General features: G+C 39.3%; 1 protein-coding gene across 6 annotated transcripts; it reads left to right on the top strand.

Moving 5' to 3' along the window:
* Nucleotides 1–16,956: 16,956 nt before the first annotated feature.
* Nucleotides 16,957–88,130, top strand: LOC109676367 (uncharacterized). Of its 6 annotated transcripts, none has more exons than XM_074053721.1 (6): nucleotides 16,966–17,103; nucleotides 44,101–44,184; nucleotides 56,066–56,151; nucleotides 59,086–59,212; nucleotides 59,421–59,472; nucleotides 60,932–64,579. In XM_074053721.1, exons 4-6 carry the CDS (start codon nucleotides 59,179–59,181, stop codon nucleotides 62,079–62,081), a joined length of 1,236 nt encoding a protein of 411 aa, XP_073909822.1. In that variant the 5' UTR covers nucleotides 16,966–17,103; nucleotides 44,101–44,184; nucleotides 56,066–56,151; nucleotides 59,086–59,178; the 3' UTR covers nucleotides 62,082–64,579. The 6 variants fall into 6 exon arrangements, 5 of the variants coding, with proteins under 5 accessions (XP_073909820.1, XP_073909821.1, XP_073909822.1 ...); XR_012441259.1 differs by lacking the exons at nucleotides 44,101–44,184; nucleotides 56,066–56,151 and adding exons at nucleotides 72,060–72,292; nucleotides 75,070–88,130 and having other exon boundaries at nucleotides 16,972–17,086; nucleotides 60,932–62,536; XM_074053720.1 differs by lacking the exon at nucleotides 56,066–56,151 and having other exon boundaries at nucleotides 16,965–17,103.
* The last annotated feature ends 56,049 nt before the right edge of the window (nucleotides 88,131–144,179 follow it).

A 144,179-nucleotide genomic window follows, 5' to 3' on the forward strand; every position in this document is an offset into this window, starting at 1 on the left:
TAGGTACATTCAGGGTTTGATTTCTAGAACAAATGGTTGGAATGTAATAGCATTTAAAAATTTTGTAAAGAATTATGGTCATATTGGTTTCACAGAGTCATATACCATTGAGGCACTTGAGTTTTCTGTATAAATGTTTGATTGTGACAATGAAAATATGAAGTAATAAATAAAATAGCAGGATACTTGTGGAGAAAGTTAACACTGGGTTCATTATCTCTCATAGATTTTTGTAAAGCTACATGATTGCAAGTCAAATGGTCTGATAAATACTAAAAGAATACAATCCTCAGAAATGAATACTCATGTATAAAAACAGGCAGAAATGCACACACCAAGGGCTCATGCATGTATTCCTAGCTGCTCAGGATACAGAAATCATAAGAATTATGGTTCAAAGCTAGCCTAGGCAAACAGTTTGTGAGACACTATCTTGAAAGAAACCATCACAAAAAAGGGGTGGAGGAGTGGCTCAGGTGTAGGCCAGGAGTTCAAGTCCAAGTAAAAAAAATCAGTTAAATAAATAAGAAGAGGGAGACTATAAAGATAAGTTCAATGTCAAGCTGATACTTCAAATCCAAAATGATGATTAGATATATGATGATATTTCAGATGGCATAGAAAAACTATCAAGAAAGTTGAATCAGTAATGACAAGCCATCAATGCAAACCTGTTTTTGGAAACACAATAAGCCAGAAATATTATCAAAAATGGCTAAGATGTTTCAAGGTATTCTTAATCATGGACCAGCAAGCCCTTAGAGTGTAAAAAAAGGCTTGCTTTACATATTTATGGTTTCCTTCTATTAAACCTCAGTTGACTCAATTAGTTGAAACTCCAGAGATGAGTGAAACTGAAGGGTCAAGGAATGGAAGCTGTAGTATATTAAGAGGATGAATGTCTGTGAGCAGTCAACTCCCACCTAGTCCATTATTTGGTACTACACCATGCTAGTCTATGGGTGGGGAGAAGACTCACAGAACTCTACAAATTTAAAAAAATTGGATGATGAATAAAACTATGCCATAGCATAATCCTTTTTGATTGCAGATATGTATTGGTCTTCAAATGTTCATTCTTACAGAGCACATTGAATCCACTCATACATTTTTGATTCATTATTTATTAAATCTAAAGACAAGAGAGTTATTGAGTGATAATGGAATAATATTACTAGATCAGTTATCAGTAGTGAGGCAAAAGGGACTTCTGCTAAGGGTGAAAGTTGGGCGTAGTATATGATATACTTGGATTTGTTGGGGCACTAGGTGTCATCATGTTGATAGAGAGTTATTATGAGTATGAACTAGAACCTATGTATAGGTTTAGCTAGTGCAACAGCATATTCAAGTCAGTCTATAGAACTAGAATCATAAAACTCAGCACAGATGAAGGGCTATTTGATGTGTTAATACATGTTGATCTGACAATCAAGACCATGAACCACTGGTTTCTATGATGATAGTAGTTCACTGAATGCATGATGCCATAGATGAAGCAAGTCAGTTTGGGTCTGTAACTACCAGAGGAATTAATAGGTTCCTGTACCTTAGGGTAGAACAGGGGCTTCAGTTTATTCTCAAAATTTGGTAATCACTGCTCCTACTCAACATGAGATGTCCATATCTATGTTGATGAAGGTTGTGTAATGGGGTGAAAATGAGTGACATCACAGTCCTTATAAACTTTGTGAGCCAAATAAAATAATTTGGTAAATTCATATGAAAGATAAAGATCTCTTTTCTGTGTTTTCTTTTTGTTGGGATGAGTATTTCAACATAGGACTTCCCTTTCTGAAAGACCTCTACCACTTGATACATATCTCAAGTTTACTGTTCTCTACTTACTTAGAGATAGGTCTCCAGAACTATTTGTATAGGGTGGCCTTAAACCATGATCCTCCTGACCTCAGCCTACAAAGTAGCTAGGATGAAAGGTGTCAGCTGCCAGGATTTTGCATTGTAATGATCTTTTCAATTGGAAGTTGAAATAACCATCGTTGAAAATGATATCTCAGTTACTGATTAGCTGGTTTGCAGTAGGGAAGATAACACTAGGAAGAAATCTATACAAATAATAAAGGTGTCCGTTCTTTTGGTAGGATTATTTAAAATTTGAATTCCTTTAGCTCATTTCTTTTTTGTTTGTTTCATTTTGTTTAGTATATTTTTTTCTAGTGCTGGGGAGGAACCTATGGTCTTGCTTATGGGGGTGCAATTGATCTGCCACCAATCTATTCATCTCTTATCTCAAGGATCCATCTATTTTCATATTTCAATGTTTTCAGTGAAGGGCAAATAGTTCTTGAGAATGCATCTTCAAAAATAACCAGAGAAAAAACACCAAAAGTGTGGCTTAAGTGATAGAGAATTTGCTTTGCAAACATAAAGACCTGAATTTAACAACCTGTCCCAACAAAAGATTTTACAAAAACAAATTAATAATACATTAAATAATGCTGTATATATCAACATGCTCATCAGTCAAGTGGATGGAATTGTTACACAATTTGTTAGTCAACGCCTGACAAAAACAATATTGATGAACATAATGAATACTCCCCAAGATTCAACATTCTTTGTTATAATATGTACTTTAAATGATGTAGATCTATAGAACTCAAGAAAGTCTTGTATTCTGTAAATGAAAGTGTTGTTTCTATGAGGCTACATAGCACTTGAAATCGGGTGAGCCTAAAGTAAATGCTGGAGGGTGTTCTCTCCTTTCTGAAGGTGTAACTGTGGTTATCAGGGACCATTTTCAGTACAGTATTTTGCTTTTAACATGTGTAATTATTCTATATTTACACTTCTCTAAAGAATACATGAAGGAAATCTGTGAAGGTCAGACTCATAGAAAGCCATATTTTGGTAGTCTCCTAGAGAAAGGGTTTTTGCATTTGGCAGTTTTTCTTGATAAGAACCTTAATGTAACTGAATTAAGATACTCTGTGTGTGGAATATAAGGTGTTCAAGTATAGAGATCTGTCTTTAGGGTATGGCTCTCAGTTACAGCTGCAGGCTGCTTTGATCATCTAAGGGAACTCATGACTTGCAGGGCTCCTTTTCAGTGCCTAGTGTGCTCTTCACCTTTGGAACTATGTTGAATTATGGGAATATGGATTTCCCTTGTGGCCTTGTGCAATGAACTCTTTCTATGAACTAGTTAAAAGGTTGCTTTTCATTGTTCTTCATTCTTTTGTATAATTTGTTTCCATATAACACTACCTTCTCTATACATAAAATAAGGTAAATCTGTTGCTAGTGCAGTTTAATTTTCATGCCTGAAAATAGACAACAAATAAGTATGAGAAAACATTGGCCATCGGCATCCATCCAAATTCCTGTTGGTTGTCACCAGGCCTCAATTCAGTTGCAGTACCCTTGTCTGTCATTGTTACCCCTCCTTCTCTCATGTTATGATATCTCCATGGGACTCTACACTGAATTCCCTGAGTACAATTCTCCCATTTTCAGGAGAAATAAGCATGAAGGGCACAGATGTATAACTCAAAGAAGGTGCCTATCCTGGGGGGCCATGACAACTTCCTAGAAATGAGGAAGCCTGAGCATTGGCTACTGAAGGGTACTATCCTATAGATCAGCACAGGCAGGAATAGCTTACTAATCACGTTACTAGTGCCTTGAGGTTGCCCTAAGTCAGTAGCCAATCAGATAGCCAGTTTCTACCCTGTGTGTACCAATAGTGAGTGCCAGTGTGTTACATGATGCACATTGGGTCATCAAACTATGTGCCATGTGTCACAGTGTCCACTGACGAGAATCTTCTCAGAACAACCAGTTAGGCAGTTGAGTGATTGACACTGAGGATGAAACCTTAGAGGACACCTGACTGCAACAGCAGCTGCAAATGGTGACAGCATGTCCTGGCTCTGCATTTGGGCAAAGAGGTCCACATCATGTTCTTAATGGATGGCTTGATCCCACTTTTGATGCCACTTAGTTGTTTGGCCACGGAATCCTGCAGGGCAAGGCAGGGAGTCATGAACTCTCTGAAATCTCTAAACTGTCTCTGTGAAGTGATTTATCCTAGTCCACAGTTTTTGTTTGACACCTCCACTCCAAGCATGGGGCTCCCAGTCTGTGTGGTGTTGGCAGGGTATTCCTTGGGCACTGGGCTTCTTTATTTAGTGTTGGGAAGGAGCATTGCAATGCAGTGTACACTGTCTGCTCTTTCTCTAAGGTGAGTTTCTGTGCTTCCCTTGACACTTCCAGGTTCAGAGTAAACAGGACTTAAACCCAGAAACTGTCCTCTGAGGCCCAGTATTCTTAATGCTGCCACTGATGCCTGAATATCTGAGAATCCACCACATTGCCAGAAGCATTGGAAATGAGTGACCACATGCATACATGGTTGCTCCTGCAGTGCAGGTAGGACTTGGTCCCCACTTACACATTCCTGTTACTGTCCTGAGACTGTTTCTCATTTTATCATGACATAATGACTAATGAAGGACATGAAAAAATTCAGGAGGAAGTTCTGCTTAAGAAGAATGAATCCCCAGGCTGGGATGGGTAGGGACCAGAAAGGAGGTCTATCCTGCTACATGGTATAGCTGGAAAAAGGTATTGGGTCGTGGCACTCTGCCAGGAAAAGCATCCTTTCTAACCTTAGTGGTCTTGGATCAGAATCCAAGGAGAAGTGCTGCAAGGAGCAAACTGTAGGGAAAGACCAATCAGAAGCCATCAGAAAGAGGCCCCACTGCTTAGCACAGAAAATGCATTTCCTGGTGCCACATTTTCTGGACCACTCTGTGCTTCGGAGATCCACTTCTGTGACTCAATTTCTCACTGTGCAGTGCTTCTGCTGCTGGTAATGTACCAGAACTGGGCATCACAGGAACAGAAAAGGGTGAGTTTCTGACCTGCTTCCCCAGACTGGGCAGGACCAGTGGTTTGACACTGGCCTTAGTGGCTGTGTTGGACCTGGGCTTCTCCACCACAGCCCTGAACCTGGCAGACCAAGTCACTACTGGTGTCATTTGTCACATGGTCTTCTGTTTTCCATGGTTGGGGCTCAGTGGATGAGTTTAAGCCAATCATTCTGTTAGCTACCTACTTTTAACCTGTCTCAGACCCAGAACACTCTCAGGGAGCTCTGCATTATAGCTCATGCCTCTACAGACTGTGGAGATGGCAGAAGGTCATGCTTCTCTATGCAACATGATTTGTGGTCCTTAGTTCCCTGCTACAAACACTCTCTAGATACATTTGTTTAACCTGAGTGAAGTAAATGTTTGAAAATGTGAGTAATATAAATGTTTGAAGGCTTAATTCCTGGGTCAGTCCCCCAACCAATTACTTTTTATGGCTGTAATAAATCCCTAAATTTACAATTATCTCTGCCTTGCCCAACTCACTGAAAAGGGATTGCATATGCATTTGGTGTTCAAGGTGAGACATATTTGGGGAGGTGTTTAGGGTTTGAGACTGTTGCTTTCTCTGACATAATTGATTTTGACTTGGCCTATATGTAGATGGTATTTTCACAAATGAAATGCAGACTAAGGTAGGACATGAACCCAGTGAAAGGAGGTCACTTTGTTGGGAAAGCAGCAACTGCAAGGCCTGCAGGGTCTTAAGGATGAAACAGAGCAGGTCTATGTTCTGTAGGGAGGAGCAAACAGGAGGAGAAAGAAAGTCAGAGATGAAGGATGATGGATGGACACCATCTGCTCCTATAGCACAACATCTTTCTTTGAGGCCACCTGGTCCTTAGAGTGTCAGTAAAGGAGGTGTTATTTGATGGTTCTTATTGGACATGGTCAGAGATCACAGACCTGGAGTAAGCAGAGTACAGTCAGGGCCAACTTCTTAATGAGTGTTCAGTTTCTTGTGATCAATTAAGCTATTATTTTTGAGGTATGAAGTGTGGAAATTGAGTTTGTTCTTGTCTTGTTGTAGATTTAAAAGGGAAGGACATCTAAGTGTAATGAGAATAGAAACAATGGTGGGGTGGTGGTCTTTAATCACCAGTGTCCATAAGGATTACTTGGGTAATCCTGGGTAAATTTTCAACTGTTTGTATTTACATGCAGGTCATTAGACTAGTCACAATGCAGTTTGTGACAATTGAGAATGCCTTTCTTGGATAGTGGAAAAAAAGATATCTTTGTGATGTGCCTGCTAGATAAAATGGCTTATTAATTTCAGAGTTCATTTGTTTTGCTCTTGGTTCCAGGTTCTGCTATGGAGTAAGTAAAAATCAGAATGCTATGAACAATAGGAGCATATTTGGTTGCTTGTTTTTGGTCTTTTTTAGGTAGTGTTTTATGGTACTGGTAAAATGGTGCACAGTGCCATCACCAGATATCTACAAGATAGGAAATGGTGCTCTGCACTAGTGACTTACACCTGGAATCTTATCTAGAAAGTAGAGATCAGGAGGATCATGGTTTGAAGCCAAACCTGGGAAAACTAGCCTGCCTGAGCAAACCATTTGCAGGAAACTATCTCAAAAATCCTGAACATAAGGAAGGGCTGTTGGAGTGGCTCCCATTATACAGCAACTACCTAGCAAGTGTGAGGTGCTGAATTCACACCCCAGTATCCCAAAAAAAGAGGAAAGGTGACCATACACAGCAGACACATGTGGAACCCATAGTGCTGCCAGTGTCTTGGGACTCAGTGCTAAATTTATTGAATGTCTAAAGTTCTGCATTCCAGATGCCCTCAGAATTAAAACATGGGAAGCCCATTCATGTTGGGGAATTAATTTGAATTTAGCAGTGCCAGAAAAGGACAGCACAGTTCTGAATATTGAATTGTCTATGGATGAGAGTTTGACACCTTTCCACATTAGTCATTGTCATAGTGAGCCATTTCATCGTGTATGTGGGGAAAATTGTGAGTGTGGTGGTTCACGAGTGAAATTTTCTCCTTTTGTAGGTTCCTCTCACTCCCTTCCTTGAAGTGAGCCACCACGGGCTGCATCTGCACAGAGACAGTGGTCTCTAAGTTTAAAAATATACAACTTTCTCCTCATGTAGTGCAGACTCAACAGGCTGCATCCTAGAGCAGCTTCCCTTTTTTTTCTTTTTTAGAATCTTTTTTCTTTGAAATTGCAGTTTATTTGAGCAGTTAGGAATTTTTTGTGCTGTTTGCCTGTAAGAGTTTAATGATGAAGTGATGCCTTAGCATGAAAGTTTCATAAATTTTATTCAGAATTGGGAAAATTTCTTGTATGGATAATTGGATGAAATAAAATTTAGTTAGTTAAATTTGATGGTATATGAATTTATCACTTGATCTTTACTGGATATGTGCTTATTTATTGTGTTGGTTCTGAAATGTTAGAATTGCAAAAATCATTTAATTTTGTCTAGTACTAAACAGGATTTATGTTTTGATTACATTTTGTTTGTGTTTAATAGTCCTGATATTGAACACGTTAAGGTGTAGTCTTTTTGTTGGCCTTGTTTTGTTCTCTTTGCAATTTCAAAATGCAATTGGATCATAGTCAATGATAGAGACAATAGAATGCATATTTCTTTGTTTTTCTTTAAGATTTGTCCTTGGACCAGGAGGGAACTTTATTAACAGACTGCTTAGAAACATAGCTGATTGCACCCCTTGCTCACTGACTAACTTGGAGCACTGAATCAATTTAGGAAAACTCTGAGGTTCTTCCATGCAATTCTCTACTCCTCCCCACATGTGCAGTCCACTGCACTCACCCAACTGCCCAACAGTAGCTGAAGCCTGGGAGAATGTCTCCAGGACAAGATCCTTCCCTGGTTTGCTCTCTCCTGACAGACTCTGTCACACATTTTTAACCATGGACATGGGCATTTGGAGCTGAAGCCAAGCTCCCAATTTATTTAGTGCAATTTCAGTTATTTTTCACGTAGGGCCTCCCATTTTGACTATGGCTTCCTCATAACTATAATCATTCCACAGAAAACTCCCATGTAGGTGGAATTATTTGCAAATACCACCATGCAGAGTTATTTTCTGAGATGATGTTGCATTAACTTTTTGCCCAGGTTAGTCTTAAACCATAATCCTACCAATATTTGCCTCCCATGTAGATGAGTTGACAGTAATCAACCACCACAATCCAGCACACACTATGATATTTGTGAATTACTATTTTATCCTCATTTTCATGATCATCAAAGTTTACAAAAATGAACTCCCTTTTTTGCATTATGTCTGAAACTGTGATTCAGGCACTTCATTTTTGCCATCCTTTAATCATCTTATAATTGATAATTTTCAGCATCTCTTTAATGCTACCAAAAAAGAGGTATTACACATTTTTTTGGTGGAATAGGGCTTTCAACTCAGGACTTTGAACTTGTAAAGCAGGAGCTCTCCTTCTTCAGCCACACCTTCTCCTCACATTTAAGTGATGACTTGGAATTTGAGAAGACTCTCTTTTGTCAGCTCTCTATAGTTGCACACCTCTTCCTACAGCAATTGACATTATTCATTGTGAAAGAGAGAATGAAAATTGAATATTATTTACAGACTGTATCACATGTGCACTAGTATTGCAAAAATTGCCACGAGTTTTTGGAGAGAAGGAAAAGGTGGTTAGAAATAAAGATCCCAGAAAGAAAGAGTACTGAAAAGAACTAAGTGAAGATACACTAAATCCTTTCTTTCCCTTGGCATATTTGGGTTTAAAACTAGGGATTCTAACTTGTTAGGCACATGTTCTAACACTTGAGCCTTGCCTCCCATGTCTGCAAAATCATATTTTCACATTTGTTATCATATATAAATGTGTACTGCAGGCCTTTTATGTGCCTGCTGAGAAAGTGCTAGGAAAATGTTCAAATGTCAGAATCACAAAAATGTGGATGAAAGACTCAGTTGTGTTGCTACACATTTTAAATCCCAGCCATTGGAGAGGATGTTGCCCAAAGATTATCAATTGGATGCTAGTCAGGGTTATTTACTGAGATTATGTCTAAAAATAAAAATACATAGGGTATAGCTCACCACTGGACAGATTTCCTAGCAATTACAAAGTCTTGGGCTAAACTCAAAGTAATACACACACACACACACACACAACACACACACACACACACACACACACCAAATTGCTTCAATATAAAGTGCAAATATACATTGCAAGGTGAAAGAAAATTACATGTAAAAAATAGTAAAATATATATTTGATATACTAATAGTAAAAACTAAGTGGAATAGAGGAAAAGCAAAATTAAATGGGAACATGAGACAGGGACTGGTGGCTCCCACTTGTAATGAAACCTTTTTTGGAGACAGTGGTAGGAGTTCTTGGTTGCCTACCACATTATTGCCATATTTGCCATGTGTCAACTGGAGAATTGTCAGGTTTCCCAGCTCCAGCAGCTGTGTGAAATCTTCTGACTGCAGGACCATAGGGAGGTCACCTGGAAGCATCAGAAGAGGGAAATGCTGAGAGAGTGGCTGGGCATCTGCCATGCTGGGTGGAGTAACTGTTGGAAGCAGAAGCAGTGGTGGTTTTCACTGTGCCCAGACTTGTGCAGTCCACAAACTGTGCCCTGATCACATTGTTGGTTCTTAGGTTCTCTGCCACCTTAGGGTGGTGGTGGTGGACTTCAACCCAGTCCTAGGTCTCTGTGAAGTGGCTTCATCCCAGCTCACAGCCCTGCTGGGAGTTTCTGCCTGAAAATTCCTCTCTGCCAATTGAGGTGGCTGGGGATACCACTGTGTACTTACGCAGTTTGTGCTGGGCCAAGACCTTTCTTTGCAGTGTCCCTGTAACTCCTTACTTTGACCTGGCTTCCCTTCGAGACCTTCAGGTTTAAGGGAAGCATGGGCTAAACTCTATGCTCTGTGTCCTAAATCCAGTACTTCTGAGTGCTGCTAATAATTCCCTAAATTTCCACAAACTGTGCACACTGTCAGATTCTTTGGAAATGCAAACCTCATGTGCCCGTGTTTGGCTTATCAGTGGCTGGGAATGCTGATTAACTTAGACTGTGATTTTAAGAAAGAAAGGTGGTTTGCTCTGAAATAGATGAAAAACCAGGAGAAGAAAGAATTTGGGTGTAGACAGACATGGAGATTGGCAAAATCTGTTTTCTCCTGTGATCATCTTGGTCTTGCTTGTTTCCTATTTTTATTTTGGGGACTGAAGTTTGCACTCATAGCCTAGCATTTACAAACCAGGTGCTCAACTGCTTGAACCATATCTCCAGTCCATTTTATCTGGTTCTTTATGAGGTGGGGTCTCATACATGCAATAACTAAATTGCTTTTTTGGTAATGTGTTTTTGTTTTCTTGGATGCAAATGATTAGGTCGAAACATGAGATCTGAGGAATCCATGGCCAGCTGCTTCATTCCAGTTTCCAGAGTTTGACCATCAGCCCTACATAGACTTCCTGTGACTTCCTGAGTCTCCAGTCCTTAACTGACATGATGAATTTTCTGCAAGGAATATTGAATCTAGAATTCTCTGAGTAAACCTGTTGTCCCATTTTCAGGAAGAGTATGCAAGAAGGTCACAGTGAATATGATAAGAGGTGATGGTAACTGCCTCCTCTGCAGCCTAAGCTGCAGCTGGTTTCACTCCTTACAAAATAAAGCCCACCATTCCTTATCTCCCACCCCCTTTCCTTTTCCTGTCTCTATACCTTGCTTCAGCAGCTGGTATCATCCTTTGCTGATCAAAGCTTACTGTCCCTATCTCCTGCCCCCTCCCTTTGCCTGCCCCTAGACCTTGCTCTTGCAGCTGGTCTCTTCCTTTGCAGATCAAAGACCATCTTTGCCCTTGCTTAACCCCAAATTCTGCGCCATTTTCTCTCAGTCAGCCACCCTGCTTATTAAACTTTTGGACATGAGATAACTCTTGTGAGCCTCCTTTGTGTGCAGCGTTTTCCTAACATTTGGTGCATTGGCCAGGAACAGTTGAGCTTTCGGCATTGATCTTGCTCTCCCAGTCAGTGACTCCAGGCCCTCCCAAAATATACTGCACTCCCAAGCCTACTTTGGCCACAAGGCAGACATCCCCTGTATAGGGGTGCCAAGCTGAGGGTTTATATCAGCCTGCCAATGTTACATAGGTGGGAGCTGCCTTCCTTAAGCCTGGATAAACTTGCTGGGATGTGAGCTGCTTTGTCGGGACCCCTGTTCCTAGAGTAGTGCTGTCATTGCCACTCTCACTCACAGGGAACATCCTCAATGTCAGTGCGCTTCCTGTAACTCACCCACCACCGGCTGATTTACGAGGTCCTCCCTTGGTGAGTTCCCTTGCGCTGCCATGCCTTGAGTCATCATTTTCTCTCTCTCTCTCTTTCTTTCTCTTGCTTGGTCAAAAACCCTAGTACTAGGTCCCTCCTCACTCATCTCAGGAACTGGGTTCCTGAGGCGTGGGCTATCCTCTCTGTGAAGATGTTCCCTTGAGATCCTTCCACTTCTCTGTTTCATCCAGGAAAGGCATATCTCAGGGACGCCCTCCATATTCTTCCTCAGACCAGGTCTTACCATGGGCACTGGACCCTCCAAAATTCCCTCAGACACCCCTCTGGGCTGTCTGCTGGCCAACCTCGAGCCCCTACGGCTCTCACCTGATCTAAAGGCAAAGAAGCTCATTTTTCTTTCCAATCAGGCTTGGCCACAATATCAATTGGACAATAACTCTAAATGGACACCAGGTGGCACTCTTGACCCTAATGTTCTCAGGGAGCTCCATAACTTCTGTGAACTCACTGGGAAGTTAAAGGAAATTCCCTATGTCCTAGCATTTTCTTATCTCCACTCTAAACCTTCTCTCTGCACCTCTTGTTCCCCTACCCAAGTCCTTCTGGCTACAAAGACCCCAACTACCCTCCCTGACTCTGACACTTTCGCTTCCTTCGATCCTGCTAATGAGCCTCCACCTTATCAGACATGAGCCCCCATTGTTCAGCAGCCAACCCCATCTCTTCTCCTGCCACTTCCCCTTCCTCTCCTTCCACCCCTTCCTCCACTCCTTCTTCTGCTCCCCCTTCCACTTGCCCTTCCACCAACCTGAAGGACAGGATCACCTGAGCCCCCCACATACTCGCTCTCATGGCCCCCCAGCCAGCCAGATTTCCTCTACCCTTTCCAGAAGGTGGCTGGCGCCGAAGTTATCTTGCAAGTTCATGTTCGCTTTTCTCTCACAGACCTGTCTCAATTTGAAAAACGCCTCAGTTCCTACACCACTAACTGACTCTCATATTAAAGAATTTCAATATTTGGCTCAATCTCATAGCCTCACCTGGCATGACATTTATACCATTCTTTCCTCAACCCTCCTCCCAGAGGAGAGATGAAGGGTCTGGACATGGCTTAGACACATGCAAATGAGATTCACGCACCACCCCTGCCCACCCTGTGGGAACGCTGGCGATTCCAGAGGCAGAACCCCACTGGGACTATCAAACTAATGACCTAACTTCCAGGGACCAGATGGTCACCTGCCTAGTGGCAGGGTTAAAGAGGGCTGCCCAAAAGGCTGTTAATTTTGACAAACTCAGAGAAGTTCAACAAGAGGAAAAAGAAAATCCAGCCAGTTTCTTGTCCGGCTTATGCTTTAGGACGCCACACAAATTTTGACCCTGAAACTAAGGAAGGGACAATTATCCTTATGACCCACTTTATCTCCCAGTCAGCCCCAGATATAAGAAAAAACTTAAAAGAATGGAAAATGGCCCTCAGACTCCACAGGCTGGAATTTTAAATGTGGCTTTTAAGGTTTATAATTACTGTGAGGAACAGCAAAGGGCTGATAAGGAGAGAGATAAGAGCAAATTCCAGGTGTTGGCTCAAGCCCTCCGGCAAAACCCCCTTGGCTCCCAACTCACAAGGCCAGGGAAAATCCTGAACACCTCTCAGACCATGTTTTCAGTGTGGCCTTGAGGGACACTGGGCCCGTGCCTGTCCTAAGATATGCCACCCACCAGAACCATGTCCTAAATGTAAATAGGAGGGTGAGGGACTGCCCCTCCACCTCTCAAGGCGGGGGGTCTAGACCCCCTCAATGTTCCTCTCCCTAACTGATTTTCTAGGACTGGCAACTGCAGCAGAAGACTGATGGAGCCCAGGACTCCCAGGCCCGTTGACCATGACTTCACGGGAGCCCAGGGTAATGGCCATCATGGACAGTAGGCCTATCTCTCTCCTCCTGGACACTGGCACCACTATTTCTGCCTTGCCAGAGTTCTGGGGACCGACCAAGCCTACTTCAACCTCCATAGTCAGGGTGGAGGGAACTCCTACCAAGCCCTTAATGACCTTTCCCTTAACTTGCATACTGGTAGACACCCTCTTTACCCATTCCTTCCTAGTTACCTAATTGTCCAACTCCACTCTTAGGTAGAGACATTTTAACAAAGTTTCAGGCCACCCTCACCTTATATCCATCCTCATAAAAGTCACGACCCATCAATCCCTCGTCTCCATCCTCACAGTCCCTCCTTGCTGTCATAGGTGCCTTGCTTACACAAGCTTCTCCCAACTCTTTGCCCTTACTGGTAACATTAGTGGACCCCATTGTATGGGATCTCAAAAACCCCTCCATTGCCTCACATCATGAGCAGTTGTCATCACTCTCAAAGATCCTTCTACTTTCCCAAACCAATCTCAATATCACGTCTCTCTAACGCACCTACAGGGTCTAAAGCCTATCATCTCAGAGCTTCTCGCTAAGGGCTTGCTTCACCCAACCCACTCCCCCTATAACACTCCTAGTCTACCTGTAAAGAAGCCCAATGGGTCTTACCGGCTGGTGCAGGATCTCCGCTTAATCAACATGGCAGTGACTCCTATACACCTGGTCGTACCCAACCCCTACACTATCCTGTCTCTCATCCCCAGTAACACCACCCATTTCACAGTCCTGGACCTAAAAGATGCTTGCTTCACTATCCCTGTCCACCCATAGTCCCAAAACCTCTTTGACTTTACTTGGACTGATCCAGATTCTCACACTTCCCAAACAATTAACCTAGACTGTTTTGCCTCAGGGGTTCTGGACAGTCCCCATCTCTTTGGCCAAGCTCTGGCTAGGGACCTCCTCACCCTCCATCTCTCCCCAAGTAAACTCCTCCTGTGCGTAGATGACCTCCTGCATTGCAGCCCTTCACTCGAGAATAGCCAACAACACACTGCCCTCCTGCTTAATTTTCTGGGAAAAAAGGGCTACCGGGTGTCCCCTAAAGAGGCTCAACTGTCTCACCCAGGTAACTTACCTGGACCTGTCTATCTCCCCTATTCATAAGGCTATCACCATAGATCATAAGTCCTTATTGGTTTCTCTCCCTGCCCCCACCACCAAGGCTGAAATTCTCTCCTTTCTCAGTCTGGCAGGCTACATCAGAGTTGGGTACCTATCTTCAGTCTAATGGCCAAACCTCTATATGAGGCATCCAAGGGCCCCATCCAAGAGCCCCTGGACCCCTCTTGGCCTGTGTCAGGACACTTCAAGTACTTCCTACAAGCCCTGGCACAAGCCCTGGTGCTTCACCTGCTGGACTTCACTCATCCTTTTTTCCTTTATGTCTCTGAGAGACAGGGGTTTGTCCTAGGAGTTTTAGGACACAACATAAGGCCCTCCTTTGCTCCAGTAGCATACCTCTCAAAACAGTTAGTCCCCACAACCAGGGGGTGGACCCCATGCCTCAGGGCCCTAGCAGCTGCTTCTCTCCTAATTCAAGAAAGTAAAAAGCTCACCTTTGGTTCCCCCCTTACTGTTAACTCCTTTCATAGCCTCTTGGAACTCCTTACATATAAGGGACTTCACTCCATGCCCCCCTCTCATATCCTGTCCCTCCAGGTGGCCTTGGTTGAGGACCCCACACTAACTTTCATCTCATGCCCCCCCACTTAACCCAGCCACTCTTCTTCCTCTCTCTTCAACACCCCTTTTTCACTCCTGACCCAAGATCCTTGAGGAGCTTCTCCTCTGTCCAGACCACATTCAGGAGGGCACCCTTTCTCAGGCTGACTACCCTTGGTTCATTGATGGCAGGTCATTTATTCACAGTGGACAACAAAAAGCAGTATATGCTATTGTCTCTAACTCCACTGTCATTGAGGCATGTCCTCTCCCTTTGGGTACAACTTCCCAGAAGGCTGAACTAACTGCCCTGGCCAGAGCTCTAACTCTGGCTAAGGACAAAACTATTAATATTTACACCGACTCTAAATATACCTTTCACACTTTGTTGTCCCACTCTGCAATCTGGAAGGAAAGGGGACTCCTAACTACAAAAGGAACCCCCATCACTAATGCTGCCTTAATAACCCAGGTCCTAGAAGCTTCGCGCCTCCTTCCCCCCCTTTGACTTCTATATCTCTGTGGGTACATGACCCAGACCAATACTCACTTCCCTCCTACATCTGCTATTACACCTCTCTCCACTCCTCTTCCAGAGCTAATATCCTCAAATTGTGTCACTCTAATGTCTCTATAACTACTCAAACCTTGCCACCCTCTGGACTATACTTCTGGTGCAATGGCTCCTTACACATCTGTATAAATGCCTCTACTCCAGGACCCCGCTTTTCAGTAATAATAGTTCCCCAACTTGCTCTCTATGGAAAGGATGAATTCTTCTGGTTATATTCACCCCGACAACCACGAGCTGCCTTTCTATCCATTATGTTTGGGATTAGCCTGGCCTGCTCCATCGCTGCCACTGGGTTTGCAGGTGGGGCCCTGGGCCACAGTGTCATCTCTGCAAAAGATTTTGAGGAGTGTCTGCAGGTCACTCTTGAATCAACCTCAGTTTCTCTGGCCTCCCTTCAGCGACAACTCACCTCATTAGCTCAGGTTGCCTTACAAAACCACAGGGCCCTAGATCTCTTAACCGCTGAAAAAGGAGGCACCTGCCTTTTCCTCCAAGAGGAATGCTGTGACTATATTAATAAGTCAGGCCTAGTAGAACAGAATATTGACACCCTGTCTCACTTAAGTGAAGAAATTCAACTTTGCAGAACTAAAAACTCCTCTGTCCTAGACTGGACTCAATCTCCTCTGCTGTCTTGGCTCCTGCCTTTCTTAGTGCCCCTTATTGTTGTCTTTACCCTCCTGAGTTTTCTCCCTTGCATTGTAAAAACTTTACAAAATTTTTTACTAGATCACATATCTGCAACCACCAACCAAAGATTCAATCAATTCCTCCTCCAAGGATATTAACTTCTTCAGGGCCACCAAGGGGACCCCACGCTAACTGCTAGGAAGACACCAAAGCCTAAGGACCCCACCTGAGAACATGCGCAGGCCCCTCCAGCCAGAAGCAGCCAGAGGATCAAACTGAGCCCCAATACCCAATCCCTCTACTCTCTCTTTCTCTCTCTCTTTATTAAACAAAAAATGGGGGAATGATCGAACTGCCTCCTCTGCAGCCTAAGCTGCAGCTGGTTTCACTCCTTGCAAAACAAAGCCCACCATCAGTTCCTTATCTCCCACCCCCTTCCTTTTCCTGTCCCTACACCTTGCTTCAGCAGCTGGTCTCAGCCTTTGCTGATCAAAGTTCACTGTCCCTATCTCCCGTCACCTCTCTTTCCCTAGACTGTGCTCCTGCAGCTGGTCTCTTCCTTTGCAGATCAAAGACCATCCTTGCCCTTGCTTACTCCCAAATGCTGTGCCATTTTCTCTTGGACAGCAACCCTGCTTATCAAACTTTTAGACAAGAGATAACTCTCGCGAGCCTCCTTTTTGTGCGGCATTTTCCGAACAAGCGGCACGTGCCAGGTCCAGAAGGCCAGGGGAAGTTTTCCTAAAAGTTGTTATCCCATAAACTAAAACATGTCCAACAAAGGAAGTCTGATTGGCAAGAGCTGCTTGAGTCTGTCCTTTCAAGTCACCAGTTTAGCATTCCCCCTCCCCTCCACTATATGTTCCCATCAGTCAAGGGCTTGGGGGTTGGGCCTTTTATCCATTAGCCAATCAGAGCGGCTGTTTAATCGCCTGCACCACCTGTCCAATGAGGAGGGACAGTGGTAGGTGATTCACAGTTGTCTTCCTCATGATCGCCATATTTACCACAAGCCTGCTTCAGTTTCTCAGGGTACAGAGTTCCAGCAGCTTTGTGAAATCTTCTGACTGCAGGACCATAGTGAGGTCACCTGGACGGGTCAGAAGCGGGAAATGGTGAGAGGTGACTGGGCATCTGCAGTGCTGGGTGGAGGGACTGTTGGATCCAGAAGCAGTGGTGGTTTTGACTGAGACCTGTCCGTCCTGGAGTCGGCTCCCTGATCACGTGGTTGGGGCCTTCGGTTCCCTGGGTGACTGGTGGTTGGCAGTGGAGCGGGAACGTTGAGTTCCATCTGTGTCCCTGTGAGGCAAATTCATCCCCGTCCACAGCCCTGCTGGGAAACTAATCTGCAAATTCTTGTTCCACGGACTGAGGTGGCTGGGGAGCCTCCTGAGTATTTGTGGTGTTTGTGCCAGGACAGGGCGCTCCTGTGCACTGTCCCCATAAATCCTCACTGGGACCTGACTTCCCTTTGAGTCCATCAGGTTCAAGGAAAGCCTGCGCTAAACTGTACGCACTGTCCCCTCAACGCAGAGCTTCTCAGTGCTGCTAATCAGTTCCTAAATTTCCATGACTCCCGCACATTGCCAGATTCATTGGAAATGCGAATCCACGTGTGCACGTGGTTGGCTTCTGAGTGAAGGGGACATATTTTTTCCTTTCTGACTTAACTGTTAATTTCCACATGTTGTTTCTAGGAAATTGTTTTGTAATGAAAGGCTGATTAACTTAGACCATGACTTTAGAAAATTATTCTAGGGGGAAAGCTCCAAAAGAAAGGTGTGTAGGCATCTCAAACCAGACAGGCAATTTGCTCTCAAAGAGAGGAGAAAACCGGAGAAGAAATAAATTGATAGTGGACAGACATGGAGATTGAAAAGAACAGTGTTCTCCTGTGATCATCATAGTCTTGTGTCCTTGTTACTTGTGTTATTTTGGGGGCTGAGGTTTGAAATCATAGTTTTGCCTTTACACTGCCAAGCTCAACCACTTGAACCATATCTCCAGTCACTTTTGCTCTGGTTATTTTGTAAATGGGGTCTAGTAAACAATTTTGCTTAGCTGATTTTGACTGTAATCATGATGTCAGTCACCCCATTACCTAGGTTTACAGGGAGGAGCTACCAGTGCTAGGATCTTCATGATATTTTTTTGCTTTTGGCACTGCACTGGGATTTGAGATCAGGTCCTCAAGTTTGCTCTAACGATTTGAGTGACTCCACTAGTCTTATCTTCAGATGGGTTTTTTTGAGGCAGTGTCTCAAGAACTTTTTCTAGCTTGGTCTTTGAACCAAGACGCTTCTTCCTGATCTCTGTTTCCTCAGCAGCTAAGATAACAGGCATGAATCACAGGGACCTGGCTTCTTCATGATCTTGTGGCGACACTAAATGTGATTTGTTTGATGACTCAGGCTCAGATTTGTGAAATTGACCTTACAAATGTTTACAAATCATTTTGAAGATATTTGCAATGATTACTTCATAATCATTTTTTATGCAAAAAAAGGGCATTTGGGCAGTGGGAACATGAAAGATGGTGGCGTGGTGGTCTTAACCAGTAGTGTTAGCAAGATTACTTTGTTTGGGTTAATTTTCAGTTGTTTACATTTTCATTCATAGAATTTGTCTAGTCACAATGTAATTTGTGACAGTTGATGAAGCCTTTCATGGACTTGTACGATCTCCAACTAAAAGAAAGGATTTATTCACTTGAGAGGTTATTTTGTTGGGTGATAGATTTAAAAAGCTGTGTTTGTTCTTCATCACAGGTTCTGGCACAGAATTACTAAAACTCTTAGAATATCTTGACCAATAGGAACAGCTTTGGATGTTACTCTTTGCCCCTTTAAGTAGTTTCTAAATAAATGCTATTGAAGTGATGCATGGTACCATCCCAGATAAACAAGGGTCCCTCAAACCATGATCATCCTGACTTCAGACCCTGAAGTAGTTAGTATGACAAGTGTGAGCCACCAGGGTCTAAAAAGTTCTTCCTTCTGTATTGCGTATTGTAATCATCTTTTACCTTGGAAATTGAAGTAACCATTTTTGGAAAGTTATTAATTAGTTGGTTTGAAGTAGGAAAATAAAACTAGGAGAAAACCAATAGAAATAATACAGGTAATCCTATTTTTATAGGTTTATTAAAACTTGAATTTCTTTTGTTTATTTCATTTTTGTTTGTATCATTTTGTTTAGATCAGTCTTTTCCAGTGCTCTCAATAGAACCTGGGGCCTTGCTCATCCTCAGAAATTGACCTACCACCATGCTATTCATTTCTTTTCTCAAGAATTCACTTATTTTCATATTTCAATGTTTTTGGTGAAGTGTAAATATTTCATGAGCCCCAGTCTCCAAAAATAACCAGAGCAAAAAGACTGGAAGTGTGGCTCAAGTAACAGAGAATCTGATTTGCAATCATAAAACCCTGAACTCAATGACTTGTCCAACCAAAAAATAAAAAGGAAGGAGAGAAATGCAGAAAATGATGATAGATAATTCAACATGCTTATCAGCCTTCTGGATGCAATTGTTACAGAATTCATTAATCAACACCAAATAAAAACACTTTTAATGAATCCAGTGACTTTTCCCCAAAGAGTCACCACATTGTAAGCTATCAAATGAGTTTAAATGTTGTAAAATTACATAATTCGACAAAGTCTCGTTTTCCCTGAGATGGTGTGATACCAGTTTGAAGCTGCATAATACCTGGAGTCAGTGAGGCACAGGTAAATGCTGGTGTGTGTTCTCTCCTTTCTAAAGGTGTCACTGTTGCTAATATGGTACTCTTTTCTCTTCAGTGTTTTGACTTTGACATGTATAGTTATTCTGGTTTTACACTTCTCTTTGAACACATGAAAAATATCTGTGAGGGTAAGAGTCAAATATAGTCACATTTTGGTAGTCTCATAGAGACTGAGTTTCTGCATTTGACATTTTATTTTAGTGGAAACATAAAATGACTGAATTGAGAAGTTCTCTCAGAAATATCAGTGTAGAAGCTGAGAGTTTTCTCAGTAGTAGATGAGAGCAAAAGAACAGGATGTGCTCCCAGAGTTATATCCTCAGGTTTCTGTGCTGATCAATGGAATTTTATGCCTTGCAGGACTCCTTTTCAGCACTGAGTATATTCTTCACCCTTGAAGGTTTTATGAAATTATTGCAGTATGTGGGTTGCCCCAAAATTAAAGAATGCAGATGGCACACTTGCTAGAGAAAAAAGATCTTTGGTTTCCAAGAAAGGGGAAGAACTTGGGAGATAACAGCTGATGACAGGTGGCTATTTCAACTTTCTCTGCTGGTAGATTATTCCCTGTGATAATTCTGTTCTGAGGGTGACAGAAAGAGAGCTTTTCTGCTGATTCGGGCTCAGGGTAGGTAAGAGTGAGCATGAATGCAGGAAGAACAGAAAACTTTAAAATGTTTGTTACATAAGCATTTTCTTGGTACTATTTTGTAGAAACTGAGAAAATCCTTTTTCCATCTTATCCATTAAACCATGTTCTTATTTTGACCCTTAAGAATTAGAAAAAGTATTAGACCTATCCGATATACATGCCTGCTGGGTGCAGTCCTTGAGTGTATTTCACAAACTCAATCATGTGTGATATTGAACTAAACTATTTTCACTTTTGTTTCAGTGGTCATGGTTTTGGGGTCTTTTCTAGATGTATTCTCCAGGATGTGAAAAATAGTTCTGATTAATATTCATAATATGTCCAGTGGGTATTAGAAACAATTTCAGGACTCTATTTCATAATTAGAATTAGAGAAATGTCAGTGGAGATTGCATCAGTTGCTACTCCAGTTCCATAGACTGGAAAAGAAGTCCACAGAATGAAAAGTGGTGTTGAAAATGACCTGTACATTAATCTCCTCAAGTTCAGAATATCAGTTAAAAGATTCTGGGTGGAAAAGGGAGGAATATATTAAGAACTACCCACACTATGACCAACTCATGAGGTGATGAAGCTACAAGATAAAAGTTGTTTAAGGCAGTTAAGGAGTCCCATATCCTATCAAATGGCTCTGTTACTTTTAGGCCTGACTCCAGGCAGCACTTAGTGTGGGAAGAATGTTAAGGAACTGTATGATTCACATAATGTCTGGGAGCAAAAGAGCAGAAGCAGAGAAACCAAGGACCCAATGACCTTCCTTGAAAGCCTGCCTACAAAGATCTGCAGGCTCCTACTGCCTTGTACCTCTTACATGTTCCAACACCTTCCAGTAGTCTCAAGCAAGAGAAAAAATTCCTCACAAATTGGCCTTTTGTGAATGCTGCTCCCAACCATGTGAGCTAGGGAGAAATGGAGAGAAGTTTGTGAATTATGCATAGATAAAATTTAACAGGAAATTTTGATTTTATATGGATTTGTCATCAGAACTTTTATTGATGTTTGCTTATTGTGTTCTTTGCTAGTACTTGAAATGCTCTAGTTTGTTAAACTTGATGTTTTAGTACTAATCTTCTTCTTGGTATGCTGTCACTTGCATGGTACTGATGACTTATTGAGTTTTTTTCCTACTTATTTCTTCATGTTATTTAAAATTGGACCTGAATCTTTCCCTCACACCTCAGGTCACCTCTCCTGCCAAGCCTGTTGTCATTCTTAAGCTGTTTCATTGTTGCATATACTGATGCTCTATTTTTCATTTGAAGCACACTTGCTCATAATGTAAGAAAAATGATCATTTCTATCAAAGTATATATCATGTTCTTAGATTACTTAAAATTCCTCAGTTTGCAATCTTAGGTGACTTGCATTGTCTAAAGAGTTCCTGTTTCTTCTTCCAGATTCTTGTACAGCTCCATTACTTGTGAAAATTGCCCACCAAACTGTATGCCCTAACTCATAACCCAAGTCTAATAGCCAACTGAGAGAGATAGTGAACTTTTGATCTGGACAAATCCAAGGTAAGGAGCAGTTAGAACTGCATCAAGTATATAAGGAGAAGCCACTGTCAGCCATTTTTGCCCCAAACAGGCCACTTTGTTTTTCCAAATACATCACAATCTCAAATCCTTCCAATGCTCTTGGACATGGTCCAAGGTTTTCCTATATACAGGCCTCTGTTCATCTATACTTCAGTCTCTCCCTCTCTCTGTTCTCCTCTGAAACAAAAATCATTCTCCCCCCCTCAGGTATTTCTGTGTTCCATATATAACCAGTTCTTCTGACTTCAACACATCTCTTTGTTATCCTTTTTTCTTCATCTCACAAGGTTTATAAAGTGTTAAGTTGAGACCCTTCTCTGTAAATCTTTCTCAGCCATGATGGAGGTTGCTTTTACTCCTCCTATTGTACAGCATGCTCCTGTTTCCTCTCTGAGATTGGCCTTCTAAGTGAGGACAAGAGAGACAGAAATGGACAAGGAAAAATGGAAAGAAAAGTCCTGCTCAAGTCACACTATCAGTTTTATCAGCCTGCTGAGGACTCCCATGGTCCCAGAACTGCAAACATAAAATCAAATACAAATGTAAGTGACATGTGGCTGATGACAGGAAGTAGTTTTCTGTCCTGACCTTCTGTTCTTCCACCTAAAACTAAGCCTCTAAATGTGCCTAAACACTCTAGCAATTTTTCTCCTTGAAGACTTGCTTTTGAGATGGTATGTTTTCCCATTATGGACCCATGGTGTTAGTGTCAAGGCTAGAGGGACCAAACACAGAATTTCAATTCTTTACCTAAAAATGTAACATGTATGTAAATGAAAATCACAGTTTTCTAGGTTATTAGCTAAAAGGCAAAAGGAAAGGCTTCCTGAGTTCTGCTATGGATTCAATAAGGCATTTGGACTTTTTTCACCAGGCTTCTTATGTAAAATTAACTCCTCAGCATTTAATTCATTCTATTTATTTTTTCCATGCTTTCTCACACCAGTTTCAATGGTATCATAATCCTCTTTACCCAGTCTCTGGGCCTCCACCAAACACCAATCTTCAAATTTTGGTGAGTTTGGCCCTCCATTTGGATGTCTTGAGAAGAGACTTTCATTAACTAAAATGTTTAATTGATGAAATTGTCAGAGTATACTCTTCACAGACAGTTTGGAGACAAGAAGGGAAATCTGTCACAATGCAAATGGAGTCACCTGCAGCAGACCTCACAGAAGTTACTAAAGCCAAGTGGTCTTACTCAGGGTACTATCCAAGTCTTTACAGACCCCTCTATCAGAAGGCATATACTGGCCAAGGCTTTCTACTATGTAAAGACAGATTATTTTTGATGGCTTGAAACTTGTCCTTTTAGTAGTCCATGCTTATGGAGTTATTTTCTCTTACACAGTTTATTGAACTGGAAGCATTCTCTCATTTTCTTATTCTGATTTTTACTTGATAAAGGTGTTTCTAGTTTTAGACTTAAATAGCAAGTACTTATGACTTAGACTTAAATGCTTAAGTGGAACACCCTCTAGATAACAACTGTGGAAACTCTCCCAGAACAACGGCTGAAATGGTGACCAAACAGGCCAACCTGTGTTTGGTACCATTTCATATACATGCCTTTGTCCCATGTCCCCAGTTCTGTAGTTTACGTAAACCTATAACAAGTGTCTGTACCAAAATCCCATGGTTTTTCCCTCCCATGCTGATGGCAATTGACCCATGTGCATTTAACTGCATGTCTCACTTTATCTCCCAAAGCCTGCATTCCTTCACAAATGTTGCCACTCACAACCTTGTCCAACTAGTGCTCTTTTGATGTCAGTGCAGCATGAGGTCAAGTAGATCAGGGTCATCCAGGATCAGTCATGATGCCTCTAAGAGAATTGGTAAGATGCTGCCAATCTCCAACAACAAATAATGGCCAGCTGGGAATGGTAGTCTTCCTGGGTTAAGTGGATGCTATACATCCTCCCTCTTCATGGTCCCACTGGGACCATGCCTTCTTCTAAGCCTTTCTCAGTTTGTTTCCCAGAGGCTTCAGGCTTTTGTCCACAATAAGCCTTGTGCTGGCATAAGAGGTGTCTCCTTACCTATCCATTCCATGTCATTCTTTCATGTCTACCGATGGGACAATTTTAATCTGGTGTAATCACCAGAGACTCTCATGCCTCCAGAGTTAAATTCTTCATGTGAAACTCTCTTTTAGGAAGTATTGTGATATTTTGGAAGAGAAAGGTGATCCTATTTTTGCTTCTGTCATCCATAAGCTGTGTCACCACCTTCTCAAGAGGACATACACAAAATATTCTAAACAGATCATCAACTTTGGTGAATTCTGAGGTTCATAGCACGAGCCTTGGGAATCCACACCTTTAATAAGGACTTTAGAAAGGGTTTTAGTGCTCTCCTCACCTAATGCCAGAGTTTCATGGTCTTTCTTTTTGTGCATATTTTCTCAAAGCAGAGTTTTGGGAGATTTAATTACACAGGCAACACCACCTCAGAGAAGAAGTGCTTATGTGTTCAATTTATTCTCTTATTCAATGATTGAACTCTCCATATACTTTCCAGAAAGGAAAACAATCAGATTTTGTAAACATGTATTATGCAAAATAATGAATTTCAGGGCTTTGCACATGATGGGAGAGGTCTGTACCACTTCAGTGACACCTGTAGCCCTTTTTTCTGTGACTATGTTTTAAAATTATTTATTATTCTTTTATTCAAATGTCTGTAATTGTTTGGATCATTTAAACTCCCTTTCCTCCCCTGTTCCCCTTCACTTCCAGGCAGAACCTGTTCTGTACTATCTCTAATTTTGTTGAAGAGAAGACATAAGGATAATAAGGAAGACAAAGCTAGTAAAGGATAGATATAGAGAAAGATTCCTAGCATTGCTTTTATGTAGAAATGTGTTAAAATCCAAGTTGATTCATCTCTAACCCTGGTTCCTGATCCCCTTCTCATGTCATCCTGTGTTGCTTTATGGTTTCTGTATTAATTCCTCTGGAGTTGGGACATCAAACGCTTTCATGTTTTGGGTTTTCCACCTGTTCCCACCCATATGTGCTCTCCCCTTGTCATGTGATCCATTTTTGAGTTCACATCTTTCCCTTTCTTATGTTTTTCTTTTTTGTGTTTCTCAACTGACCTGGAACCCATCCTCATCTCTGAATGCAAAGTACCTTAGATTATAGGCATTAGCCATTGATCCTGGCTCAGTATGATATTTTTATGCATCTATATACTACTTTCATCATATACACTCTCCTCTCCACTTCTCATGATCCTCATGGTTGTCCTCTTATGTTTTGCCAATATCAATTCAATATCTATCCAATATTAACAAAGTACTAAGAAATAAATGTATAAACCCAAAAGATTTACTTTTATATAATTTGAAATACTTTAATGACGTCTCACTTTCCTTTCATACATGTGCCATTTACATTTTCATAATTGAATTGACTCTTTAGGGGTTTTCCAATTGTATTTGTTCTATTGATTTCCAGTTCTATTGCACTATGACTTCAAATCATACCTTATGTGATTTAAATTCCATTACATTATTGTATTTTAGGTAGGAACATGGTGTTGGTTTGAATTGGGGAATATGGCATGTCACTTTGGAGGATATCTACTCTGGTGTTGGATACAATATTCTGTTTGTCACTCTCAGAAAAGATATGAAAATGTTAATTAAAAATGAGAATTAGCAAAGTAGCATGCATTATGAAGCCAGTTAACCAGGATATCATTAAGATGAATCAAGAAGAAAGAAGTTATTTGCACCTGGTGTCACTTGCCTCCTACTTCAGGACTAGGGTAGTTGAGATAGGAGACTCATGAGTTTCAGGCTAACACAGGCAATAGAGTGATTTTGAATAAAGCCTTGGATACATAGAAAGATTGTCCAAAAACTGAAAAAGAAATGCTTGTTTATGAAGCACATGATAGGTACTTTCAGGGTTTTATTTCTATAATAAATTGTTGGGATGTAATAGCATTTAAAAATTTTATAAAGAATTATGGTCATATTGGTTTCACAGAGTCATATGCCATTGAGGGACTTGAGTTTTCTGTATAAATCTTCAATCATGGAATAAAGATGTGAAGTAATAAAATAATATAGCAGGATATTTTGGAGAAAGTTAACATTGGGCTCATTACCTCTTGTAGATTTTTGTAAACCTACATGATTGCAAGTCAAAATGGTCTGATAAATACTAAGAGAATAGAAAAACAGGCAGAAAGGCATGCACCAAGAGCTCATGCATGTACTTTTAGCTTCTCAGGATGCAGAAATCATTAGAATTGTGGTTTGAAGCCAGCCTGGGGAAGTAGTTTGTGTGACAATATCTTGAAAAAGAACCTCATCACAAAAAGGGGTGGGGGAGTGACTCAGGTGTAGGCCATGAATTCAAGTCCAAGTACAAAAATATCAGTAAATGATTAAGAAGAGTGAGACTACAAAGATAAGGTCAATGTTAAGCAGACACTTCCAATCCAAAATGATGACTAGATATATGATGATATTTCAGATTGCATAGAAAATCTATCAAGAAAGTGGAATCAATAATGACAAGTAGTCAATGCAACTCTGTTGCTGGAAACATGGTAAGCCAGAAATATTATCAAAAATGGTGAAAGATGTTTCAACGTATTCTGAATCATGGTCAAATATAAAGCAGGCACCTAGACACACTAATAAAAAAGGCTTGCTTTATATATTTATGATTTCCTTCTATTAAACTTCAGTTGACTCAATTAGTTGAAACTCCAGAGTTAAACTGAAGGGTTAAGGAATGGAAGCTTGTAGTGCATTAAGAGGATGAATGTCTGTGAGTGGTCAACTCCCACCTAGTTCATTATTGGTGACAACACCATCCTAATCTATGGGTGGGGAAAGGACTAATAGAACTCTCCAAATTAAAAAAAATGGATGATTAATAAAAATGTGCCACAACACAATCCTTTTTGAATGTAGATATGTAATGATCTTCAAATGTTCATTCTTACACAGAGCATTGCATCCACTTATCCATGTTTGATTCATTGTTTATTAAATCTAAAGACAGAAGAATTATTGAGTGATGCTGAAATAATATTACTAGATCAGTTATCAGTAGTGAGGCAAAAGGGACTTCTGCTAAGGGTCAAGGTTGGGCATAGTATATGATATACTTGGATTTGCTGGGCACTAGGTGTCTCATCATGTTGATAGAGAGTTATTAAGAGTATGAAGTAGAACCTATGTATAGGTTTTAGCTAGTGCAACAGCATATTCAAGGAAGTATATAGGATTAGAATCATAAAAACCAACACAGGTGAAGGACTATGTAATGTGTTAATACACGTTGATCTGAGAGTCAAGTCCATGAGCCAGTGGTTTCTATGATGATAGCAGTTCATTGAATGCATGATGCCATAGATGAAGCAAATCAGTTTGGGTCTGTAACTACCACAGGAATTAATAGGTTCACATACTTTAGGATAGAACAGGGGCTTCAGTTTATTCTGAAAATTCCATAATCACTGCTCTTACTCAAAATGAGATGGCCATATCTATATTGATGAAGGTTGTGTAATGTGGTGAAAATGAGTGACATCACAGCCCTTATAAACTTTTTGAGTCAAATAAAAAAATTTGTTAAATTCATATGAAAGATAAAGATCTTTTTTCTGTGTTTTCTTTTTGTTGGTACAGAGATTTGAACACAGCAATTCCCTTTCAGAATGGGCTCTACTCATGAGACATATCTCAAGCTTGTCTTTCTTTAGTTATTTAGAGATACGCCTCCAGAACTATTTGTATAGGGTGGACTTAAACCATAATCCTCCTGACCTCAGCCTACAAAGTAGCTAGGATGACAGGTGTGAGCCACCAGGATTCAACAAGTTGCTCCTTCTGTATTTTGCATTATAATGATCTTTTCAATTGGAAGTTGAAATAACCATTGTTGGAAAGGATATCTCAGTTACTGATTAGCTGGTTTGCAGTAAGGAAGATAACACTAGGAAGAAACCAATACAAATAATAAAGGTGTCCTATTTCTTTTGGTAGGGTTATTTAAAATTTGAATTCCTCTAGCTCATTTCTTTTTTGTTTCTTTCATTTTTTAGTATGGTTTTTTCTAGTGCTGAGGAGGAATGTTTGCTCTTGCTTATGGGGGACAATTGATCTGCCACCAATCTGTTTATCTCCTGTCTCTAGGATTCATGTATTTTTATGTTTCAATGTTTTCAGTGAAGGGCAAATAGTTCCTGAGAATGCATCTTCAAAAATAACCTGACCAAAAAGACTAAGTGTGTGGCTTAAGTGGCACAGAATTTGCTTTGCAAATATAAAGACTTGAATTTAAAGACCTGCCCCACCAAAAATTTTATGAAAACAGAAAAATAAATTAAATAATGTTAGATAACTCAACATGTTCATCAGTCAAGTGAATGAAATTGTTACAGAATTCATTAGTCAATGCCTGATAAAAACAATTTTTATGAACATAATGAATACTCCCTTTGATTCAACATTCTATGGTATAATATGCATTTTAAATAATGTAGATCTATAGAACTCAAGAAAGTCTTGTATTCCCTGAATAAGAGAGTTGTTCCTATGAAGCTTCATAGTACTTGAAATCAGAGGACACACAAGTAAATCCTGGAGGGTGTTCTCTTCTTTCTGAAGGTAAAACTGGTTGCAGAGACTATTTTCTGTACAGCATTGTGCTTTTAACATGCATAGTTATTCCAGATTTATACTTCTCTATGAATACATGAAGAAAATCTGTGAAGGTCAGACACATAGAAAGTCACATTTTGGCAATCTCCTAGAGAAAGGATTTTTGCATTAGGGAGTTTCTGCTGATAAGAACCTTAAAGGAACTGAATGTGTTGGAGTACTTTAACTTGCAGCCCACCTAGACTAAAATGAGCTATAACTGGCATGACCCTTGGGTAACCTCAAGCCCCACTCCCTGGAACAAAGGGAGGTGGAATGGTTTCTGGGAACAGGGAGTGTTTCTGATTGAGTTTGCTGACCGGAATGTGAGTCAATATGTTAAGACATCTGGTGTTTTTCAAGTTCCTGACAAGTAAACCTGATAAGTAAACGTCTGGTGTTTTTTCTAGTTCCTAATAAAGTAATCTTACCCCACCACCAGTATGTGGGCAATGTCAGAAAAATGTGACCCCAGGGGCAAGAGGAATTCCTGTGTGACAATGATTGATGCTTTAAAGAGTATAAAACCAACTTAAACTTTGCATTCAGGGTCCTTGTTGAAAGCTGCTGTGTAGGGTGAATACTCGGACCCTAGCTAGCTAGAAATAAACCTCGCCTTGTGACTTACATTGTCTTGAGTGTCTTTTGTCCTCTCAAAGGGTGGCCAGCCTCAGACCCCAACAAATTGAGATAGTCTACGTGTGGAATATAAGGTATTCAAGCGTAGAGATCTGTCAATAGGAGATGGGCTCTCAGTTATAGCCATATGTTGTTTTGATCATCTAAGGCAACTCAAGACTTGCAGGGCTCCATTTGAGTGCTCAGTGGGCACTTCACCCTTGGAGCTGTGTTGAAAAGTGAATATGGATTTCCTTTGTGGCCTTGTGCAATGAAGCCTTTTTCTATGAGCTAGTTCAAAGGTTGCTTTTCATTGTTCTTCATTCCTTTGTACAATTTGTTTCCATATAACACTTCCTTCTCTGTATATTAAATAATGTAAATCTGTTGCAAGTGCACTTCCTGTTTCATGCCTGAAAATACCAAAGAAATAAGTATGAATAAGCATTCTCTGTTTGCCTCCACCTAAATTCCTGTTGGTGGACAGCACCAGTTGCAGTATCCTTGTCTGACATTGTTACCCCTCCTTCTCTGATGTTATGGTATCTCCATGGGACTCTGAGCATTGAATTCCCTGAGTACATTTCTTCCATTTTCAGGAGGAATAAGCATGAAGGACATAGATGTATATCTCAAAGAAGGTGACTATTCTGGGGGGTCATGAGAAATTTCTAGAAATGAGAAGCCTGAGCATTGGCTATTGAAGGATACTATCCTATAGATCAGCACAGGCAGGAATAGCATACTGATCATATTACTAGTGCCTTGAGGTTCTTGCCCTAAATCATTAGCCAATTGGATAGCCAGTTTCTACCCTGTGTGTACCAATAGTGAGCACCGTGTCAATGATCCATGATGCACAATGGATCATCAAGGGGCATCAAGCTATGTGCCATGTGTCCCAGTGTCCACTGATGACAGTCTTCTTAGAACAACCAGTTAGGCAGCTGAGTGATTGACACTGAGGGCAAAACCTTAGAGGACACCTGACTGCAACAGCAGCTGCAAATGGTGACAGCATGTCCTGGGTCTGCATTTGGGCAAAGAGGTCCACATCATGTTCTTAATGGATGGATTGATCCCATTTTTGATGCCGCTTAGTTGTTTGGCCACGGAATCCTGCAAGGCAAGGCAGGGAGTCATGAACTCTCTGAAATCTCTGAACTGTCTCTGTGAAGTGATTCATCCTAGTCCACAATCCTTGTTTGACACCTCCACTCCAAGCATGAGGCTCCCAGTCTGTGTGGTGTTGGCAGGGTATTCCTTGGACACTCTGGGCTTCTTTATTTAGTGTTGGGAAGGAGCATTGCAATGCAGTGTACACTCTCTGCTCTTTCTCTAAGGTGAGTTTCTGTGCTTTCCATGAGACTTCCGGGTTCAGAGTAAATAGGACTTAAACCCAGAAACTGTCCTCTGAGGCCCAGTATTCTTAATGCTGCCACTGATGCCTGAATATCTGCGTATCCACCACATTGCCAGAAGCATTGGAAATGAGTGACCACATGCATACATGGTTGGTCCTGCAGTGGAGGTAGGACTTGGTCCCCACTTACACATTCCTGTTACTGTCCTGAGACTGTTTCTCATTTTATAATGACATGATGACTAATGAAGTACATTATTTTGGTTTATGTATTATACCAGAGACATGATTTATGTTTATGCATAGTACTAGGGAATTTCCCCAAAAGTAAGGTATGCAGGCTTTTAAATGGAGGAGAAAACAAGAGTTCAAAGATATTGGGAGGGCTTGTGGAGTGACTTATGTGGTAGAGTGCCAACCGAGCAGGTGTGAGGACTTGAGTTCATGCACCAGTACCACCACCTTCAAATAAACCATTTGCCTTAGTCTTGGTTTGTGTGCACTGGTTAATTCTGGTAACAATTGTTGGGGCAAAATCATGAATCTTTGTGAAGATGGGGGAGCAGGTCAGAAGTTAAATGTTGGGTATATCATGAAAGTGAAATAGGGAGTGTTTGCTCTGGTGTACCTACTGCTCATTCTGTCAGATCAGGTGGTATATGCTTGGACATTGATTGTGAAATAATGTCCATAGACTGCTGACCCAATTTCCAAATGGAAGAAGCTGTTTCCACCATGAAAAGTCAAGAGAATGTTCTGCTACTACAATGAATCTCCAGGCAAGGAGATTCAAGACACTATCTCAAAAATCCTGGACATAAAGAAGGGATTTTAGAGTGGCTCCCATGATACAGCACCTACCTAGCAAGTGTGAGGTGCTGGATTCAAAGCCCAGTACCATGAAAAATGGAGAAATGTGACCATACAGAGCAGACAGATGTGGGACTGGAACCTACTCTACTGCCAGTGTCTTGGGACTCAGTGCTAAACTTATCCAATGTCTACAGCTCTGCATTAAAACATGAGATGCCCATTGGTGTTTCGGAATTCATTTGAGTTTAGCAATACAAGGAAAGTACAGCCCAGCTCTGAATATTGAATTGGCTTTGGACGAGAGTTTGACACCTTTCTAAATGAGTTATTTTCATAGTGAGCCATTTTCATTGTATAAGTGGGGAAAATTTTGTGTGTCGAGGTTCATGAGTGAAATTTCCTCCTTTTGTAGGTTCCTCTCACTCCCTTCCTCGAAGTGAGCCACCATAGGCTGTATCTCCACAGAGACTATGGTCTCTAAGGTTAAAAATGTACAACTTTCTCCTCATGTAGTGTCAGCTCAACAGTCTGCATACTTTAGCATCTTCGCTTTTGTTTCTTTTTTAGCACCTTTTTCTTTTGAAATTGTAGTTCACTTAAAGAGTTAGGAATTTTTGTGCTCTTTTCCTATAATATTTTAATGATGAAATGGTGCCTTAGCATGCAAGTTTCATAAATTTTATTCAGAATTGAGAAAAATTCTTTTATGAATAATTAGATGAAATAAAATGTGGTTAAATTTGATGGTATATGAATTTATTAGTTGATCTTCCTGATATTTGCTTATTTATTGTGTTGTTTCTGAAATGTTGGAATGGCAAAAATCATTTAATTTTGTCTGATATTAAACAGAATTTATGTTTTGATTACATTTTGTTGTGTTCATTAGCCCTGATATTGAACACAGTAGATATGGTCTTTTTGTTGTTTTGTTGTCTTTTCAGTTTCAAAATGCAATTGTATCATAGTTAATGATATAGACCATAGAATCCATGTTTGTTTTTCTTTATGTTTTTTCCTTGGACAAGGAGGGACTTTTATTAACATACTGCTCAGAAACATAGCTGATTGGACCCCTTGCTCACAGACTAACTTGGAGCACTGTTTCAAGCATGGAAAACTGAGGTTCTTCCAGGCAATCCTCTACTCCTTCCCACATGTCTACTCCATTGCACTCTCCCAACTGCCTACCAGTAGCTGATGTCTGTGACAAGGTCTCAAGGACAAGATCCTTCCCTGGTTTGCTCTTTCCTGACAGGCTCTGTCACACATTTTTAACCATGGACATGGGCATTTGGAGCTGAAGCCAGGCTCCCAAGTTATTTAGTGCTATTTTAATTATTTTTCATGTAGGGACTCCCATTTTGACTATGTCTGCCTCATATTATAATCCTTCCACAGAAAACTCCCATGGAGGTGGAATTATTTGCAAATACCACCATACAGAATTATTGTCTGAGATGATGTTGCATTAACTTTTTGCCCAGGTTAGCCTCAAACCATGATCCTACCAATATTTGTCTCCTGAGTAGATGATTTTACAGGCATCAGCCACCACAGACCAGCACATACTATGACATTTGTGAATTACAATTTTATTCTCATTGTCATGATCATCAAAGTTTACAAAAACAAACTCCTGTTTTTTGCAGTGCATCTGAAAATGTGATTACAAGCATTTCACTTTTGCCATCCTTTACAAAATCATCTTATAATTGATAATTTTCAGCATCTCTTTAATGATACCAAAAAAAGATGTATTACACATTTTTTTGTGGAATAGGGTTTTCACCTCAGGACATTGAATTGTAAAGCTGGAGCTCTACTTATTCATGCACACCTCCTCCTCATATTTAAGAGATAACTTGGATATTGAGAATCTTCTGTTTTGTCAGCTCTCTATGGTTGCACACCTCTTCCTAAAGCAATTGACATTAATTCATTCTGAATGAGAGAATGAAAATTGAGTATTATTTACAGGCTATATCACATGTGTACTAGTATTGCAAAAATTGCAATGAGTTTTGGGGAGAAGGAAAAGGTGGTTAGAAATAAAGATCCCAGAAAGAAAGAGTACTGAAAAGAATTAAGTGAAGGCACACCAAATCTGTTCTTTTCCCTTCAGAATATTGGGGTTTAGAGTTAGGGATTCTAACATGCTGGCACATGTTCTAACACTTGAGCCATGCCTCCAGTCTCAATTCAATTATTCACATTTGCTATCCTATATAAATGTAAGTATTGAGTACTTACAGTTGCTGAGAGGAAAATGATGAATGAGAGCAACTGGATATGGTATGGAAGGGAAGACACTGCAGCATTTCATGATTTCTGCATTGATACTGACTCTAATGTTATTTGAAACTATACTGCAGGCCTTTGATTTGCCTGCTGAGGAAGTGCTAGGCCAAATTTCAAATATCAGAATCACAAAAATGTGGATGAAAGACTCAGTTGTGTTGCTACACAGTTTAAACCCCAGCCAGTGGGGAGGATGTTGCACAAAGATTATCAATTGGATGCCAGTCAGGGTTATTTACTGAGATTATGTGTAAAAATAAAAATACATAGGGGTACAGCTTACCACTGGACAGATTTCCTAGCAATTACAAATTCTCAGGCTAAACCCAAAGTAATACATACACACAAAAACACACACACACACACACACACACGCTCTCTGAATTAACAAAAACTGAAAAGATATATTGCAAAGTGAAAGAATGTAACAAATTAAAATGTAGTAAAGAATATATTTGATATACTAATGAAAAGTAAGTGGAATAGAGGGAAAGCACAATGAAATGGGAACTTGAGACAGGGTCTGGTGGCTCCCACCTGAAATCTTAGCTATTTTGGGGACAGTGGTAGGAGGTCTAGGTTTCCTACCACATAATTGGCATATTTGCCATGTGTCTGCTGGAGAATTGTCAGGTTTCCCTGCTCCAGTAGCTGTGTGAAATCTTGTGACTGCATGACCATAGGGAGGTCACCTGGAAGCATCACAAGAGGGAAATGTTGAGAGAGAGGCTGGGCATCTGCCATGCTGGGTTGAGGGACTTTTGGAACCAGAAGCAGTGGCGGTTTTGACTGGTCCCTGCCTTGTGGGTTCCACAAACTGTGCCCTGATCATATTGTTGGGTCGTTAGGTCCTCTACCACCATAGGGTGGTGGTGGTGGACTGGGGTCTTTAACCCAGTCCTATGTCTCTGTGAAGCAGCTTCATTCCAGCTCACAGCCCTGCTGGGAGTTTCTGCTTGCAAATCCCTATCTGGCTGACTGAAGTGGCTGGGCATATGGCACCGTGTACTTATGCAGTCTGTGCTGGGCCAAGGCCCTCCTTTGCAGTGTCCCTGTAACTCCTTACTGTGACCTGTCTTCCCTTTGAGACCTTCAGGTTCAAGGGAAGCATGGGCTAAATTCTCTGATCTATGTCCAAAATTCAGTGCTTCTTAGTGCTGCCAATAAGTCCCTAAATTTCCCAAATTCTGCACAATGTCATATTTGGAAATGCTGATCCACATGTGCCCATGTTTGGCTTCTGAGTGGCCGGGATGCTTTTTGCCATCCTGACATAACTGTTAATTGTCTCAGGTAGTTTCTAGAATATTTTTCTACAATGAAATGCTGATGAACTTAGACTGTGATTTTAAGAAAGAAAGGTGGTTCACTCTGAAATAGAGGAGAAAATAGGGGAAGAAAGAATTTGGGTATAGACAGACATGGAGATTGGCAAAATCAGTTTCCTCCTGTGATCATTTTGGTGTTGATTGTTTCCTAGTTTTATTTTTGGGACTGAAGTTTGAATGTATAGCTTAGCATTTACAGAGCAGTTGCTCAACTGCTTGAACCATATCTCCAGTGTATTTTATCAGGGTCTTTTGGAGGTGGGGGGTCATACCTGAAATAAGTAAATTACTTTATTTGGCTGTGTATTTTTATTTTCTTGTATGCAAATGATTAGGTTGGGAAATGAGATATGGAAATCCATGGCCATCTGCTTCATTCCAGTTTCCAGAGTTTGACCATCAGCCCTACATCGACTTCTCTGCCCTAGCCTACCTGTGTCTCCCCTCCTTAATAGACATGATGAATTTTCTCCAAGGAATATTGAACTAGAATTCCTTGAGTAAAACTGTTGTCCTATTTTCAGGAATAGTATGCAAGAAGGTCACAGTGAATATGATAAGAGGCACGTGGTAGGTCCAGAAGGCCTGGGCAAGTTTTCCTGAAAGTAGTTATCCCACAAACTAAAACATATGTCCAACAAAGGAAGACTAATTTGCAAGGACTGCTGGAGTCTGTCCTTTTAAGTCACCAGTTTAGCATCCCCCCCCACCCCTCCACTAAGCGTTCCCATCAGTCAAGGGCTTGAGGGTTGGGCCCTGTATCCATTAGCCAATCAGAGCGGCTGTTTAATCGCCTGCACCACCTGTCCAATCAGGAGCGACAGTGGTAGGCGGTTCACGTTGCCTTCCTCATTATCGCCGTATTTACCACAGGCTGCTGACATTTCTCAGGCTACAGAGTTCCAGCAGCTTTGTGAAATCTGACTTCAGGAACATAGGGAGGTCACCTGGATGCGTCAGAAGCGGGAAATGGTGAGAGGGCGGCTGGGCATCTGCAGTGCTGGGTGGAGGGACTGTTGGATCCAGAAGCAGCGGTGGTTTTGACTGGGCCTTTTCTGTTCTGGAGTCTGCTCCCTGATCACGTGGTGGGGCCCATCAGTCTGTGGGCGACTGGAGGGTGGCAGTGGACTGGGAGCCTTGAACTCTGTCCTGTGTCCCTTTGAGGCAACTTCATCCTAGTTCAATTCCCTGCTGGGAAACTAATCTGTAAATTCCTTTTCCACGGACTGAGGTGGCTGGGGAGCCTCCTGAGTATTTGTGGTGTTTGTGGCAGGACAGGGCGCTCCTGTGCAGTGTCCCCATAAATCCTCACTGGGACGTGACATCTCTTTGAGTCCATCAGGTTCAAGGGAAGTCTGCCCTAAACTCTATGCACCTTCTCCTCAATACAGTGCTTCTCCGTGCTGGTAATCTGACCTTAAATTTCCTTGAATCCCGCGCATTGCTAGATTCATTGGAAATGCGAACACACATGTGCACGTGTTTGGCTTCCGAGTGAAGCTGACACTTTTTGCTCTTCGTGACTTAACTGCTGATTTCCACAGTTTCTTTATCTAATATTGTTTTATAATGAAATGCTGATTAACTTAGACCATGCCTGGAAGAGAATTAGTCTATGGGGAAAGCCCCAAAAGCAAGGTATGTAGGCATCTCAAGGCAGAAAGGGAATTTGCTCACAAAGAGAGATGAAAGAAGGAGAACAAATAAATTGGGAGTGGACAGACATGGAGATTGGCCAGAATAGTTTTCCCCTATGATCATCATGGTCTTTTGTCCCTGTTACTTGTGTAACTTTTCTGGACTGAGGTATGAAGTCACAGTTATGCATTTACAGAACAGCTCTCAACTGCTTGAACCATATATGCAGTCTGTTTTGCTCTGTTCATTTTGTAAATGGGGTGAGGTAAACAATTTTTCTAGGATGATTTTGAAGGTCATCCTGATGTCAGTATTCCTATTATCTAGATTACAGGGAGGATCTACAAGTACTAGGATCTTCCTGTTTTTGTTTTTTTTTTTTAATGTGCTGGAATTTGAACTCAGGTCCTCATGCTTGCTAAGCATGTGCTCTTACTACTTGAGTTACATCACTATCTTTCTTTGTGATGGGATTTTTTGAGGTAGAGTCTCAAGAACTTATGCTAGCATGGGCTTCGAACCAAGACCCTCCTGATCTCTGTCTCCTGAGCAGCTAGGATTACAGGCATGAACCAAAGGAACCTAGGTTCTTCATGATCTCATGGTGGCACCAAAGTGTGAATTGTTTAAATCTGTTTAAACTCATGAAACTGGGCTTTACTTGTCATCTTGGGTGACAGAATCGTTGCCTGACATTGTGCCCTTGATACTTTTCATTCTTTTTCCTCTTTATTGATTTATTTTTTTACTGGCAATAGTGTTGCTTCATCTGAAGGCCTTGTGCTTTTCAGGCAGGCTTTCTACTACTTGAGCCACTCCATTGCCCTGTTTGTTTGGGGGTGGTGAAGGTAGGAGTGAGATTTTAACTGTTTCCTGCTTACAAAACAGACAGACTACTACTTGAGTCAATCTTCTTTTTGATTCTCTTGAATCTTTAGTGGAATATAATTGTCATGTAAAAACATTTTCCCCCTGCATGAAAAATCTGTTACATTTTTGGTATTGTGTCTTTATATCCTTTGCATGAAATGGTTAGATTGAAACATGAGCTGTGAGAAAAATCTGACCATCTGCTTCATTCCAATGTGACATGTTTAACATTGACTCTATGTTGACTTCCTCTGTCCTAACCTTTCTGAGTCTCCTTGGACACTAATTGTGGAATTCCGTCCACATATTTCTGGCCCAATTTCTACGTTGAAAAAGTTGTTTCCACATTGAAAATTCAGGAAGTTCAGCTTAAGTACAATGAATTCCCACGCTGGGCTCAGTAGTGACCGGAAAGGAGGCCTGTCCTCCTAAGAGCTATAGCTCTTAGCTATAGGAATATAGCAAAATATATAGCAAAAAATATTCCTATAGCAAATAGAAATTTGATCCTGGTACTCTGTCAGGAAAATGATCCCTTCTAACCTTAGTGGTCCTGGATCAGAAGCCAAGGAGAAGTGCTACAAGGAGCAAACTGTAGGGAACAACCAATCAGAGGCCATCAGAAAGAGGCCCCTATTCTTAACACAGATAATGCATTTCCTGTTGCTACATTTTCTGTACCACTCTGCTTCTGAGATCCACTTCTGTGACTCAATTTCTCACTGTGCATTGCTTATACTGCTGGTGATGGGCCAGATCTGGGCACCACAGGAACAGGAAAGGATGAGTTTCTGACCTGCTTCAACTGACTGGGCAGGACCAGAGGCTTGACAAGGGCCTTAGTGGCTGTGATGGAACTGGGCCTCTCCTTCACAGCCTTGAAGCTTGCAGACCAAGTCACTACTCGTGCTGAGTGTCACTTGGTCTTCTCTTTTCTAGGGTTGGGGCTGGGTGGATGGGTTGAAGCCAATCCTTCTGTCAGCTACCTACTTTTGACCTGTCCAAGAACCACAGCACTCTCAGGGAGCTCTACATTAGCGCTCATGCCTCTACAGACTGTGGAGATGGCAGAAGGTCATGGGTTCCTGTGCAGCATGATCTGTGGTCCTTGGTTCCCTGCTCTTAACACTCTCTAGATACATTTGTTTGACCTGAGTGATATAAATGAAAACATGAGTAATATAAATATTAGAAGTCTCAAATCCAGGGTCAGTCCCCCAACCAATTACATTTTATGTCTGCAATAAATCCCTAAATTTACATTTATCCCTGCCTTGCCAAACTCACTGAATATGGATTGCATATGCATTTGGTGTTCAGGGTGAAATATAGATTTGGGGATGTGTTTAGGATTTGAGATTGCTCTTTCTGATATGATTGATGTTGACCTTTGCCTATGTGTAGACACTATTTCACAAATGAAGTGTAGATTAAGGTAGGGCATGAACACAGTGAAAGTAAGTCAGAGTGTTGGGGCAGCAGCAACTGCAAGACCTGCAAGGTCTTAAGGATGAAACAGAGCAGGTCTATGTTCTGTAAGGAGGAGCAAATAAGAGGAGAAAGAAGGTCAGAGATGAAGGATGATAGAAGTACAACATCTGCTCCTATAGCAGAACATCTTTCCCTGAGGCCAGCCAGTCCTTACCATGGCAGTAAAGGAGGTGTTATTTGCTGGTTCTTATTTGACATGGTCAGAGATCACAGACCTGCAGGAAGCAGAGAACATACAGGGCAGTTTGCATAATGAGTGATGAGTTTTTTATGATCAATTAAGCTATTCATTTTGAAGCATAAAGGATGGAAATTGAAGGTTTGTTCTTGCCTTGTTGTAGACTATAATGGAAGGATATCTAAGTGTAATGAGAATAGGAGGAATGGTGGGGTGGTGGTCTTTAATTACCAGTTCAGAATGATTACTTTTGTAATCCTGTGTAAATTTTCCACTGTTTGTGTTTACATTCAGGTCATTGGTCCAGTCACAATGCAGTTTGTGCCTGTCATGGAAAGTGGGAAGAAAACACAGTTTGTTCCTGCTGGATAAAATAGCTTATTAATTTCAGAGTTTATTTGTGTTGCTCTTGGTCCCAGGTTATGCTACAGAGTAAGTAAAACTCAGAATGTCCTGAGCAATAGGAGCATATATGGTTGTTTGTTCTTGGTGTTTTTTGTTAGTATCTTTTTCATATTAGTAAGATGGTGTACAGTGCCATCACCAGATATCTTAAGATAGGAAATGGTGCTCTGCAGTAGTGAGTCACTCCCACTATCCTATCTAGAAAGTAGAGATCAGGAGGATCATGATTTGAAGCCAGCCCTGTGATAATTAGCCAGCCTGAACAAACTATTTGCAAGAAACTCTCTCAAAAATACTGAACACAAGGAAGGACTGTTGGAGTGGCTCACATAGTACAGCACCTACCTAGAAAGTGTATGTCCCTGGATTCAAACCCCAGCACCACAAAAAATGGGGAATGGTGACCATGCAGAGCAGACACATGTGGTACTGAACCTACATTGCTGCCAGTGTCTTGGACTCAGTGCTAAATTCATCGAATGTCTACATCTCTGCATTGCCATTGTCCTCAGAATTAAAACATGGGGAGCCCATTTTTGTTGGGGAATTCTTCTGAGTTTAGCAATACCTGGAAAAGAAAGCAAAGCTCTGAATATTGAATTGACTCTGGATGAGAGTTTGACACCTTTCCCAATGAGCCTGTGTCATAGTGAGCCATTTCATCATGTAAGTGGGGGAAAATTGTGTGTGTGGAGGTTCCTGTGTGAAATTTCCTGTTTTGTAGGTTCCTCTCACTTCCTTCCTAAAGGTGAGCCACCATGGGCTGCATCTGCACACTGACAGTTCTCTCTAAATTTTAAAATCCATACAACCCCTGAGTTCAAACACTAGTACTGCCAAAAAAAAAAAAAAAAAACCCTATGCAACCTTCTCATCAAGCAGTGTAGGTTCAATAGGCAGCATCCTTGAGCACCTTCCCTTTTGTTTTTTTTTAGAATCTTTTTTGTGTGGAATTGCTGTTTACTTAAACAGTTAGGATTTTTTTGTGCTTCTTGCCTGTACTATTTTAATGATGAATTGATGCCTAATAAATTTTATACAGAATTGGGAAAAATATTTTATGGATACTTACATGAAATGAAATTAAGATAGTTAAATTTGATGGTATATGAATTTATCACTTGATCTTTCCTAGATATCTGCTTACTTATAGGGTTGTTTGTGAAACGTTGGAATGACAAAAATAATTTAGTTTTGTCTAGTGTTAAACAGGACTTATGTCTTCCTGATATTTTCTTTCTGTTAATTAGCATTAACACAAATGCCTGACATTGAGCATTTTAAAGTGTCATCTTTTTGTTTTTCTTGTCCAGAGGGCAAGGACAAGTTCTGCTGAATGTAAGTAATTGACAAACTAAAATATATCTCCCACCAAGGAAGCCTGTCTGACAAGAGGTGTTGGATTCTTTCATTTTCAACTCACCAGTTTATCACCTCCTCCCCAGTCCACCATCGCATCTCTCAAGGGCTTGGAGGTTGGACTTTGTGTCCATTATCCAATCAGAGTGGATGTTTTATTGTCTGCACCACTGTTCCAATGAGGAGCAACAATAGTAAGTGATTCATGTTGCCTTCCTCATTATCACCATATTTGCCATGCACCTGCTGCCATTTCTCATGCTACAGAGCTCCAGCAGCTGTGTGAAATCTTCTGACTCCCAGACCATGAGGAGGTCACCTGGAAGCATCAGAAAAAGGAAATGCTGAGATAGTGGCTGGGCATCTGCCATGCTGGGTGGAGGGGCTGTTGGAACCAGAAGCAGTGGTGGTTTTGACTGGGCCCTGTTTTGTGGGTTCCACAAAATGTGCCCTGATCATACGGTTGGGGTCTTAGGTCCTCTGCCACCTTAGAGTGGTGGTGGACTTGGGGGACTTTAACCAGTCCTAGGTCTCTGTGAGGTGACTTCATCCCAGCTCACAGCCCTGCTGGGAGTTTCTGCCTGCAAATCCCTATCTGCCAACTGAGGTGGCGGGGGATACCACCATGTACTTATGCAGTTTGTGCTGGGTCAAGGCCTCCTTTGCAGTGTCCCTGTAACTCCTTACTGTGACCTGGCTTCCCTTTGAGTCCTTCAGGTTGAAGGGAAGCATGGGCTAAACTCTGTGCTCAGTGTCCTCAATCCAGTGCTTCTTGGTGTTGCCAATAAGTCCCTAAATTTTCAAGAATTCTGCACATTGTCAGATTCTTTGGTAATACAGATCCACATGTGCTGGTGTTTGACTTCTGAGTGGCCAGGACACTTTTGGCCATTCTTGACTCAACTTTAAATTGTCCACAGGTAGTTTCTAGAATATTTTTCTGTAATGAAATGTTGATAAACTTAAACTGTGATTTAAAGAGTATTACTCTAGACAGAAAGGCACAAAAGAAGGTGATTTGCTCTCAAATAGAGGAAAAAAATGAGAGAAGAAAGAATTTGGATATAGGTAGGCATGGGGATTGGCAAAATTCATTTTCTCCTTTGATCCTTTTTGTCTTATTTGTTTGCTTGTTTTATTTTTGGGGACTGAAGTTTGAACTCATAACTTAGCATTTAAGAGCAAGTGCTAAACTGCTTGAACCATATCTCCAGTCCATGTTATCTGGTTGTTTGGATGTGGAGGGTCCACACATGAAATAAGTAAATTACTTTTTTTGGCAATGTGTTTTATTTTCTTGTATGCAAATGAGTAGGTTGAGAAATGAGATATGAGAAATCCATGGCCATCTGCTTCATTCCAGTTCTCAGAGTTTGGCCATCAGCCCTACATCGACTTCCTGTGTCCTAGCCTACCTGTGTCTCCCCTCCTTAACAGACATGTTGAATTTTCTCCAAGGATTCTCTGCGTAAACCTATATTGTCCCATTTTTAGGAGTATGCATGAAGGTCACCGTGAGTATGATAAGGGGCAGGTGCTAGGTCAAGAGGGCAAGGAGAAGTTCTGCTGAATGTAATTATCTGACAAACTAAAATATATCTCCAAAAAGGAAGGCTGATTGGCTAGGGTGGCTGGATGCTTTCTCTTTTTTTTTTTTTTTTTAATTTTTATTTTATTCATATGTGTATACAATGTTTGGGTCATTTCTCCCCCCTTCCCCTTGCCTCTTCCCTTAGCCCCCCACTGCCTCCCTTACCCCCAATTATCCCTTGCTACTAGGTAGTAACTATTCTAACCTTATCTCTAATTTTGTTGAAGAGAGAGTATAAGTAATAATAGGAAGGACCAAGGTTTTTGTTAGTTGGGATAAGGATAGCTATACAGGGAGTTGACTTGCATTGCTTTCCTGTGCATGTGTGTTACCTTCTAAATTGTTCTCGAAACAACCTTTTCTCTGGTTCCTGGTCTCCTTCTCCTATTGGCCTCAGTTGCTTTAAAGTATCTGCTTTAGTTTCTCTATGTTGAGGACAACAAATGCTATCTAGTTTTTTAGGTGTCATACCTATTCTTATACCTTCCTTGTGTGCTCTTGCTTTATCATGTGATCAAAGTCCAATCCCCTTGTTGTGTTTGCCCTTGATCTAATGTCCACATATGAGAGAGAACATACAATGTTTGGACTTTTGGGCCAGGCTAACCTCACTCAGAATGATGTTCTCCAATTCCATCCATTTAGCAGCAAATGATAACATTTCATTCTTCTTCATGCTGCATAAAATTCCATTGTGTATAAATATCATATTTTCTTAATCCATTCGTCACTAGTGGGGCATCTTGGCTGTTTCCCTATCTTGGCTATTGTGAATAGTGCTGTAATAAACATGGGTGTGCAGGTGCCTCTGGAGTAACCTGTGTCAGTCTTTTGGGTATATCTCCAAGCATAGTATTGGAGGATCATATGGCAGATCAATGTTGAGATTTTTAAGTAGCCTCCAAATTTTTTTCCAGAGTGGTTGTACTAGTTTACATTCCCACTGGCAATGTAAGAGGGTTCCTTTTTCCCCACATTCTCACCAACACCTGTTGTTAGTGGTGTTGCTAATGATGGCTATTCTAACAGGGGTGAGGTGGAATCTTAGTGTGGTTTTAATTTGCATTTCCTTTATTGCTAGAGATGGCGAGCATTTTTTCATGTGTTTTTTGGCCATTTGAATTTCTTCTTTTGAGAAAGTTCTGTTTAGTTCACTTGTCCATTTCTTTATTGGTTTATTAATTTTGGGAGAATTTAGTTTTTTAAGTTCCCTATATATTCTGGTTATCAGTCATTTGTCTGATGTATAGCTGGCACTATACATCTGTGGGTGTTCTCTTCAGTTTAGAGACCATTTCTTTTGTTGAGCAAAAGCTTTTTAGTTTTATGAAGTCCCATTTATCTATGGATTCTTTCATTTTCAACTCAGCAGTTCAGCACCTCCCCACCACTCCACCTTCCCATATCTCAAGGTACTGTATCCATTAGCCAATGGGAGTGGCTCTTTAATCATCTGTACCACCTGTGGAAATGACAATGGTAGGTGATTCAAGTTGCCTTCCTCATTATCACCATATTTACCATGTGCTTGCTGTCATTTTTCAGTCTATACAACTCCAGCAGCTTTGTTAAATCTTCTGACTGCAGGACCATAGGGAGGTCACCTGGACCTGTCAGAAGCGGGAAATGGTGAGTGGTAGCTGGGCATATGCAATGGTGGGTGGATGGACTGTTGGATCAAGAAGCTGTGGTAGGTTTGACTGGGCCCTGTCCATTCTGGAGTCTGCTCCCTGATCACACGGTTGGGGCCCTAGGTCCCTGAGTGAATGGAGGGTGCAAAGGGACTGGGGACCTTGAGCCCAGTCCTGTGTCCCAGTGAGTAGACTTAATCCCAGTTCACAGCCCTGCTGGGAAATTATCTTCAAATTCCTGTCCCACACAGTGAGGTGGCTGGGGAGCCTCCTGAGTATTTACGGAGTTTCTGCCAGGATAGGGTGCTCCTGTGCAATGTCCCTATAAATCCTCACTGTGACCTGACTTCCCTTTGAGTCCATCAGGTTCAAGGAAACCTGGGCTAAACTCTATGCCTTGTCCCCTCAGTGCAGTGTTTCTCCATGCTGCTTATCAGTCCCTAAATTTCTATGAATCCCACACATTGCCAGATACATTGGAAACATGAATCCACATGTGCACGTGGTTGGCTTCTGAGTGGAGGGGACACATATTTTCCTTTATGATTTAGCTGTTAATTTCCACAGGTTGTTTCCAGAATATTGTTTTGTAATAAAATGCTGATTAACTTAGTTCATGTCTTTAGAAAATTATTCTAGGGGAAAGCCCCAAAAGCAAGGTATGTAGGCATCTCTAGGCAGAAAGGCAATGTGCTATCAAGGAGAGGAGAAAACAGGAGAAGAAATAAATTTGGAGTGGAGAGACATGGAGATTGGTAAGAACGGTATTCTCCTGTGATCATCATGGTCTTGTGTCCTTGTTACTAGTGTTATTTTTGGGGACTGAGGTTTGAAATCATAGTTTTGCACTTACAGTGCAGAGCTCAACAGCGTGAACACTATCTCCAGTCTCTTTTGCTCTGATTATTTTGTAAATGGGGTCTGGTAAAACAATTTTGCTTAGCTGGTTTTGAGTGTAATCATGATGTCAGTCTTCCCATTACCTAGATTTACATGAAGGAGCTACAAGTGCTAGGCTCTTGGTGATTTTTTTTTCACTGCCATGGCATTTGAGCTCAGATCCTCACATTTGCTAGGCATGTGCTCTTACCACTTGAGGTACTACACTAGCCTTTTCTTCTGATGGCTTCTTTTGAGATAGGGTCTCAAGAACTTTTTGGTAGCATGGGCTTTGAACCAAGTGCTTCCTGATCTCTGTCTCCTGAGCAGCTAGGATTACAGGGATGAATCACATGGACATGGGTTCTTCATGATCTTATGGTAACACTAAAGTGTGATTTATTTGATGACTCAGGCTCAGATTTGTCAAGTTGACCTTACAATTATTTACAAACCATTTAGAGGATATTTGCAATGATTGCTTCCTAATCATTTTTTATGCAAAAAAATGGCATTTGGACAGTGGGTGGAGGAATATCTGACTTTGCAACAGGGATCCTGGAAAGAACATTGTTTGTGTGCTCCTTTTGTTGTGCAGAAATGATTGAAAGTGTGGTATAATTGTAGGTATTTATGAGTGTTACAACTTCAGAATATATCATTTCACCACTTTCCTTTTGTGGTGTGGTAGCTGGTCAGACAGTGTAATTTGTGCTAATGAAGACAAGTCTGTTAGGCCCAGGCTCAGAAAAAGACACCTTTATCTATTTCCTGATGGGCCAAAAAGTTTGTGCATTGTGAAGATGATTTGGGTGTGCCATATAAATAAATGTTTTGGTCCCTGTGTCAGTTTCCAGGGAAGAGATTCTGAAATCCTTGAAATTTCTGAGGTAATAGGGAAAGCCCCTTTGAGGCAATGCTTGCATTACTTCTAATGGTTTGTCTCAGAGTGACACCTGTCTATGACTAGGAAGGTGACTGGTGTGACCAGACAAAGGAAACATGTGCTAGGACTTGTTGGTTGTCTGTTTCACACTGTCCAGAAGTTGGAGGGACTGTACTAAGTCTGGATAATGTCAGATATGAATTGAAGGACAATTAGTTGGTGTTTGAAAGTTGGTATGTCTTGGTAACACCACATATTTGTTATCAGAAGTGATGGCAAAGAAACACAGCACAAGTCCTAACATTTGGAATCATTGGGGGAATATTTGGCAATATTACCAGACTGTTCTTTCTTGGCACTTTGGTCTTGTTTGAGATGAATTCAGGAAGGGATTGGAGTAGAGCAAAATTGAAGTATGGTTCATTAAAGAGTATACACTGAATAGACTTCATATGTACTATTTGGACATAAACAATGTGGATAGACTTAGCAAACCTAAAATTGTGGAATAGATCAGAAGGTTTTGAAAATAAACATTGGAATTAATACATCTCAATGTACATTGACAAAGATTAAGATAGCTCACTAAGGTCACATTATGTCAAAAGCTGACACTGAGTATTTCCCTCACCTTAAAGTGAGTGCATGACAACATTTTGGAGTAATGGATCTTTCACAAAGACTCAAGTCCATAAATCATATCCGTTGTGGTGATGTTGACCCAGAAGATTTTGCTCATCTTAATTACATAAAGTTGCCCTAGTGTTCTACACTGTTAGGAGAATATTATTTTTGGGTGGGGGTTGTGGTATTGGTGCTCTGTAGAGTATGGATAGTTGAAATTTCTTAGGAAGTTTTGATAGTATGTAAATTTATCTGAAGTTTTACGGATATTTGTTTATTCTGAGATTTGCTAATATGTAGAGTTTCCTAATTTACTACACTTGTCCACTTATCATTAAACAGCTTATTTCAGTGCCGTTGTTTGTACTATACTGATGATCTCTGCTATTGAGCATTTTTCCTACTTGTTCCTTCATGATACTCTGGTCCCCATCTCATCCCTTCCTCTGCCTGTCATTCTTTTTCTGTTATTTCTTTGTTTTTTTTTTTTTTGAAAATAGTGTTCTTCTATTAATTTGAAGTTCTGATTGCTATTATAAATTCAGCAAAATGATGTGCCGTGCATTTAGCTGGTGTAGTGCAATCTTGGTGATGTCCTTTATATGCCTATTTATTTACTTATTTATTACTCAGGGTGTTGTGACTGATAAGGCAGGCACTACACCCCTTGAGCCAGTCTGATAGGTGCAGCCCTTTATTAATTATATTATCACATTTTCTGTCCCCCTTCATGAAACCAATTATGTTTAAAATGTATTGTTTGTAATTTTCTGAATATGTCAAATCCTTTTCTATGTAAGCTAAATGCATTTCAAATAAAGATGTTCTGCTTCATGGACAGGACTGTCATATTGGTATGTTCTTCACTATTGTTCTTAATGCATATACAACTGTTCTTATTAAATATTCATATTATAAGGTATGATCACCTAGTCCATAGTTCACTTTCAATGACTTTAAGCAAAGGTTTTCCTTGATATCCAGTAGTGAGGAAGAAAGAAAAGAATTTTTGTTCATTTCTTAATTTCCTAACACTGTTTTCCTTTATGTGATCTACATTCTTAGCTTATATATCTTTGTTTCTGTCTAGAGAACTTTCAAAATTGTACAAAATTCAGACACTGGTAACATATCCTGTGAATTTTAAAATATTTTCTTTCTGTTTTGGCTGCATAATTTCATTCACTTTCATTTTGATTCTTTGTCCTTCTTGTTCTTGTCCTCCATTAAGCACCTATAGTGATGGTTTCGTTGAACTTTTTGTATCTCCATCTTCATAATTTCTATATAATCCTGTGATGATTTCTAAGTCTGTACTGATATCTTTATACATAGCATTTCAATTTTGCTGTTTCTTCAACATGTTTGGCTACAATCCTTTGATTCTATTTTAGACTGTCCCCAGAAAGACTTTGTGAAATGAATCCGTTGCCTATGACTTTTCAGCAATCAATATTCTCATTCTGAAAATGAATATTGGACCCAGGGCCTCAGCTTCTTAGATGCCTTATTCTACTTCCAGCTAATTACCCTTCAATTTCAACAAAAGAAGAAGGGAAAGGAGAATTATTGCACAGCTAGTTATATGCTGTGGCATGAAGCAGTGTAAGCACTGAGCTCATGCTCATAATATGCATGTCACAGACATGAAATTGGCAAAGATTGAAATAGGCACAAAACAGGGTGCAGGGACTAAAGATATGCATAGTTAAAGGGTTCAAGTCACAGGTGTGGTCTAGTTGTTATCACTCAGCTGTAGTTTTGGGAGAGGTTCTGCAGTTGTTATCCAAGGTATGGTCGTACCAAAGGATGGTCTATGGTTGGGGGCAGATTTGGTTTCAGTTCATGAAGAAAATATCTGTCTTCTCCTTCGTAGATTCCAAGGGGGTTGCAAGGTGACTGCAGAGAATGGCTCAGAGAAGAGACTGATCATAAATGGAGAGATGCCATGTTGTTTCCTGGTTTAGTTGATGGACTAAATATGGAGTCCATGCTTTTTATCAAAAGCAGTCTGAGGAACTTCTACAATGCTTTTTGACTGATGATCCACATTTCCCTGTCTCCTCATATTTTTTGTTATTTGTTTCTTGTGCATGACAGCGGATATGATATTATTTTCATGCACAGTTTTTCCATTTTCCTGACCTGGCCTAGGATCACAATTTTCCTGAGATCACAGGAAAATTCTTCCCATGGGAAAGTGAGTGTGAATTTCTCTCAGCATATTCCAGGCTCCATTTCCCAGTTGAAAAGAAGGGTACATTCTGAAAAGCAGGTTCTGCTTAACTACAATGAGTCCCCAGGCTGGACTGGGTAGGCATCAGGGAGGAGGCCTAAACTGCTGAGGGGTGTTGCTGGGTTCAGTTATTTGGGTTTTGCATTCCCCTGGTTGGAGATTTCTTCGTCTGTTTCTCAGATCTCAAGGGGTGGGTTCTGGATCCCTAGCCAGTGAGAACTACATGGGAAGTGGTGAATCACAGGTTGTTCTAAGGAGGACCCTCTGCTTACTACAGAAAATGCCTTCCAGTATCTGCCATTTTGGTGTGATAGCTACAGGTTTTCTTCGACTTAGTAATTGGACTTGCTTATTGGTATGTTCTTCATTGCTTTCTTTTTTCCTTTGCAAAAGTATAGCTTGAACCCTTGATTCACTCTGCCATCCCTTTTCTGTGAAGTGTTTTGTTAAGACATGATCTCACAAACCATTGCCTGGTGTGGCTTCAAAACATGATCCTCCTGATCTCTTCCTCCTGAGTAGCTAGGTTTATAGGTGTGAGCCACTGGCATCCTGCTTGTTCTTACTTTCTTGACTGATAATGGTTAGATTGAGGGAATATGTGTGAGAAATCCTTGTCCATATAGACAAGTGACTGATACCAACATACTGTGACTACACCAGCCTTTTGTCCTCTTGTTATTGAGGTCTCACTTCCCCTGTCTACAAATAGATCCTTCTGTGAAATCAGTGGCTATATCCTTAGATGCTGAGTGTGGACTATTCTGAGCAGACTCCTGGCCCTACATCCACATGAAGGCAATAGAGTTCTATTGGAAAAGACAGGTGCAGGTTCTGCTTTACAGTGCATCACCAAACTGGGGAACATAAGGTCCAGTGAGGAGAACTAGTCTCCTAAGGTCTGTGCCTGGAATCATGTACCGGCCCTGTCACTTTGTCAGGTGGGGTATCACTTCCCCTGTCCCAGAGATCTAAATTGACAAGGCCTAGGTTCAATAGCCAAGGAAAATTGAATGGGAAGATCTGTAGGCTGACTAATAAGCATCCAGTGGAAGGAATGATCACTGTCTAATGCTTGTAAAATGACTTTCTGGTTCTCATCATTTTCTGAATCACTGAGATTTCTTTTGATATGGACACTGTGGCTGGCACTCAATCTCAGTCCTGTTATGTGTGTGCTCAGCTAGATTGGAGGACAGAACCCAATCATCATAGAAGGCCATAGTAGTGTTTGTGATGAGGGTCCTCTCATAAGGATGAGGTTGTTAGACCTGCTTCAAGGTGTTGTAGAGACCTTGTCCTCTGCAGCACAGAGCTGCAGTCTAATGCCTTAGTTGTCTGGAGTGCCTTGTAGCCTTCCATCCTAAATAGAGGGTGTGGATCTGCAAAGATGGGCAGTACCCTGTCATTATGTGTTCTACCTCTGAGTAACCTCATCCATCCTGGAGCCCTTGATTCTCTCCCCAAATGAGGTGATGATGAGAGGTAGTAGATTCCCAGCAGGAGAAGCTATGATCCTTAGTGTCCCTGCTCCTACCAAACTTCTCAGAGTAAAATTGATGGCCCTGAGTTATGTAAAAATGTGGGAGCAGGGTTTTGAATGTACAACCAGATCCCAGACCTGTCCTACTTAGGATTTTTGTAAATTCCTAAATTTACAGAGAGCTCACATTGCACAACTTACTGCAGTGGTGGTTCACAGGCACTTGGGTTCCAAAGGAGAGTTGAGGTTGGAAATTTATTAAAGTTTTATGAATATAATTGATGCTCTCTTTGGCCTCTGCCTACACAGCATTTTCAAAAAATGAAATGAAGATTGAGGCAAAAAACGTAGGGTGTCAGTGGCAGGACAACCCCAACAACAGAGTGTGCAGGTGCCTCAAGGAAAGATGAAGCAGGGCTGTTTTTTCAAGAGTAGTAAAGAACACCAAATATAGTAAAAAGAAGTTGAGAGTGTATGGTTAAAAGAGGGCCTCAAATTAGGTCATGGACCAGAAATCTTAGTCTTGAGATTGTGTTTCATGTAATAATAAAGGAGGACTTGTATAGTGGCTCAGGCTGAGGATGAATTAGAGACTGCCTGGAACCAGTAGAGAATTTCATTAGGATACTTTGTATAGTTAGGATTCTTTTTCAGATGATCAAGGAAGATTATGAATTTGAGGCAGAACTTGAGAGATCAAAACTGTGTGCTTCCCTTGTTCAGTATCTAAAAACAATGGGAACACGAACGATGGTGGAGTGGTGGTCTTAACCACTAGTGTTACCAAGATTACTTTGCTTGGGTAAGTTTTCAGTTGTTTGCATTTTCATTCATAGAATTTGTCTAGTCAAAATGGAATTTTTGACAATTGAGGAAGCCTGTCATGGACCGTGGCAGTCAGAGACCTGTAGGATCTCCAGCTGAAAGAAAGGATTTATTCATTTGAGAGGTTATTTTGCTTGGTGATATATTTAAAAAACTGTGTTTGTTCTTCATCACGGGTTCTGGCACAGAATTACTAAAACTCTTAATATATCTTGACCAAGAGTTGTAACTTTGATTGTTAACCTTTCCCCCTTGAAGTGGTATGTAAATAAATACTACTTAGGTGGTACATGGTACCATCCCAGATAAACAAGGATCACAAAAACTGTGATCTTCCTGATTTTAACCTTAGAAGTAGTTAGTATGACAAGTTTGAGCCACCAGGGTCTAAAAAGTTCTTTTTTTGGTATTGTGTAATGTAATCATCTTTTACCTTGGAAATTCAAATAGCCATTGTTGGAATGTTATTGATTGGTTGGCTTGAAGTACAAAGATAACTCTAGGAGGAAATCAAGAAAAATAATACAGATAATCCTATTTTTATCACTTTAATTAAAACCTGAGTATCTTTTATTCATTTCTTTTTTGTTTGTATCATTTTGTTTAGTTTTTTCCAGTGCTTGGGAAAGAATCTGTGGACTTGCTCATGCTCAGAAATTGACCTACCACCAAGCTATTCATTTCTTTTCTAAAGGATTCACTTATTTTTATATTTCAATGTTTTTGGTGAAGTGCAAATATTTCATGAGCCCCAATCTCCAAAATAACCACAGCAAAAAGACTGGAAATGTGGCTTAATTACTAGAGAATCTGCTTTGCAAACATAAAACCCTGAACTCAAAGACTTGTTGACCAAAAATAAAAAGCAAGGAGAAAAATGCAGAAAATGATGCTATATAACTCAACATTTTCATCAGCCCACTAGATGCAAGTGTTACAGATTTCATTCATGAACTCCAAATAAAAGCTTTTTTAAAATTTATTATTCATATGTGCATACAAGGCTTGGGTCATTTCTCCCCCCCTGCCCCCACCCCCTCCCTTACCACCCACTCCACTCCCTCCATCTCTCCCCTACCCCTTCAGTACCCAGCAGAAACTATTTTGCCCTTATTTTTAATGTTGTTGTAGAGAGAGTATAAGCCATAATAGGAAGGAACAAGGGTTTTTGCTTGTTGAGATAAGGATAGCTATACAGGGAGTTGACTCATATTAATTTCCTGTGCATGTGTGTTACCTTCTAGGTTAATTCTTTTTGATCTACCCTTTTCTCTAGTTCCTGTTCCCCTTTTCCAATTGGCCTCAGTTGCTTTTAAGGTATCTGCTTTACTTTCTCTGCGTTAAGGGCAACAAATGGTAGCTAATTTTTTAGCTGTCTTACCTATCCTCACCCCTCCCTTGAGTGCTCTCGCTTTTATCATGTGCTCAAAGTCCAATCCCATTGTTGTGTTTGCCCTTGATCTAATGTCCACACATGAGGGAGAACATACGATTTTTGGTCTTTTGGGCCAGGCTAACCTCACTCAGAATGATGTTCTCCAATTCCATCCATTTACTGGCGAATGATAACATTTCATTCTTCATGTTTGCATAAAATTCCATTGTGTATAGATACCACATTTTCTTAATCCATTCGTTGGGGGTGGGGCATCTTGGCTGTTTCCATAACTTGGCTATTGTGAATAGTGCCACAATAAACATGGGTGTGTAGGTGCCTCTGGAGTAACCTGTGTCATAGTCTTTTGGGTATATCCCCAAGAGTGGTATTGCTGGATCAAATGGTAGATCAATGTCTTGCTTTTTAAATAGCCTCCAAATTTTTTTCCAGAGTGGTTGTACTAGTTTACACTCCCACCAACAGTGTAAGAGGGTTCCTTTTTCCCCACATCCTTGCCAACACTTGTTCTTAGTGGTGTTGCTGATGATGGCTATTCTAACAGGGGTGAGGTAGAATCTTACTGTGGTTTTAATTTCCATTTCCTTTATTGCTAGAGATGGTGAGCATTTTTTCATGTGTTTTTTGGCCATTTGAATTTCTTCTTTTGAGAAAGTTCAGTTTAGTTCACTTCCCCATTTCTTTATTGGTTCATTAGTTTTGGGAGAATTTAGTTTTTTAAGTTCCCTGTATATTCTGGTTATCAGTCCTTTGTCTGATGTATAGCTGGCAAATATTTTCTCCCACTCTGTTGGTGTTCTGTTCAGTTTAGAGACATTTCTTTTGATGAACAGAAGTGTTTTAGCTTTATGAGGTCCCATTTATCTATGCTATCTCTTAGTTGCTGTGCTGCTGGAGTTTTGTTGAGAAAGTTTTTACCTACACCTACTAACTCCAGAGTATTTCCTACTCTTTCCTGTATCAACTTTACAGTTTGTGGTCTGACATTAAGATCCTTGATCCATTTTGAGTTAATCTTGGTATAGGGTGATATACATGGATCTAGTTTCAGTTTTTTGCAGACTGCTAACCAGTTTTCCCAGCAGTTTTGTTGAAGAGGCTGCTATTTCTCCATTGTATATTTTTAGCTCCTTTGTCAAAGACAAGTTGGTTATAGATGTTTGTCTTCATATCTGGGACCTCTTTTCTGTTCCACTGGTCTTCATGTCTGTTTTTGTGCCAGTACCATGCTGTTTTTATTGTTATTGCTTTGTAATATAGTTTGAAGTCAGGTATTGTGATACCTCCTGCATTGTTCTTTTAAGTGATTATTACCTTGGCTATTCGTGGCCTCTTGTGTTTCCATATAAATTTCACGGTAGATTTTTCGATCTCTTTAATGAATATCATTGGAATTTTGATGGGAATAACATTAAACATGTGGATTACTTTTGGGAGTATCAACATTTTTACTCTGTTGATTCTGCCAATCCATGAGCATGGGAGATCTCTCCACTTTCTATAGTCTTCATCAATCTCTTTCTTCAGAAGTATATGGTTTTCCTTGTAGAGGTCTTTCACATCTTTTGTTAGGTTTACACCTAGGTATTTGATTTTTTTGAGGCTATTGTAAATGGAATTGTTTTCATACATTCTTGTTCAGTTTGCTCATTGTTAGTGTATAGAAATGCTAATGATTTCTGTATGTTGATTTTATATCCTGCTACCTTGCTATAGCTATTGATGATGTCCAGAAGCTTCTGAGTAGAGTTTTTTGGGTCTTTAAGGTATAGGATCATGTCGTCTGCAAATAGGGATATTTTGAAAGTTTCTTTACCTATTTGTATTCCTTTTATTCCCTCTTCTTGCCTAATTGCTCTGGCTAGGAATTCCAGTACTATGTTGAATAAGAGTGGAGATAGCGGGCACCCTTGTCTGTTTCCTTAGTTTAGAGGGAATGGTTTCAGTTTTTCACTGTTAAATATAATGCTGGCTGTAGGTTTGTCATATATAGCTTTTATAATGTGGAGGTACTTTCTTTCTATTCCTAGTTTTCTTAGAGCTTTTATCATGAAATGGTGTTGGATCCTATCAAAGGCTTTTTCTGCATCTATTGAGATGACCAAGTTATTTTTGTCTTTGCTTTTGTTAATGTGGTTTATTACATTTATTGATTTTCATATGTTGAACCACCCCCACATCCCTGGGATGAAGCCTACTTGGTCGTGATGAATAATCTTTTTGATGTGTTGTTGAATTCGGTTTGCCATTACTTTGTTGAGGATTTTTGCATCAATGTTTATTAAGGAGATTGGCCTATAGTTCTTCTTTTTGGACGTGTTTTTGCCTGGTTTTGGGATAAATGTAATACTGCCTTCATAAAATGTGTTAGGTAGTTTTCCTTCCCTTTCTATTTCATGGAACAGTTTAAGGAGGGTTGGTGTCAGTTCTTCTTTAAAGGTCTGATAGAATTCGGTAGAGAATCTTCAGGTTCTGAGATTCTGTCTTCTGTTCTATTCTGCTTGATTGGCCTTCCGTTTTGTTTTGCAGGTCTGTTTCATTCTTTTTTCTGAGGTTTTCCATATCTTGGGTCATTTCCTCTTTAATTTGGTCTATTTTTGTGCAGAGTTCATTTATCTGTTTATTCATTGTGTTCTCTCTTTCACTTTGGTGTTTAAACAGTGCTTCTATGGTTTCCTTTATTTCTTCTTTTGCTTTTGCAAATTCTCTATTTTTGTTGTCTTGGAATTTCTTGAGTACTGGGAAAGGTGACACTGCACCTGCATTGTCAGGCCTGCGTGTTTATTTACAGTTCATGTGGGAAATGGGTCTTCCCCCCTCTCCTGTGCAGTTTTCCTCCCTCCGCCATTCTCACAAGCTTTCCCGCTCCTGGTTGCTGGGCATGTGTCCCCGCTCCTGCTGGAGCCTCTCCTGCCTTCCCGGCTTGTTTATTTACAGTTCCTGGATGTATTCCCTTCCCCCAATCTTTGGTGCTCAGTGCACCCCACCCTCTTTCCCACGTGTCTTTATTGTTCTTATTGTTTATTACTCGTTTCTCTTTTTTCCCCGGTGGAGGTCGGTCTGTCCAGGGGCTATGCTGCTCTGGCCCAGGCTTGTCTGTGGGAGTACCGTGGTACCACGAAGCTCACCTGGTCTGCGACTTGCCAAGCCATCTGGGTGCCGGCGACTCTGAGCTGGCTGGAGTTGTGGAGGGGTCCAAGTTTTGCCTCTTCTCAGTGATTTTGCCTGCAAAGTGTGTTTCAAGCGTCTCCCCAAGATTTCACTGTAGGAAGGTCGCTTTCTGCTTCCTCCCTTTAGCCACCATCTTGGAATCCTCAAAATGAATCCAGTGAATTTTTTCCAAAGTGTCACACATTCTAAGCTATCAAGTGGAGTTTAAATATTGTAAAACTATAAAATTCAACAAAGTCTGGTGTTCTGGGAGATAGTGTGTTATCAGTTTGATGGTGCATAGTATTTGAAGTAAGGTGAACTACAGGTAAATGATGGTGGGTGTTCTTTCCTTTCTAAATGTATAACTGTTGTTAATATGGTACTGTTTTCTCTTCAGTGTTTTGACTTTGACATGTATAGTTATTCTGGATTTACATTTCTCTATGAACGCATGAAGATTATCTGTGAGGGTATGAGTAAAATGTAAGTACATTTTGCTAATGTCATATATACTCAGTTTCTGAATTTCACATTTCATTTAAGTGGAGACTTAAAATGACTGAATTGATCTCAACCAGCAAAAACCCTTGTTCCTTCCTATTATTGCTTATACTCTCTCTACAACAAAATTAGAGATAAGGGCAAAATAGTTTCTGCTGGGTATTGGGGGGGGAGAGGGAGGGGGCGGAGTGGGTGGTAAGGGAGGGGGTGGGGCAGGGGGGAGAAATGAACCAAGCCTTGTATGCACATATGAATAATAAAGGAAAAATGAAAAAAAATGACTGAATTGAAATGTTCTTTCTCAGAAATATCAGTATAGAGGCCTAGAGTTTTCTCACTAGTAGATCAGAGTAAAGGAACATGATAGGTTACCAGAGTTATATCCTCAAGTTTCTGTGCTGATCAATGGAATCTTAGGCTTTATAGGGCTACTTTTCAGCACTGAGTGTGTTCTTCACCCTTGAAGTTTTTATGAAATTATTGCACTATTTGGGTTTTCCCAAATTAAGGAATGCAGATGGCACATGTGCTAGGTAAAAAAGATCTTTCTTTCCAAGAAAGGGGATGAACTCGGGAGGTAACAGTGATGACACGTAGCTAAATCAACTTTCACTGCTGGTACATTATTCCTTGTTTTAATTCTGTTCTGATGGTGACAGTCTAGAGGACTTTTCTGCTGATTCAGGCTCAGGGTGGGTAAGAGTGAGCATGACTGCAGGAAGAACAGAAAAGTGTAAGCATTTTCTTTGCACTATTTTCTACAAACTGAGAAAATCCTTTTTCCATCTTATCCATTAACCTGTGTTCTTATTTTGACCCTTTGGAATTAGAAAAAGTATTAGACCTATTTCTTAAATACTTTTTGGGTGATGTCTTTGAATGTGTTTCACAAACAAGTATGTGTGATACTGAACTAAACTATTTTTACTTTTATTTCACTGGTGATGGTTTTGGAGTCTTTTTTAGAAGTCTTCTCCAGGATGTGAAAAATAGTTCTGATTAACACTCATAATAAGTCCTGTGGGTATAAGAAACAATTTCAGGACTCTATTTCATAATTAGAATTAGAGAAATATCAGTGGAGATCACATCAATTGCCAATCCATTTAAGCATTACACATTTTTTATTTATTTGGATTTCTAACACTGATTTTATTCATCTTATTCCTAAATCACAGACATAGATCCTGATTCATACATCGTATTTTATGTTGAATAGACATGTCCATTTCTCAATCAAGTTCTCATTCATTAGTGTATGCAGTACACTAATTCTTTTTTTTGGCTTTTATTGCAGATGTTTATCCTGACTTTTTCTCTTTTGCCACTCTACTATATTAACGTTCCACTTTCATTTTGTATGTTCCTTGGGTAATGACTTTCAAAATGCTCTTCTTTTTGTGTTACTTTCACACAGAGACTTTACACATAGTTCTTATTATGTGTCCCTGGATAATGCTGAATATATGCTAGTCCTTCCTTAGTTTTGCAAATGCTGGGATGACAGGCACGTGACACTATGACTTCAAAAGTATTCAGATTTTATGTTTCCTATTTCCCATGTGATTTGATCATTGTCCATGATATTGGGCAATACAGTATGTGATTTCAAGGAGGAACTGGATTTCAGATTTTGTGCTTTTACGCACCATTGTATGATGTGTCTCCTGTCATGAATCAATTTTCTCTTACTTTAAAGTCAAAGGAAGACTGGTTCTCTTTCCTCTGAGGCCTATTTGTTAATTTCTTTCTCATAGTGCAGTGTCCTTGATAATGCAGTTGAAACACTGTTTATCAATATTATATAGTAGGACACTTTGTGTTCTTTCCCTTGCTCTCTTCCATTCTTCTTCAGTATGTTTCCTTTTCTGACAGTGGTTCTTGCTATGTAGATGAGTCCAGTGTTGAATCTGTGATTTTCTGGTGGAATTCCAAGATTAGGCCCACAATTGGGTCAAGGGATCATATTCTTAGTCCCATTAGTTTTCATTGCTGTTTGCAATTTATGACCCTAAATACACTTTGATAGGTAGTTTTGTTCATGAGTGTTAAGGTGTATTTTGATATTGCACAATTGTACACAGCTAGGTGATGTGATGACTTGTTTAAATCCCTCTATTTATATTGCATGTGACACACTTCTTCTTTGTACTATATGTTTTTGCATGCTAAAGCAAAAACTAAATTTATCTGAAAGGTCCTCCATGTGTATTATTTAGCTTTAACTTTTGGTTAGTCTATAAGAGACCAGGTAGAAGCTTCCAAATGTTCTCTTTTCATACAGTCATCAAGGAGGTGCTCAATTCCAAGGGAAACTTTTTACAAAAGAGATATTAAATACTGTTTTTTCATACCAATTTTCTCTTCATAACCATGAGTGCATTGTGGGTTCTCTTAGTACAAACTCTCTGGTGGACATTGTAGATATGTGCAAATAATCATAAATAGTATGTATACAATAAGATATTATTGGAGTAAATTGTTTTTAGGACATTCTCCCCTTTTACCACTTTATATTTGGTTTGGTAAGGTTCATCTCATTAGCAGTTCTGCAATACCAGAAGACATGAGGCTTTATTCATGTATTAAAAACATTATTTCTCTAGTCAGTTTTCCACTGATATTACTTTAATTGGAAATAAGAAGGATCTTGTCAATAGAGTGCTACAATATCAGTGTGTAAAATGTAATTTTTGTGACCATGTTGTGCTTTGAATTTAAGAAATAGGTCCAGTGAGATGTAAGAATTACCATGAAGTGACTGTGAGGATAATGGAGAATGAAATTGTGATAAAAACAAAATGCATTGAATATGTGGAGACCACATCACGATGTGTACTTAGTACACAGATAGTGTCTGTTTCCACTACTGTGACACTCACAGTTCTTCTCACAAATGTGTGTGTGACATATTAGGAGCCCCTGAACTTTGAGGATGTTGCTGTGAACTTCACCCTGGAAGAATGGGGCTGTTTGAGTCCTTCTCAAAAGAAGCTCTACAGAGAAGTGATGCTAGAAACCTATAGCAACCTGTCCTACATAGGTAAATATGGCATCATTACCTTACAAAAACTGTGCCCTAGTGTTGTGAATCATTGATGTTTTTGCTTTATGAGATGTTTAAAAAGGGCACTAATGGTTCATATACATCCTTATTTTATAATACAATGGAAATAGCTGAAGTCTCAAATTGTTCTTTCACATTGATTAAATTCTAATGATTCCTCTGTGTCTGTACCTTACAAACAAAGAAGAAAATGAAAATATTGAAGTGGACTTCAGCAATCCGAGAAGAAATATGAGGTAATTTGTGCTAACGAAAATAGTGAACATCAAGTTTGTCATTGACAAGAAGTTTGAAAACCATGCATTTGAGACCACAGTTTGTATTTATAAGTTTTGAAATCCCTGAAAAGTTTCTCTAATATCAGACAAAGAAATTAAGCATCCAGAATCAAAAAATTCAAAATCTGATATGTGCCATAATTCTTAATATATTTTGTCCTAAGAAGTCGCAAGGGACACTGTCCTATTGCTCAATATACAAAAATAATCCCACACTTTACACAAACTGATTTAAGTATATTACATCAAATTCTGAAACAGTAGGATTATCATGTGCACTGACTGGTATAGACTGTCCCATTTTCAACCTATGTCCTCGTGTTCATTCTTGTATTTCACAACCGTACATGCTTTTGATCCAGGGTATCTCTTTTTTTTTTTTTTCATTTTTCTTTTATTATTCATATGTGCATACAAGGCTTGGGTCATTTCTCCCCCCTGCCCCCACCCCCTCCCTTACCACCCACTCCGCCACCCCCAATACCCAGCTGAAACTATTTTGCCCTTATTTCTAATTTTGTTGTAGAGAGAGTATAAGCAATAATAGGAAGGAACAAGGGTTTTTGCTGGTTGAGATAAGGATAGCTATACAGGGCATCGACTCACATTGATTTCCTGTGCGTGTGTGTTACCTTCTAGGTTAATTCTTTTTGATCTAACCTTTTCTCTAGTACCTGTTCCCCTTTTCCTATTGGCCTCAGTTGCTTTAAGGTATCTGCTTTAGTTTCTCGGCGTTAAGGGCAACAAATGCTAGCTAGTTTTTTAGGTGTCTTACCTATCCTCACCCCTCCCTTGTGTGCTCCCGCTTTTATCATGTGCTCATAGTCCAATCCCCTTGTTGTGTTTGCCCTTGATCTAATGTCCACATATGAGGGAGAACATACGATTTTTGGTCTTTTGAGCCAGGCTAACCTCACTCAGAATGATGTTCTCCAATTCCATCCATTTACCAGCGAATGATAACATTTCGTTCTTCTTCATGGCTGCATAAAATTCCATTGTGTATAGATACCACATTTTCTTAATCCATTCGTCAGTGCTGGGGCATCTTGGCTGTTTCCATAACTTGGCTATTGTGAATAGTGCCGCAATAAACATGGATGTGCAGGTGCCTCTGTAGTAACAGTCTTTTGGGTATATCCCCAAGAGTGGTATTGCTGTGATCCAGGGTATCTCAGTAGGCACTTTAATTGTATTTCAATGTAGTAAAACTCATTAACTGTTGTTAAGCACCTAACATGGAAATAGAATTATGGAAATAAAAATGACCACAACTGTATCAGTAATAATTTTCCTCAGGCACTGCTGCAGAACATGTAGTACATTAGTGTTCATAAATCCTACAAAAACAAACAGCATAACGTCTCTTAATAAGTCATTAATAGGATAACAATGGTAATCTTTGTCTGTTTTGCAGACCTGAAGTGTTAGAGATACTGCATGAGCATAAACAACATATTCAATGTGGAGAATCCTTTCACCAGACTTCAGAGAATATTGTAACCAAGGAAACTCTGCTTAGAATAACACCATGGCAAAGCAATATATGTAATGCTCATGGGAAAACTTTCACTGATTGCAAGTCTCTTCTAATCCATGAAAAGATACACAATGTAGTGAAATCTCACGGATGGAAACAGTGTGGAAAAGCCTGCCCTCAATCTGATACCTTGCACATTCATGAAACATCTCACAATAGTGAGAAACCCTATGGATGTAAACAATTTGGGAAAGCCTACACTCATTCCAGTAATCTTCATATTAATGAGAGAATTCACAGCGGACAAAAACCTTATGGATATAAACAATATGGGAAAGTTTTCACTCAACCTAGTTATCTTCAAATTCATGAAAGGACTCACACTGGAGAGAAGCCCTATGGATGTAAGAAATGTGGGAAAGTTTTCACAAGAGCCTGTTACCTAAGAAGGCATTCAAGAACTCACACTGGGGAGAAACCCTATGGATGTAAGAAATGTGGGAAATTCTTCACCCATGCATGTTACCTTCGATATCATGAAAGAATTCACACTGGCGTAAAACCCTATGGATGTAAGCAATGTGGAAAAGTTTTTACGCGAGCCTGTTACCTTAGAAAGCATTCAAGAACTCACACTGGGGAGAAACCCTATGAATGTAAGCAATGTGGGAAAGCCTACAGTGATTCCACTAAACTTCGTATTCATGAAAGAACTCACAGTGGAGAGAAACCATATGGATGTAAGCAGTGTGGGAAAGCATTTAATCAAGGCAGTTACCTTCGTAGACATAGTAGAACTCACACTGGAGAGAAACCCTATGAATGTAAGCAGTGTGGGAAAGGCTTCTCTGATTCCAGTTACCTTCGTATTCATGAAAGAACTCACACTGGAGAGAAACCCTATGGATGTCAACAATGTGGGAAAGTTTTCACTGGATCCAGTTACCTTCGTATTCATGAAAGAACTCACACTGGAGAGAAACCCTATGGATGTAAGCAATGTGGGAAAGCCTTCAATCAACGTACTCACCTACAAGTGCATAGAAGAACTCACACAAAAGTGAAAACTTATAGACGTATGCAATGAGAGAAAGCATTCACTCATTCCACTCACCTTTGAAGACCTGAAGGACTCACAGTGAAGACAAACCTTTTAGATGTAAGCAATGTGGGGAAAGTGTTCACATGTCCCTCTACACTTAAAAGACATAAGGTTACTTAGACTGGGGAAACAAGCTATGGATATGAGCAATTTGCAGTGACATTAACAAATGTGAACTCATTCTGCAGAGAAACTCTATGAATGTAAGGAATGAGAGACAACCTATACTCTCTCCAGTATCCTTCATACTCATCAAAGAATGCAAACAGGACAAACCCAGTGGATATAAGCAATATGGAAAGCCTTCCTTAGTTCGAGTACCTTTCATGTACCTGAAAGAACTCATGGTGTAAATAAACACTAGTGTCATGCCAAATATGATAAAACATTCATATATCCTTGTCTTGGAAATCATGAATGATCTCAGAAACACTATCAATGTAAGTAATGGAAGAATGTTTTAACATTTTCCAGTACTCTTTGATGGAACACAATTCACATTGTAACATAGTGCTTTACATGTGTGTAATGTGGCTAAGCCTTCACACATTCCAGTGCTCCTCTAAAACATACACGATTAAGAATGGAGAATAACTGGATTAGGAAAGCAGTGTGGAAAATCTTCATTCATTTCCATGACCTCAAACATGAAAGTCCACACACTGGAGAGAAAATTATAGCTGTAAGCATAATGAACCTGTCTGTATTCATTGTATTCACCATCAAACATATGTTGTAATACTATCTGTGACAAACCTTACAAAAGCAACATATAGGGGAATATATTCTGTCATTCCTATTACCAAAAAATACATATAAGATATCACAGGTTAGTGAAACTCTGTGTATTTAAGTAATGAGTGAAAGACTTCACATATCCTGTTTCCTTTTAAAAACATGAAGGAACTCCATTCTCACACTCATGACACTGCCCAGTTTATGTATCTTTTGTTAGAGCATGCCATGTCTCCTGCTTTCCTCCAGATACATAATGAAAAATGATGTGAAGAGAAGACTTGACTCATGACTGTTGCTTCCCGGGAAAGGACTGTACCTCCAAGCCACACATCACATCCAGTCTGTTTTATCCTAGTTATTTTGGAGCAAAGACCTGTGAACTCTTTGCCTATGATGACCTCCAATCATGATCCTCCTGGTTTACCCTCTCAAGTACTAATTTATAGGCTTGAGCCACTGGCAATTGGCTTATAAATACTTAGAAATCTGTGGAGAATGTATGTCTACATTTTTTCTCTAGAACAGTCTTTATTCTTCTTATTGTGGTGCCAGCCAATAAAGACAGACACATGGAATCCTGCAACAATAGACTTATTTAAGTGGTGGAAGTGGTGGGTTAATAATTTCCTTGTATGTGCTACTGGAATTTGGACTCAGCACCACATGCTCTCTGCCCCGGTTTTCTACCACTTAAGCCACATTGTCATCCCTTTGTGTATCTTTTTGATTGTGACTTTAAACATGCTCTTCATTTTATAGTGAGACAGGTACTTTTTAACTGGTTAGGTATAATAGGTGACTTTCAATTTGGGATGTTCCAACTTCTATTTTCCAAATGCTGGGATGAAAAAGCAGTGTTACATGACACAGGACAGTCACCTTACATTCTGAAAGACAAGCATTTGCAGGCAGTAGGGGACCTAAAGTCCCAGCAGTGGGATTAGGTCCCACACTGAGCTCTAGCTGACAGCCTTGAGCTGCATCACTCCAGCTGCCTGTTCCAAAGGTCTCTACACCAGGACTACAGATGCCCAGTCACACTCTCAAGTTTTGTGCTTCTAATGTGTACAGATGAATTTCCTACAGTACTGAAGCCAGTAGAAATCACATAGCTGCTCTATGTGATTTCTGCCTGAGAACTCCCACTGTAGCAGACAGAGCAAGTATGTCAAGTGTGCTGTAGGCAACTTGGATTTGCTGTCACTGGTGCACTCACTGGATGATTGGTGCATGTGATTGACCAGCTGTTCTGATTGGCTAATGGATACAGGGCCCGCCTCTCAAGACTTGAGTGAAAGGATAGGGATCCTATATGTAACTGAGTGATTTCAAATGGCAGAATCCTTTCTCAGTAGTTGCCAGATCCCTTTTACTTACATGGAGACCAGTATCAGTTTGAGTGGGAGCAATAATTGCTGCACAACCTGTCCTTATCTTCCAAACCAGGCTCTTCCTTTTTGTCATGATCTTTGGGACCTTCTTGCTCATTCCTGCTGAAACTGAGACAACAGGTCTGCTGAGAGAACTTCAAACTCAATATTCCATGTCAAAAACTCATGTTAGTTAAGGAGGAGATACACAGGAATGCTAGGCCACAGGAAGTCAATGTAGGTTTGATGCTCTAACTCTAGATATCAGAATGAAGCAGATGGTGAGGACTTCCTCTCAGGTCATGTTTCAATCTATCAATGATCAACAGAAATTAAAACATGGAAAAATATGAAATAAACCACTAATTTCATGTATGGAGAAAAATATATTTGTATGGCAATTATATTTCATAAAAATTTAAGAGAAAGGAAAAGGAGATATGGCTGGAGGGCAGGGTGTATTCTGTGGAAGCTTGAAATAAAGCCCTGTCAAAGCATCATATATTTAATTAGCTTTTCCTCTAGCCAAATTGGGTGAAGAGTTTCTGGAATCTTTGGTGGTTGTCACGAATTGATTTTGTTAATTATGGTTAATTTGGTCAAGGAGGAAATTTCAGTGATGAAGGTGGCTTTGATATCACACATAGTTGTGGTTAGTATAATGGTATTGGGAATGTCTACAATGATTTTGGTACCACAGGAAGCAATTTTAGCCATGATAAGACACTGTTAATAAATTTTCACAATTTGGTCCAATGTTTCCAAGAAAGTTGGAGGCAGAAACTCTGGCCCTATTTGTGCTTGAGGCCAATGATTGGGAAAATCAGGAAACCAAGGCAGCTCTGCTGATTCTAGAAACAGCAAGAAATATGCCAGTGGGTGAATGTTCTATTTACTGTGCAAACCAAATGTTAGCAGGAGAGGAGAGCCAGAGAACCTAGAGAGAAGCTACATTTTACTACAGATTCATGAGCTCAGTATATAAAGTGTCTTCTAGTAGATCCCAACTACTGGAAAAAACACTTGTAGTTTCCTATTTCTTTTTCAGGATTTGGGGATGAATTCAGGGTGTAATACATGCTCGGTGTGCATTTTACCACTTGAACCACAAAGCCAGGCTAGAAGACAAATTTTAGACACTACTCACATGCAGGAATAAAAATTTGGAGGACTCTATTTGTGACTTACTGTATAACAGTTTCTTTAGTTTTTGACCTTTGGAAAGTGTGAAGTGTTCCAATGAAGTGGTTTTATGTGGATTTTATTTTGCACACATGTTATCCATGGCTGTTGTCCAACTTCCAACCCTCTTCTGGACTCTCATGACTATCTTTGCTTTCAGACATGTGCAACATTACTGCCCCCCATATCATATTGAAATGCATATGTGTATCCATACGTCTCCCCCATCAAATTTCCATTCATGTGAGTATGCATATACAAAGGGCTTGGGACCAACCTCTTGGATCGCTGTTTTTTTGGGGGATGGAACTGGGGTTTGAACTGAGAGTTGGCAGGTGCTCTTACCACTTGAGGCAGTAGTCCAGCACTTTTTTTCTGATCAGTTCTTTCAGGTGGGGTCTGTTGAACAATTTTGCATGTGCTGGCTTTGTACCACAATCCTCCTGATCTCTGTCTCTTGAGATTTTAGGATTACAAGGATGAGGCTCTGTGACTGGGATTTGTTTGGGTTCTTTTTGTCACGAAGACTGAGCAGGAACTCAATAATTTTTTTGTGGTCCTGGAGTTTGAATTCAGGGGTTCATGCTTGATAAGAACTGTACCACTTTAGACCATCTCACTACTGCCATATCAACACCACCTAATAAGAGCCAAGGACAAACAATCAAATATGCTCCTATTGCTCAGGACATTTTGAGTTTTACTTACTCTGTAGCATAACCTGGGACCAAGAGCAACACACATAAACTCTGAAATTAAGCTTTTTTGAGGCAGGCATATCCCAAAGGTATCTTATTTCTCACTGTCTATGACAGGCTTTCTTAAGTGTCACCAAGCACATTGTGACTAAACCAATGATCGGAATGCAAATGTGAACAGCTGAAAACTTACCCAGGATTACCCAAGTACTCCTGGTGAACACTGGTGATTAAAGATAACTGCCCCATCACACTTCCTGTTCTCATTACACTTACATGTCCTTCCCTTTTGAATCTACAGGAAGGCAAGCACAAACTCAATTTCCACACTTTCTGCCTCAAAATTGTGATCAGTTAAGCTCACAAGAAATAGAACACTCATTAAGCAAATTGCCCTAAATGTTCTCTGCTTCCTCCAAGTCTGTGAACTCTGACCATGTCCAATAAGAACCAGCAAATGACACCTCCTTTACTGACACTCTAAGGACAGGTTGGTCTCAGGGAAAGAATCTCTGTGCCCAGGCAGATGTTGTCTGTTGCATCTTCCCTAGCCTCCCACCTTCTTTCTGCTCCTTTTTGCTCCTCCCTATAAAACAACCCTGCTTCATCTCATCCTTAAGATCCTGCTGACCTTGCAGTTGGTGCTGTCCTGCCACTGTAACCTCCTTTCACTATGTTCATGTCCTACCTCAATATGTATTTCATTTTTGAAAATACTGTCTAGATCCATGGCAAGGTCAACATCAATTATGTCCGAAGGAGCAGCAGCCTCAAACCCTAAATACTTCCCCAAATCTATTCTTCATCTTGAACACCAAATGCATATACAATCCCCTTGCAGTGATTTGGGCAAAGCACAGATTCCTATAAATTTAGGGATTTACTACAGTCATAAAGAAGTAGTGGGTTATGTGAGTAAATGTTAAAACTATAAAAATTTGTCTGTGATCTCTTCTATAAACTTTTTGTTCATTAATTTGTAAGTAGCAGGTGTTTAGGTTAAACTTTTTTACAAACTTCTTTTTCTGATGCAAGCAATTAGTCTAAAGCCAAGTGCTTTTGATAGCTGCATTGTACATTTTAGAGTTGTGATAGCAAAATGAGGGCTTTTGTAGTTTTATTAGTTATAATTTTAACAACAGCCTGTAGCGTGATGTTGCAGTTGAACATATATATAGGGGTGTGATAGCCCTAGAACTTTTTTTCCCCAGGTGGGTGGAACATAATCGTAGGTGATTTACTCAGGAGGACATTTGTCATCTTTTTAATTGCCAATTTGTAAGGAACCCCATTTTTTCTTTATCATATATGTACATTTGTATATATACACACTTATAAATATATATACACATATATACATACATATATATGTGGTACTCTCATGTTGGGCCCCCACAAACATAGCATGAAGTGAAATTTAGTGTCTCTGCTATAGAGTCAGCCAGTGATAGGAGCAAGTTTTTAGCTTTGGCAGAGATGGAAAATTTATTTTTCATCTCCTTATAAAAGGAGTGAAACACTTGGTATGAGGAAATCTCATGGGAAACAGTTACTAATTTGAGGTGTATCAGACTCTCATGGTCAAGACCCTTTTTATCTATTTTTGTATTAATTACTTTTCCCTGTGTTTAATCAGATGACTTATGTACAGTGAAATATACAGGGTTACAGGTGCCACAAGTGCAGTTAGGAGCAGCTTTCCCCTTGCAAAAAAGAGCTGCTTATTTAGCCCTCTGTTAAACCAGATAATTAACAATAAACAGTAATTATGTAGCCTTCCCAAAAGAGATAGAAGAGAGTTAATAAAAATCTTTCACTGTGAGATCAATCAGCCAGGGCGGTATCTTCCAATCCTTTGGCAAAGACCAGGGTGAGAACTACAGCGGTAGATACAGAAAAGGGGCGACAATGCATTACACTGAAATAACTGGAGTGAAGAACAATCCATTTGTCTTGTTGGGAAGTTCAATCCTCAACCTTTGCCATGCAGAGACTAGTCAGCTTCCAGTGGTGAGTAGTGCAGGCGTGTCATTCCATTGTTTTTGGTCCCCTGCTGTTTCCTGGGAAGTGGAGTCCTGCCAGGGAAAGGTACTTCGGTTCTGGAGTGTGACCCTGCATGGTTAAGCTGGATCAGGGATGCACTTCCACTTGAGAGAAGCTGGCTTGACTCAACAGTGGTGGATCCAAGGAGCAATCACTGCTATTTTAACTCTGGTGAGAGTAGAAAACCTAACAACAAAAGGGCCCTTCCAATGGGGTTTTAATGGTTTGACATTTTAGTTTTTTAAAAAATCCAAACAGTATTTTTTTTAACCAAGTAGAATTAACATGGCAACAATATACTGTTAGTATATATTTCCAAGATAACTCATTGTTTAAAATAAAATAAAAGCCACCATCTATAAGTACTAAAGGACATGTTTAGAGCCAGTAGAAATAGTTATTTGTCTCTATTTAAGTAGAAGACCCTGTCTAAAAATATGAGTTTGTGTCTGTAAGGGCTTTAATGCCAGAAAGCCACACATGCATAAGAACCATTTCTTTTATCCTGTCGGCCTTGGTTATTTTTGAGAGGTCTGGCATCTGTGACTCCATTTGAACTTTCATGGCATTCCCCACATTGTCTCCAACTCTTGTCTCTGAGCAGTCTATTCTGAAGATCTGTCTTCCATCCATGTACTCAACAGGCCCGACAGTGCTTAGCGTCCGAATCCAAATGAGATAGGGCGTGTTCAGGGTGGTAGGACCATAGACTGAAAATCTTTCTTGACTGGTCACTCTTTTCTGGATTTGGTTTGTTTGTTTGATTTGGGTCCCATGTTTGGGGATGGGGAATAATGAGTAGATCAGGTGGGAGTCAGTGCCAAGTAGACCCTTCTGGCCAAATTTAAGCAACAAAGAGTCTTAGTAGTAGTGGCTCTTTGGCAGCAGGCTTCTAGACAAAGACATGCAAAACCTAATCTAACAAAAGCAGGTGTCTAAAAGGTAACCTGTTTTTACACATAAGCAGGTATTAGAGTCATTTATTTTATGGACTTGACTGTAAATGTCCCTGAAGGATCAGAACTGTAATGGCAAAAACTTAAGAGTCATGGCTAAAATTTTGATGGGCAATTTAGCAACTAATAAAACCTTTTATCAGTACCATTACTTTTGTTACAGTGTTTATCTAAATTTTTTATTTTAGAAGGCTTTATATATTTGAAAAACATAAAAATATTTAATTTACAGGAACCAGCAACAGCATCCCAGTTTTATGGAGGTCATAAATCTTAGATTTTTATCAGTTTTGGGGGAAAAGAGCAGTTTTAGCAAACCCAAAAAGCTCAGTCACAGGACATATAGGGTATGATCTGTATTAGAATCACCCAAGACAACAGTTGTTTAACCATGAAGTCATCTAGAAAATTTCATAAATCTGTTAGAGAATAAGAGGCCTGGAAGAGACAGAGAAATGGCTCAAACACCAGTACAGGATTCATTATTTATGCAGGAGCCCTGGGGAGGGAAACCCCAGCAAGAGAGCTAGAGTCCACTGCCATGCACAGTCTTGGTCTAGATATAGGGGGCTATCAGACAAGCTCCAGGAAGGTCACTGAGGCATATTGTTGCTGGACAACCAAGTCTGCCCACTATCCTTGGCATCTATCCAGGGAGATAAAAGCAAACTGTCTGCATAGGAGGTCTAGTTCTAACATGACTGTCTTCAATGTTAACCCCTACATAAACCAACTCCTAAATGAGCATAACTCAATTACCTCAGTAGTTGAAACTCTGACAAAAATCAGAGAACACAGGTAAATATTTATGGGGACTAAGTTTGGAGTTAGGAAATATAGTGGCCAAGAATCATAGCTCAGATATTGAGAAGGGGTCACATCCCAGAGTGTTGACATTAACCCATGGTTTATTATATACAGCAGGATTCCACCAACCTCTAGTCAATGGAGCCCCTCTAAAATAACATGCCCAATCTGGACATCCCAGGGCAAAAATTCCCTTCATCCAACATGTGGAAGGAGTAGAACCATCACCTGCACTCTGTTGAGTCCAAGAAAAACTGGAAGATCTTGACTTCCAGTGTAGTGTTCCTTTATGAGTTTTTTAAATCCTATCTGGAGGGTGAATTTTGGCTCTACATAAGTAAATCTGTCTCAACCCTTATATCAGTACAGCAGTACTCCATGTGCTTAGCTGCCTCTTGTTTTTCTGTGTTTTAATAAATCTTGTCTTCCCAAATTTGTGGATTAACCTGTTGCATCAAAAATTCCCTGACACTTATCTTGACAAACAATAACCATTTTAAGACAATTTTTGTGTAAATATTATCAGAAACTACACAATATTTTAAAGATAGCCTTGTTGTTATGACATTAGAGAACTAAGTTTTTAGTTTAAAATCAGTAATTAAATTTTGACCTTATAAAACCTTTAATGTAACTCTAAGACTTTAGTCAACTTAATCACTTACATAAGTATCTATAAGCTCCAACTTTTTATGACAACTTACTTTGTACCTTTATGACAACTTATTTTGTATCCCCTGAGATAGATCTTTATCTTTTTTAAGCAGTGGGTCCTCTTCCTGCTGGCCTTTGATTGGTATTTTCCTACAGTTTACTATCTACAGTACACGTCATTGGCTTGTGATCCAAGACCACTAAGTGGAGAAGTGTGACAGGACAAAATACCTGATTTCAGCTACAGCACTTAGCAGTCTTGGTCTCCTCTCTGTCCCTACCCAGCCAAACCTGGGGATTCATTGCAGTTTAGCCAAAGCTGCTCCTGATCTTTCAGGGTAGAAACTGATTCTTCCACTTGCAAATCAGGCCAGCAGTCTGCAGAGGGAATTCCACACTCAGTGTCCAAAGAGACAGCACCTTATCTCTCAGGAAGATCATTCGCTATTCCAGAGCAGTCACACTTCCTTTTACAGTTCCATGATCCACCTAGCCTTTACAACCTTTGACAAGCCCCCATACTTTCCCAAATGCTCATGGCTTTGCTATGTTATCTGAATTAATCAGTGCAAACAAACCACCTCTACAGCAAGTTTTTTTGTCCCCTGATCGGTGCAGTTTGTATTGGGGCATGAACTAAAGCCTCACATTTGCTAGGCAGGCACACTACCACTTGAGCCACTCCAGCAGCACCCCCAATTTCTTTGTACTCTTGTTTCCTTCTCCCTTTGAAAGAAAGGCTCAATTCCTTGACCACTGGAATGTCTGCATACCTTACTTTTCAAAAACCATCTACTGTAATACATAAACCAAAGTAATGTCCTGTGTTTGTCATGATTTCACCATAAAACAATGAGAAACAGTCTCAGGGTACACCACACTGTGATGGTCCTCCCCACACAAACTTCATAAGCAAGCCTAGAGTGTCCTCCAAATTCCTGCCATTACATGCAGACAGGAAGCCTCAGGTAAGGGTGTGGAGAAGTACAGCAAAGACTGTGGGCTAAGATGAATCTCTTCACAAGAAGAAGACAGGAGAATTCAGAGAGGTCCTGACTCCCTGACTGGACTGGCCATATGGCTTCAGGGGCCCAAAGAGTGAGTGTCCTCAACAGTGGGTTCAATTCACATATTTAGAAGGTGACTGTGGCCCATTTTGCCCAACTGCACAGCCTGGACATGCTTTCACCATTTCCCACTGCTAATAAAGCCAGGTGTCCTCCAAGGTTCTGCACTCAGTATAAATATCTCAGATCCCAATCTGATTACATGCTTATAATATGAGGTTTTTTGGAATCTGAGTTGAGGAGGATTGGTTCCAGGTCAGAAAAGGTCCCCAAAGTAAAAGATAAAAAAGGGAACACCTGATCTCATCTGTACCCACTGAAAGAAGGGTAGAGATTTGACTCAATTGGTATACCATAATATCAGTGAGTGTGAGGCCCAGAGGCCCATTATTTTGCATAATTAAGATAGGCTAATAAATTCTCTCTAATGTTATTCCTTTTTTAACAGTGTATGAAGACTTCTGACATTGAGTAACAAAATAAATGAACAGATGAGCACTACTTCCTTGAGGGGGCACTTCCTACATGATAAAATACTGCAAACTCTGCTTTGAGCAATTATTCACAAACAGAAAGACCATAAATCTCCAACTTTAGGTGAGGTCTTCATGAAAACACACCTTTCCTTATTGAGGAGTGGATTCTCCAGGCTTGTGCTGTGAACCCCAGCATTTACCAAAGGTGAGGATGTATTTGGAATATTGTATGTGTGTCCTCCTTAAAGAGGTGGTGAGACAGCTTACAGTTGACAAAAACAAAAATAAAGTCACCATTATCATCCAAAATTTCACAATATTATCTGAAAGAGCTTCAAATGCAGAATTTAAACTGGTGGTGCAGCTCAAGCAGTGTAGTGCCTGCTATGCAAGCACAAAGCACTGTCTTCAAACCCCATCCATCCAAACAAAATAGCAAATCAAGAATTTAAATTGGGAAGCATGAGAGAGTCTCTGGTGATTATGCCAGCTGAAAATTAAGTGTCTTTTAAAGGGAAAAACATATACGCATCTTAGCATTAGCTACAGAAATGACTGGATATGTGACTCAGAATAGGATTGGGATCAAAATAAGAGTTTCAAATGGACAAAGGAGACATATACATTTTTCCAGGAACAGACCATCTGTTGACAGTCATGAACTGTGAAGGCCAGGGAACTAATGTAGTAGGGAGATATCTTATTGTCTTACTTAAGAATGTGCATATTAAGATAATACAATGCTGCCATCTCTGCCTTCTCAAAGGAATAATTATTTTCAAGTTTGTTTAGGTCAATATGAAGTATCTGTCTAGTTTTATTTTTTAATGGATGTTTACATGAAGGATGCTTAAGAGAATGCTCTTATGGAAATTAATGGAGCTCAGGGCTTTGCACTTGCTTGTTAGGTATTGTACTACTTGAGTCACTCCTGTAGCCCTTCTTTCTTTGTCTATTTTTTGGGATCATTGTTTCCCATTTCTTATTTTTGCTTTTCTTTTACCTGGACTGGCCTGGACCCAATCATCCTCATTTCAGTCTCCCAAGTACCTCAGCTTACAGGCAATGGCCATTGGTGCCTGGATCAGTATGATATTTTCATACATCTTTGTAGAATACTTTGATCAGAAATACTCTGGTACATATTCTTCTCAGCCTCCTGCTTGTCTTCTTTCTTTCATAAAATAGTCGCTTTTACTTTCATGCCTCTAAAATAGTCATCATATGCCACTTAAAACTCTTCCTACAGAGAATTACTTCACATGTCTTTATACATAGATACCTGTAATGTTAAACTATTCTGACAATATACACATTGAAAATATTAATGTAAACTTTATAATATAGATATGTGTAAAAGATTTTCAATGATACATAATAAAATAGAATTTTTTTGATAAACACAAATTTTCCATATAAATATAGAAGATAAATAAATTGTTCTTATTTGAAAAATTCATAAATCAATATCTTTGTTTCATACTACACAAGAAAAAATGTTGAGCAGAAAGTCCTTCACCTGGGACATCTTTTTGGCATTTGAACTTGATACTCATGAAAATACTAATTTTTCTTGGTGGCTGTGGATTATGCCTATAATCCTTTTTACTTCAAAAGCTGATGCTGGGAAGATTGTGTTGAAGGGTAGCCTAGGCAAAGAAGTAACCCCCATCTTCAAAATAATGTCTCCAAAATGGACTTCAATAGGTACTGGGTTTACAAGTACAAAGGTGTGAGTTCAACCCAAAATCCCACAATCCAAAACAAGCCAAAAACTAAAATATGTACTTTACCTTATACATTTCTCATACTGGTGTATTTTCCTATTAGCAAGTGATACTGGTCTCATACAAGCAGGTTCTATATTCAGTACTGGGCAGAACCTATAAAGAAAAATAGTTTGTGGTAGTAAAAACAAAATACCTTCATATTTTTACAGTCTTTCTGAACTTGAAGAATGATATTGACTAGGAAGGGCCTTGCTAATGAACTGAGCAATGGGTACATAGATTGAGAAAGGGCTGGAGATGGGCATACAGGAAAAGGAAGATAATGATAAGTCCACATAAGCAATGGGTTTTGGAAGGTATCTCCACGACCAAGAAAATTGAAGGAATGGTGTCTACATGTGATGGGCCTGGAGGCTCTTCTTATTCAGAAAATAGAAAAGCACAGGGAGAAGGTGCTACTGCTGATGGTTTTGAGATCTTCAGGGAAAGAGGTAAGATGATGTCCAGAGGCTGAGGAAGTCATGGAACAAAAAAAGGTGTTGAAAATTAGTTCTAATTTGATCTTTTAAACTTTGAAATGGTGGAATCCAGGTTCTTGGGGAGTAGGAAAGAGTATATTAGTCAGCTTTCACTCTGTAACAAATTCTTGAGGTAGTGAAGCTATGAGGGTTAACATTGTTTTTGGTTCCTGGTTATGGAGGTCCCATCCATGATGAAATGGCTCTGTGGGATTTGGACATGGGGTGTGGCACACATAGGATGGGGAGCATGTGCTGAAGCAAAAGAATAAACACCATGCAGGGAGCAGAAGAGCAGAAGTAGAGTACGGTCCAGTGAACTCCCTTGATGACGGTCTCATACTTGGCCAAAACCCATACAGTTTTGGATATCTTCCAATAGTCCCAAGCAAGGTACAAACCCCTCCCTCATTTGTCATCGGATGACATTTGTTCAAGCAATGCCAGATAAGAGGGAATGGGGAATGTTTTGTCAAGAAGTTGTAAGTTACAGCAACCACAAGGAGTCATACTTTTGTATATGCAGATATGTGTGACAAACTATCCATGCCAAGATTGGACATTTACCCAGACATGCATAGAAGTGTTATGGCCATACTGTCATTTCACAAAGTCTCTGAAAGTAAGCTTAGAGAAAGACTTATGAAAGCAGGTGCATGAATGTGTTTATGAATGTTAGTTTCTTTTTATCAGAACAATAAAGTATTTCCATGTGATTTTTCCCTCTGTTTAAGGTCAACATTGAAGGACGGGGCATGATTTCCATGCATAGAAGAGAGGACAACAGACATGCAGAGGCCCCAGATTTAAATCTTTGTTGTGCTTGCTGCAGTGTCTGGGAATGTTGATCTTCGAGGCACCAATTCAGTGTTTAGTCTGGTATTCATGCTTGGTAATATGCTATACCTTCTGAACGTGTGTCTTCATTGTAACTTGGGTCAAACAGTCTCATTGTCTGAACTATTGCAAAGGGTTTGCATTCTCTTTAATGGGTATTTTGGGTTTTTTTTTGCCTTCTCCTTTGCATCCTTTGTACAGTTTTTGTGGGAAATCTACAACTTCTCCTTTTACTTACTAACTATGGTTTCTTGTTTGTATTTCTTCCTGTCTTGGGTAATACAGTTTAGGGTGAGATTTCACTTGTAAGAAATAATTGTCTGTGAAGAAAATGGCATGATCCGAATTCCTGATATGTGACAACATCAGACCTTTCTTCCTGTCCAAGCAAGTCCTTACCTGACCTGGCCTGGAACACAACTTTTCTGAGATCACAGGCTGTCCCCATGGGAAAATGAGTGTGAAATTCTCTCCGAATATTCCTGGTTCCATTTCCAAGCTGATGAAGTAGGGTCTATTCTGCAAAGCAGGTTCTGCTTAACTACATGAGTCCCCAAGCTGGGCTGGGTAGGCACCAAAAAGGAAACCTGAACAGCTACAGCTGTTCCATGATTTGATTTTTCCAAATCCCCTGATATTGGATCACTTCTGTTACTCAGATCTCAAGGGGTGGGTTCTGTATCACTAGCCACTGAGAAGTGTTGGAAACTAGTGAATCACAGGCTCATCTAAGGAGGACCCTCTGCTTAATACAGGAAATGCCTTCCAGTTTCTGCCCTTTTCTCGATCACACTGAGAAATTGTGCTGAGAACAATTCTACATAATTCTGTCTCTCTCCTACTATGACTTGTGCCTGGTGTTGGGTAGTAAGCAGAACTTAACTCTCCACGGAAGCCTGACATGCTGTTTTTAACTGGCAAGCCAGACCCCAGGAGTGTGAGGAAGTTGAACCTGCTTGAAGCACTGGTGAGGGATCATCCCCTCCCCAGCATGGTGCTGGAGTCTGGGGCGTTAGTTTCAGGAGTGCCTTGTGCCACTCAGTCTTCTCTGTAGGGTGTGGATCTGTGAAGAAGATCCAGAACCTGTCATCAAGGCCTCTACTACTGGGTAACCTGATCCATCCTGGAGCTCTTGAATCTCTCCCTAGATCAGGTTATGATGAGAGGTAGTAGGTATCCTCCAGGACAAACTGTGGTCCTTGGTGTCCCTGCTGCTTTCAAATTTCTCAGGGTAAAACTGATGGTTCTGAGTTACATATTAATGTGGAAAGAGGGTACTGAATTAACAACCAGATCCCATACATGTTCTAGTAAATTCCTAAGTTTACAGAGAACTCACATTGCAAAACTCACTGCAATGGTGGTGCACTTGCACTTGGGTTTCCAACCAGAGGGGAATGTTTGGGGACTTGTCAAAGGTTTATGAACACAATTGATGTTCCCTTTAGACTGCATAGACATCATTTTCCAAAACTTAAATGCATGTTAGGGCAAAACATGAACTTAGGTCTCCATGGCAGGACAACCCCAACAGAGAGTGCAGGTGTTTCAAGGCAAGGTAAAGAAAGGGTGTTCTTTCAAGGGAGGAGCAACGAATACTAAAAAGAAGGTGAGAGATGATTTGTAAAGGAGGGCCCCAAAGTAGCTCTGCAACTAGAGATCCTGAGATTTGTGACTGTGTTTCAGGTGACAGTAAAGAAGGGGCTGATATAGTGGCTCAGGACAAGTGTGGGCCCGAGACTTCAGGCCTGATAAGAGGAGAGAATTTCATTAGGAAAGTTTTATAGTTAATGTTCTTTTTAGTTGATCAAGTAAGATGATGACATGTAAGAATCAAAAGTATGTGCTTCCCTTCTTTGACATCTACATATAATGGGAATATGTAGAATGGGGGAATGGTGGTCTAAACCACTAGTGTTACCAAGACTGTTTCGTTTAGGTCAGTTTTCAGTTTTTTGTATTTTCATTCATAGAATTTGTCTAGTCACAATGTAATTTGTGACAATTGAGGAAGCCTGCACTAGACCATGGGATAATCAGAGACCTTTAGGATCTCCTGCTCAAAGGATTTATTAACTTGAGAGGTTATTTTTTTTGGTGATATATTTTTAAAAACTGTGTTTCCTTTTCATCACAGTTTCTGGCATAGAATTACTAAAACTCTTATAATATCATGGCCAATAGGAGAACTTTGGTTGTTATCCTTTGCCCCTTTAAGTGATATCTGAATATATGTTAATGAGGTAATACATGGTACCATTGCAGATCCACAAGGTGACCTCGAACAATGATCCTCCTGACTTCAGCCTCCGAAGTAGCTAGGTTGACACATGCGAGCCACTGGGGTCCAACAAGTTCTGTATTGTGTATATAACTATCTTTTACCTAGAAAATTGAAATAGGTATTGTTGGAAAGTTATTGATTAGTTGGCTTGAAGTAAGAAGATAACATCCTCTCCAACACCTGTTGTTGGTGGTGTTGCTGATGATGGCTATTCTAACAGGGGTGAGGTGGAATCTTAGTGTGGTTTTAATTTGCATTTCCTTTATTGCTAGAGATGATGAGCATTTTTTCTTGTGTTTTTTGGCCATTTGAATTCTTCCTTATGAGAAAGTTCTGTTTAGTTTACTTGCCCATTTCTTTACTGGTTAATTAGCTTTGGGAGAATTTAGTTTTTTATGTTCCCTATATATTCTGGTTATCAGTCCTTTGTCTGATGTGTAGCTGGCAAATATTTTCTCCCACTCTGTGGTTGGTCTCTTCAGTGTAGCGACCATTTCTTTTGTTGAGCAGAAGTATTTTAGTTTTTTTAAAATAGTTTTATTATTCATATATGCATACAATGCTTGGGTCATAGCATTTTAGTTTTATGAAGTTCCATTTATCTATGCTATCTTAGTTGCTGTGCTGCTGGGGTTCCATTGAGAAAGTTCTTACCTATACCTATAGTTCCTACCTATTAATTCCAGAGTATCTCCTACTCTTTCCTTTTCGAACTTTAGAGTTTGGGATCTGATATTAAGATCCTTGATCCATTATGAGTTAATATTTGTATACATGATATACATGGATCTACTTTCAGTTTTTGAAAGACTGCTAATCAGTTTTCCCAACAGTTTTTGTTGAAGAGGCTATCTTTTCTCCATCATATATTTTTAGCGCCTTTGTCAAAGAGAAGTTGGTTATAGTTGTGTGGCTTCATATCTGGGTCCTCTATTCTGTTCCACTGGTCTTCATGTCTATTTTTGTGCCAGGACCATGCTGTTTTTATTGTTATTGCTTTGTAATATAGTTTCAAGTTGGGTATTGTGATACCTCCAGCATTGTTCTTTTGACTGAGTATTGCCTTGGCTATTCGTGGCCTCTTGTGTTTCCATAAAAATTTAACGGTAGATTTTTCAATTTCTTTAATGAATGTCATTCGAATTTTGATGGGAATTGCATTAAACATGTAGATTAGTTTTGGGAGTATAGACATTTTTACTATGTTGATTCTACCAATCCATGAGCATGGGAGATCTCTCCACTTTCTATAGTCTTCCTCAATCTCTTTCTTCAGAAGTTTATAGTTTTACTAGGAGAGGTTGTTCACAACCTTTGTTACGTTTACACCTAGGTATTTGATTTTTTTGAGGCTACTGTAAATGGAATTGTTTTCATATATTCTTTCTAAGTTTGTTCATTATTAGTGTATAGAAATACTAATGATTTTTCTATGTTGATTTTATATCCTGCTACCTTGCTATAGCTATTGATGGTGTCTAGGAGCTGTTCAGTAAAGTTTTTTCTATCTTTAAGGTATAGGATCATATCATCTGTAAATAGGGATATTTTGACAGTTTCTTTACCTATTTGTATTTCTTTTATTCCTTCTCCTTGCCTAATTGTTCTGGCTAGGAATTCCAGTACTATGTTGAATAGGAGTGGAGATAGGGAGCATCCCTGATTTTTAGAGGGAATGGTTTCAGTTTTTCACCGTTAAGTATAATGCTGGCTGTAGGTTTGTCATATATGGCTTTTATAATGTTGAGGTACTTTCTTTTTCTCCTAGTTTTCTTAGAGCTTTTATCATGAAATGGTGTTGGATCTTATCAGAGGATTTTTCGAATCTATTGAGATGATCAAGTGGTTTTTGTCTTTGCTTCCTTTAATGTGATTTATTACGTTGATTGATTTGTGTATGTAGAACCACCCCTGCATTCCTGGGATGAAGCCTACTTGGTCGTGGTGAATAATCTTTTTGATGTGCTGCTGAATTCGGTTTGCCATTATTTTGTTGAGGATTTTTGCATCAATGTTCATTAAGGAGATTGGCCTATAGTTCTCCTTTTTGGAGGTGTCTTTGCCTGGTTTTGGGATAAGTGTAATACTGGCTTCATAAAATGTGTTAGGCAGTTTTCCTTCCCTTTCTATTTCGTGGAACAGTTTTAGGTGGGTTGGTATCAGTTCTTCTGTAAAGTCTGATAGAATTCAGCAGAAAGTCCATCAGGTCCTGGACTTTTCTTTTTGGGGAAACTCTTGATTGCTGACTCAATTGCATTTTGTGTTATAGATCTATACAGGTGATTAATATCCTCTTGGTTCAGTTTTGGATGATCATATGTATCTAGAAATATGTCCATTTGTTTAGGATTTTCAAATTTATTTGAATATAGGTTCTTGATGTAGTCTCTGATGGTATCCTGGACTTCCATGGTCATTGTTGCTATCTCCCCTTTTGCATTCCTGATTTTACTAATTTGGGTTTTATCTCTCCTCATTTTAGTCAGGTTTGCCAGGGGTGTGTTCATCTTGTGTAGTTTTTCAAGAACCAACTTTTTGTTTCATTAAATTTTTGTATGAATTTTTTTTGGTTTCTAGTTCATTGATTTCAGCTCTTATTTTTATAATTTGTCTCTTTCTATTTGTTTTGGGATTTGATTGTTCTTGTTTTTCTAGGAGTTTGAGGTGTATCATTGATTTGGGATCTTTCAGTCTTTTTAATATATGCACTCATGGCTATAAACTTTTCTCTCAGAACTGCCTTTGCTATGTCCCAGAGGTTCCAGTAGGTAGTGTTTTCATTTTCATTGATTTCCAGTAACTTTTTAATTTCCTCTTTTATTTCATCAATGATCCATTCTTCATTAAGGAATGAGTATTTAGTTTCCAGCTGTTTGCCTGTTTTTTGTCTTTACTTTTCTTTTTGAGTTCTAGTTTTACTGCATTGTGATCAGATAGTATGCCTGGTATAATTTCTATTTTCTCATGTTTGCTGAGGCTTGCTTTGTTCCCTAGGATATGATCTATTTTGGAGAAGGTTCCATGGGCTGCTGAGTAGAATGTGTATTGTGTAGAAGTTGGATGAAATGTTCTGTAGACATCAGTTATGACCATTTGATCTATGGTATATTTTAGATCTAGGAGTCTTTATTGATTTTTTGTTTGGAAGACCTATCTATTGATGATAATGGGGTGTTAAAGTCTCCCACAACCACTGTGTTGGAGTTAATATGCTTTTAGGTCCTTCAGGGTATGTTTGATGAAATTGGGTGCATTGACATTGGGTGCATATAGGTTGATAATTGTTATTTCCTTTTGGTCTAGTTCCCCTTTTATTAGTATGTAATGTCTTTATTCATCTCATTTGATCAATGTAGGATTGAAGTCTACTTTGTCAGAGATAAGTATTGCTGCTCCTGCCTGTTTTGGCAGGCCATTGGCTTGTTAAATCTTCTTCCAGCCTTTCATCCTAAGCCTATGCTTATTTCTGTCAGTGAGATGGGTTTTCTGTAAGCATCAAATTGTTGGATCTTCCTTTTTAATCCAGTTCATCAAACTATGCCTTTTGATGGGGGGAATTAAGTCCATTAACATTAAGTGTTAGTACTGATATGTGTATGGGGATTCCTGTCATTCAGTTGTCTTAGTTGTTTGAAGGTTTGATTATGTGTACCTAAGTTGAGGTTACTCTCTACTGTCTTGCTTTTTCTTTTCCTTTAGTTTAGTGCTGCCTGCCCTTTCATGATTATGTTGGGTTTCACTTTGTGTGCAGAATCCCTTGAAAAATCTTTTGTAGTGGTGGTTTGTGTTCACATATTGTTTTAGTTTCTGCTTGTTACGGAAGACTTTTATTGCTCCATATATTTTGAATGACAGTTTTTCTGGGTAGAGTATCCTGGGGTTGAAGTTATTTTCATTCAGTGCCTGGAAGATCTCACCCTAGGCTCTTCTTGCTTTTAATGTTTCTGTTGAGAAGTCTGCTGTGATTTTGATGGGTTTACCTTTGTATGTTATTTGTTGTTTCTCTCTTACAACCTTCAATATTCTTTCTCAGGTCTCTGTAAGTGTTGTTTTAATGATGATATGCTGCGGGGTAGTTCTATTTTGATCTGGTCTGCTTGGTGTTGTGGAGGCATCTTGCATCTGTATGGGCATAGATTTCTCTAGATTTGGGAAATTTTCTGTTATTATTTTGTTGAGTATATTACACATTCTCTTTGCTTACACCTCTTCTCCTTCTTCAATGCCCATGATTCTCAGGTTTGGTCTTTTGATGTAGTCAGTGAGTTCTTGCAATTTCTTTTCACATGTCTTGAGTTGTTTAACTAATAGTTCTCCAGTTTTTCCTTTAATTATCATTTCATCTTTGAGTTCTGAGATTCTGTCATCTGTTTGTTCTATTCTGCTGGATTGACCTTCCCTTTTGTTTTGTAATTCTGTTTCATTCTTTTCTCTGAGGTCTTCCATATCCTGAGTCACCTCCTCTTAATGTTGTCTATTTTTGTCCTGAGTTCATTTATCTCTTTATTAATTGTGTTCTTTGTTTCACTTTGGTGTTTATACAGTGCTTCTATGGTTTCTTTTATTTCTTCTTGTGCTTTCTCAAATTCTCTATTTTGTTGTCTTGGAGTTTCTGAGTGTCTCCTGTACATTTTGGCTGGCCATACCCAGTATCATCTCTAAAATTCTCACTGATAATCTGTACTATTTCTTCTTTTAGATTGTTCTTGTGGGTTTCATTGGGTTCTTTGGCATAGTTTATCTTCGTTTTGTTGGAGTCTGGATCTGAGTACTTGTTTTCTTCATTTCCCTCTGGTTCCTGTACTAATTTTTTGTTGTTGGGAAACTGGTGTCCCTGTTTTTTCTGTGTTCCCGTTGTTGCTCTTGGTGTTGTTATTATGCCTGTACTGTGTGCAATTAAGTATTTTCTAGCTTGTAATAACAACAATGGTCATATTTAGAATGGAAGGGTGAGAGAAGATGGAAAGCAAAGAAGTTAAAGAAAAAGGGAAAAACATAAACAATCAAGTAGAAAAAACGAAACAAACAAAAATGTTTCAAAGATGTAAACAGGGAGGGATAGTGTACTAATCAACAGTAAGCTGAAGAGGAATTAGAGAGACAGAAAAAGGATTGGAAATAAAGAAAAAAAAATAAATGAGGAAAAAATCTCCAAGTTTAAATGCAATAAAGTTTCAGTCTTAATAATACTGGTGTTAGCTCTTCAGCCTCCAATCCTGGAGATGGTGTCTCACAAGTAGTTCTGTTGTTGTCTCATCAAATGGGAAAAAAAACTAAAAAGAACAAAACAAAACATAACAACACAGAACAACAACAAAAAAACCCACTATGTGTCCCAAGTTCAAATGCAATACATTTTCAGTAAGTTTTTCAGCACACAGGTGTAGTTCGGTTGCTGTCTCATCAAAGTTAGAGAGAAAAAAAAAAGAGTCTGGAGAGAGTTCTGTGAATGGCTGTCTGAGGCCATGTCTCACCTGCCTGCTGCTGTCAGCCTGCTGTTGTTGGAGGCTTTATTTATGCAGATCTCAGGAGTGAGCTTAGCACTCACTTAGCCCCTCAGGCTTTCTTTACTTAGAGTTCTCCTGGGAATGACCACCACTGCTACAAGCTTTCCCCTTTTTAAGCACACTGGGGGTGGTGACACTGCACCAGCTTTCTCAGGCCTTTGTGTTTATTTACAGTTCACTTGGGAAGGGGGATCTTCATCCCTTTCCTGTGGAGTTTTCCTCCCACAAACACTTTTCAAGCTTTCCCTCTCCTGGTTGCTGGGTGGGTGCTGCTGCACCTGCCTTCTGCAGCCTACTTGTTGTGAGGGATTTCCCCACCCCCCCTTTTCAGCACTCAGGGTGCCCCACCCTCTTTGCTACATGTCTTTTTTGTTATTATTGCTTATTATTCAGTTTTTTTTCTTTTTTCCCTGGGTGGAGGTCAGTCTGTCCAGGGGGCTATGCTGATCTGGCCCAGGGTCCCTCTGTGGCCTGTTACCTTGTGGTCCATGTCTTCCCAAGCCATCTGGGCACTGGCATCTGGCAGTGGCACGGGAGCCCTCCAGGTTTCTCCATTTAACTTGAAGTGGAGATGCTATGTGCAGGCTGGAGGTGTGGAGGAGTCAACATTTTGCTACATCTCAGTGGTTTTCCCTGTAAGATGTATCCCCAGCATCTCTCCAAGATTTTACTTTAGGAGGCATGCTTTCTGCTTCCTCCCTCTAGCCACCTTCTTGGAATCTCCAGTGTGGATTTGACAGTATTTTTGAGTAGAAACTTAAACTGACTTTGGTCTCCTGTTCCCTAAAGTATGGGAGTGTGCTGTGAGACAGAAAACCAGTTATGGAGTTCTGACTTGTGAGGCAATTTCATTGCACCCTATAGACCTTGCTGGGAGGTTCTTCCCCCAAACCCTGTTTTCCCAGACTGAGTTCACAGTGGGGTGCTCATGGGAAACTTCTGAGTATTTGTGCAGTTTTAGAGGAATGTAGTCCTGCCATGCTGTCTTCATCTCTACTTTCTCTTTACTAGGATTTTTTTTCCTTTGGAATCCTGGAGGTTCAAGGGAAGCATGTGCTAAATTCTATGACCTGTCACTTCAGGCAATGGTCCCAGCACTGACTATAAATCCCTGAATTTCCACAAATCCAGCACATTGTCAGATTGTTGGAAGTATGGATTCACATCCACATGTGGTTGGCTTCTGAGTGGAGCGGACAATTTTTGCCCTTCTGACTTAGCTCTCAATTGCCACAGGTTGTTTGTAGACATTGTTGAGAATGAAATGCTGATTAGCTTAGGCAATGACTTCAAGAATATTACATTAGGGGGAGAGCCCCAAAGGTAAGTTTTGCAGATGTATTAAAGCAGAAAAAGAGGAGAAAACAAGAATAGAAAGAAATTAGGAGAGTACAGACATGCAGTTTGGCATAATCAGTGTTCTGAATTAACCTTGATCTTGCTTGTTTCCTTCTTTGCTTCTTTTACTTTTGGGGACTGGGTCTTGAACTCAGGGATTTGCACTTGCAAAAGATGTTCTCAACAGCTTGAACCACATCTCCAGTCATTTTCAACCTGGTAATTTTGGTGACAAAGGTCTCACAAACTATTTTCCTATACTGAATTTAACTGTCATCCTCCTGATCTAAGTCTACCATATGCCTGGTTTTAGAGGCATGAACCACTGGAGTTAGGCTCATTGGGTTCTCTTTGGGGTTGTTCTTGGGTTTGTTTCTTTGCATTTGGCAGTACTGGGGTTTGAACTCAGGAGGTCACACTACTTTGGCAGGTGCTCTGCCAACTCAGCGAACTTGCCAATCTTGTTTTCATTTTGGTTTTTTTAGACAGGGTCTCATGAACTATTTGTCCAGACTTGCTCCTCCAGAGTAACTAATAATACAGGCCTGTGCCACTGGCCCCCATCATCATTATGGTATATGGGGACAATAAACAAGGGTGTTTTTTGCTGAGTTTAAGGTTAGTCAAACTTCACTTCAAAACTATTTTCATATCATTTTAAAGACATATGCACTTACTATTTCACATAATCTGTTTTGAAGAAAGAGGAGGACATTTGGAATGTGTGTGTGTGGAATGTCTGACATTTTAAAGGGGGTAATGGGAATAGTGTTTGTTCTGTGCTCCTTTTCTAGCACAGAAAAGATTAGGAAGCCTGGGTTAATCACAGCTATTTATGATGGTTATGATATTTAGGATAAATGATTTCACCAGTTTCCTTTTGCCTTCAGGTAGTTGGGAAGACATTATGATGTGTGCCAATGAAGACAAGCCTGAGAAACCCATGCTGAGAGAAAGACACTATTATATTTATATTGTTCAGTTTTAAAAAAAATTCAATTTACTTTTTAGTTATCTTGTGTATTACAGGAAACAAATACATGAAAAAAAGAATGTAATCACCCATAGCAACAAGCAGTACAGTTGGAATGTTCTAAATCCTATAAGTACACACAAGAGTCCATTATAGATAACTGAGATCATATGGTCTGACATGCTTTTCCACACGTTCTGAATGCTCCCCAACTCAAAATTACAAAGGAATATGAATAGCTTGATAAGCAAGTACATACTTATCAAGTATGTACTTGTTTATCAAAGTAATCTATTAGAAAAAAAATATAATCCGTCCTTCTAGGGCATAAATATCACTGAAGACAGAAATGGCCACAGGCCTCTCTCTAGACAAAAGTATTGGCAGAGCTACAATGTTGCATTCCCATAATGCTCCACTTACCATGACACATAAAGGAACAGAGTACACTAAGCATAGTCTCTAGGAAAGCTCATTATCATGTCTAGAGTGCTCAAATGTTAGCAGGAAGCATGTTCCCACAGAATTAGTGTATCCCTCTAATACAGCCAGAAGCTACATGCAGGTCAATGACACTCATCAAACTGTAAATCTGATCACACATGCACGTAACTCTCCATGGAGACTTCTTAATGCCCCACTGCTGCCAGGCTAACGAAGAAATACTATTCACATTGCCTGGAGGTAGTGACAGTTCCATGTTCAAGATGAATCTTTTCTGTATTTACAAGTTGGCTAATTTAGTAGCCCTACTTTTTATGATACCCTGTCACCTGAAGACATGTATAAAGTCTAGATGTTGTTGTAACAATTAACTTTGTGCACAATAAAAGCATATATTAAATAAAAGTGCACATATAGATTTTGTTATAATGAATATACATCTTGATGTGCAGATACTAGCAAAAAGCCCTACCTCACCCATCCACTGGCTAATAAAGATCACTCTTACTAAAATCTAACAAAGGGCATTTATGTAGGAATTATTCCCTCCTTTTAATATATTTAGACATTAGAACTTATCCATTAACACCCAGCAGTATGGACTGAAATGCATGTTGAACAATGGCTAGACAGCCTCAGCCAACAAAACAGGCACAGAGCATATTCTATGCATACTTCTTTTACCCCACCTCAACCTGCTGCCACACAGTGAGCCATCAGCGTACTCTCCAAGACATCAAGTTTAAGAAGTTCATCCCCAAATGCACCCATTCCTATAAAGTCATCAAAAATACTTAATGGGCACTGAGTTAGCCATCTGTTTTTACATTATAAACTTCTAATCATCTAGAATCACTAGATGTTCTTCAAAAGGACATATTTCCCACTATAAAAACAGTAGCATATAATTTGAAAGGAAAAATCTAACTTAGAAACCTTCCCATCTCTATAAATCCACTGATCAACTTTATGTATCTGTCATGTTTCCAGAGGTTTTAAGAATTTCACTTCCTAAGCAGTTTAAGAATGTTTTCTTAGGACTCTTAACACAAAGTGTACTAACTCTATTTTTGGCATCACTGACAGCCTCTTTAACTTCTAGAAATCAGACTACATGTTGTATATTGGGAACCAGCTGTCCTGCATTTACACTATAAACATAGAAAAATAAAAGAAAATACATGGGTGGCAGGGGTAATCAATCTGTTTTTACACAACACACATTCATATTTATCCTTTTGTACTTTTTCTCCCTCCCTCCCTGAGCCACCACAAATATGTGTACTGCTATGAGAAGTAGATTCATTAGCCCATTTCCAAGGGACAATATTATGCATTTTAGCACAACAATATCTGCAAAATATGTAATTTAGCATGATTACTTTTAAGAAACACACTTGCATATTTTTTCTCATGGGGAAAAGAATTTCCATATTTGAGATATGATGTGGGTATGTAGTTCAATTCAAGGTTTTCATTCTGTTTGACAGTTTCTAGCACAGGCCTTCTGAAATCTTTGGAATTTCTGAGGCTTTAGGAGTGATGAAGTGGTTGTACTTCATCAGCTCCATTCAGGCAATGTTTGAATATATTCTAATGGTTTGTGTCAGGGTGCTACCTTTCTAAATATTCAGGGGAGTGCCTGGTGACAAAGGGAGCAAATGCATGCTATAACTTTCTGTACATTTTGAAACGATGTGCCAAAATTTTAGTGAGAGCACTAAGTGTGGGTGGAGGCAGAATTGAATTCTAGGATATGCAGTCACAGTTTGAAAGTTGGTTGGTATTAACAACAACACATATTTGTTAGAGTTCTGGAAAAAGAAATATATCACAGAAAACATTCAGAATCTCTGGGAGAAATATTTGGTAATGTTTCCAGCGTATCCATTCTTGATATGCATATCTTTCATGTATTTTTGGTACTTATGTCTTATGTGAGATGAAATCAGGCATGACACAAAAGTAAATTGACAGTGAAGCAAGGTTCATTAAGGAAGGAGAACACCTTGAAATAGACTTCATAGACTTCATAGTTAGCAGTTAGGCAGTGACTATGTGGATATACAAAGCAAACCTAAAGAGGAAAAAAAGCCAGTGAGATTTGGTTAGCATCTACTAATTGTTGACATTAATTAGTTTCAGTATAACATTTTCCTGCAAGTATATACTGTAGTCACATGCTCTCTGATACTATACTTCCTGCTCCTCCCCTTCCTTTTCCTAAAATGTCACAGCACTTTCATGTCTTTCTAAAATATAGTCAACAAAGAGTAGACAAAAACTCATCCTATGTAGATTGATGTACACATTACATACAGATACAAGGAAGTAAAAGTATTTGGATAATATTACATTCAAAGACATAGTTTAAATGTATACAGTATAAATACACATAAAATCAAATTAATACTTCTGACCATATAAAAATATAACAATATTTGTATAATCAGATTATTCATGTAAATAATAAGAGAAATTAATGTAGTTTTATATATCAAAGAAAATAAATTTATATGTACAGTTGTACATAGAAGAAAATGTCGAGGTAATTTCTTCACCTGATCCACCACTTCCGCCCTGGACCTCAAAAAGTATGAGGAAAAAGAAGTTTCTTTAAAACTTTCCCAATCAGTTAAATTATTACATTAGTATGAAAATATGTTCCATCACAAACAGGGTATTATATCAGTGTCATCCAGAAACTACTAGGAAAAATATTTATGTCTTCCCACCCCCCAAAAAGGCTTTGGTAGCCATAACTGTGGTTTTAAAGGATGATATGATCTAGGAAAAACCAGTTTCTGAAATGAGAGAAATGTGTATAGAAGTCGGGTAAGTTGTAGGAAGGATGTATAGAAAGGAAGATCATGAATAGTCGCATGAGTAAATTATAGGAAAGTTATACACGGAGGCAATAATGGAAGAAGTGGTGGGTACACATGATGGGTCTGCTGACTCTGCTTAGCCAGATAGCTGAAAAGTCTGTGAGTGAAGATGACCTCACTGCTGACAATGTTGAGATTCAGGAGAATGAAGGTGATGGCTGAAAGACTGGAAAAGAAGTCCACAGAATGAAAAGTGGTGTTAAAAATGACCTGCGCTTTGATCTCCTCAAGTTCAGAATATCAGTTACCAGATGCTGGGGGAGGAGGAAGGAATATATTAACAACTATCCACACTATGACCAACTTATGAGGCAACGAAGCTACATGATTAAAGATGTTAAAGCAGTTAAGGAGTCCCATATCCTATCAAATGGCTCTGTACTCTTAGGCCTGACTCCAGGCAGCACTTAGGGTGGGAAGCATGTCATGGAACAGAATGATTCACATCATGGCAGGGAGGAAAAGAGCAGAAGCAGAGAAACATAGGACCCAATGAACTCCATTGAAAGCCGATCTCCAAAGATCTGAGGACTCCTGCTGACTCCTACCTTTTACATGTTCCAATACCTTCCAATAGTCTCAAGGAAGAGAAAAAATCCCTCCCATATTGGCCTTTTGTGAATGCTGCTCCCAACCATATCAGCTAGGAATGAATGGAGAGAGGTTTGTGAATTATGCATAGATTAAATTTAATAGGAAGTTTTGATTGTGCATAGATTTGTTATCAGAACTTTTACTGATATTTGCTTATTGCGTTCTTTGCCAGTACTTGGAATGTTCTAATCTCAACAACTTCCAATGCTTTGGGACGTGGTCCAAGGTTCCCCTATATCCAGGTCTCTGTTTATCTATACTCCAGTCTCAACCTCTCTTTGTTCCCCTCCTAAACAAAAATCATCCTCCTCCCCTGAGTTATTTCTGTGTTCCATTAAAAACTGGTTCCTCTGATTTCAATGCATTTCTATGTCATACTTTTCCTTTCTCTCACAAGATTGAAATCCTTCTCTCTGAATCTTTCTCAGCCATGATGGAGGTTACTTTTACCCCTCCTACTCTATAGCATCTCCTGTCTCTTCTTGCAGACTGGCCATCTGAGTTTGGATAAGAGAAACAGAGATAGACAAGGAGAAATGGAAAGAAAATTCCTGCTCAAGTAACACTGTCAGTTTTCTCAGCCTCCTACAGGACTCCCATGGTCCCAGAATTGTAAACATAAAATCAAATGCAAATCTAAATGACATGCGGCTGATAAATGGAACTTATTTTCTGTCTGACCTCCTGTTCTTCCTCCTAAAACTAAGCCTCTAAATGTGTCTGAAGACTCTAGCAGTTTTTCTCCTGGAAGTCTTGCTTTTGAGATGGGCTGTTTTCCCATTGGAGATATGTCGTGCCCAGGATAGGGGATAGGCCATATTAGGTTGCTACATGTGGTGACCTTGAGCTGGCTGGTTCATTCTCTTCATAATGGCACCATGCAGTTTGGATTATGAACCTATGCCTTCAGCCTCATGTGCACACAGGCTAGAGGGACCAAACACAGAATTTCAATTCTATGCCTAAAAATACCCCATGTATGTCAATTAAAATCAGTTTTATAGGTTATGTCATTAGCTAAAAGGCAAAAGGATAGGCTTCCTGAGTTTTGCTATGGAGTCAATAGATAACTTGGATTTTTTCAACAGTCTTCTTACCTAAAATTAACTCTTCATGAGTTAATTTATTTTATTTATTTTTTTCTGTGCTTTCTCACATGAGTTTCAATGGAGGTGTAATCCTTTTTACCCAATTGCTGGGCCTGCACCAAACACCAACCTTCAAATTTTGGTGAGTTTGCCCCTCCTTTTGGGTGTCTCAACAAGAGACTTTCACTAACCAAAATGTATAATTGATGAAATCTTCAGAGGACACACTTCACAGACCATTTGGAAAGAAAAGAGGAAATTTGTCACAAACAGATGGAGTAATGTGTGACAGACCTCACAGAAGTTACTAAAGCCAAGAGGTTTTAAAGAAGTGGTCTTACACAGGGCTACTATCCAAGCCCTTACAAGCCCCTCTGTCAGAAGGCGAATGCATATTTTTGCCAAGGCCATCTACATAAGTAAAGACAAATTATTTTTGCTGGTTTGAAACTTATCTGTTCAGAAATCCATGCTTATGGAGTTATTTTCCCTTACACAGTCTTATTGAACTGGAAGTATTCTCACATTTTCTTATTCTGAATTTTACTTGATAAAGGTGTTTCAAGTTTTAGACTTAAATAACAAGTACTATGACTTAGACTTAACTGCCTAAGTGGAACACTGTCCAGATAACAACTCTGGCAACTCTCCCAGAACAAGGGCTGAGATGGTGATCAACCAGGCCAACCTGTGGTTTGTACCTTTTGATATGCATGCCTTTGCCCTCTGCCCCCAATTCTGTTGTTTACTTAAACCTATAGCTAGTGTCTGTACCAAGAACCCTTGGTTTGTCCCTCTCATGCTGATGGCCATTGACCCATGTGCATTTAACTGCATCCCTCACTTTATGTCCCAAAACCTGCATTCGTTCACACAGGTTGCCACTCAAAACTTTGTACAAAGAATGCTGTTTTGATGTCAATGCTGCTTTAGGTCAAGCAGACCAGGATCATCCAGGATCATTCATGATGCCTCTAAGAAGCTTTGGTCATGTGCTGCCAATCTCCAACAACAAACCACGGCCAGATGGGAATAGTGATGTTCCTGGGTTAAGTGGATGCCATGCATCCTCCCTCTGTTGGGTCCCCTTATTTTTTCTGAAAAGTTTGCCTCTTCAAACCATTTTTCACTTTGTTTCCCAGAGGCTCTGTGCTTTTGTCCACAATATACCTTGTGCTGGCATAAGATCTGACTCCCCACCTATCCATTCTGTGTCATTCTTTCATGTCTATCACTACCATTTTCCAATTTTCTAACATTGTTTTCCTATGTTATCTGAGTTCAAAGCTTCTGTATTTTTTCTCCTGACTAGAGAAATCTGGCTAACATTTACAAAATTCAGACACCAGTGACATGTGTGTGAGTTTTATAATGCTTTGTTTCTCTTTGGGCTCCATAATTTTAATAATTTCTCTTCATGCTGACTGTTGGTCTTCTTTCACTAGTTCACAATTGATCAACTACAGTGTTGGCTTCATTGAACTTGTTTTACATACATCTTCATAATTTCTTTTGTGTCTGTGTGTGGTACCCGGGGCTGAACTAAGGGTGTACACCTTGAGCCTCTCCAGCAGCCCTTTTTGTGTTATGTATTTTAGAGATAGTTTATCATGGACTGTTTACCACACCTGGGTTGAAACTATGATCTTTCTGGTCTCTACCTCCTGAGTAGCAAGGATTATAGGCATGAGACACCAGTGCCTGGCACATCTTCATAATTTCCATATAATCCTTGTGATGTCTGCTAAGTCTTTATAGATAGTATCTTCATGCATTGTTAACATTTTCCTTTTTCTACATCACAGTTCCCTACAACCTTTGATTCTACCTTAGACATTTTCCAGAAGGTCTTTCTAAAATGAGTCCACTGCTTGAGATTTTTCAGAAATTGATATTCCCCAAGCCATATTTCTCTGTCTCTCCACATTTCTCGTGATTTCTTTTCATTATTTGGGAAGAATGGGCATGCCAATCCTACTGATAAAGTTGTTGGTTGTGGACTGAGTTCTTTTTCAAGATTGAAGAATAATTGACTCAACAGTTATAGATTCAAAGCCACAGGACTTTATTAAGGAAAGAAAGCACAAAGATTCTACAAGAGAGGGATTGGAAGATAGTAATCCAAGCCATAGGTGGGTTGGTTAAGGGTACTTATGCTACTTTTTTGGCAGATTGTGGGGTGGAACTGCAAGAGTCTTTCAGGTCCATGGATGTTTGCATGGGTCTTCTTGACAGGTGGACTTTGAAAAAAAATCTCTTAGGTGGGTTTGGTCACAGTGTTCTGGCACTAAGGACTTCCTTTACAGGTGACTCCCTCCTACATTTCAGTATTTGTTTCTTAAAGATGTGTGTTGCCATGTCAGCCCTTGGGTGTTTTTTCAATGTCACTCTCTTCTCTATTCTATATCACCTCTAAAATGTTTGTGTTGTGATGCACTCTTCTGGCTAGCCTTTCATCTGTGCTTCTTCAGTCCCCAACTTAGCTGCCTATCCCTAACACCTGTCACAAGATTGAGTCATAGCACATATTGATCACTGTGTCTCATGTTGAGGCAATGATATTAGAGAATATTTGCCACTTCCTTTTGAACTTTTGGTTGTAGAAATTTCCACAGTGATGATTTTGGGTATCAGTTTTTCTCCAAGACAGAACTTGTTCAAAATTTATGACTTCAAAATGGTTAATTCCACCACTGAACATTCAGTTTCAAAAGTAGGAAGGATTCTTCTGAATGTCACTGGGTCATTCTGGTAGGGTTTTTGTAGGTGAAGCTAACAAATTTGTAGATTCTGCTAAAGCCAGCCTCATGGAGATTTTAGCTTTCACACTTGACTACTCTCTGCCTACAGCCTTTCTTCACTGATACTTTAGATTTCTGACCTTATTATTAATTATTATTATTAATTAGTTATTGCTTCTCTGGAGTGCTTCTTTTGCCTTCAGTTCATACACAATGCATTATCAATTTTTCTTAATTCTTGGAACTGGGAAGTGGTGGTTTAAATTTTCTTATCTTTTTTCTTCTGTGTATGGGGATGTATCACAATATCTTCTTCTCTGCAGAAATGTGAAGAAGTATGTGATGCAATTTTGTTCATAATGATGAACATGTATACCCTCAGTGCCACTTCCCTTCATGAACAATGTACAAAGCACCTATCAAAGGCTATGAGGACTCCATAGAGTCCCCCTGACTGCATGCCTGCCCCTGGGAGTAAATTTTCACCAAAGATTCCTCATTAACCTCAATATAGCTCCCTGGACAGTCTACTTTCCTTATTGCCTTAAAATAATTGCTACCTGCACCAGTGGCCTAAAGAGGTGTCTCTGAACATTCAGTTATGTAACAAATATGCCTTTAAATGCCATTTTCATTTTTTATTGCTCTGTTGGTATTAGTATTCATTAGGTGTGAATATGATATTTAGAGAACAAAAGAAATCCAACTCAATATTAGATATCATGTTTTAGTGTGGACAGCTATTTCTCTATTAATCAAGTCATAAAAGAATGGAGTAATATATGAGGTAAATGAACATAAGTTGACTATATTTTCCTTCTGTTCCTCTTGTATAAAAGGAAATGTAATTTATTTCTGTTACCAAATTTATACCCAGCACATTTGTGATGTCATAATTATTTAAAGATGTTAATAATTTCAAGTAATAACACAAGTTATCCTTCCTTCTCATTTCCTCAGGGTTCCCTGAGTTCCATTTGCCTTTTAAAATGATTTCACACTCTGTGTAAGAGAAAAGGCAATACATAACCAAAATGAGTTGTGCAAAAATCTTTTAATCCCACACTCAAAATTTATTGGAGGATCCTTGTAAAAAGGCATCAACTAAGTTACAGACCAAAATTGAGAGTATCATCAACCGTTATTTCATAGGAGAGCAAAGATCATGAAATCATGGTTGCTGTAGTGAAACTGCCTTGGCTAAGAAAAGAGAACTCTCTGATGAGGACTAATCAAAGAGTTATGATACCTGATGGCTGAGAACCATGCCTTATCTGTTGATAAGGAATCACATGCTAGATTGCCAATACTAACAAAATGCCTGTGACATACAGCAGGGCATTGCTGACCTGAAACCCCTGGAGCCTACCAAAAATTAATAACTTCAGTCTGATCATCCAAGGCTAAAATCTCCCCTCACCCAGCATGTAGGACAAGTTGATGACATGAGGTAAATTTGTGAGCGTTTTTTTTGCATACTGTGATTTTAACTCTGGGTCCATGCTTAGGTAGGTGCTCTATCAGTTGAGCTAATCCAACAGCCCTGTTTGTATTAAGTGTTTCCTTGCTAGGTCTCATTAACAAATTGTCCAGTCTGGTTTCAAAATGCAATGAGACTGATCTCTGCCTCCTGAGTACCTATTTTTAACTGGAAAAAAGGCATGTTTGAGTGAAATGCATTCAGAGATAGGTGAAGAAACAGTGACTGAAAGCTTATTGGGGAAGTTTAATACATCAGCAAATGTATTTTGGGAAGAAGAATTCTTTGGAGTCAGTCCCCAGCAAAAGAGCTGGAGAATGCAGCTTCTTGCAGACTAGGGACCTAGATATAGGAATTTAATGGGATGAATCCCAGGTAGAAGGGAGTCCCAGGTAGAAGTCCCAGGAAGGACACTGGACAGGAATATCCTCCATCAGCCCTCTGACACTCTGAAAATAATGAGGTCTTTCTATGAGGCTGAGTTGGAAACTTTTACTAAATGGCTAAAGGTGAATGTTTGTTATTCTTTAGGGCTAGTTGTACAGTTTTCAGTAAGCCAGTGCGATGAGGAAGAGTCCAGTCCTCACATGGCTTCCTTATGTTCCCCTTAACCATTAGGATTACAGGCTTGAGCCACCAACATCTAGCACACACTATGAGAGTTAATGACACATAAACTAATTTTCCAGAAATGATCATGCACATCTGCACCGACCACAATAAAAGCTTGAGTTCTCAAGCTCCTCAGTGCAATATTTCCACTGAAGTTTTCCCACTCTCCTGCTAGAGTGTGCACATTTGAGTTTCTTTTGATTTGCATCACATAAACAAACCTGCCCAACTCTCATATCGGACTAGCAGCGGCACTACCATGTGTTCAGTTGCCCACTGCTTCCGAAATAAACCTCTTGCTTATTCTATTTTCTTTTCTTTGTGAATTCTTTTACCAAGACACTGCACCATGAATCCCCATCACTCTCCTTATGTGCCCTTTATCTTGAGTAGAAGTGTGACCACTTGTGCTGTTTGCTGATGACATTCCTCCATATTCCTGTAAGCAGTTTCTATTGCCATTTTGTTTAAGTATTGCTCTTAAGAAAATAATTTGTCTACCTTTTCTGTCCTATTTGTGGTGTTTGCCTATCAACCAAAGGTGTGGTTTGTGTGCATCATTGAGTGTTTACTCTGAGTTGTCCTGGTTCTCAAGACAAGTAAGGCATAATCAAAGCTCTCCACCTGCTTATACTAGCTTCCAGCACCTAGAAATGTTTGATCATGAGACTGGGAAGCCCTATGGAGTGATGCAGTGACAAACATTGGAAAGTATGTCATCCCTAACTCTCAAGACCAATGACTTTCTACTCTTCACTTCTACAAATAATCATTTCCAACTGTTCATTCCCCCATCTCACATCTCAGTGAACTTCCTTACTGATGGACCAGGTAGGAAGAGATTTCCTTCATCCCTTGTGCACCTGGCCAGTTTCCCACCCACCACATGGAGCTCTGTAGTTAATGTTACTGAAGTTCTTCACACTACAGGTAGACCAGGACTCTAGGCCAGCACTCACAAATCTAGCACCTGGTATTGCTGGAAAATCAAGCAAACTTTCATGTCTAACATGTTTTCCCACTACTGTCTTTTAAATGAGTGCCAAGAAGAACAAAATTTCTCTTAGCCAATTAATTTTACAAACTGCAGGTGTCCTTAGACTAAACTTTTTGCATATCGGAACAGTGTTTTTTGTCATTTCTGAGGTTCTTGTTTCTTTCCTCTCACGTGCTATCTTTTGCCATACAGTCAAGCTCTCTTTCTCCCTTAGTGCACATTATGACATATATGGGGTTTTGTTTCATAGTTTGCTATATTCTATGCAACTGCAGTGCCAATTTTCTGGTGTTCTTTCTTTCTTTTAGATAAGTGTGTCTCTGTCTCTGTAAGTCCCCCATGCTTAAGCTTTCTTTCTCTCCCTCTCTCCTGATTGCATTTTTAAATCTGTAGATGGTTCTGTTGAATACTGAGTCTCCAAGCGTTCCCACCATCACCCAGCATGAAAGGTTGCTATTCACCACATTCTGCCTCTATGCTTCAGAGATACTGGGGAAACTCTTATGCCACTAGTCAGCTATCTTCACATTTATTAATGACTCTCATGTAGTTACAGCTACAATTCATCTACTGTTTTCTACTTTATATAGTATGCTGTCCAGTACATAACCTTCAGGGCCTTCCCATATTTCCTGCTTTGAAAGAAAACACCTCATTACCTTTCTGACTCTATACCTCAGAGGTATGAATAATTCTCTTTTCCAGTCCACCACCTTTACATTTATTAATGATTTGTGTAGATAGTGATCCCTTCCTTCAATCATACTGACATCATCAGTGTTTTATGTATTATTCATATGATAAAAATGGTTTCATTTGTTTTACATACGAACATGATCTTGGTTCTGAGTGGCTAATATGGCATGTCATTTTGAATGATGCTTATTCTGCTGTTGGATAAAATATTCTTTAATATCACAATAAGAAACCTATGACAGGTATAAATTTTACTACAAGAATACATAATAGACCATAGATTCCAAGATGGCAGCTAGGGGGAGGAAGCAGAGAGTGAGCCTCCTATAGTGAAATCTTGGAGAGATGCTGAAGACACACTTTGCAGGCATAATCACTGAGAAGAGGCATAACTTTGGCCCCTCCACACCTCCAACCAGTATAGAGAATCTCCACTTCATGTTAAACGGAGAAACAAGGAGGGCCCCCGGGCCGCCAGTCGCTGGTGCCCAGACAGCTTGGGAAGATGTGGACCAGGTGAGCTTCACGGTACCACAATACTCCCACAGACAAGCCTGGGACAGAGCAGCATAGTCCCCTGGACAGACTGACCTCCACCCAGGGAAAAAAGAGAAACTGAGTAATAAGCAATAAGAGCAATAAAGACATGCATGAAAGAGGGTGGGGTGCCCTGAGTGCTGAAGATTGGAGGAAGAGAATCCTTCCCAGGACTGTAAATGAACAAGCCGGGTGGGCCGGAGAGGCTCTGGCAGGAGCGGGGGTGGGGTGCATGCCCAGCAACCAGGAGCGGGAAAGCTAGTGAGAGTGGTGGAGGGAGGAAAACTCCACAGGGGAGGAGGGAAGACCCACTTCCCACGTGAACTGTAAACAAACATGGCAGCTGGCAGAAGCAACAGCACTGCCCAGTAATCAGGAGCAGGAAAGCTTGTGAAAGTGGCAGTGGGTGGAAAACTTCACAGGAGAGGGGGGAAGACCCACCTCCCACATGAACTGTAAATAAACATGCAGGCCTGACAATGCAGGTGCAGTGTCACCTTTCCCAGTGCTTAAGCCTGTAGCAGAGTCTCCCAAACAGGAGAACTCTGAACAAACAAAGCCTGCAGGGCGAGGTGAGTGTTAAGCTCACCTCAGAGATCTGCATAAACATTGCCTCCAGCAACAGCAGGCTGACAGCAGCGGGAAGGCAAGCCACAGCTGCAGATACCATTCTCAGAACTGTCTCCAGACTCTTTTTTTTCTTTTTCTCCCTACCTTTGATGAGAGAACAACCAAATTACACCTGCAAGCAGAAAAACTTACTGAAACTGCATTGTATTTGAACTTGGGACACTTGGTGGGTTCTTTTTTTTAATGTGTGTGTGTGTAGTTTTGTTCTACTTTATGTGTCCCCTTTGATGAGATAACTACAGAACAACATCTGAGGCACCATCTCCAGGATTGGAGACTGAGACAGACACCCAAATTATTAAGACTGAAATTTGATTGCGTTTGAACTTGGAGGTTTTTTTGTTTTTTTGTTTTTTTTTAATTTTCTATTTTCCATTTTATTTTAATTCAATTTTATATATAGATATTTCATTTACTTATTTTTTATTTTTATTCTTATCTTTATTTTTTTTTATTTTTGATTTTCAATCCTCTCTCTGTCTCTCTAATGTCTGTTCAGCTTACTGTCAATTAGTACACTAACGCTCCCTGTTTATACCTTTGAAACTTTCTTGTCAGAAACCTTGTTCTGCTTTCTCCCTCTTGTCTGTGTATTTGTTTTCCCCTTTTCTTTAACTTCTTGCTTTCCATCTCAGCTCACCCTTCCACTCTAAATATTACCATTGTTATCATTACAAGCTAGAAAATCTTAATTGTACACAGTACAGGGACAGTAACAACACCAAAGACAATGACGGGAATAAAGAGAAAACAGGGAAACCAGTTTCCCCACAGCAAAAAATTAGTACAGGAACCAGAGGGGGATGAAGAAAACAGGTACTCAGATCCAGACTCCAACAAATTGAAGATGAACTATGCCAAAGGACCCAATGAAGCCCAGAAGAATAATTTAAAACAAGACATACTACAGGTACTCAATGAGAATTTTATAGAGATGATACTGGATAGGGTCAACCAAAATGTACAGGAGACACTCAATAAATTCCAAGACAACAAAAATAGAGAATTTGAAAAAGTAAAAGAAGAAATAAAGGAAACCATAGAAGCACTGTATAAACACCAAAGTGAAAGAGAGAACATGATGAATAAACAGATAAATGAACTCAGAACAAAAATAGACAACATTAAAGAGGAAACCAGCCAGGATATGGAAAAACCTCAGAAAAAAGAATGAAACAGAACTGCAAAACAAAACAGAAGGCCAATCCAGCAGAACAGAACAAACAGAAGACAGAATCTCAGAACTTGAAGATGAAATGATAATTAAAGGAAAAACTGAAGAACTATTAATTGAACAACTCAAGACCTGTGAAAAGAAAATGCAAGAACTCACCGACTCCATGAAAAGACCAAACTTGAGAATCATGGGCATCAAAGAAGGAGAAGAGGTGCAAGCGAAGGGAATGCATAATATATTCAACAAAATAATAATGGAAAACTTCCCAAATCTAGAGAAAGATATTCCCATACAGATGCAAGATGCTTCCAGGACACCAAACAGACCAGATCAAAATAGAACTACTCCACAACATATCATCATTAAAACAACAAGTTCAGAAACTAAGGAAAGAATATTGAAGGCTGTAAGAGAGAAAAAACAAGTAACATACAAAGGTAAACCCATCAAAATCACAGCAGACTTCTCAACAGAAACATTAAAAGCAAGAACAGCATGGGGTGAGATCTTCCGGGCACTGAATGAAAATAACTTCAACCCCAGGATACTCTACCCAGCAAAATATCATTCAAAATAGATGGAGCAATAAAAGTCTTCCATGATAAGCAGAAACTAAAACAATATGTGACCACAAAGCCACCACTACAAAAGATTCTAAAAGGGATTCTGCACACAGAAAGTGAAACCAAACATATCCATGAAAGGGCAGGCAGCACCAAACTATAGGAAAAGAAAAAGCAAGAAAGTAGAGAGTAACCTCAACTTAGGTACACATAATCAAACCTTCAAACAACTAAGACAACTAAATGACAGGAATCACCACATACCTATCGGTACTAACGCTTAATGTTAATGGACTTAATTCACCCATCAAAAGGCACCGCTTGATGAAATGGACTAAAAGGCAAGATCCAACAATTTGTTGCTTACAGGAGACCCATCTCACTGACAGAAATAAGCATAGGCTTAGAATGAAAGGCTGGAAGAAGATTTACCAGCCAATGGTCCCCCAAAACAGGCAGGAATAGCAATACTTATCTCTGACAAAGTAGACTTCAAACCTACATTGATTAAATGAGATAAAGAAGGACATTCCATACTAATAAAAGGGGAAAAAACCAAAAGGAAATAATAATCATCAATCTGTATGCACCCAATGTCAACGCACCCAATTTCATCAAACATACCCTGAAAGACCAAAAAGCATATATTAACACCAACACAGTGGTTGTGGGAGACTTTAATATCCCATTATCATCAATGGTTAGGTCATCCAAACAAAAAATCAATAAAGAAATCCAAGATCTAAAATATGCAATAGATCAAATGGACCTAGTAGATGTCTACAGAACATTTCATCCAAGCTCTACACAATATACATTCTTCTCAGCAGCCCATGGAACCTTCTCCAAAATAGATCATATCCTAGGACAGAAAGCAAGTCTCAGCAAATATAAGAAAATAGAAATAATACCGTGCATACTATCTGATCACAATGCAGTAAAAGTAGAAGTCAACAACAAAAGTAAAAACAAAAAATGTGCAAACAACCAAAAACCGAATAACTCATTGCTTAATGAAAATCTTAAACAGATGGACAGATTTCTAGATACATATGATCATCCAAAACTGCACCAAAAGGATATTAATCACCTGAATAGATCTATAACACAAAATGAAATTGAAGCAGCAATCAAGAGTCTACCTAAAAAGAAAAGTCCAGGACCTGATGGATTCTCTGCTGAATTCTATCAGACCTTTAAAGAACTGGTACCAACCCTCCTTAAACTGTTCCATGAAATACAAAGGGAACGAAAACTGCCTAACACATTTTATGAAGCCAGTATTACACTTATCCAAAATGAAGGCAAAGACACCTCCATAAAGTAGAACAATAGGCCAATCACCTTCATGAACATTGGCACAAAAATCCTCAACAAAATAATGGCAAACTAAATCCAACAACACATCAAAAAGATCACTCACCACGACCAAGTAGGCTTCATCCCAGGAATGCAGGATTGGTTCAACATATGAAAATCAATAAACATAATAAACCACATTAACAGAAACTAAGACAAAACCCACTTCATCATCTCAATAGATGCAGAAAAAGCCTTTGATAATATCCAACACCATTTCATGATAAAAGCTCTAAGAAAACTAGGAATAGAAAGAAAGTAACCCAACATTATAAAAGCCATATATGACAAACATACAGCCAGCATTATATTTAATAGTGAAAAATTGAAACCATGCCCTCTAAAATAAGGAACTAGACAAGGATGCCCACTATCTCCACTCCTATTCAACATAGTATTGGAATTCCTAGCAAGAGCAATTAGGCAAGAAGAAGGAATAAAAGGAATACAAATAGGTAAAGAAACTTTCAAAATATCCCTATTTGCGGACGACATGATCCTATACCTTAAAGACGCAAAAAACTCTACTCAGAAACTTCTGGACATCATCAATAGCTATAGCAAGGTAGCAGGATATAAAATCAACATAGAGAATTCATTAGCATTTCTATACACTAACAATGAGCAAATTGAAAAAGAATGTATGAAAACAATTCCATTTACAATAGCCTCAAAAAAAATCAAATACCTAGGTGTAAACCTAACAAAAGATGTGAAAGACCTCTACAAGGAAAACCATACACTTCTGAAGAAAAAGATTGATGAAGACAATAGAAAGTGGAGACATCTCCCATGCTCATGGATTGGTAGAATCAACATAGTAAAAATGCTTAATCCATGACTGGCGACTACACCATCCTAGACTATGAGTGGGTGGAAGACTCACAGAATTCTTCAAATTAAACAAAATCAGAAGATAGATAAAATTATGCCATATAATAATCTTTTTTTGATATTGGATATGTACTGGTCTTGACATGTTTATTCTTACACTGTGCCTTGCATCTACTCATATATTATAATTTAATTGTTTATTAAATCTAAAGACAAGCGTAATTGAGTGAGATTGGAATAGTATTACTAGATGAGTTATCGGTAATGAGGCAAACAGGTCTGCTGCTAATGGTCAAGAGTTGTGTATTCTACATAATATACTTGGTTTCATGAGGCAGTAGGTGTCATGTTGGTGGAGAATTATTTAGAGTAAAAACTAGAACCTCTGTGTAAGTTTTAGTTAGTGCTACAGCATATTCAAGGAGCTCTATAGAATTAGAATCATAAACATTCCACACAACTATGGGACTGTTTGACATGTAATTTCATTTTGATCTGAAAGTCAAGACTATGAGCTACTGGCATCTGTGATGATAGCAGTTCATGAGGGCATCATGCCATAGATGAAGCTAAAAATTATTTTTTGTGTAACTACCAGAGGAATTAGTAGGTTTGGGTACCTCAGGGTAGAATGGGGGATTCATTTAATCTCAAAATTCTGAAATCACTGCTGCTACCAAAAATGAGATGTCCATAACTATGTTGATGAATAGTTGTGTAATACAGAATAAATAAGTGTCATCATAGCCCTAATTAACTTAGTGAGCCACATAAAACAATTCAGTAAATTAATATTAAAAATAAATATCTTTTTTCTATTTTTTCAGGGGGTATGATAGTGGATTTGAGCACACCCTTCAAAGAATGTGCTCTATCATTGTAGACATATCTAAAGCTTATTTTTCTGTAGTTATTTGGAGATAGGGTCTCCAGAACAATTTGCACAGGGTGGCCTGATGTCATGATCCTCCTCACCTCAGACTACCCAGTAGCTAGGATGACAGTTGTTAGTCACCAGGATCCAATAAGTGCTTCCTTCTGTATTGTGTATTATAACGATCTTTTAAATTGAAAGTTGAAATAACCATTGTTGGAAAGAGATCTTAGTTCCCGATAAGCTGATTGAAGTATGGAAGATAACAGTGGGAAGAAATCAATAAGAATAATAAAGTTATCCTGTTCTTCTTGCAGGCTTATTTGAAAAATTGAATTAAATTAGGACATTTCTTTTTTGTTTCATTTTGTATAATTTGCTTTTTATCCTGTGCTGGGGATCTAATTTATAGTCTTACTCATGCTAGGCAATTGATCTACTATCAAGCTATTCATTTCTTTTCTCAAGGACTCATCTATTTTCATGTTTCAATATTTTTGGTAAAGGCCAAATAATTCATGAGAACCCATCAACAAAATTAATCCAGAAAAGTGGCTGGCATTGTGGCTTAAGTGGTATAGGATTTGCTTTGCAAACATAAAGCCCTGAATTCACAGCCCAGTCCCACAAAAAATAATCAGACAAATGCAGAAAATAATGATAGATAACTCAACATGCCCATCAGCCAACTTAATAAAAATTTCACAGAATTCATCAGTCAATAACTAATAACATTTTTATGAACATAATGAATACTGCCCAAGATTCACACCATTCTGCACTGTAACATGCACTTTATATAATGTAAGTCTATAGAAGTCAACATAATCTTGTATTCCCTGAATAGGAGAGTTGCTTGTATGAAGATGCTGAGAACTTGAAACTGGGTGAACTGCAAGTAAATGCTGGAGGGTGTTCTCTCCTTTCTGAAGGTGTAACTGTGGGTATCAGGGACCATTATCTGTACAGTGTTTTCATTTTAACCTACATACTTATTCTAGATTCACATTTTTGTATGAATACATGAATAAAATCTGTAGTCATATTTACAGAAAGCCACATTTTGGTAGTCTCCTAGAGATGGGTTTTGTATTTGGCTATTTCTTTTGATAAGAAACTTAAAGTAACTGAATTGAGATAGTCTGTGTGAGGAATGTAAGTGTACAAGCCTAGAGTTTTATCACTAAGAGATGGGCTCCCAGTGTTATATCCTCAGGTTGCTCTGATCATCAATAGTAACATAGGCCTTTCAGGGCTCCTTTTCAGTGCTCAGTGTGCTCTTCATCCTTGCAGCTGTGTTGAAACATGGGGATATGGATTTCCATTGTGGCCTTGTGCAATGAAGCCTCATTCTCTGAACTTGTTCAAAGGTTGCTTTTCATTGTTCTTGATTCCTTTGTATAATTTGCTTCTATGTAACTCAATCTTTTCTATACATTAAATAATGTAATTCTTTTGCTGGTGCATTTTTATTTTCATGGCTGAAAACAGACCAAAAAGTCTAAGAAAGAATTGACCCTCTTCCTCATTCCAAATTTCTGATTTTATACTCCAGCCCTCAATCCACATGCAGTATCCTTGCCTGAGTTTTTCATTCGTTCTTCTCTGCTATCATACTATATCTCCATGGGACTCTATCTATGGAATTCCCTGAGTACACTTGTCCCACTTTCAGGAGGAATAAGCATGAAGGGCACAGATGTATGATACAAAACAGGTGCTTATAGTAGGGTGCCTTGACAATTTTTAGGCAGTAGGAACCCTGAGCATTGGCTATTGTTGGGTACTGTCTTATAGATCCCCACAGCCAGGAAAAGCATAATGATCCTGTCACTAATGCCTTGAAGTTCTTGCCTAAATCAGACAATCAGAGAGACTGTTTCTACCCTGTGTGTACAAACACCAAGCACCTGGTTGAATGGTCCATGATGCACAATGGGGCATCAAATTATGTGTGATAATGCTCAGTGTCCATTACTGAGAGCCTTCATACACATATCAGTTTGGCAAATGAGTGATTTGCACTGAGTGCAGAAGCTTAGAGGATACCTTACTGCAACAGCAGCAGAAATGGTAACAGCATGTTCAGGCTCTACAGTTGGACAAAGAGGGACACAGGCACCTTATCAATGTGTGAATTGATCCCAATTTTGATGCTACTCACCATGAAGTCTTCAGGATGGGGCCACACAGGGAGTCGTGAACTCTGATTTCTCCTGTGTTGAGCCTGTGAGGTGATGCATCCCAGCCCACAATACTCCCTGGACATGTCCACACCAAACATGAGACTCCCTGTCTGTGAAGTGATGGCAGGGTATTCATTGCACACTCTAGGACTGTATGAAATTTGTGTGGGGAAGGAGGATTGCAGTGCACTGTACACTCTGTCCCCCTTTCTCTATGGCAAGTTTCTGGGTTTCCTATAAGATTTCAGGTTCAGAATAAACAGGATGTAAATCCAGAACCTGTCTTAGGCCCATTTCTATTTATCCCCCAGATTGCCAGAACCATTCAAAATGGCCACCCACATGGATACATGGTTGCTCTTGCTGCAGAGGGGGGACGTTTTCCACTCTCTAACATATCTGTTACTGTCCTTAGTCTACCTCTTGTTTTATAATGAAATCATGATCAACAGAGCACATGATTTTGGTTTATTTATTACAGTAGAGGGTTTCTCAAAAGTAAGGTATGCAGGAACTCCACTCACTACAAAGAAGAGCTTTGCTTTCCAAGGGAGGAGAAAACAAAGGTACAAAGAAATTGGGAAAGCTGGTGGAGTGGCTTAAGTGGTAGAGTGCCAGCCTAGCAAATGTGAGGTCTTGACTTCAAGCCCCAGTACCACCTCCTCCAAAATAATCTGCCTGTTCTACAGATGCTTTGTTTGCACTGATTAATTCTGGTAACCATCGTTGAGGTAAAATCATGAACCTTTGGGATGATGTGGGAACATGTCAAAAGTTGTGAAGGGTAGGTGGATCATGTAACTGTAATAGGAAAACTGTTAGCACTGTTGTGGGTAGTGCTCTCTCTGTGATATCAGAGTTTGAATTCCCTCCCTAGACTGTTGGCCTGATTTCCAAGTGGAAGAAGCAGTTTCTATCCTGAAAAGTTAGCAGCAAGTTCTGCTTAACTGCAGTGAATCCCAGCCTTGGCGGGGTAGGGAACAGAAAGGAGGCCTAGCCTGCTAATTGTTATAGTTCTAATCATGTATTTGTTCCCTTCACTCTGCCATGAAATGTATTCCTTGTCCCCTTAGTGGTCCTAGATCAGAAGCCAAGGAGAAATGTTTCATGGAGTGAAATTTAGGGAGAGATCAATCAGAGGCCATCAGGAAGAGGCCCCACTGTTTAACACAGAAAATGCTATTCCTGGTGCCACATTTTGTAGATCACCCTGTGCTTCAGAGATCCATCTCTGTGAGTCAGTTTCTCACTGTGCCATACTTGTGCTACTGGTGATGTTCAAGAAGTGGTCACCATAGAAGCAGGAAATGGTGAATATCTGAACTGCATCCCCAGACCGGGCAAGACTGCTGGCTTGACACTGATCTTAGTGGCTGGGAACTGGGCCTCTCCATCACAACCCTGAATCTGTAGAACAAGTCACTACTGGTGCCACTTTCACTTGGTCTTCTCTTTTCTAGTGTTGGTGAGGGTGGATGGGTCCAACCCTAACATACTGTGAGCTACCTCCCTGTGATGTGTCCCTGAGACAGAACCCTGTCAGGGATGCTGCATTAGAGCTCCCACCTGTGCACACTATGGAGATGGCAGAAAATCATGGTTTCTTGTGCAGTATGATCTGTGGTGTTCGGGTTCCTTACTCCCACCAATTTCTAGGTACATCTGATTGACCTGAGTAATATAAATGTTTAAAATCTGAGTCTCAAATACAGGGTCAGCCCCTAACTGAGTGCATTTGATGGATGTAATAAATCCACATATTTACAGGTAACTCTCCTTTCCCCAACTCACTGAAAAGGGTTTGCATATGCATTTGGTGTTCAAGGTGAACAACAGATTTGGAGAGGCATTTCGGGTTTGAGGTTGTTGCACTCTCTGGCATAATTGATATTGATCTTGGCCTGTGTCTAGACAGTATTTTCACAAATGAAATGCAGATCATTGTAGGATATGAACATACTAAAAGGAGGGCACGGTGTTGGGACAGCACCAACTGCAGACCTGCAGGGTCAGAAAAATGAAACAGAGTAGGTCTGTGTTTTGTAGGCTGGAGCAAACAGGAGGAGAAAGAAGAAGGGAGACTGGGGACAGTGAAAGGGACATCTGCTCCTGGAACAGGAGATTTTTCCCTGAGACCAGCCAGTCTTTAGATTGTCTATAAACGAGGTGTCATTTGCTGGCTCTTATTGGATATGGTCAGAGATCAGAGACCTAGAGGAAGCAGAGAACACTCAGGGTAGTTTGCTTCATGAGTATTCTGTTTCTTATGATCAATGAATCTGCTGATTATGAGGCAGAAAGTGCCTAAATTGAAAGTTTGTGCTTACCTTTGTGTAGATCGAAAAAGGAAGGACATCTAAGTGGAATGAGAATAGGAAGGATGGTGGTGTGGTGGTATTTAATAACCAGTGTTCACCAGGATTACATGGGTCTTCCAGGGTAAATTTTCAGCTGTTCATGTTTGCACTCAGATTATTGGTCTAGTCACAATGTAGTTTTTGATCACTGAGAATAGCTGTCATGGACAGTGGACAAACAATTTACCTTTGATATGTGCCAAGTAGAAAAAATGATTTATTAAATTCAGAATTTATTTGTGTGGATCTTGGTCCCAGGTTCTGCTATGGAGTAAGTAAACCTCAGAATGTCCTGAGCAATATGAGTGACTTTGGTTGTTTATTCTTGGTCTTTTTATTTGGTATGTGCATGGTACTAGTGATATGGAGCACCGTGCCTTCACCAGGTCACGTAAGGATAGGAAATGGTGCTCTGAACCAGTGACTCAACCTGCAGTCCCATCTTCTTGAAAGCAGAGATCATAAGAATCATGGTTTGAAGTCAGCCCTGGGAAAGTATGCCACCCTTGAGCAAATCATAGGAAGAACCTATTTCAAAAATACTGAACACAAAGAAAGACTTGTGGAGTGATTCAAGTGGTAGATTACCTACTAGCATGTGTGAGGCTCTGGATTCAAACTCCAGTACCACAAAAAAAGGTAGGGAATGGTGACCATACAGAGCAAGCACATGTGGGACTGGAATCTGCAGTGGAACCAGTGTGGTTGGATTCAGTGTGTGTGGAGGTCCCAGCGTGACATTTCCTGTGTTTTTTTTTTTTTTAGGTTTTTACTTTCCTTTCCTGGCAGTGAACACCATGGGCAGCATCTGCACACAGACAGTGGTCTCTAACCTTAAAAAAATGTGTGCAACCTTTTCCTCATGTGATGTACATTCAACAGGCTGCTCCTTTGAGTGGCTTCCCTTTTGGTCCCTTTATAGAATCTTTTTTTTAATATGTAATTGCAGTTTATTTAAGCAGTTAGGGATTTTTTTCTACTGATTTGCTTGTGAGATTTTAATGATGAAATGATGCCTTAAGATGCAAGTTTTATAAACTTTTGTACACAATTGGGAAAAATTCTTTTATGGATACTTTGATAAAATAAAATTTAGTTTGGAAAAGTTGCTGGTATACAAATTTATTAGTTTAACTTTCCTGTATATGTGCTTCTTTATTGTGTGGATTGTCAAAAGTTGAAATAAAAAAAAATCATTTAATTTTATGCAATATTAAACAGGATTTATGTTTGATTATATCTTGTGTTCATTACCCCTGATGTTGAACATTTTAAGGTATAGTCTATTTTTTGTTCTCTTGTTGTTGTTTTGTCATGGTATTGTGGTTTGAACTTAAGGCTTCACACTTGATACGCCCGTGTTCCACCACTTGAACCACTCTGCCAGGCCTTTATCCTGTTCCTTTCTCTTTTTTATTACTGTTTTACCAGGGGTATATTGTGACATTTACAAAAGTTCTTACAATAAACCATAGTTGAATTCACCCCATCCATCATTCTTCTTTATTCTTTTAATTTTCAAAATGCTCTATTTTGTAGTTACTTTGAGACAGGTATTGATACATAGCTCTTGAACTGCATATGTATCCCAGGCTGACCTTGAACTTATGATAATCCTATGTCAGTCTTCTGATTGTTGGGATGAGTCGAATGGTGGTGGCTCACATGTCTAATCCTAGCTGCTCAAGAAGAAGATATCAGGAGGAACATGATTTGAGGTCCACTGCAGCAAGTAGTCCTCAAGGTCCTATCTTAAATATACCAATCATGTAAGAGAACTGGTGAAGTGTATCATGTAATAGAGCACATGATAACCAAGTGTAATAGTACACGTAAAAGTCCTTTACCAACAAAACAGTAAAGCCAGATGCTGGAACAATATGCACATAACACTATACTGTAAAGTGGTCAGATTTTTTTCTTTCCAATTTCCCCATGCAATTTGTTCATTGTCAGTGACATAGAGGAGAAAGAATCCAGGTTTTTATATACAAACTTTGTTTGTCCTTCCTCATGTGTTAAAGAGATTGTGTTTTCAGCCAGTATTGTGTGATGCCTGTTCTATCATAACCCCATTTTCAGTTTATATTAAAGCCTGGTGAAGGCTGTTTTCCTTTCTTCTGAGATTTATTTGTAAATTCTTTTTCCTTTGTTTTTCTTCTTTTTTCCTTAACTAAGGAAGGAAGCTTATTAACAGACTGCTCAGAAACATAGCTGATAATAGGGATTTGGATGGAAAATTGGTGAAACATTTCTTTTTTTTTTTCCCTTTTTCTTTTATTATTCATATGTGCATACAAGGCTTGGTTCATTTCTCCCAGCTGCCCCCACCCCCTCCCTTACCACCCACTCCACCCCCTCCCTCTCCTCCCCTCAATACCCAGCAGAAACTATTTTGCCCTTATTTCTAATTTTGTTGTAGAGTGAGTATAAGCAATAATAGGAAGGAACAAGGGGTTTTGCTGGTTGAGATAAGGATAGCTATACAGGGCATTGACTCACATTGAGACAATTGAGAAAGCATCATAGACAGTGAAAAATAAGATACCTTTGGGATGTGCCTGCCTCAAAAAATGGTTTATTGCTTTCAGAAATTATTTGTGTTGCTCTTGGTCCCAGGTTATTCTACAGAGTAAGTAAAACTCAGAATGTCCTGAGCAATAGGAGTGTATTTGGTTGTTTATCCTTGGCTCTTATTAGGTGGTATTGATATGGCAGTAGTGAGATGGTGCACAGTGCCATCACCACATAATTTAAAGATGCTATGCTGCTGGGGTTTCATTGAGAAAGTTCTTACCTATACCTACTAACTCCAGAGTATTTCCTACTCTTTCCTGTATCAACTTAAGAGTTTGAGGTCTGACATTAAGATCCTTGATCCATTTTGAGTTAATCTTGGTATAGGGTGATATACATGGATCTAGTTTCAGTTTTTGGCAGACTGATAACCAGTTTTCCCAGCAGTTTTTGTTGAAGAGGCTGCTATTTCTCCATTGTGTATTTTTAGCTCCTTTGTCAAAGACAAGTTGGTTATAGTTGTGTGGCTTCATATCTGGGTCCACTTGATCTTTCCTGGATATGTGCTTATTTATTGTGTTGTTTCTGAAATGTTGGAATGGCAAAACTCATTTAATTTTGTCTAGTATTAAACAGGATTTATGTTTTGATTACATTTTGTTTGTGTTCAATAGCCCTGATATTGAACACATTAAGGTGTGGTCTTTTGTTGTTCTTGTTTTGTTCTTTTTCCAATTTCAAAGTGCAATTGGATCATAGTCGATGAAATAGACAATAGAATCCATGTTTCTTTGTTTTTCTTTAAGATTTGTCCTTGGCACAGGTTACTCCATGTTTATAGCGGCACTATTCACAATAGCTAAGTTATGGAAATAGCCAAGATGCCCCACCACCAATGAATGGATTAAGAAAATGTGGTATCTATACACAATGGAATTTTATGCAGCCATGGAGAAGAATGAAATATTATCATTTGCTGATAAATGGATGGAATTGGAGAACATCATTCTGAGTGAGGTTAGCCTGTCCGAAAAGACCAAAAATCGTATGTTCTTCCTCATATGTGGACATTAGATCAAGGGCAAACACAACAAGTGGATTGGAGTTTGAGCACATGATAAAAGCGAGAGCACACAAGGGAGGGGTGAGGATAGGTAAGACACCTAAAAACTTAGCTAGCATTTGTTGCCCTTAATGCAGAGAAACTAAAGCAGATACCTTAAAAGCAACTGAGGCCAATAGGAAAAGGGGACCAGGAACAAGAGAAAAGGTGAGATCAAAAAGAATTAACCTAGAAGGTAACACACACACACAGGAAATTATTGTGAGTCAACTCCCTGTATAGCTATCCTTATCTCAACCAGCAAAAACACTTGTTCCTTCCTATTATTGCTTATACTCTCTCTTCAACAAAATTAGAGATAAGGGCAAAATAGTTTCTGCTGGGTATTGAGGGGGTTGGGGAGGGGGAGGGGATGGAGTGGGTGGTAAGGGAGGGGGTGGGGGCAGGGGGGAGAAATGACCCAAGACTTGTATGCACATATGAATAATAAAACAATAATAAAAAAATTGTCCTTTGAACTGGAGGGAACTTTATTAACAAATTGCTCAGAAACATAGCTGATTGCACCCCTTGCTCACTAACCTTGATCACTGTGTCAAGCAAAGCTCTGAGGTTCTTTTAGGTAATCCTCTACTCCTCCACACATGTCCACTTCACTACACCCACCAAATTGCCCCCGAGTAACTGAAGACTCTGACTACGTCTTAAGGACAAATCCTTCCCTGGTTTGCTCTGTCCTGACAGGCTCTGTCACACATTTTTGACCATGGACGTGGGCATTTGGGATCTGAAGCTAGGCTCTCAAGTTATTTAGTGCTATTTTAGTTATTTTTCATGTAGGGCCTCCCGTTTTGACTATGGCTGCCTCATACCTATAATCCTTCCACAGAAAACTCCCATGGAGGTGGAATTATTTGCAAATACTGAGATGATGCTACATTAAGTTTTTGCCCAGGTTAGTATCAAACCATGATCCTACCAATATTTGTCTCCCATGTAGATGAGTTGACAGGAATCTGCCACCACAGTGCAGCACACATTACGGTATTTCTGAATTACTATTTGATCCTCGTCATGATCATCAAAGTTTACAAAAACGAACTCCATTTTTTTTTGCATTTTCATAGTTTTTAAAAAAAATTTTATTTTATTCATATGCGCATACAATGTTTGGGTCATTTCTCCCCCCTTTCTCCACTCCCTCTCTCTCCCCCCCATCCCCTTGCTACCCAGCAGAAACTAACAAACTCTCTTTTGTTGCATTGCGTCTGAAAATGTGACTTCAGGCACTTCATTTTTTCCATCCTTTACAAATCCTCTTATAATTGATAATTTTCAGCATCTTTTTAATGATACCAGAAAGATGTATTACACATTTTTTGGTGGAATTGGATTTTGAACTCAGGATATTGAATTGTAATGCTGGAGCTCTACTTCTTCATCCACACCTTCTCACATTTAAGAGATGACTTGGATTTGGAGAATACTCTCTTTTGTCAGCTCTCTGTGGTTGTAAACCTCTTCCTAAAGCAATTGACATTATTCATTCTGAACAAAAGAATGAAAATTGACTATTATTTACAGACTATATCACATGAGCACTAGTACTGAAATAATTGCAATGAGTTTTTGGGAAGAAGGAAAAGGTGGTTAGAAATAAAGATCCCAGAAAGAAAGTGTACTGAAAAGAAGTAAGTGAAGATACACTAAATCTTTTCTTTCCCTTGGGAATACTGGGTTTTAAAATTAGGGCTTCTAACTTGCTAAGCACATGTTCTAACACTTGACCCATGCCTCCTGTCTGCAAAATCATTTATTCACTTTTGTTATCATATACAAATGTAAGTACTGGGTACTTACAGTGGCTGAGAGGCAAATGATGAATGAGAGCAACTGAATATGGTATGGAAGAGGAGACACTGGAGTATCTCATGAAACCTGCATTGATACTGACCCTGTGTAATGTTATGTAAAATTATACTGCAAGAATTTGATGTGCCTGCTGAGGAAGTGCTAGGCCAAAGTTCAAATGTCAGAATCACAAAAATGTGGATGAAAGACTCAGTTGCATTGCTACAGTTTAAATTCCAGCCACTGGGGAGGATGTTGAACAAAGATTATCAATTGGATGCCAGTCAAGGTTATTTACTGAGACCCTGTCTCAAAATAAAAATACATAGGGATGTAGCTCATGAATGCACAGTTTTTCTACCAATTACAAATTCTTGGGCTAAACCCAAAGTTACACACACACACACACACACACACACACACACAAACTGCATTAACATAAACTGAAAATATACATTGCAAAGGGAAAGAACATAACAAATTAAAATGTAGTAAAAATATATTTGATATGCTAATAATAAGAACTAAGTAGAATACAGGGAAAGCACAATGAAATGGGAACTTGAGACAGGGTCTGGTGGCTCCCACCTATATAATCTTAGCTATTTTGGAGACAGTTGTAGGAGGTCTAGGTTTCCTACCACATTATTGCCATATTTGCCATGTGTCTGCTGGAGAATTGTCAGGTTTCCCTGCTCCAGTAGCTGTGTGAAATTTTGGGACTGCATGACCATAGGGAGGTCACCTGGTAGTATCACAAGAGGGAAATGCTGAGAGAGTGGCTGGGCATCTGCCATGCTGGGTTGAGGGACTTTTGGAACCAGAAGCAATGGTGGTTTTGACTGTGCCCTGCCTTGTGGGTTCCACAAACTGTTCCCTGATCACATTGTTGGTCCTTAGGTCCTCTACCACCATAGGGTGGTGGTGGTGGTCTGGGGGCCTTTAACCCACTCCTATGTCTCTGTGAAGCAGCTTTATTCCAGCTCACAGCCCTGCTGGGAGTTTCAGCCTGCAAATCCCTATCTGTCTGACTGAGGTGGCTGGGGATGCCACCGTGTACTTATGCAGTTTGTGCTGGGTCAAGGCCCTCCTTTGCAGTGTTCCTGTAACTCCTTACTGTCTTCCCTTCAGACCTTCAGGTTCAAGGGAAACATGGGCTAAACTCTATTCTCGGTTTCCAAAATCCAGTGCTTCTTAGTGCTGCTAATAAGTCCCTAAATTTCCACAAATTCTGTCAGATTCTTTGGAAATGCTGATCCACATTTGCCTGTTTTTGGCTTCTGTGTGGCTTGGATGCTTTTTGCCATTCCTGACATAACTGTTAATTGTCCACAGGTAGTTTCTAGAATATTTTTCTACAATGAAATGCTGGTTAACTTAGAATGTGATTTTAAGAAAGAAAGGTGGTTTACTCTGAAATAGATGAGAAAACAGGAGAAGAAAGAATTTGGATATAGTCAGACATGGAGAATGGCAAAATCAGTTTTCTCCTGTGATCATCTTGGTCTTGCTTGTTTCCTTGTTTTATTTTGGGGGACTGAAGTTTGAACTCATAGCTTAGCACTTACAGAGCAGGTGCTCAACTGCTTGAACCACATCTCCAGTCTATTTTATCTGGTTCTTTTGGAGGTGGGGGTTCATACATGAAATAAGTAAATTACTTTATTTGGCAATGTGTTTTTATTTTCTTGTGTGCATATGATTAGGTTGAAATATGAGGTGTGAGGAAACCCTGGTCATCTGCTTCATTCCAATTTAAAGAGTTTGACCATTAGTCTAAGGTTCACTTCCTTTGTCCTAGCCTATCTGAGTCTCCCCTCCTCAACAGATATGATGAATTTTCTCCGAGGAATATTGAATCTAGAATTGTTTGAGTAAACCTGTTGTTCCATTTTCAGGAAGAATATGCAAGAAGTCACAGTGAATGTGATAAGAGGCACGTGCAGGTCCCGAAGGCCAGGGCAAGTTTTCCTGAAAGTAGTTATCCCACAAACTAAACCATATGTCCAACAAAGGAAGCCTGATTTACAAGGACTGCTGGAGTATGTTCTTTCAAGTCACCAGTTTAGCATCTCCCTGCACCCCTCCACTAAGCGTTCCCATCAGTCAAGGGCTTGGGGGTTGGGCCCATTATCCATTAGCCAATCAGAGCGGCTGTTTAATCGCCTGCACCACCTGTCCAATGAGGAGCGACAGTGGTAGGCGGTTCACGTTGCCTTCCTCATTATCGCCATATTTCCCACAAGCCTGCTGCCAGTTCTCAGGCTACAGAGCTCCACCAGCTTTGTGCAATGTCACTGTAGGAACATAGGGAGGTCACCTGGACGCATCAGAAGCGGGAAACGGTGAGAGGCAACTGGACATCTACAGTGTTGGGTGCGGGGAATGTTGGATCCAGGAGCAGCGGTGGTTTTGACTGGGACCTGTCTTTCTGGAGTCTGGTCCCTGATCACGTGGTCGGGGCCATCGCTCCGTGGGCGACTGGAGGGTGGCGGTGGACCGGGAGCCTTGGGCTCTGTCCTGTGTCCCTTTGAAGTGACTTCATCCTAGTCCACAGCCCTGCTGGGAAAATAATCTGCAAATTCCTGTTCCACAGACTGAGGTGGCTGGGGAGCCTCCTGAGTGTGTTGTTTGTGGCAGGACAGGGCGCTCCTGTGCCGTGTCCCCATAAATTGTCACTGGGACATGACTTCCCTTTGAGTCCATCAGGTTCAAGGGAAGCCTGCGCTAAACTCTATGCACCTTCCCCTCAATACAGTGCTTCTCCATACTAGTAATCTGTCCTTAAATTTCCTTGAATCCTGCACATTGCCAAATTTTTTTTTTAAGAGGTGGGTGTACTCATTCTTCTGCAATGAGTATTATCAGCTGTCAACTGGCTCCTTATATGGAGTACACAGGGGTTTCACATGCTGACAGAGGGATTGTAAAGCATCTTGAATTGGTTGTAGCGTAATAATGTCCATCTCCAAAGGGACTTGTTATGATTGTAAAATGTCCAACTGTTTTCATATACTTAAAATCCAGGATGATGTTAGAACTCCACTTGGGGCTTTTTCTCACTTTTACAATTTAGAATTTTAATTGAGCCTCAGCAACTAGATCTTTAAAATGAGATAATATTCAAACACTGTAATTAAATTTTTTAAAAGGGCAGTAATAACTTACATACCAACAGACTCAGCCTGGGTTCTGTAGTGATTCACATACTGCTTAATCTGAACATCACGGTTGCTCTCTTGTTCCTTTGTGTTACTGGGGAGCAAATGCCTAGCAAATGAGGATGAGCCATCCACAAGCTCTTACTTAATATCCTCAAGAGATGAGCTGAGGGCCTCTCTCTAGCTCCCACTAAATAATCAGTAGTAATAGGTCTGGTTCTTTTCTAGTTTCCTCTTTTCTTCTAAAAAGCTTCTTCCAAGGATATTAAAGTACTTAATCAGACCACTGAGCTTAGGTAGGTTCAAACTGGGTCAAAGGATAGTCCCGAGTCAGAACTGAGAAAACCAAGTCAAGCTGGGAATGATGGGACCCAATGAGAAGGTAGCAGTGGAGGCTAGACTGGGGATCAGAGAGCATAGCTGAATTGGGTTATTAGGCAAATTATTGTGTGGCTGCCAGGCAGAAAGACTCCGGGGGTCATGCAGAAATTGAAAATGGGAGCTCTAGAGAATGGCTTGGTGAACTGGCATGGTCAGGATTCAGGGAGTACCTGGGTTATGACATCAAGTCCTTACAGAAAAAAAATCAGATATAGGTGGTACACTGATGGAAGCCGCCGGTAATGATGTGATTTAATCTTCTATCCTCAGGCCCTGGTAGGGCATGACAGTGCATAAATACTTAACACATGTTAGTTGAGTTAATGAAATAAGTATTTTTTTTTTTTTTTGCTGAACTGAGAAGCTTTTAGCTGGAGCAGGAGTTACTCTTGGGGCAGATCTACTCAGGGCTTGCAGGTGTGAACAACCTCAGAGAGATGTTAATGCATTCCTCTATTTAAAATGAGGACTGTGGGACTGGATTTATAGCAGACTGTCATAGTTAATGGTGTTAAGGATAGTATGGCAATTATTACAGCCATTTGTGTGGATGCTGGAGCTGAGTCTTGAAGCAGAGTGTAAATGGCCAAGAATTCAGGAGTGGAAGAGGATGCCAGGTGGAGGGAACAGCTGTTTCATATGCAGAACAGGGATGTCAAGGTTGGAGATGAGGCTGGGAGATTGGAGGTCTTCAAATTCTGTGGAGTCCTGTGTCCTTGGCTTTCCTTTAAGAGCTTGAACTTTTAATAATATGTGCTGAATGAATAAATGATTGACAGGTCCATGTAGGTGATGGGGAGGACACAGGCTCAAAGCAGGTCCAGTTTACAGTGTGGAAGATGACTCCTGAAGGTGCTTGACCTGGAAAGCTGGAGGGAACAGTTTTGCCCTGGTAACACAGGAAATAAATACCAAATTCATTGGAAATGCGAACCCACATGTGCACGTGTTTGGCTTCCGAGGGAAGCTGACACTTTTTGCTCTTCGTGACTTAACTGCTGATTTCCACAGTTTCTTTATCTAATGTTTTATAATGAAATGCTGACTAACTTAGACCATGCCTGGAAGAGAATTAGTCTATGGGGAAAGCCCCAAAAGCAAGGTATGTAGGCATCTCAAGGCAGAAAGGGAATTTGCTCTCAAAGAGAGATGAAAGCAGGAGAACAAATAAATTGGGAGTGGACAGACATGGCGATTGGCCAGAATAGTTTTCCCCTATGATCATCATGGTCTTCTGTCCCTATTACTTGTGTAACTTTTCCGGACTGAGGTATGAAGTCACAGTTATGCATTTACAGAACAGCTCTCAACCGCTTGAACCATATATGCTGTCTATTTTGCTCTGCTCATTTTGTAAATGGGGTCAGGGAAACAATTTTTCTAGGATGATTTTGAATGTCATCCTGATGTCAGTCTTCTTATTACCTGGGTTACTGGGAGGATCTACAGTAGTAGGATTTTCCTGTTTTTTTTTTAATGTGCTGGAATTTGAACTCAGGTCCTCATGGTTACTAAGCATGTGCTTTTACTACTTGAGTGACATCACTACCTTTCTTTGTGATGGAATTTTTTGAGGTAGAGTCTCAAGAACTTTATGCTAGCATGGGCTTCGAACCAAGACCCTCCTGATCTCTGTCTCCTGAGCAGCTAGGATTACAGGGATGAATCATAGGGACCTGGATTCTTCATGATCTTATGGAGACAATGAAGTGTGATTTATTTGATGACTCAGGATCAGATTTGTCAAATTGACCTTACAATTATTTACAAGCCATTTTGAGGATATTTCCAATGATTACTTCATAATCATTTTTATACAAAAAAGGTATTTTGATGATGGGTGGAGGAATATCTGAGTTTGCAAAGGGGATAATTGGAAGAAAGTTGGTTGTGTTCTCCTTTTGTAGTGCAGAAAGACTGGTAGTGTGGGTTAATTGTAGATATTTATGAGTGTTATAACTTCAGAATATATCATTTCACAACTTTCCTTTTGTGTTGAGGTAGCTGGTTAGACAGTGTAATTTGTGCTCAGAGAAAGACACCTTTATATATTTCCTGATGGGCCAAAAAGTTGGTGCATTGGGAAGATTATGTGGGTGTGTAGTATAAATTAAATGTTTTGGTCTTTGTGTCAGTTTCCAGCAAAGAGATTCTGAAATCCTTGAAGTTTTTGAGGTAATAGGAAAAGCCCCTTTGAGGCAATGCTTATATTTATTCTAATGATTTGTCTCAAAGTGGTACCTCTCTATGACTAGGAAAGTGAATGGTGTGACCAGACAAAGAAACATGTACTAGGACTTGTTGTCTGTTTCACACTGCCCAGAAGTTGGAGGGACTGTGCTAAGTCTGGATGGTGACAGATATGAATTAAAGGACAATTAGTTGGTGTTTGAAAGTTGATTGGTGTTGGTAACACCACATATTTGTTATCAGAAGTGATGTCAAAGAAACACAGCACAAGTCCTAACATTTGGGGTCATTGGGGAAATATTTGGTAATATTACCAAACTGTCCATTCTTGGTACATTTGGCTTGTGTGAGATGAATTCAGGAAGGGATTACAGTAGAGCAAAAGTGATGTATGGTTCATTAAAGAGTACACACTGAATAGACTTCATATGTACTATTTAGACATAAACAATATGGATATACTTAGCAACCCTAAAGTTGTGGAAGAGATCAGAAGGTTTCTGAAAATAAATATTGGAATTTATACATCTCAAAATCAGTAAAATGATGTGCTGTTAATTTAGCTGGTGTAGTACAATCTTGCTGAAATCCTTTATATACCTATTTATTTACTTATTGATTACTCAGGGTGTTGTGACTGATAAGGCATTCACTACACCACTTGAGCCAGTCTGATAGGTACAGTCCTTTATTAATTATATTATCACATTTTCTGTCCCCCTTCCTGAAAACAATGTTTAAAATGTATTGTTTGTAATTTTATGAACGTATAAAATCCTTTTCTAAGTAAGTTAAATGCATTTCAAATAAAGATGTGGTTCTTCATGGACAGGACTGGCATATTGGTATGTTCTCCACTATTGTTCTTCAACCCATATACGACTGTTCTTACTAAATGTTCATATTATAAGGTATGATCACCTAGTCCATAGTTCACTTTTAATGACTTTAAGCAAAGGTTTTCCTTTGCTAGTAGTGAGGAAGAAAGTAAAGAATTTTTGTTCATTTCTTAATTACCTAACACTGTTTTTCTTTATGTGATCTGTGTTCTTAGCTTATATGTCTTTGTTTCTGTCTAGAGAATTTTAAAATTGGAAAACATTCAGATACTGGTAACACATTCTGTGAATTTTAAAATGTTTTCTTTCTGTTTTTGCTGCATAATTTCATTCACTTTCAAATTGATTGTTTATTCTTGTTGTTCTTGTCCTCCATTGAGAACCTATAGTGATGGTTTCATTGAACTTCTTGTATCTCTATCTTCATAATTACTATATAATCCTTTGATGATTTCTAAGTCTGTACTGATATCTTCTTTGTACCTAGCATTTCCAGTTTGCTGTTGTTTGCCTACAATCCTTTGATTCTAATTTTGACTGTTCCAGGAAAGGCTTTGTGAAATGTATCTATTGCCTATGACTTTTCAGGAATGAAAATTCTCATTCTGAAAATAGAATTTTGGACCCAAGGCCCAATCTCCTTAGATGCCTTATTCTACTTCCAGCTAATTACCCTTCAATTTCAACAAAAGAAGCAGAGAAAGGAGAATTATTACACAGCTAGTTATATGCTGTGGCATGAAGCAGTGTAAGCACTGAGCTCATGCTCACCATATGCATGTCACAGACATGAAATTGGCAAAGATTGAAATAGGCAAAGAACAGGGGGCAGGGACCAGAGATATGCATAGGTAAAGGGTTCCAGTCATAGGTATGGTCTAGTTGTTATCACTCAGCTATAGTTTGGGAGAGGTTCTGCAGTTGTTATCCAAAGGATGATCCTACCAAAGGAGGATGATCCCCTAATGTTGGGGGCAGGTTTGGTTTCAGTTTATGAAGAAAATATCTATCTTCTCCTTCTTAGATTCCAAGGGTGTTGCAAGGTGACTGCAGAGAATGACCCAGAGAAGAGACTGATTGTAAATGGAAAGATGTCATGTTTTTTCCTGATTTAGTTGATGGACTGAATATGGAGTCTATGCTTTTTAGCAAAAGCAGTCTGAGGAACTTCTACTATACTTTTTGACTGATGATCCACATTTCTCTGTCTCCTCATATTTGTTGTTATTTGTTCCTTGTGTGTGAACAGTGGCTATGATATTATCTTCATGCATGGTTTTTCCATTTTCCTGACCTGGCCTAGAACCACAATTTTCCTGAGATCACAGGAAAATTCTCCCTATGGGAAAGTGAGTGTGAAATTCTCTCAGCATATTCCAGGCTCCATTTCCCAGTTGAAGAAGGGTCCATACTGAAAAGCAGTTTCTGCTTAACTACAATGAGCCCCAGGAAGGACTGGGTAGGCACCAGGGAGGATCCCAAAACTCCTGAGGGATGTTGCTGGGTTCAGTTATTTGGGTTTTGCACTCCTCTTTTAGGGGATCACTTCTGTTTATCAGATCTCAAGGGGTGGGTTCTGGATCCCTAGCCAGTGAGAAGTGCTTGGGAAGTGGTGAATCACAGGCTGTTCTAAAGAGGACCCTCTGCTTACTACAGGAAATGCCTTCCAATATCTGCCATTTTGGTGTGATAGCTACAGGTTTTCTTCTACTTAGTAATTGGACTTGCTTATTGGTATGTTCTTCATTGCTTTCTTTTTTCTTTTCTTTTTTTTCAGAACTATAGCTTGAAGTCAGGGTGTATTACTTGAGTCACTCTGCCTTCCCTGTTTTTGTGAAGTGTTTTGTTAAGCCATGGTCTCACAAGCCATTTGCCCGGTCTGGCTTCAAAACATGATCCTTCTGATCTCTTACTCCTGAGTAGCTTGGTTTATAGGTGTGAGCCACTGGCTTCCTGCTTGTTCTTGCTTTCTTGACTGATAATGGGTAGATTGAGGGAATAAGTGTGAGAAATCCTTGTCCATATAGACAAGTGATGGATACCAATATACTATGACTACACCAGGACTCTTGTCTTATTCTACTGAAGTCTCATTTGCCCTGTCCTACAAATAGGTCCTTCTGTGAAATCAGTGGCTATATCCTTACATGCTGAGTGTGGGGTATTCTGAGCAGAGAGTGTATGGTTAAAAGAGGGCCTCAAATTAGGTCATGAACCAGAAATCTTAGTCTTGAGATTGTGTTTCATGTAATAGTAAAGGAGGACTTGTATAGTGGCTCAGGCTGAGGATGAATCAGAGACTGCCTGGAAAGAGTAGAGAATTTCATTAGGATACTTTATATAGTTAGGATTCTTTTTCAGATGATCAAGGAAGATTATGAATTTGAGGTCAAACTTGAAAGAATGAAAAGTGTGTGCTTCCCTGGTTGGGTATCTAAGAACAATGGGAACATGAATGATGGTGGGTTTGGTGGTCTTAACCACTAGTGTTACCAAGATTGCTTTGCTTGGGTAAGTTTTCAGTTGTTTGCATTTTCATTCATAGAATTTGTCTAGTCACAATGTAATTTGTGACAATTGAGGAAGCCTGTCATGGACCATGGCAAAGTCAGAGACCTGTAGGATCTCCAGCTGAAAGAAAGGATTTATTCACTTGAGAGGTTATTTTACTTGGTGATATATTTAAAAAACTGTGTTTGTTCTTCACAGGTTCTGGCACAGAATTACTAAAACTCTTAATATATCTTGACCAAAAGGAACAACTTTGATATCCTTTGTCCCTTAAAGTGGTATCTAATTAATGCTAGTTAGATAATACATGGTACCATCCCAGATAAACAAGGGTCCCTAAAACCATGATACTCCTGACTTTAACCTCTGAAGTAGTTCGTATAACAAGTGTGAGCCTTCAGGGTCTTCTGTATTGTGTACTGTAATCATCTTTTACCTTGGAAATTGAAGTATCCATTGTTGGAAAGTTATTGATTAGTTGGTTTGAAGTAGGAAGATAACAGTAGGAGAAAATCAATATAAATAATACAGGTAACCCTATTTTTATAGATTTATTAAAACTTGACTTTCTTTTGTTTATTTCTTTTTTGTTTGTATCATTTTGTTCAGTTTAGGTTTTTCCAGTTTTAGGAATAGAACCTCTGGCCTTGTTCATCCTCAGAAACTCACCTACCACCATGCTATTCATTTCTTTTCTCAAGGATTCACTTATTTTCATATTTCACTGTTTTTGGTGATGTGCAAATATTTCATGAGCCCCCATCTCCAAAAATAACCAGAGCAAAAAGACTGGAAGTGTGGCTCAATTAGTGGAGAATCTGCTTTGCAAACATAAAACCCTGAACTCAAAGACTTGTCCAACTTAAAAATAAAAAGGAAGGAGAAAAATGTAGAAAATGATGATAGATAACTCAACATGCTCATCAGCCCACTGGATGCAAGTGTTACAGAATTCATTAACCAACACCAAATAAAAATATTTTTAATGAATCCAGTAAATTTTTTCCAAAGTGTCACCACATTCTAAGCTATTGTAAAACTATAAAATTCAACAAAGTCTGTTGTTCTGGGAGATGGTGTGTTACCAGTTTGAAGGTGCATAGTACTTGAAGTAAGGTGAGTGACAGGTAAATGCTGGTGGGTGTTTTTTCCTTTCTGAAGGTGTAGCTGCTTATTTGGTTCTGTTTTCTCTTCAGTGTTTTGACTTTGACATGTATAGTTATTCTGGATTTACACTTCTCTATGAACACTTGAAAAATATCTGTGAGGGTAAGAGTAAAATAGTCATATCTTGCTAGTGTCATGTACTGAGTTTCTGAATTTGATATTTTATTTTAGTGAAAACAAAGTGACTGAATTGAGGTGTGCTCTCTCAGAAATATCAGGGTACAGGCCTAGAGTTTTCTCACTAGTAGATGAGAGTGAAAGAATATCATGGGATCCCAGAGTTATATCCTCAGGTTTCTGTGCTGATCAATGGAATCTTAGGTCTTACAGGGCTCCTTTTCAGCACTGAGTGTGTTCTTCACCCTTGAAGGTTTTATGAAATTATTGCAGTATGTGGGTTGTCCCAAAATTAAGGTATGCAGATGGCACAACTTCTAGGCATAAAAGATCTTTGGTTTCCAAGAAAGGGGAAGAACTTGGGAGATAACAGCTGATGACATGTGGCTAAATCAACTTTCACTGCTGGTAGATTATTCCTTGTGGTAATTCTGTTGTGATGGTGACAGTAAAGAGGACTTTTCTGCTGATTCTGGCTCAGGGTGGGGAACAGTGAGCATAACTGCAGGAAGAACAGAAAACTTTAAGTGTTTTCTTTGCAATGTTTTGTACAAACTGAGAAAATCCTTTTTCCATCTTATCCATTAAACCGTGTTCTTATTTTGACCCTTTGGAATTAGAAAAAGTGTTAGACCTATTCCTTATAAATTGCTTTCAGGTGCTCTCTTTGAATGTATTTCACAACCTCAATCATGTGTGATATTGAACTAAACTATTTTCACTTTTGTTTCAGTGGTCATGGGTTTGGGGTCTTTTCTAGATGTCTTCTCTAGGATGTGAAAAATAGTTCTGATTAACATTCATAATAAGTTCAGTGGGCGTTCAAAACAATTGCAGGACTCTATTTCATTATTAGAATTAGAAAAATGTCAGTGAATATCACATTAGTTGCCACTCCAGTTAAGCATTACCCATTATTTATTTATTTGCATTTTGAACACTTATTTTACTCAGCTAATTACTAAACCACAGACATAGATCTTGATTCATACATCGTATTTTATATTGAATAGACATGTGCATTTCTCAATCATGTTTTCATTCATTAGTGTATGCAGTACACTAATTCTTTTATTTGGCTTTTATTGCAGATATTTATCCTCATTGTTTTTCTTTTGCCATTCTACTATATTAATGTTCCACATTCATTTTGTATGTTCCTTGGGTAATGACTTTCAAAATGCTCTTTTTTGTGTATTACTTTCACTCAGAGACTTCACACATAGCTCTTGAACTGGGATGTACCCCTGGATGACACTGAGCATATGCTAGTCCTTCCTTAGTTTTGCAATTACTGGGATGACAGGCATGTGACACCATGACTTCAAAAGTATTCAGGTTTTATCTTTCCTATTTCCCATGTGATTTGATCATTGTCCATGATATTGGAGAATACAATATGTGATTTCAAGGAGGAACTCTATTCCAGATTTTGTGATTTTAACCACCATTGCATGACGTGTCTTCTGTCATGAATTTTCTCTTACTTTAAAGTCAAAGGAAGACTGATTCCCTTTCCTCTGAGGCCTATTTGTTAATCTCTTTCTTATAGTACAGTGTCCTTGATAATGCAGCTGGAACAATGTTTATTAATATTATATAGAGGGACACTTTGTGTTCTTTCCCTTGCTCTCTTCCATTCTTCCTCATTATGCTTCCTTTTCTGACAGTGGTTCTTGCTATGGAGATCATTCCAGTGTTTAACTTGTGATCCTTCTGGTAGAATTCCAAGATTAGGCCCACAATTGGATCAAGGGATCATATTCTTTTTCTGATTATTTTTCATTGCTGTTTGCAATTTATGACCCTAATTACACTTTGAAAAGTAGTTTTGTTCATGAGTGTTAAGATGTGTTTTTTAAATTGCACAATTGTACACAGCTAGGATGATGTGATTACTTGTTTAAATCCATCTACTTATAAGGACATGTGACACATTTCTCCTTTATACTATGTCTTGCATGCTAAAGCAACAACTGTGTCTTTATCTGAACGGTCCTTCATGAGTATTATTTAGCTTTAAATTTAGGTTAGTCTGTAAGAAACAAGATAGAAGCTTCCAAATATTCTCTCTTCATACAATCATCATGGAGGTTCTCAATTCCAAAAGAAACATTTTACAAAAAAAATATTAAATACTGTTTGTCATACCAACTTTCTGTTCATAACCATGAGTGCATTGTGTATTCTCTTAGTACAATCTCTCTCTGGTGAACATTGCAGAAATTGCAAATAAGCATAAAAAGTATCTATATGATAGGATATTATTAGAATAAATTGCTTCAGGGCACTCTCCCCTTTTTACACTTTATATTTGATTTGGTGAGATTCATCTCATTAGCAGTTCTGCCATGCCAGTGGACATGAAACTTTTACTCCTTTATTAAAATCATTGTTGCTGCAGTGTATTTTCACCTGGTATTACTCTAATGGGAACTAAGATGAAGAAACTTGTCAGTAGAATGCTACAATATCAGTGTATAAAATGTAATTTTTGTGATGATATTCTACTTTGAATTTAAGAAATCAGTCCAGTGAGATATCAGAATTACTATGAAGTGACTGTGAGGATAGATGGAGAATGAGTGTGATAAAAACAAAATGAATGGAATATGTGGAGACCACATCACCATGTGAACTTATTAAACAGAGACTGTCTGTTTCCACTGCTGTGACACTCAAAATTCTCACAAATGTGTGTGTGACATATTAGGAGCCCCTGACCTTTGAGGATGTTGCTGTGAACTTCACCCTGGAAGAATGGGGCTGTTTGGATCCTATAGCAACCTGTCCTACATAGGTAAATATGGCATCATTACTTTATAAAATCTGTGCACTAGGGTTGTGGATAATTGGTGTTGTTGCTTCGTGGGGTGTTTAAAAAGGGACAGTAATGGTTCATATACATGCTTGATCTTATAATACCATGGAAATAGCTAAGGTCTCAAATTGTTCTTTCACATTGATTAAATATTAATGATTTCTCTGTGTCTTACCTTACAAACAAAGAAGAAAATGAAAATATTGAAGTGGACTTCAGCAATCCCAGAAGAAATATGAGGTAATTTGTACTAATAACCAAAACAGTGAACATCAGGTGTGGCATTGCCAAGAAGTTTGAAAACTATGCATATGAGACCACAACTTCTACTTATAATTTCTGAAATCCCTGAAAAGTTTCTCTAATATCAGAAAAAGAAATTAAGCACCCAGAATCAAAAAATTCAAGATCTGATATGTGCCATAATTTCTAGTATATTTTGTCCTAAGAAGTCACAAGGGACACTGTCCTATTATTCAATATACAAAAATAATCCCACACTTTACACAAACTAATTTAATTATATTACATCAAATTCTGACACAGTAGGACTATCATGTGCACTGACTGGTGTAGAGTAACCCATTTTCAACCTATGTTCTCGTGTTCATTCTTGTATTTCACAACCGTACATGCTTTTGATCCAAGTCATCTCAATAAGCCCATTAAGTATATTTCAATGTAGTAAAACTTATTAAGTGTTGGCACACACCTAACATGGAAATAGTATTATGGAAATAAACAAGTCCACCACTGTATCAGTAATAGCTATCCTCAGTCCCTGCTGCATAACATGTAGTACATTAGTGTTCATAAATCTTACAAAAACAAACAGCATAACTTCTCTTAATAAGTCATTAATAAGAGAACAATGGTAATCTTTGTCTGTTTTGCAGACCTGAAGTGTTAGAGAGACTGCATGAGCATAAACAACATATTCAATGTGGAGAATCCTTTCGCCAGACTGCAGAGAATATTGTAAGCAAGGAAACTCAGCTTAGAATAGCACCATGGCAAAGCAATATATGTAATGCTTATGGGAAAACCTTCAATGATTGCCAGTCTCTTCTAATCCATGAGAGGATACACAATGTAATGAAATCTCATGGGTGGAAAAGCTTGCATTCAATCTGATGCCTTGCACATTCATGAAACATCTCAAATTAGTGAGAAACCCTATGGATGTAAACAACTGGGGAAAGCCTACACTCATTCCAGTAACTTTCATATTCATGACAGAACTCACAGTGGAGAAAAACCCTATGGATGTAAGCAATATGGAAAAGTTTCCCCTCAAGCCAGTTACCTTCGAATTCATGAAAGGACTCACACTGGAGAGAAACCCTATGGATGTAAGAAATGTGGGAAATTTTTCACCCATTCCTGTTACCTTCAATATCATGAAAGAACTCACACTGGAGTAAAACCCTATGGATGTAAGCAATGTGGGAAATTTTTACACAAGCCAGTTACCTTAGAAAGCATGCAAGAACTCACTCTGGAGAGAAACCATATGGATGCAAGCAATGTGGGCAGTTCTTCACTAATGCATGTTACTTTCGATATCATGAACAATCTCACACTGGGATAAAACCATATGGATGTAAGCAATGTGGGAAAGTTTTCACTCAAGCCAGTTACCTTCGAATTCATGAAAGAACTCACACTGGAGAGAAACCATACAGATATAAGAAATGTGAGAAAGTTTTTGCTCAAGCCAGTAACCTTCAAATCCATGAAAGAACTCACAGTGATGAGAAACCCTATGCATGTAAGCAGTGTGGGAAAGGCTTTATTCAAGCCAGTAACCTTCAGAGACATAATAGAACCCTCACTGGGGAGAAACCCTATGCATGTAAGCAATGTGGGAAAGCCTACCATTATTCCAGTAACCTTCGTATTCATGAAAGTACTCACAGTTGTGAGAAACCCTACAAATGTAAGCAATGTAGGAAAGTTTTCACTCAAGCCAGTTACCTTCTTATTCATGAAAAAACTCACACTGGAGAGATACCCTATGGATCTAAGAAATGTGGGAAAGTTTTTGCTCAACTAGTTACATTCGAATTCATGAAAGAACTCATAGTGGAGAGATACCCTATGGATGTAAGCAGTGTAGGAAAACTTTTAATCAAGAGATTCACCTTCAGAGACATACTAGAACTCACACTGGAGAGAAACCATATGGATGTAAGCAATGTGGGAAAGCCTACACTGATTCCAGTAACCTTTGTATTCATGAAAGAACTCATACTGGAGAGAAACCCTATGAATGCAAGCAGTGTGGAAAAGCATTCAATCAAGGCAGTTACCTTTGGAGACATAGTAGAACTCACACTGGAGAGAAAACCTATGGATGTAAGCAATGTGAGAAAGCCTTCAAGAAATGTACTCACCTACAAGTGCATAGAAGAACTCACACACAAGTGAAAACTTATGGATGTATGCAATCAGAGAAAGCGTTCACTCATTCCAGTCACCTTTGAAGACCTGAAAGGACTCACAGTGAAGACAAGCCGTTTAGATGTAACCAATGGGGGAAAACTGTTCACATGCCCCACTACCCTTAAAAGACGTAAAGGAACTTAGACTAAAGAGAAAAGCTATGGAAATGAGCAATTTCCAGTGACATTTCATGCACCTAAAAGAACTCATGGTGTAAATTAACACTATTGTCATACCAAATATGATAGAACATTCACATATCCCTGTCTTGAAAATCATGAATGAACTCAGAAACACTATCAATGTAAGTAATGGAAGAATGCTTTCACCTTTTCCAGTAATATTTGATATGACACAATTCACATTGTAGCCCAGTGGTATACATGTGTGTAATGTGGCTAAGCCTTCACACATTCCAGTGCTCCTCCAAAACATACAAAATTAAAAATGGAGAATAATTGGATTAGGAAAGCAATGTGAAAAGTCTTCACTCATTACCGTGACCTCAAACATGAAAATCCACACACTGGAGAGAATATCTATAGCTGTAAGCATAATGAACCTGTCTGTATTCATTGTATTCACCTTCAAACAAATGTAATAATACAACTGTGACAAACCTTACAGAAGCAACATATATGGGAATATATTCTGTCATTCCCATTACCAAAAAATATATGTAAGATATTACAGGGGAGTGAAACTCTATGTATTGAAGTAATGAGGGAAAACCTTCACCTATCCTGCTTCCTTTTAGAAACATGAAGGAACTCCATTCTCACGCTGATGACACTGCCAGTTTTTGTAACTTGTATTGGTAATAGCAAGCCGTGTCACCTGCTTTCCTCCAGACATATGATAAAAAATGATGTGAAGAGAAGACTTGACTCATGTCTTTTGCTTCCAGGGAAAGGACTGTATGACCAAGCCACACATCACATCCAGTCTGTTTTCTCCTAGTTATTTTGGAGCAAGGGCCTGTGAACTCTTTGCCTAGGATGACCTCCAATAATTATCCTCCTGGCTTACCCTCTCAAATACTAAGATTATAGGCCTGAGCCACTGGAAATTGGCTTATAAATTCTTAGAGATCTGTGGGGTATGTATGTCTACCTTTTTTCTCTAGAACAGCCTTTATGCTTCTTTTCTGGTGCCAGCCAATAAAGACAGCCACATGGAATCCTGCATCAATGGACTTGCTTAAGTGCTGGAAGTGGTGGGTTAATAATTTCCTTGTATGTGGAACTGGAATTTGGACTCAGCACCACATGCTTACTGTCCAGATTTTCTTTTTTTTTTTGAAGGGCTTTTAAAAATAATTTTATTAGTATATAATAGTTGTACAGAGGATACATTGAGGTATTTACATATGTTCTTTAATATAGCTTAGTTAGATTTACTCCCTCCATCGTTCTCCCTCTTTCCCCCTCCTCCCCATTCTTAGAATAATTTCAACAGGTTTCATTCTTCTATTTTCATATAGCATAAAGATCCTTGTCATAATATGTCCTTTGAAAGAATAATGCTCGTTTGATTATAATATTGTATCATGATATAAATATTATGACTGCTAGCTACTTAATGGTATATTGATTAAACTTGGTTCTAAACAGTGCTCAAAATTTCAGCTGCACATGAGGTCACATGCATTCTGATGCACTTCTTAATATTCATTTAAGTCTTAGAGACTCCAATATTTATATCCTTCTTACTACTGCTGACATATACCTAGCTTGATGTTTCTCCTTAATCTGCACCTCATGTTTATGGTGATCTACACTGTCCATATTTTCTACCACTTAAGTCACGTTGCCAGCCCTTTGTGTATCTTTTTGATTGTGACTTTCAACATGCTCTACATTTTATAGTGAGACAGGTACTTATTTATCTGGATAGGTATAATAGGTGATTTTCAACTTAGGATATTCCAACTTCTATTTTCCAAATGCTGGATGAAAAACATGTGAAATGATAACATGTGAAAGTGTTTAGATTTTATCTACCTTGTTTCCCATTGCAATGTGCATATTATTCAAGATATAGACAATAGTAGAAAGCATGTTTTCTAGTAGAACCAGGATTTATCTTTGTCTCATATTTTAAAGTGTTTATTGACTTGGCCACCATTGTATGATGCCTGTGCTGTCAAGAATCAATTTTCTCTTTAAATTTATATCTAGTGAGGACTCATTTGATTCCACTGAAATCTATTTGTAAATCTCTTTATTATAATGTAGTACATTTAATAGTATAGTTTCAAGATTTCTCATTAATATTAGACTATACATCACTTTTTATTCTCTTCTTTCTCTTGCCTTTTTTCTTTTCTTTTCATTCCTTTTTCAAGAGTATTGTTGTGTAGACCCCTCCAATGCTTAATCCATAATGTTTCTGTTGGATTTACAATTTGAGCCTCTTTATTGTCCTAAAGGAACAAGAAATTTGTGCCTCTTATGAGAATAAAGGACATGTTTTATTGCTTCTTTTTCTTTTTGTTTTTTGCTGGCCCTGGGATTTGTACTCAGACCTCTTTGCTACCTATGAATGTAGTGTACCCTATGACCCACCAAAGCAGCCTTTTTGTATGTCCTAAGTACTTTTAAGATAGGCTCCTTGAAAGTATTTGCCAAACATAATCCTCCTGATTTTTTCAATGTAATACTCCTGATTGCTAACCTTCAGGACCAAGGATTAAGGTGTGAGTTATTAGAGCCCAGCTCTGGGGATTGTTTTCTTTTTCCAGTGAATTGAAATGCCTTAAGGCATTTATTCTACATAATATACTTTGTAAAGTGGATTTTGCCGCATAGCTTACACTGTGTTAGTGGAATTAGAGAATTGCAAACATCCCTGAGAACCAGGACAACTCAGTAAATACAGTCAGTTAGGCACAAAAACCACTGCTTCCCTTTGATAGAGAAACATCAGAAATAGGACAAAAAGGTAGCCATATTATTTTCTTTAAAAAATACTTAATTAAAATACTATCCAAACTGCTAAGAGGAATATGGAGGAATGAATTCAGCAAACAGCCCATGTGGTCAACTTCTACACAAGATAAATGGCATATTAAGAGAGTGATAGGGATGATTGATGTCACTCCTTGGTAAAACAATTTACAAAGAAAGGAACATAAGATAAACAAGAGGTTTATTTGGTAAACAATTGGGAACTGAAAAAAGGGTAGTCCTACTGCTCTGATATGAAGTTGGGCAGTTCTGTTCACGTGATGCAAAGGAAAAGAAAATCAAAGGTGTATCCTCTAGCAAGAGGGTAGGAAGATTGGAGTAGGAATATTGCACTCGGGGTTCTGAGAACTCAAGATTTTATTGTGGTCTGTACAGATGTGGATGGTCATTCCTGGAAAACTGGTCTATGTGTGATTAACTCTCATTGTTTGAGATAGATGCTGGTGACTGAAGCCCTGTAATCCTAATTGTTAGGGTGAGTCCTGGGCAGCCACATGAGAACTTTTCTCTTCCTCATCACAGTTGGATTGCTGAAACTCTACACCCAGCCCTAAAGAATAACAAACATTCACCTTTAAAGAAATCTCACACCCAGCCTCACTGAAAGACCTCACTGTCTCGGGAATGGTGGAGGTCTGATGGTGGATATTCCTGTCCATTGCCTTTCTGGAAGTTCATCCTTGGACTCCCTTGTTTTATGGGCTTCTCCCACTAACTTCCTATATCTATCCATAGTCTGCAAGCAGCTGTGGGCTCCAACACTCTTGCTGAGGAATGCTTCCAAGGAATTCTTCTCCCAATAAAGCATGTAATGAAGTATTGAGGCATCCCCATGCTGCTTTCAATCTGGCATCTCTGTCTTCTTATCTATGCTCTGCATGCATGTCGGTCCAACATGCTTTTTTCCAGTTAACAGTAGGTACTCATGAGACAGAGAACAGGATAGTTTCTGTTTGAAGCCAGCCTGCACATATCTGTATAGAAGTATATGGAGGGATACATCCCCAAACACAGAAGAAAAAGATAAGAAACTTAATATCAACACTTCCAGACTCCATAAGGTACAATGCATTGTCCATGATGAGTGGACATGCATTATGTCTGAACTGAAAGCAAAAGCACTCTACAAAAGCACTAACTTCCTTCACCAGAAATAAGAACACAGGGCAGAAAACAAAAGTGAGAGTGAAGAAAAGCTGAAGGTAGAGGGCAGTCAAGTTTAAATGCCAAAATCTCCATGGGGCTGGCTTAGCCAAATCTACGAATTTGTTAGTTTCACGTACAAAATCCTGACCACAATGTCCCAGTGACATTCAAAGAAAAATCCTCTAGCTTTTGATACAGGGTGTTTGTGAGGTGGATTATACATTCTGAATTTTTAAATTTTTTCATACATTCTGTCTTGGAGAAAAATCTACTTCCCAAAGTCTTCACTATGGAAATTTCTACCATTAAAACTTCAAGGGAAAGTTACAAATGTAGTCTAATGTCACTACATCAAAACTAGGTAAAGAGAACCAACATTGTGATAAGTGTTAACATAGTGATAGGAGTAGGCTGGGATAGGCATGGTAGGAACTTAGGAAGCACCAAACAAAGGCTAGCCAGAACAGGGCATCACAACAGAAACATCTTTTAGAGACAATATAGAATAAAGAAGGGAGTTACCTGGAAACAACACAGCAGGGCAGGAATGGTGCCACACAACTTTATGATGTAGATACAGAAATGTAGGAGGGAGTTGCCTCTAAAGGATGTCCTTCATGCCAAACCTTTGTGACTAAACCGACCTAACAGATTTTTTTTCAAAATCCACCTGTCAAGAAGACCCAGGCAAACATCCACCTATCAGAAATACTCATGGAGTTTCAATGCCTCAAATTGTCCATAAAGTGGCATAAATACCCTTAACCAGCCCACCTGGTATGTCTTGGATCACTATGGCCAGTCCCTCCCATGAAGAGTGTTTAGCCTTTCTTTCATTAATAAAGACCTGTGGGTTTGCATCTACTCACTGTTGAGTCAGTCATTCTTTGATGTTGAACAAGAACTCAGTCCACACTTGACACATGTGTCACAGGATTGACATGCCCATTCTCCTCCCAAAATGACAAATCACAAGAAATATGGAGAGACAGAGAAATGTGGCTCTTCAATGTGGAATATCAATTTTTGAAAATTTTCAGGCAGTGGACTCATTTTACAAAGACCTTCTGCAACTATGATGTAGAGATAGGAAAATGTGAAAACAATGCATGAAGAAGATACTTTTATAAAGAATTAGCAATCATCAAAAGGATTATATTGACATTATGAAGATGTGCCTTGTGCTGGTGGCTGATGCCTGTAATGTCTGCTTCTCAGGAGGTAGAGATCAGGAGTATCACATTTCAAACCCATATGGAGCAAACTCTCCATGAGACCCTATCTGTAAAAACGTAGCTTAAAAAGGGCTGTTGGAGTGGCTTTAGATGTAGACTCTGAGTTCAGGCCTTGGGTACAGAAAAAATAAAACATTTAAAGAAAAAAAATCATTCAAAATGAAGGTGTCTGTTGAACTAGCTCAATGACATCATTACTGTAGGTGTTTCATTTGTGATCTGGACAAGGAAGACCAAGAATCAGTATGAGAAGGAAATGATTAAAATTATGCAGCCTGAAGACAAAGAAAAGAATATGAAATTGACAGAATATGTCACCAGTGCATGAATTGTGTAAATTGTTAACCAGAGTTCTCTAGTGAGGAGAAAAAAAAGAAGCTATGAACTTTGATAACATGAAAAAACCATGGTAGAAAATTGGAAAGTGGATGTGTTCAAAATGAAAGAATGGTGTGGAATGTATATGTCTCTAATGTCAACACAAGGTTTATTATGGACAAAAGCCTGAAGCCTCTGGGAAACAAAGTAAAAAAGTGTTAGAAGAAGGCAAGCTCAGAATGGGAAAAAAATAAGGAGTCCAGCTGAGGGAGTACACAGGGAATTCCTTTAGCCTAGATAGACACTGTTCCCAGCTATTGATTGATTGTTGTTGGAGATTGGCAGCACATTCCTGAAGTCTCTTAGTTACATCATGAATGATCATGGTCTGGTTGAAGTAAAGCAGACTTGTCATAAAAACAGCATTCTTTGTACAAGGTTTGGGTGGCAACGTGTGTGAAGGAATGTAGGTTTTGGGAGATAAAGTGAGACATGCAGTAAAATGCACAAGGGCCAAGGTTCATCAGCATGAAAAGAAAAAAACAAGGAATCTTGGTACAGACATTGGCTATAGGTTTACATAGACAAAAGAACTGGGTGCACAGGACAAAGGCAGTTATTGCAAATGGTTCCAACCACAGGTGTGACATGGTTGGTTACCATCTCAGCCCCTGTTCTTGGAGAGTTTCCAGAGTTGATATCTGGAGGATACTCTACCTACGCAGTTTAAGTCTAAGTCATAAGTACTTGTTATTTAAGTCTAAAACTAGAAACACGTTTATCAAGTAGAACATAGTGTGAATGAAAGTCAGAATATCTCAGTTGAACAGACTATGCAGAGGAAAATAACTCCACAAGCATGGACTACAAAAAAATAATTTGGAGAGATTCCAAGATGGTGGCTAGAGGGAGGAAGCACAAAGCGTGCCTCCTATAGTAAAATCTTGGAGAGATGCTAGAGACAACTTGCAGGCAAAACCACTGAGAAGAGGCAAAATTTGACCCCTCCACACATCCAGCTGGGGCAGAGAATCTCCACTTCATGTTAAATGGAGAAACCAGGAGGGCCCCAGGCCACCAGTCACCTGTGCCCAGATGGCTTATGAAGATGTGGACAAGGTGAGCTTAGCGGTACCACAGTACTCCCACAGACAACCCCGGGCCAGATCAGCATAGCCCCCTGGACAGCCCGACCTCCACCCAGGGTAAAAAGAGAAACTGAGTAATAAGCAACAAGAACAATAAAGACACATGGGAAAGAGGATGGGAGGCACTGAGCACCAAAGGGGGGTTAAGGGAATTCCTTCTGGAATTGTAAATAAACAAGCCAGGCTGGGCCAGAGAGGCTCCGGCAGGAGCGGGGATGTGTGCCCAGCAACCAGGAGTGGGAAAGCTTGTGAGAGTGGCGGAGGGAGGAAAATTCCACAGGAGGGGGGGAAGACACACCTCCCACTTGAGCTGTAAACAAACATGCTGGCCGGCAGGAGCAGCAGCACCGCCCATCAAGCAGGAGTGGGAAAGCTTGTAAAAGTGGCAGTGGGAGGAAAACTCCACAGGAGAGGGGGGAAGATCCACTTTCCACGTGAGCTGTAAACAAACACACAGGCCTGAGAAAGCGGGTGCAGTGTCACCTCAACCAGTGTGCTTGGAAAGGGGAAAGCTTGTAGCAGAGGCTGGAGCACAGAAGAACACTGAGTAAACAAAGCGTGCAGGGCCAGCTGAGTGTTAAGCTCACCCCAGAGATCTGCATAAATAACACCTCCAGCAACAGCAGGTGGACAGCAGCGAGCAGGCAAGCCACAGCCGCAGATACCATTCACAGAACTGTCTCCAGACTCTTTTTTTTTCTTTCCTTACCTTTGATGAGAAAACAACCGAACTACACCTGCATGCTGAAAAACTTACTGAAACTGTATTGCATTTGAACTTGGGACACTTGGTGGGTTTTTTTTTTGTGTGTGTGCAGTTTTGTTCTACTTAATGCATCCCCTTTGATGAGACAACTACAGAACAACATCTGAGGCATCATCTCCAGGATTGGAGACTGAGATGGACACCAAAATTATTAAGACTGAAACTTCATTGCATTTGAACTTGGAGGATTTTCTTTTCTTTTTTTCATTTTGTTTTATTTTAGTTATATATATATATATATATATATATATATATATACATATGTATATATCTTTCATTTACTTATTTTTTAGTTTTAATTTTATCATTATTCTTTCCATTTTTTATTTTCAATCCTCTCTCTGTCTCTCTAATGCATGTTCAGCTTACTGTTGATTAGTACACCAATGCTCCCTGTTTATACCTTTGAAACTTTTTTGTTTGATTCCTTGTTTTGTTTTTTCCTACTTGTCTATTTGTTTTTCTCTTTTTCTTTAACCAATTGCTTTCCATCTCCTCTCACCCATCCATTCTAAATATTACCATTGTTATTATTACAAGCTAGAAAATACTTAATTGCACACAGTACAGGGACAGTAACAACACCAAGGACAATGACAGGAAGACAGTAAAAACAGGAACACCAGTTTCCCCTCAGCAAAAAATTAGTACAGGAACCAGAGGGAAATGAAGAAAACAGATACTCAGGTCCACACTCCAAAAAAATGAAGATACACTATGCCAAAGAACCCAACGAAGCCCACAAGAATAATTTAAAAGAAGACACTACAGGTACTCAATGAGAATTTTATAGAGATGATACTGGATATGGTCAACCAAAATGTACAGGAGACACTAAGAAATTCCAAGACAACAAAAATAGAGAATTTGAAAAAGCAAAAGAAGAAATAAAGGAAACCATAGAAGCATTGTATAAACAACAAAGTGAAACAGAGAACATAATTAATAAACAGATAAATGAACTCAGGGCAAAAATAGACAACATTAAAGAGGAAACTACCCAGGATATGGAAAACCTCAGAAAAAAGAACAAAACAGAACTGCAAAACAAAACGGAAGGCCAATCCAGCAGAATAGAACAAACAGAAGACAGAATCTCAGAACTTGAAGATGAAATGGTAATTAAAGGAAAAACCAAAGAACTATATTAGTTAAACAACTCAAGACCTGTGAAAAGAAAATGCAAGAAGTCACTGACTCGATCAAAAGACAAAACTTGAGAATCATGGGCATCGAAGAAGAAGAGGTGCAAGCAAAGGGAATGCATAATATATTCAACAAAATAATAACAGAAAATTTCCCAAATCTAGAGAAAGATATTCCCATACAGATGCAAGAGGCAACCAGGACATCAAACAGACAAGATCAAAACAGAACTACCTCACGACATATCATCATTAAAACAAGTTAAGAAACTAGGGAAAGAATATTGAAGGCTATAAGAGGGGAAAAACAAATAACATACAAAGGTAAACCCATCAAAATCACAGCAAACTTCTCAACAGAAACATTAAAAGCAAGAGGGTAGGGTGAGATCTTCTGGGCACTGAATGAAAATAACTTCAACCCCAGGATACTCTACCCAGCAAAACTACCATTCAAAATACATGGAGCAATAAAAGTCTTCCATAATAAGCAGAAACTAAAACAATATGTGAGCACAAAGTCACCACTACAAAAGATTCTTCAATGCATTCTGCACACAGAAAGTGACACCCAACATAACCATGAAAGGGCAGGCAGCACCAAACTACAGGAAAGGAAAAAGCAAGAAAGTAGAGTAACCTCAGCTTAGGTACACATAATCAAACCTTCAAACAACTAAGACAACTAAATGACAGGAATCACCACATACCTATCAGTACTAATACTTATGGTTAACGGACTTAATTCACCCATCAAAAGGCACCGCTTGACGAAAGGGATTAAAAGGAAGATCCAACAATTAGTTGCTTACAGGAGACCCATCTCAGCAACAGAAATAAGCACAGGTTTAGGATGAAAGGCTGGAAGATTTGCCAAGCCAATGGCCCCTGAAAACAGGCAAGAGTAGCAATACTGATCTCTGACAAAGTAGACTTCAAACCTACATTGATCAAACAAGATAAAGAAGGACATTCCATACTAATAAAAGGGGAAATAGGCCAAAAGGAAATAATAATCATTAACCTTTATGCACCCAATGTCAACGCACCTAATTTCATCAACCACACCCTGAACAACCTAAAAGCATACATTAACTCCAACACAGTGGTTGTGGGAGACATTAATACCCCATTATCATCAATAGATAGGTTATCCAAACAAAAATATCAATAAAGAAATCCAACATCTAAATATACAATAGATCAAATGGACCTACTTGATGTCTACAGAACATTTTATCCAACTTCTACACAATATTTCTTCTCAGCAGCCCATGGAACCTTCTCCAAAATAGATCATATCCTAGGGCACAAAGCAAGCCTCAGCAAATATAAGAAAATGGAAATTATACCGTGCATACTATCTGATCACAATGCAGTAAAAGTAGAACTCAACAACAAAAGTAAAGACAAAAAACATGCAAACAGCTGGAAACTAAATAACTCATTACTTAATGAACAATGGATCATTGATCAAATAGAAGAGGAAATTAAAAAGTTCCTGGAAGTCAATGACAATGAAAACACAACCTACCGGAACCTCTGGGACACAGCAAGGGCATCCAAGAGGAAAGTTTATAGCCATGAGTGCATATTAAAAAGATTGAAAGATCCCAAATCAATGACCTAATGATACATCTCAAATTCCTAGAAAAACAAGAACAAGCAAATCCCAAAACAAATAGAAGGAGAGAAATAATGAAAATAAGAGCTGAAATCAACGAAATAGAAACCAAAAAAAACCTTACAAAGAATTAATGAAACAAAAAGTTGGTTGTTTGAAAAAATAAACAAGATCAATAGACCCTTGGCAAACCTGACTAAAATGAACAGAGAAAAAACCCAAATTAGTAGAACCAGGAATGCAAAATGGGAGATAACAACAAACACCATGGAAGTCCAGGAAATCATCAGAGACTACTTCGAGAACCTATATTCAAATAAATTTGGAAATCTTAAAAAAATGGACAGATTTCTAGATACACATGATTATCCAAAACTGAACCAAGAGGAAATTAATCACCTGAATAGATCTATAACACAAAATGAAATTGAAGCAGCAATCAAGAGTCTCCCCAAAAGGAAAAGAACAGGACCTGATGGATTCTCTGCTGAATTCTATCAGACATTTAAAGAAGAACTGATACCAACCCTCCTTAAATTGTTCCATGAAATACAAAGGGAAGGAAAACTGCCTATCACATTTTATGAAGCCAGTATTACATTTATCTCAAAACCAGACCAAGACAACTCCAAAAAGAAGAACTATAGACCAATCTCCTTAAGAACATTGATGCAAAAATCCTCAACAAAATAATGGCAAACCGAATTCAACAACACATCAAAAAGATTATTCACCACGACCATGTAGGTTCCATCCCAGGGATGCAGGGGTGGTTCAACATATGAAAATCTATAAATGTAATAAACCACATTAACAGAAGCAAAGACAGAAACCATTTGATCATCTCAATAGATGCAGAAAAAGCCTTTGATAAGACCCAACACCATTTCATGATAAAAGCTCTAAGAAAACTAGGAATAGAAGGAAAGTACCTCAACATTATAAAAGCTTTACATGACAAACCTATAGCCAGCATTATACTTAATGGAGAAAAACCAAAACCATTCCCTCTAAAATCAGGAACCAGACAAGGATGCCCACTATCTCCACTCCTATTCAATATAGTACTGGAATTCCTAGCCAGAGCAATTAGGCAAGAAGAAGGAAAAAAAGTAATACAAATAGGTAAAGAAACTGTCACAATATCCCTATTTGCAGACGACATGATCCTATACCTTAAAGACCCAAAAACTATACTCAAAAGCTTCTAGACATCATCAATAGCTACAGCTAGGTAGCAGGATATAAAATTAACATAGAAAAATCATTAGCATTTCTATACACTAACAATGAGCAAACTGAAAAAGAATGTATGAAAACAGTTCCATTTACAATAGCCTCAAAAAAATGAAATACCTAGGTGTAAACCTAAGAAAAGATGTGAGTGACCTGTACAAGGAAAATTATAAACTTCTGAAGAAAGAGATTGAGGAAGAGTATAGAAAGTGGAGAGATTGCCCATGCTTATGGATTGGTAGAATCAACGTAGTAAAAATGTCTATACTCCAAAAAGTAATCTACATGTTTAATGCAGTTCCCATCAAAATTCCAATGGCATTCATTAAAGAGATCAAAAAATCTACCATGAAATATATATGGAAACACAAGAGGCCACCAATAGCCAACGCAATACTCAGTCAAAAGAACAATGCTGGAGGTATCATGATAACTGACTTCAAACTATATTACAAAGCAATAACTATAAGAACAGCATGATACTGGCACAAAAACAGACATGAAGACAAGTGGAACAGAATAGAGGACCCAGATATGAAGCCACACAACTATAACCAACTAGTCTTTGACAAAGGTGCTAAAAATATACGATTGAGAAATAGCAGCCTCTTCAACAAAAACTGCTGGGAAAACTGGTTAGCAGTCTGCAAAAAACTGAAACTATATCACCCTGTGCCAATATTAACTCGGAATCGATCAAGGATCTTCATATCAGACCATAAACTCTAAAGTGGATAAAGTTGATAGATTAAAGAGTAGGAAATACTCTGGAGTTAGTTGGTATAGGTAGGAACTTTCTCAACAAAACCCCAGCAGCACAGTTACTAAGAGATAGCATAGATAAATGAGATCTCATAAAACTAAAAAGCTTCTGTTCATCAAAAGAAATGGTCTCTAAACTAAAGAGAGCACCCACAGAGTGGGAGAAAATATTTGCCAGCTACACATCAGACAAAGGACTGATAACCAGAATATATAGGGAATTTAAAAAACTAAATTCTCCCAAAACTAATGAACCAATAAAGAAATGGGCAAGTGAACTAAACAGAACTTTCTGAAAAGAAAAGATTCAAATAGCCAAAAAACACATGAAAAAATCCTCATCATCTCTACCAATGAAGGAAACGCAAATTAAAACCACACTAAGATTCCACCTCACCCCTGTTAAAATAGCCATCATTAGCAACACCACCAACAACTGGTGTTGAGGATGTGGGGGGAAAAGGAACTCTCTTACACTGTTGGTGGGATGTAAACTAGTACAACCACTCTGGAAAAAAATTTGGAGGCTACTTAAAAAGCTAAACATTGATCTACCATTTGATCCACCAATACCACTCTTGGGGATATACCCAAAAGACTGTGACACAGGTTACTCCAGAGGCACCTGCATACCCATGTTTATTGCGGCACTATTCACAATAGCCAAGTTATGGAAACAGCCAAGATGACCCACCACTGATGAATGGATCAAGAAAATGTGGTGTCTATACACAATGGAACTTTATGCAGCCATGAAGAAGAAAGAAATGTTATCATTCGCTGGTAAATGGATGGAATTGGAGAACTTCATTCTGAGTGAGGTTAGCTTGACACAAAAGACCAAAAATTGTATGTTCTCCCTCATATGTGGACATTAGATCAAGGGCAAACACAACAAGGGGATTGGACTTTAATCACAAGATAAAAGAAAGAGCACACAAGGGAGGGGTGAGGATAGGTAAGACACCTAAAAAATTAGTTAGCATTTGTTGCCCTTAACACAGAGAAACTAAAGAAGATACCTTAAAAGCAACTGAGGCCAATAGTAAAAGAGGACAAGCAACTAGAGAAAAGGTTAGATCAAAAAGAATTAACCTAGAAGGTAACACACACGCATAGGGAATTAATGTGAGTCAACTCCCTGTATAGCTATCCTTATCTCAACCAGCAAAAACACTTGTTACTTCCTATTATTTCTTATACTCTCTTTTCAGCAAAATTAGAGATAAGGGCAAAATAATTTCTGCCGGGTATTGAGGGGGTGAGGGGGAGAGAGAGGGGGTGGAGTGTGTGGTAAGGGAGGGGGTCGGGGCAGGGGGGAGAAATGACCCAAGCGTTGTATGCATGTATGAATAATAAAACAATAAAAAATAAATAAATAAAATAAAATCTTTAAAAAAGTATGAAAATATAAAAAAATAATTTGTCTTTGCTTGGCAAAAAATATGATTTTGCCCTCTATCAGAGGTGTGAGTAAGGGCTTGGATGTTACTATCCCTGTTTAAGATCACTTTTTAAAAACCTCTTGGTTTTAGTAAGTTATTGAGGTCTGGCACAAGTGACTCCATCTGGATTGTGACAGCTCTCCCCTCTTGTCTCCAGTCTGAGAAGAGCCTCTCTGACATTTTCCATTTAACTTTCCCCCAAATACATACTCAGTACCTTTCTATATCCTTTCTGCTTTTTAATTTGTTTACTTTTTAACCTGTATTTTTAAAATGAATTTATAAAATTTTTAAAATCAAATAAATTTTTTTCCAATTACCCTTATATTTTTTCTATGTAGACATATGAAGAAAGGCAATTTAAAACTGTTTATCTATAGTTAATTAAAGACAGTTTTGTTAATAGACCTAACTATAAAAGAATTGAATGTAAATTACACATATGACAAAATGAAACAGATTGAGGTTATTGTCCACAAAAAAATGCCTGTATTTTAGTCAGACTTGATTGATAGAAAACTTTGAAAAACTGTTTTTCTTAAAGTAGCAGCATGAGACATGGTGGAGAGGATAACAGAAGCCTTTCCTTTCTTGGCATTAAGCCAATAAGAATCTTGCTAAAGATATACAAACACATGCATTGGCAGGAAAGTTTTAAATTAGGTATCCATTAATATCAATTTAAGCATGCATACAGTTCAAGAACATATCAAAATTAGCTAAGTGGCCACAAGTAGAATGATCACTTATTTAAAAATTTTTAGGAGCAGATTGAGATGTTTCCTATGCTGTACTTTTAAGAATCATTTTGAGCAACTATATATCTAAGGCAAGAGACAATTCTAAGAAAGTGTTTTGAATCAGTTTCAGTCTCCAATAACTTTTGCCATAGCTATCAGATGTTTGTATCTAATAAGTTAATCATACAACAGACATACACAAAATTCACTCAGACACACAAAACAATTACATTAATTCTGAGAGCGCTCAAAGATAGTGATGACTTTACATTTACCCCTCAAGGTTCTGTTTTTTTAAAATAATCTCTAAAAATAGTTAAACTTGTGCTACAGTAGCTTTTTTATTAGGCAAAACTTTAAAGTAAATTTAGGGAGCCTAGTCTTGGGTGTAGGTTTGTCATCTAATATATTTGCCTGGACAAAGGATATAGGATTTGCAAATAGAACATATAATTTCATATTAAAATATTTTAAGTTAGAATTTGTATGACAGGGTGAAAAAAGGGCAGACTGTTGCAGTAAAAGGGTTATATCTCCATTGAAACTGGTGATAGACAGGATGGAAAAGGTAAAGTGAATTAACATGTGAATTGTTAATTTTAGGTAAGGAGCCTGGTGAAAAAAAATCCAAATGCCTTATTGAATCCATAGCAGAATTCAAAAGTGCTGTCTGTTTGCCTTTCAGCTAATGTCATAACCTAGGAAGCTGAGATTTTAATTTAAATAATGGGGCATTTTTAGATATAGAATTGAAATTCTCTCTTTGTCTTTCCAGACTGTGTGCAAGTGAGGCTGAGGACATGGGTTCACAATACGAAATACATGGTGTCTTAACCAAGGGAACGAATGGGCCAACTCAGGGACACCACCTGTGGCAACATGGATATGGCCTGTTACCTCTCCTGGTCTTGACATCTGGAATGCATAGCAGCCTTTCTCAAAAGGAAGACTTAAAGGAGAAAAACTGTTATCATGTTCAGGCACATTTAGAGGCTTAGTTTTAGGTAGAAGACCAGGAGGTCTGCACAGAAAAGTAGCTCCAGTCATCAGCCAGATGTCATTCAGATTTGCAATTGATTTTGTCTTTGCAGTTCTGGGACCATGTGAGACACCTAGGAGGCTGAGAGAACTGACATTGTGACTTGACCAGGGTTTTTCTTTCCATTTCTCCTTCGTCCATTTCTTTCTCTGTTGTCCTCATGCAGATGACTACCTGTGAGAGGAGACATGTGCAGGCTACAGATTATGAGG

Source organism: Castor canadensis, chromosome 14 (genome assembly GCF_047511655.1).
Source record: "Castor canadensis chromosome 14, mCasCan1.hap1v2, whole genome shotgun sequence".
Lineage (NCBI taxonomy): Eukaryota > Metazoa > Chordata > Mammalia > Rodentia > Castoridae > Castor > Castor canadensis.

Coding starts and splice junctions, on each gene's coding strand:
- LOC109676367 (XM_074053717.1), top strand. CDS start 16,979: ATGATCGCCATATTTACCACAAGCCTGCTTCAGTTTCTCAGGGTACAG. Junction 59,213..59,420: donor TAGCAACCTGTCCTACATAG/GTAAATATGGCA, acceptor TTACAAACAAAG/AAGAAAATGAAAATATTGAA. Junction 59,473..60,931: donor AATCCGAGAAGAAATATGAG/GTAATTTGTGCT, acceptor TCTGTTTTGCAG/ACCTGAAGTGTTAGAGATAC.